General features: G+C 36.8%; 2 protein-coding genes across 5 annotated transcripts; both read left to right on the top strand.

Moving 5' to 3' along the window:
• The first annotated feature begins 3138 nt into the window (after positions 1–3138).
• Eloc (elongin C) lies at positions 3139–25850 on the top strand. 3 transcript variants are annotated; one of them, XM_046460531.2, is made up of 4 exons: positions 3139–3269; positions 16620–16672; positions 19159–19302; positions 25113–25850. In XM_046460531.2, exons 2-4 carry the CDS (start codon positions 16669–16671, stop codon positions 25301–25303), a joined length of 339 nt encoding a protein of 112 aa, XP_046316487.1. In that variant the 5' UTR covers positions 3139–3269; positions 16620–16668; the 3' UTR covers positions 25304–25850. The 3 variants fall into 3 exon arrangements, with proteins under 3 accessions (XP_046316487.1, XP_046316486.1, XP_046316489.1); XM_046460530.2 differs by lacking the exon at positions 3139–3269 and adding an exon at positions 3336–3437; XM_046460533.2 differs by lacking the exon at positions 3139–3269 and adding an exon at positions 3932–3950.
• A 31194-nt stretch (positions 25851–57044) lies between these two features.
• Ube2w (ubiquitin conjugating enzyme E2 W) lies at positions 57045–116651 on the top strand. Of its 2 annotated transcripts, none has more exons than XM_046460543.2 (6): positions 57045–57134; positions 80626–80717; positions 87237–87339; positions 99984–100139; positions 103774–103849; positions 113163–116651. In XM_046460543.2, the coding sequence occupies exons 1-6, from the start codon at positions 57120–57122 to the stop codon at positions 113174–113176; spliced, it is 456 nt and encodes a 151-aa protein (XP_046316499.1). In that variant the 5' UTR covers positions 57045–57119; the 3' UTR covers positions 113177–116651. The 2 variants fall into 2 exon arrangements, with proteins under 2 accessions (XP_046316499.1, XP_046316498.1); XM_046460542.2 differs by lacking the exon at positions 57045–57134 and adding an exon at positions 57231–57290.
• Positions 116652–144179: the final 27528 nt, after the last annotated feature.

Raw genomic sequence — 144179 nt, forward strand, 5'->3', positions numbered from 1 at the left:
AATTTATCATCATGGGCTGGGTATACAGCTCAGTTGGTGGAATGCTTGCCTCACATGTACAAACCCTGGTTTCAATCCTCATGCACCACAAAGAGAGAGAGAGAGAGAGAGAGAGAGAGAGAGAGAGAGAGAGATTAGCATCATAATCATAGTGAGAACTTTTTTTTTTTTTGTACCAAGGATTAAACCCAGGGGTACTTTACCACTAAGCCACATCTCCCAGTCCTTTTAAAAATATTTTACTTAGAGATAAGATCTCACTGAGTTGCCTAGGACCTCACTAAATTGCTGAGGCTGACTTTGAACTTTCAATCCTCCTGCCTCAGCCTCCCAAACAACTGGGATTACAGGCATAAGCCACTCTGCCTGGTTACAATGAGATTATGATGACCAAGTTTTATTCTAGGTCACCTAAAAGAATGACTCAGTGATTTTGGCTAGTTTAAGCAGGTTCCTTGTGGTTTTCTCTGGAGGGCATTTTCTGAAACAAAACAAAACAACTCTTAATGAATGTTAGCAGTCATTTAAAGAGGTAGCAGCTTCTTCCCTTGCAAGCACAGGTTCTTGCCCCTAAAAGTTCCTGCCTAGGGCTGAGTGCAGTGGCACAGGCTTGTAATCCCAGCAGCTCTGGAGGCTGAGGCTGGAGGATCACAAGTTCAAAGTCAGCTTCACCAAAAGCAAAGTACTAAGCAACTCAGTGAGATCCTGTCTCTAAATAAAATACAAAATAGGACAGTTGGGATGTGGCTCAGCGGTCAAAGGCCCCAGAGTTCAATCCCTGGTACTTCTCAAAAAAAACAAAGTTCCTGCTTAGCAACTAACAAAACAATTAATTTTGCAAAAGAGTTTATTCACTAGGTGCCAATCATGTGGAAAGAGGAAAATTAGACTCAAATCTTCCTCTCCAAAGATAAGATCTAGAATTGTGTTAGTCAGTTTGTTGTCACTGTGACAAAAATACCCGGGAAAAACAACTTAAAGGAGTAAAGATTTCTCTTGGTTCATGGTTTCAGATATATCCTTCCAGGGCACACCTCAGTAATCTATTTCCTCCAACTAGGCCTTACCTCTTATAGTTTCCACCACCCTCCAATAAATCCATTCAGCTATGAATCCATCACCATGATGTTAGAACTCTTATGATCCAATCACTTCTCAAAAGCTCCACCATTGATCATTAGGGACCAAGTCTTCAATACATGAGCCTTTCGGGGTCATTTCATATCCAAACTTTGAGAAAGGTATTTATAGGTTCAAAAAACAGAGTGGTCATGAGGCTGGGGTTGTGGCTCAGTGGTGAAGTGCTCGCCTAGCATGCATGGGGCACTGGGTTTGATCCTCAGCACCACATAAGTGTAAAAGAAAGATATTGTGTCCACCTAAAATTTAAAAAATAAATATTAGAAAAAAAAAGAAACAGGGTGGTCTTAGACATGGGGAAAGGCAATTAGGGGCAGGGAAAAGTGAAGTAATCAGTGGTCTATGAACATGTAATCAAACTCCATAACTCTTCATTCCGGAGAATAGCAGCATTCAGGTGATCTGTGAGTGCTACCCCTCTGTTATCAAAGGTCACCCATGGACACCTGCACAGGCCTAAACAAAGGGTTAGTGGTTTTAACCAGTTGGAGATAGACAAAGGCATCTTTACAAGTTCCTGGAAAACAATTTAGGCAATTATTATCATTAAGACCCATGTATGGGGGGGGCTGGGTTGTGGCTCAGTGGTAGAGCACTTGCCTAGCATGTGTGAGGCTGTGGGTTCCATTCTCAGCACCACATATAAACAAATAAATAAATAAAGGTCCACCAATAACTAACAAAAATGTTTTTTAAAAAACCATGTATCAGAGGTGTTATTTATAACAAAGCTAATGGGAGTATACTGTTTAGTTATGGGACCTATAAAATTGATGATTAAAAGCAAGTAACTAAAAAGCAGTGAAGCTAGATTGTTTATTACAGTTTTCCCTCAGTTTCATCTGCACCCCCAATGCCCCCCGCCACCCTCATGAAACTCCATCTTGAGCTACTAACACGGCCAAAATCTTTATTATTTCTGCAAAGGCTTTGAAAAGTTAATATAGGGCAGCATGTTCTATTCTGGAGATTAATTCTAAAAATACAATATCTTTTTCTGACCAAAATAAATTTTAAAAAGCCTTTTAGGGCTGGGGATGTAGCTCAGTGATAGAATGCTGGCCTGCATGCATAAAGCCCTGGATTTGTTACCCAGCACTGACACTTAAAAAAAAAAAAAGCCTTTCAGGCAAAAGTCATTAATCAGTTCAAAAAGAAACTGAGTCGCCCATGTATCTAGTTTCCTTTTGTGGGTATTATTATACAACAGTGCCTCGCTGAGTAACTTGCAACGTTGAGTGCCTTAGCCCTAACGTCCTCTTCATGCCACACTCCATAAAAGCAGTAGAGGGTGAACTTAATTTAGCTGTTTCAGCTTTCTTGGAAAGGTGCCTATATGTAACCACAGGAAAGCAAGTAAAAAGGAAAGGCTGTTCGAAAGAATGCAAGATGAGGGCATTCGGAGACGGGGTGGGCAAAGCCCGGGGGTGGGGGGCGGGGATGGGAAATATGGTTCCTAAATTGAGCATCAAAGCCCAGGACTTTCCGTGAGTGAGCTCAAAATCTACAAACCCAGGAGACTAGACTTGGGGGCGGAGAACGGCTCCCAGAGTGGGAGTGGGGGTGTGGCTAGTTTTCAGTAAACACAGAGCTATACCGGGAAAAAAGGAAATGAAGCTAGCGGATTAAGCGAGCCGTTGAGATGCTCGTCAACACGCCCTGCAACTTTTCAAAAGGCAGCTGCTGCTTCATTAAGAGCACGATTTTATTAGCATGGGAAACCCACTCCCACGTCTCAATCTTTCCATTGCACTATCTTCCGCTTCCAAGCGTACCCACAAACCAGAGGCAGACAAAACCTCTACCACTACCGAAATCCTAACGTGCAGCACAAGAAACTACAAGTTCCAGGATGCACCGCTGCCTGGGGCCAAACACCAACAACAGCAACCCTCCAGAAAAACTACAAGTCCCAAGGTGCAATTCTGCCTAAGATTCCCGAGAGCCTTTGCAGAAATTGGATTAGGTTGGCGCGGCATGCTGGGAATCCAAAATATCTAGAATCGTACTGGTGGAGGTTTGCCAGTGACGTCTCTTTGGAGGGCCTGAGTTACTGAAGGGGAAGGGAAGGGACGCTACGCACTTCCTGCAGACCCGTGGGCGAAGGACCGCGTCTCAAGCCTCACCAGGTACTAATCTCCCGCCCGTCGCAGAAAGCGGCAATGACCCGGCGGAAGTAATTCCTTCGACTGCCCCGGAACTCACAGGGGCAGGCAGCTGGGGGTGGGGGGGTGGCCCTGGAGTAGGGGCTGTGGCGGTACGAGGGGACTCGGCTGCGGTGGCTGCGAGGCTGACGAGTGAGTGTCGGGTTGGGGCAGGAACCGAGCTGCTGGTACGCGTGGAGAGTGAGGGAGGCTGGAACTGGGTGGTTTCACAGTCCCACTTCTCACCCCTTCCCATCTGGGCGGGGAAGGAACGGAAGCTCTTAACCTCCCGGGCCTCCCCAGCTCTTGGTTTGGGGGAGGGGAGAGGAGGTTGGCGGGACCTTTTCTGGCGCCCCTCGGTGGGCTTGGAAAGATGTTGAAGGAGGGGAGGCTCCCGGCGAGATTGGGCCTTCGCTGGGCTGAGCGCGGGAGGGTGGAGTTAGGAGTATGGCATCCCTCTCGTCTTTTTCTTTTTTCTTTAATCATGTGCGTTCAGTTCGTTCTTGTCTTGAAGTCAGTCTCTAGTCCCAGGAGTGGGTCCTCACTCTTCCAGCAGCGGGACCCCGAAAAGAGTTTATCTTCCAGGCAACTCCTTGGATGATCTCTGCCTGACTTTGGTTGGTTGGGGTTTTCGTGCATCTACATCCCAGTCTTGACTGAAAGAAGGTATCAAATATAGTATCCAATTGATTTCTTACTGAAATCTCTTTAGTAGCATTTAACTGTGGAATTTGGGTCATTTAGTGTGAACATTTCTATTGAGCATCTCTTTCAGTGTAGAAAGTAACTGAACTCTTTAGTCTTATTTATTTATATGCGGTTCTCAGGATCGAACCCAGTGACTCACACATGCGCTCCACCACTGAGCCACAACCCCAACCCAATCTTTAGTCTTTATAAAAAACAAAAACTTATTTTTAAAGTTCCAAATTTGCTTTTTGATCTCCATTTATTTCCTTTTTCGTTAAGTGGCCTAAAATGACAAATATCTAATCTCACCTACGTTATAATCATGTTGAAAAATCACAGTTCACATGTGAGTTAAAAAATTATTGGTATACAATAATTATGTATATTAGTGGGTTTCACTGTGACATATTTGTACGTGTACATAACATGATTTGGTTAATTTCATTTCCCAGTACCTCTCTTTGCCCTGCCTTTTTCCTCCTGGTGGTCCTTGTCCTCTCTTTTACTGGTCTCCTTTCTATTTTTACCAGATTCCTTTTTTTCTCTCTAATATCTATGATATAACATAACAGCTCTTGACTTTCTTGAGTCTGGTTAGTTTGCTTAACGTGATGTTCTGAAATTCCATCCATTTATCAGCAAATGACATAATTTACTTATTTTTTTTATTTTTTATTTTTTTAGAGAGAGAGAGAGAATTTTTAATATTTAGTTTTCAGCGGACACAACATCTTTGTTTGTATGTGGTGCTGAGGATCGAACCCGGGCCGCACGCATGCCAGGCAAGCGCACCACCGCCTGAGCCACATCCCCAGCCCAATTTACTTATTTTTTAAAGCTAAATAAAACTCCATGATGTGTATGCAGTGAATATATGCCACATTTTCTTTATCCATTCATCTGTTGAGCCTGGTTACTGTGAGTTGCACTCCTATTGCTATAAACATAGGAATGCATGTATTGCTTCAGTTGACTTTAATTCTTTTGGATAAATACCAAGAAGTCACAAGTGGATTTATTCTTTCTAGAGATATAATGTCAAGGAAACAGCTGTGATTCTTCCCATCATGGATATTTGTTGTGATGATTCAGGGTTCTACTTCATTTTTATCTTGTGTTGATTTATGTATTTATTTTTATTTAATTTTTTGCAGTTTGGGGGATGGAACCCAGGGTTTCCCATATGCTAGGCAAGTGCTCTACTATACCCCCAGCCTCCTATTTAAATTTTTAAAAACTCTTTTTTGTTAAATGTGAAGGTTTAGCCAAGTGTGGTGGCACATACTTGTAATCCCAGCATCTTAGGAGACTGAGGCAAGAGAATTGCAAGTTTGAGGCTAGCCTCTACAACTTAGTGAGGCCCTGCCTTAAATGATAAAGGGTTTGGTGATGGCAGGCACAGTGGCACATTTTATAATCCCAGCAACTCCAGAGCCTGAGTTAGGAGTATTATAATTTCAAGGCCAGCTTTAGTAACTTAGGGAGGTCCTAACCAATTTAGTGAGACCCTGTCTCAAAAGATGAAAAGGGCTGGAGATGTAGCTCAGCAGAGAACTCCCAGTTTCAGTCTCAGTACCATGGGCATGGAGAGTAAAGTTTTGTCTAAACTATCATTCAAAAATTACACATTTATTTCAAAAGGAGAGAATCTTTATCACTACTAGATGGTACTTCTGTAAGAAAATTAAGCAGTAGTTGACACCCAGAAATTATAGTCAGCCCCATATATCGAGTTCTGAAGTAATATTAGTTTAGTGCTTTTTTTTTTGTATAATTTTCAAATGCTGCAAATAAAATTTATGCTCTTATGTGTTTATGCATTTCAGCTAACCTGCCATCCTAAATGATTTATTGTTCCATTATTATATAAGGTCAGACATAGCTCATCCAGTGGTGCCTCAAATTTTAAAAAATATTTATTGAGAATCTACTATTATTGTCACTGTTTCAGGCCTGCCCTCAAAGAACTTGAGAAGAGAGTATATGTATAAGTAATCAAATAATAGTTTCAGGTAGTGCTTAAAGGAAATATGTCAAGATTAGGGGTTAGTGTAACTGGGATGGGAATGTCTAATTTTGATAGACTAATCAGGGAAGACCTCTCTGAGGAGTTGATGTTTTAGCTGTCTTAAGGAAGACTTAAAGGAAGAATTTTTCAGACAGCAGCAACTGCAAATGCAAAGATCTTGAGATGTGAGTAAACTTGACCTATTCAAAGAATACTAAGAAGATCAAGGTGAGTGGAACATAGTAAAGGAGAAGTAGTGCAAGATGAGGTGAGAGAAGTTAACAAGAAATAAATAAGATTGGGGCCTTATAGTCCTCTTTCTATCTGTAATGAGAAGTCAAAGCATTAGAGGGTTTTGTGCAGGAAAGTGATACTGGTTTATGCTTGAGATGGTAGTTTGCTGGGTAGAGAACAGACCAGCTGGGAAGAAAATGGGGAAACAATTTCATGAGTAGACTTTGTAGTATTCTATTTGAGATATGGTAGCTTGAACTAGAGGTATAGAGTTAGAAATAAATGAGAAATGGTCTGATTTGGAATTTAATTTGAAGCTGGAGTCAAATCAGTTCACCCTGGGACAAAAGAAAAAAAAAACAACTGAATGATCATATGTTTTGCCTGAGCATCTTTTGAGTACCATTTACCAAAATGAGGAAGACTGGAAAGGGACCATGGTTTCTGAGAGAAGTCTCAGGAGTTCTGTATGGGACTCGTTGAGTTTGAATATTAAGATAGCTGAGAATATGTGAGAAGGCAAGTTAGAGGTTCATAACTTGCACTTAACAGAGAAACCAGTCTAGGAAGTTAATCTGGAAATCCTGTTTTATAGGTGATATTTAAATCTGTGTACTGGAGGACATCAAGCAAATGTTAATAGAGAATAAGGCAGAAAACTACAAGTGATAAAAGTAAAAAAAAAAAAAAACAGGAGCGTATAGCATTAGGAGCACTAAGGGAAAAAAGAAATATCTCAAGGAAGGGAGTAGGCAGTTGTGTAAAGTTGCAACAAATAAGGTGAGGATTAAAAATTGGACACGAGACCATGCAAAATTTGATACGACGAGACTCTTGAGCAAATTGATAGGCCAAAAGTCAGATTGGAGTGGGTTTAGGAGTGGATGGCAACCTAGGGGTATAGTTTAGTGGTAGAGCACATTTTCCAGGCCCTGGGTTCAGTCCCCAGAAACAAATGAAAAAAGAGGATGGTGAGTTGGAGGGCATGAGGATATGAATAATGACAAAAGCAAGTCCTTAGGGGAAAAGGTATAGGACTCAGTGCTTAATGGAAGAGCTGACTATGGGCAAGACGTATATTTTTTTTTTCAACTTTTGAAACAAAAACATGAATAGTATATGGTGTATAGATGCAGGTAAGTTGTAGGTAGGAAGATAAGGTAATTGAAGTGATTTATTTCAGTGTATTTTTAGCCCATCATTCTAAAGGTTCTTCTAAATGATTTTATAACGTACAGAATCTATGAGTAGATGTACACAATATATTGGAAATAACTGCTCATAATTTTTGCAAACTGAAACAAAGGAATCTGGAGATGTTTAAAAAGGTGATTAGGCAGTTTACAGGGTGAAGCAAACACTCAGAGGGAACATGCAGTGCTCTGTAAATTCTGTATTGTAGCTGGGCTCGCACACGCCTGTAATCTCAGCAGCTTGGGAGGCTGAGGCAAGAGGATCGAGAGTTCAAAGCGAGGCTCTAAGCAATTCAATGAGACCCTGTCTCTAATAAAATACAAAAAAGGGCTGGGGATGTGGCTCAATGGTTGAGTTAAATCCCCAGTACCCTCTCACCCCCACCTGCCCCCCAAAAAAAAAAATCTGTTGTGTGGAGATAAATGCTTAATAAAGATGGGAAATTGAGTTAAAGGCAGTTGTAAGGGCAAGGTGAACTTAAGATGGACTCAGGCATTAAAATGGTAGCGCTAGAAGGGACTTGTTGACACAATCTAGTAGTTTATTTCCTTCATTTGGGAGACAAGAATCAGAAATCCTGTCCCTTAACCTAATATGGTCTCAAGATAGAAATTAAGGGTTTAGGATTCTTTTGCTTCTTATCCATGAGCCTCTAGGACTGAGGGATTTAAGATTAAGAACTAGAAATGGTTGTTACATTTTTTAACAGTTGAACAAAAATTCAAAGAAAATTTTTATAACTCATAATAAAAATTATGTGAAATTCAAAATTCTCTGCCGTAAATAAAACTTTGTGGAAACCCAATCATACTCATTTGTTTACATCTGTCTTGCTGCTTTTGCCTTCTACTCAGAGTTGGAGTAGTTGTGACAGAGAGCTTATGACCTGGCCTGCTAAGTATAAAATATTTACTTATCTGTCCCCTTACAGAAAAAGATTGCTATCTCCCACACTAAAATGTAATTTCCAGACTGGGAAATAAAGACTAAAATAATGTGTCTTTATTTTGTCCACAGATTATCTGAAGCATCTAGAAGAGTGTGTGTGTGTGTGTCTATACACATATATACATATGTGTTCATATGTAGATAGGCATAGATGAGTGAACCTCTGGTTTGGAAATAATCATAGAAGTTAGTGTTTCGATGTGTTTGCTCTGTGCTAGGCACCATTCTAAGTGCTTTTTACATAAACTCATTCTTTAAGGCTCTGGGGTAGACTCTGTATTCCCATGTTATAGAAACTTAGGCACAGAAAGGTTATATAATTTCCCCCAAGGTGACATAGCTAGGAATCTGCAAAGGTCAATTGCGTTTAAGCACTATTTTATGTGGAGGGCTAAAATCAACTCTTCAGGGATGATAGAAAACAATACTAGAATGGTTAGGTAGGAGAAATGAAAGAGGATAGTGTTACAAAGGACTGTGTATCTTCCCCTGTGTTCTTAAATTAGGCATTAAAAATCCATATCTCAGCCTGTGTTCCTTATCAGTCACTCTTTTGTTTCATAAGGCCCAACTCCCCAATCTCTGACCTCTTTTCCTACATTCTCTCCTTGACTCACTCCTCTGGCCAAACTGGTGTCTTGGTGTTCTCTTCTTTCAAAGATTCATTCTTTCAGGCCTCAGATAACCATATCTTACTCCCTACTTTGTATGGGTCTCTGTCAGGTGTTGGTGAAGCCTGTCTTTACCACCCTGAATACAATACCAGCCTCATCTCCTCTCTGTCCATTCCCTACTTACCTTACCCTGCTTTACTTTTCCCCATAGCTCTTCTTCTATCTCACACGTTATTTTAATCTTCTGTCCCCACCTTTCTTTCCATGAGAATCTTCTGTTAATGTTTTTCTCTGTGTCCCCAATGCCTAGGATAGTACTTGGCATTCTAACCCTCAGTAACTACTTGTTGAAGGAGCTGGGTGTGGTGGTGCATGCCTATAATCCTAGTGACCCAAGAGGCTGAGGCAGGAGGATCCCAAACCTGAGACCAGGCTCAACAACTTAGACCCTGTCTCTAAAAATAAAAATAAAAAGGGCTGGAAAATAGCTCAGGGATAAAGCACCTCTAGCGCAATCTCCTGTACCACTAAAAAGTCCTGGTGGGAGGAATAGAATTTAGTGGTAGAAAGTGAAAAGCACTTAGAATGGTCCCTAGCATGCATGCATGAGGTCCTGGGTTCTATATCCAGCAAAAGAAAGAAAAGGAAAGGAAAGGGGAAAAAAATTCAGTAAGTTGAATAAGCATTTGTATGAGCCAAAGAACCCTTAAATATGAGTCCAGGAGGATTCATCTTTGACATCCAGGCCAGTATTTGAGCTATTCTGTACCACAAAAGTTCCCAGGACCTATCTACCCCACCCAACTCACCTGTATGATCTGGGGCCACATTAATGAGTCTTAATTTGAAGTCAAACATAAAAGTTATATCAGGCATCACAGATGAAGATAGAGTGGGGAGCTAGCAATGTTTTCTGTGATAGGTTAATGTCACCTTATACTGAGCTGTGGAAAATTCTAACGTATATATTTAGACACTGAAGGTCCCAGGGGAGAATCCAGATAAGAGTAAATATTCGAGAGTTTTGTAGTTAAAAGTAACACAATTTTCCAGTTCTCAGGAAACAAAACAGTATAAACCCTGAGTTGTTGTAGAACAAACTTGTTCATCTTTAGCTCAATAGAATGATTTCTTATCCTTCGAATTATGAGTTGTAATAGGTTAAATGGAAAATGTTTGGAGCCTGCTTCAAAGATCTTTAACAATGGTAAGTACTAATTAGTAATTAAAGGTAACTGATATCTAGTTATTAAGGTAGAAAATTCTAAGGTACAGTTTTAGTCAACCTCGGACAACTTAACCCAGACATCTCTGCAATGGTGTATTCTTATTAAAGTTCATACCAGCCCATGTGGTAGGTATTAATATTCTTATTTTTTAAGCTGAGATGGAACAATTTAAGTCTACAGAGTGGCACTGTGGGGATCTAAACATGCAGCCACCTGGTCTCCCTTAACTGATGGCAGAAGAGTGGACCCAGGCAAGCACAGGAGTGGGGATCTAATTTATGCTATAAGGTTTCAGTAAGAAATCCTCTAGCCTAGCAGGGTGGTACACACCTAAATCCAGGCTACTGGGGAGACTGAGGCAGGAGGATTGCAAGTTCAAGGCTAGCCTGGGCAATTTAGTGTCTCAAAATAAAAAGGGCTGGGGAGATAGCTCAGTGGTAGAACACTTCTGGGTTCAGTCCCCAATGTAGCAAAAAGAAAAATAATATCTGTTGAAGGAATGAATTTGTAAACTGGTTTCCAACAACACTGAGTTATGCTGTATGCCCACCATCCAAGCTGTTTGACTTTGCTCATTACTTTGCCTGGATCACTCTCCCCTTACAGTGTAGCCTGATAAAAACATCTTCATCCATTGAGACTCATCAAAAGCTATTTTCCTTTTATGGCTGTTCACTTAACAAATTTTCTATTGCAGCCTTGTACCTCAGAATTACTTGCTTTGAAACAAACTCCCCATCCTCCTCTGGTAGAATCTACATTTTTATTAAATCTGGGGTAATGTCAGTATGTCTTTGGAAAGGTTAATCAGACAGAAAACCTTCCTGGATTTAAAACATCTTTGGAGTTAAGAGACTGCAGCTTCAGGGGCTGGAGTCGGGGCTCAGTGGTAGAGCACTTGCCTAGCACATGTGAGGCACTGGGTTCAATTCCCAGCACCACATAAAAATGAACAAATAAAATAAAGGTATTGTGTCTGCCTACTAAAAAAAAATTAAAAAGAGGGAGAGAGAGACTGCAACTTCAGTGGGCGAGGTGGCCCACGCCTGTAATCCCTTTGGCTCAGGAGGCTGAGACAGGTGGATCTTGAGTTCAAAGCCAGCCTCAGCAATGGCGAGGCTCTAAGCAAATCAGTGAGACCCTGTCTCTAAAAAAAAAAAAAAAATACAAAATTAGGGTTGGAGATATAGCTCAGTGGTCGAGTGCCCCTGAGTTCAATCCCCCATAACCCTCCCACCCCCTCCCCCAAAAAGAGATACAACTTTAGAAAAGCCATCAATAATTTTTTTAAACTTTTTCTTTCACCTTATATTTTTTAAATTGAGGTATAATGTACATATAGGGAAATGCTCATTTTCTCTCAGTTTGTGAGTTTGCTTTTTGATTTCTTCATGGCGTGTGGGTTTCTTCTATTTTTTGTTTTTTTAATGGGTGTTTTTGCTTTTTTTTTTTTTTTTTTTTTTAAGGAATCCAGTTTTTAAAATTTGTGCTTTCTGTATCTTTTATGAGAAATCTTTGCCTACATGAATATTATGAAAATGCTCTGTTTTCTTCTAGTAGCTTTATTATTTTGCCTTTTACATTTAGCTCTGTGAAATATCTCAGATTTTTATGTATGGGGAGAATAACAGTTCTTTTCCAGATTGCTGTCTAGTTGTTTCTGAATCATATGTTGAAGAGATTTTCCTTTCTAGCCATTTTGTTTTTGTTTTTGTTTTTTCCTATACATATGCTTTGATTTACTTACTGGTATAAGGATTCAGAAAAGCCATACTTATTTTTGCAATCTGCTGTGAAACAGACGTAACCCACCAAAACATAAATAATTAGTGACCATCACATCATTCACTTTATATCTAAGGACTACTTAACATGACTGTGTCTGTTATAGGGTTCATACTTTGCTTCTTTTTATTTTTTTTATTTTTTTTAAAATTTTTTATTGTTGGTTGTTCAAAACATTACATAGTTCTTGATATATCATATTTCACACTTTGATTCAAGTGGGTTATGAACTCCCATTTTTACCCCATATACAGATTGCAGAATCACATCAGTTACACATGAGACTGTTCTTGCTCAGTTGCTGAGGCTGGCCTCATACTTGTGATCCTCTTGCTTCAGTCTCATGAGTGAGTTGAATTGCAAGCGTGTGACTCCAGATCGTTACATTCTTACGTCAAGTTAAGAATCATCAGGTCAACCATTTGTCAGCTTTTCATTGCTGTGACAAAATACCTAAAAAAAAAAAAAGCAACTTTAAAGGAGGAAAAATTTATTGTGGCTCATGGTTTCAGTCTGCGGTCATTTGGCCCCATCTCTCTGGGCCTGTTTTGAGGCAGTGCATCATGGTAAAGGAGTGGTAAAGCATTGCTGCTCACCTCATGGCATCCAAGACCAGGGAGAGAGAGCAAGAGAGGAGCTAAAGACAAGCCCAAACTTAATGAAAAGCCCTCTCCAAAAGTTTCCACAACCTCCCAATAGTGCCACCAACTGGGGAATCAAAGCATTAAAGACATATGAGCTTTTGCGGGGCGTTTAAAAAATCAATTTTAAATCATAGATGAAATACATGAATAGATACTCCATTTAGAAGAATATTTCAGACAAGCCTACATTCTCTATTGGCTATGTCTCTCTTTACCAGTCTTTATGCCAGTGATAAGGATTATTATCAGTTTGGAGGGTATCTTTCAAGACCTTTTTCTAGTCATATACACTTTAGAGCATGTATTCACACATTCTTTTTTTTTTAAAATTTTTTTAAAGAGAGAGAATTTTAATATTTATTTTTTTAGTTTTCGGCGGATACAACATCTTTCTTTTGTATGTGGTGCTGAGGATCCAACCCGTGCTGCACGCATGCCAGGCAAGTGCGCTACCGCTTGAGCCACATCCCCAGCCCCAACACATTCTTATTTATCTGCAGATTAGAAGATTAGAAGGTGAGAAGCCACTTCTGTTACCTAAGGGACATCAAATTGTACTTATCATTCTAACATACTTTTTAAAAAGTCAGTGGTTTATTTTGTGGGCCTTTTGTGTCATTATATGTAGACTTTTACCTTATTCACAGCCCCACAATATTTCAAACTATGGGTATAATATTTTCATTTAGCTCATTCCCTAATTGATGAACCTTTTAAAGCATTTTAGTTTTCTCATGTGTACATATTGTGGTAACTATTCTCCTTGCCTTTGCACACAGTGCTAGTGTTTCTGTAATGTAAATGCCAAGAAGTAAATTCCAACAAGATTTTTAATTGATACTATTGATGCTTTCCAAGACTGTATAGCCATTTCTTTAGTGTTATCCATCCCTGCCTCCTCCACTTAATTTTAGATGGTTTTAAAAGTAAACTTTGCATTTTTTTGTGATTAGTTTTGGAACCAAGCAATTTTTCTTATTTATTTTGTGGTGGTGCTGGGGATTGGACCTAGGGTTTTACACATGCTAGGCAAGCAAGTGCTTTACCACTGTGATACATCCCCACGCCTGACCTCCATCTTTAACCTGTTCAGTTCATATTCCCAGAATTCAGCTTAGTTATCCAACAAATATTCAAACTGAATTTTTTTTTCCTCTCCAAACTTACATTTCTACAAGTAATTCACGGGTCACAAACTTAATTACGTTTCACATATTTTTAAATTCTCTCTAAGAATTAGGAAATTTTAATTCTTAATGTTGATTTAGTCTTTTCTCTGTTAGTGACAGTGAACCTTTCCCTCCCTTCTTAATCTCTGTTGTATAAATGGTAAAACTGATTTACTATATTAAGTCTGTAGAGAAACTGTTGCTACCCAAAGGGCTTCTAAGATGACTGCATGGTTGCTTAGCTACTGCTAGTTAAATAAACATTTTAGATGTTTTACTCTGGAAATTGTCCAGATAGAAAAGTTGAAACTTGAAATTCTTGTACTTCAAGTCTTTCTAGAATTTTTTTCTTTTTAAAAGAAGGATTACAAAGTACTGTAAAAAGAAGAAAATGACATTGATGAATATTTTAATTGCCTATTATTATAACATGGCATAATACTATTTTTAAAGCTTAGAGAACTACCTAAGGATTTATATCAGCAGCTCTCAAGAGAAGTAGAAAATAAGTTTAACTGGAGCCAGCATTAAGAACAATAATTCTGTAGAAGAGCTGTTATTTAAATAAGATACTGTCTGTAAAGCATTTATTGCAATCTTTACCAATTATTAAAGACCCACAATTTGTTGGTTAAAATATAATATGCCAGTTTTGCCCTTTTTCTCTGTTTTAGCTCACATTAAAACTAGTGCTTTAAATGTGTTCCTGTTTAGAGTGTTCAAGGCTAAGGTAGGTTTGATTGGGGGGTTAAGGTCTTACAATGTAGTCAAAGCTGGCCTCAGACTCCTGGGTTCAAGTGATTCTTCTGCCTCAACCCCCCTAGTAACTAGTACTACAGACATATGCTCCCACCATCAGCTCAAGAGATTTGATTTCTACCACTATGTCACTATGGGAGCAAATCACTCAAGCTTTCTGAACATCGTCTTTCCTAAACTGAGGGATTTGATTGGATATCTCCCAAGTTCTTATACTAAAATGTCATGTTTCATTTTCTTGATTCCTTAAGGCTAGAATTAAAATATTGCTCAGTAAGTTCTTAGAATATGTGTGTGTACATGCGTGCATGTGCTAGGGATCAAACCCAGGGCCTTATGGCATTCTAGGTAAGCACTCTGCCACTGAGCCACAAACCCAGCTCCAGGATATACTATTTTCCTATTGGTGACAAATAATATTTGTATAAAAAAGACCCTTTCAAGAAATGCTGTCATGTTGTTAAAATACAAATTATTGGGCTGCGGGTATAGCTCAGTGGTAAGGTACTTTTCTAATATGTGTGGGGCCCTGGGTTCACTTCCCAGTACCACATACACACAAAGTATAAATTACTTGAAGGGCGGGTGCTGGGATACCGACCTTTTTTTTTTTTTTTTTTAGGAATCTGTTATTTTGGGAAATATTAAGATTTTTCAAATTATATATATTTTGGAGGGGGTGGGTACTGGGGATTGAACTCCGGGGCCCTCAACCACTGAGCCACATCCCCAGCCGTAATTTGTATTTTATTTAGAGACAGAGTCTCACTGAGTTGCTTAGTGCCTCAGCCTCCCTAGCCGCTGGGATTACAAGCATGCGCCACCATGACCAGCTTCAAACTGTATATTTTTACCATTTTGTTGTTAAATTTCAGATCTTAGGTAGCCTATATACAGAAAGAATGGAAGACTAAGATTATGTAGATGTACACACTTAATATAAGTAGAAGACACGTCTTTTTTTTAATATATATTTTTTTAGTTATAGTGTGACACAATACCTTTATTCCATTCGTTCATTTTTACGTGTGTTGAGGATCAAACCCAGGGCCACGCATGTGCTAGGCGAATGCTCTACCACTGAGTGACAGCCCCAGACCCCAAGTCTTGTCTTTTTAAATTTTTGTGGAAGCTTCTTCCTATTGGGTATATCATGTTTTCATTCTTTGAAACCAATATTTGCTTACTGTCTACCACTATATAGTAAATACAGGATACAGAGCTTCTGGTATCCTTACCGTGTTGAGTAAGGAGTCATTGCCTGGCTGGCACATGGACATGTAAGAAAGCACAAGGTTCAGTATCCAGGGTATTTATTGAGTTCCCAATATGTAGACATGATTGATGGAATCATGACCAAAAAGGCTGAACTCAATCCTCAGCCCCCTCCATCTGAAGTCTTTTTCCAAGGTCCTCAAATTCCTCCAGCCTGAGTCCTCTACTTAGCTTACAATATCTAGAAGCCTTCCAGTCAATTGGTTAGCATAAAGTAGGTGAATAATGAATAACAAAGACACTGTTATCATTAGGGAAATTTTAAGGGTTTAGAGGCTACTTTCCAGAAAGGAGGGACAATGGCCTGCCAAATCCTTCTGTTCCACAATAGACCCATAGTTTTCTTTAGATTATTGGCTGAGACCTTTACTCAAAAAAAAAAAAAAAATAATAATAATAATAATAAAGAAACACTGCCTTATCTCAGTGTAGCATTTTTCTTTATCATTATGATGCATGTTTGAATTTTCATATGCTGTACTTTTTTGCATGTGTATTAACTCAACATGGCACATACTTTACAACCTCCCCTTAGTACCACCAACCCCCAATTTAGAATGGTTACTTATTATACTTCTATTTTAAATAATCCTCCTACAATTCAGAATCCCCATCTGATCAATTCACAAAACATTTTGATATCCTTTACTTGGTTGATAGAAGTGTATGTTGGAGTTATGACCCCCATGCATAAGAAGGAGAGTCCTTATACTGTTAACACCAAGAATGTGTTAAATAACAGTGAGCAAAAACATTAATCTTATTGTGGTGTTGTTAAATTTTCAGGAAACTACTCACGTTCCTGTGGAACCAAACTAGAATTTATAAGAACATAATGGGTAAGTTATGTAAAGATAATTTTGTGTTTCAATTAGTAGAAGCTATTTTTTCTTCTCAAAGACAGACCTTCAGAGTCATTGAATGAAAGTAAGAAAATGGTTAGAGTAAACTGAAATTAGTTGTTTAAGTTAAGACTTGTGTTTATTGTACGTTCCTGAAAGGCACATCAGTAACAATATTGTGCCAGATCAAATTGGTAAAATGCAGTGAGTAATTGTACCTTAAGAAATTTGAGGGCTCATGGGGTTGTGGCGTGGCTCAGTGGTGGAGCGCTCATCTAGCATTTGCGAGGCCCTGGGTTCGATCCTCAGCACCACATAAAGACAAATAAATAAAATAAAGGTATTTAAAAAGAAAAAAAAAGAAATTTGAGGGCTCAGGAAGTAGTTCAGTGGTAGAATGTTTACCTGGCATGTGTGAAGCCCTGGGTTGAAAACCCAGCACTGCAAAAAAAACAAAAAAGGAAAAGGAAAAGAAATTTGAAACTTCCCCAATAAATATAAAATGGTTTAACTTGGGGGTGGGAATTAGAAACATAAATTGAAATAACTGATAGCTTTTTAGTTTTGTTCTTAGACATTGACAATAACTGTTAAAATTCTGTATGCTTGAATAGTCTTATCATTTAGAAGTTATTTACATCTTTATAAGTTCCCCAGACTTTATTACGAAAAATTAATTACACTATCATAGCTTTCATTGGATACTTAATCTTTTGTCTCAATTTGCTTTCTCTGCATGTTTGTTTGTGTTTTTCTGTACTCATTTAAGACTTATAGAATAACACTTCACATCTAAACACTTAAGCATTTATCTCCTAATTTAGTCCATATTCGGAATTTCCCAACAGTTTTAGTAGTATTCTTCACAGCAGGTTTGCTTATTTTAATCTATTAATCCAGTCAGGGATCACTTATTGCATTAACTTGTCTCTCTCGTTCTTTTAAACAATTCCCTACTTTTTGAGGGGTGGGGAGAAGGACTTTTCATGACTGTTTTGAAGAGTAGGCCAATAGTTTAAAGACTATTTTTCAATTTTAAATTTGTCTGTTTCCTTGTGATTATATTCAGAGTAAATATTTTTTGCAGTAATAGGTGATTTTAATATTTATTAATCTTAGTTTTAGGGCTTTCTGAGTTAACTATTAACAAATCGGTAAGTGGATTTTTTAAAGATTTTTTTTAAGATTTTTTAAAAATTGTAGATGGACACAATACCTTTATTTTATTTATTTTTATATGGTGTTGGGGATTGAACCCAGTGCCTCACACATGCTAGGCAAGCGCTCTATCACTGAGCCACAACCCTAGCCCTCCTATATTTTTAAAGTAAGCTTTAAGATACTTTGGTATGTTAGTAACCATAAAAGATAAAGTTCTGGGATAGTACAGAATTGTAAAAGGTATGTATGTGAGAAAAGATCTTAAGGGGATGTACCAAAAATATGTATATATGTACCACAAAAAAAGTTAAATTGAGTGGACTACCGTGGCTGAAACCAGTGCAGTAGCAATGGGGATAACTGGTAGTATGCATTCTCTGTTTTCATCTCTACTTCGAATGTTTTTTCTTTTCTTTTCTTTTTGCTGTGTATGGGACCAAACCCAGGGCTTTTGAGCATGGAAGGTAGGCACTTTATCACTGAGCTACAGCACCCAGTTCCCTCTACTTTGAATTTTTAAAGACTGATTCTGTCTAAATTCATTATGTTAAAACCATGCAATAATTTAAATTGGTCAGTAAATGTCTTTAAGATTGTTTGTATGGGGACAGGGGTTGTTGCTCAGTGGTAGAGCACTTGCCTCACATGTGTGACGCCCTGGGTTCAATCCTCAGGACCACATATAAATAAACAAATAAAATAAAAGTATTGTGTCCATCTACAACTAAAAATATTAAAAAAAAAAAAAAAGATTGCTTTTATGTATCAGGAATAAAATGCCAAGTAAAAGAAGGCTTAACTTATAGAATTTGGGACTTGGCGTATAAACACTATACATCTTATTTCTAGAAAAGTATATCAGGAAATAGGGTTAAGTCATTTATTTAATATTTTATCTTTATCTTCGCATTTGATTGTGCTGCTTTGGCAACCAAAAAAAATTTTTTTTGTCAGTACCTCCTTGAAAAAGATTGGTAAGTTTTCATCTAATATATCCTTTGATCTAGAGTTTATGCTGACAGTGAAAAATATTTAGAGAATGATAAAACAAGGTGTTAAAAACTTTAAAGTTGGAGCTGAGGGTGTGGTTTAGTAGTAGAGTGCCTACCTAGTATGAGCAAGGCCCTGGGTTCAATCCCCAGCACTGAAAAAAAGGAAAAAAACTTTGAAGTCTCAGTGGCTGTTACCTTCCAGAAATGTTTATTGTCTTGAATTTCTCAAATATTAGCCTTAGTAAAACTGTTTGGTTTTAGTATACTAGTGTGATTCAAGAATCATTTCAATTAAGTTTAAAAAAATAATCATTTTACTACCAACTTTAGATGGAGAAGAGAAAACCTATGGTGGCTGTGAAGGCCCTGATGCCATGTATGTCAAATTGATATCTTCTGATGGTCATGAATTTATTGTAAAAAGAGAACATGCACTAACATCAGGAACAATAAAAGCCATGTTGAGTGGCCCAGGTAAGTAGTTCTTTTCCTTAATGTTTGATAAATGTATTTTTTTAAGTTTAATCAAATGAGTCCTATTTAAAGAAAAAGTCTTCTGATGTTATTTCCTGGTTGTGTTGTACTGGGAAAAAAATTAGTGTGTGCCATTTTCTATTTTCATTTATTTACCCTATAAATTTCAACAAAAACAGATTGATTACATGGTAATAGGAAGGTTTGGTTTTTTTTACATTTAGTTTCCATTGTCATCTTTTACTGTAGATTCTAGTGATTTTGTTCTAGTTTGATAGAAAGGTTATTTCTAGAAGTTCAACATCTCTCAGATCTCTATTTTTAACATTTTTTTCTTAAAAATAAATTTAAAATTAAAAAAAAAAATACGTAGTATAGAATTAACTGTTTTAAAGTGTACAGTTCATTGCCATTTACTATGTTCACAATGTTGTGGAGCCTAGTTGCAGAACATTTTCATCACTCTAAAATAAAACCCCATACTCACTAAGCTATCGCTACATATCATTCTTCTCTTCTCACCTTTCCACATCAGACAACCAATATGCTTTCTAATTTTCTTATTCTGGACATTTCATATAAATGTAATCATACGCTATGTGACCTTTTGTATCTGGCTTTTTTTCACTTGACATTAATGCTCTCAAGGTTCATATATGTGGTAACATATATATTACTTTAGTCCTTTTTATGGCTGAATAATATTCTATTGTGTGAATATAGAACTTTTTAAAATCTGTCAGTCTTAGTTGATTAATATTTGGGTTGTTTCCACCTTTTGGCTACTATGAATAGTGCTACCTTAAACATTTGTATGCAGGTCATTTGTTTGAATACTTGGTTTCCGTTCTTTTGCATGTATATATAGGAGTAGAACTGTGTGATCATATAGTAATTCTACATTTAACTTTTGGAGGAACTATCAGATTCCTTTCACAGAAGCTGAATCATTTCACATTTCTACCAATAGTATACTAGAGTTCCAGTTTTTATGTATCCTGGCCAATATGTATTATTGCCTTTTTGGTTGTCGGTTTTTCTAGTGAGTATGAAGGGATATTTCACTGTGGTTCTGATTTGCATTCCTTAATAATTAATGATGTTGTATTTTTTTCATGTATATCTTCTTTGGAGGAATGTCAATGTCTGTTCAAGCCTTTTTCCCATTTTTGGTGTTGAGTTTTAAGAGTTGTTTGTTTGTTTTTAAGTTTTTATTGGTTTTGTTTGACCAGGGCCTCTCCACCACCAAGTAGCATCCCCGGTCCCTTTTTATTTATTTTAAGACAGGGTCTCGATAAGTCCCCAGCCTGGCTTTTAATTGCAATCTTTCTGCCTCAGTCTACCAAGTAGCTGGGATTATAGATGTGCACCACACTCAGCCTGTAAGAGTTGGCTTTTTGTTGGTTTTTGGTACCGAGGACTAAACTCAGGGGCACTCGACCACTGAGCCACATCCCCGGCCTTTTTTTTCGTATTTTATTTAGAGATAGAGTCTCACTGAATTGCTTAATGCCTTGCTTTTTGCTGAGGCTGGCTTTGAGCTCTTGATCCTTCTGCCTCAGCCCCTCAAGCTGCTGGGATTACAGGCCTGCACCCATGCGCCCAGCTGTTTTGGTTTTCTTTTTTGTTTGTTTGTTTGTTTAGTACCAACGGTTTAACACAGGGGAACTTTATACAGAGCCACATCCTTGCTCTTTTTTTATTTTTTATTTTGAGATAGGGTCTCATTAAGTTGCTGAGGTTGGCCTCTTAATCTCCTGAATTTGCTGGGATTATTGGCCTATGCCACCATGCCCAGTTTTGTTAGAGTTCTTTATACATTCTTGATATTAGTCCCTTATCTAATACATGATTTCCAAATAAATATTTTGTTCTGTTCCATGGGTTGCTTGCTTGCCTTCCCCCTGTTTTCTTCTTCCCTCCTTCATTTTCCAGTCTCGAACATGCCAGGCAAGCTTTCTACCACTAAACTCTATCAAGTCTTTAGTTTTTTTTTTTTTTTAATAGTGTCATTTGAAGCGTATGTTTTTTTTTTATTTTGATGAAGTATAATTGTTTGATTTTTGTTCTTATGTCCTTTCTGCAACCATATCCATCAACATGAAGATTTAATTAAGTTAGATTTCCCCTGCATTTTCTTCTAGAGTTTTATGGGTTCAGCTCTTATAATACTTAGGTTTTTTGTTTTAGATTAATTTTTGTGTATGGTGTTGGGTGAGAGTTAAACTTCATTCTTTTGCATGAGGATATCTACTACTCGTGTATTGAAGAAACCACTCTTTTCCCTCTTGAATGTTCTTGGTATCCTTGGTAAAAATTGGTTAACCAGAGATGTGCATGTTTATTTGTGGGCTCTCTATTCTGTTTATCTATATGAAAATTGTTTCAGTTGCTTGAATCCCTTATTCCTTATCTATATTTTTTTACTATGAAAATTTTAAAGCAAAACCAGAAATGCAATCGTGTAATATACCTCCATGTGCCAAACTTCAGTAGTTATTAATATTTTGCCCATCATATCTTGTTTTACCTACTATCCCTATTTTGGGAGTATTTCAAGAAATTCCCTGACATTGTGTCATTTCACTTGCAAACTCTTGTGGCCTTTTTTTGTTTGTTTTTGTGTTTTTTTGTGGTGCAGTACTGGGGTTTGAATCCAGGGCTTCTCACATGCTAAGCATATGCTCTACCACTAAGCTACATCCTAGGGCCCCGCGCGCACCCACCCTCCTTTTTTTTCCGTTTTGGACCAGGTTACACTAAGTTGTACTGGCTGGCCTTGAACTTTTAATCCTCTTCCCCTAGCCTCTGAGTAGCTGGGATTATGTATGTGCCACCATTCCAGCTATATCACATCTTTTACAAGTCAGGATTGACTGGTGGGTTCCAGGGTTGTCAAGCTGATTCATGCATAAAAATTCCCTAATCTGACTTTTATATAATGGCTTTAGAATTCATTGTGATTATTATTGAGGTTTACTTCATTTGGGATTAAAAATAGTGATTTACTAATTCTGTGATTTCTTCTGCATTTATTAGCTAGAATTCTCCTATTAAAAAAAAAAAAAAACTATTCAGTTACCTTGAAATAAAGTCTGTGTGGGAAAAGCAAGATAATTGCTTGAATTTTTTTCATTGTACATAAAGTTTTTCATTAATCAATGAATTGATTCTCCTTCACCTTCCAAATAGTATAGTGTTTTGTTCTTATTTTTGAGTTTTGATATATCATTTGAACTTTTGACTTATTATATTTGATGTTTTCTTTTGGATGTAGGGTGATGAAGCCTTATCATTGTTGTCCAGGCTGGCCTCAAACTCCTGGGCCCAAATGATCCCACTAACTCAGCCTCTCAAGAGCTGGGTCTACAGACATATGCCATTGTGCCTGGTTCTGTCTTTCTCACTGATGCTAAAATTCCTTCATTTTTGTGCCAGAAAGAGCTACCTCAGTGTGACTTACAATAGTGTTTTGTTGTTTGTTCTGTTTTTCAGTGCTCTGGGACTCAATCAAAACCAAGGCGTTGTGTGTGCTAGGCAACCACTTTACCACTGAACCATATCCCAGCCCAGTTCCTATGTCCTTTGGACATGGTGTCCTTAGTCTTAGATAGCTATATTATTTTTTGTAATATTTCCCAGGTTTGTCATATACAGTATTTCCCAGTCCTGAATGTGCTATTTTCCCCAAGAGCCATGTTTTCTTCAGCTAGAAAATGGTATTTAGGGACCGCAGTCTAGCTTTTAGGGGTACTTAATGCTCCTGGGTTGAATCAATTTTAGGCTTTCTACTGGACAATGCTAAGAAATAGTTTAGGGGGTAAGAAATCATAAATGCCAACAAAATTTTATTTTAAAATTATGATGAGAAAGCTTTTGCTTTTGTTAAGCTTTATTTTCTTTAATTTAAAAACACGAGTTTTAATCTTTGAGGGAGCAGGAAAATATTTAGCCCAAAATTAATATTTGTATAAAAAGGAATGAAGTATTGATGCATGCTACAATGGGAACATACATCTAAAACTTGCTCGATGAAAGAAACGAAAAAGGTCACATTATATGTAATGATTTCACTTATATGAAATGTCCAGACTAGGTAAATACAAAGACAGAAAGCAGATTGGTGTTTGCTAGATGTTGGGGGTAATGGGGAATGAATGTTTTGAACTAGATGGAGGGTACAGTTGCATAACACTGTGAATGTATAAATGCCACTGAATAGTACACTTTAAGATGTTTGATTTTAAGTTATATGAATTTCACCTTTAAAAAATTGTCTGGTATCAAAAAGTTAATAAGTACCTATTGATAATATATTCAAAAGAGGGAATTTAAATTTTTGACACACCAAGATTTACTTTGCTAAGTCCTACTCTCTTTCTTCTTACCTCACTCCAACCAGTAGAAACCTACTGGAAACTTTTTTAAATACTACATTCTCAGAAAGTGTATTTTTTTAAATATTTATTTTTTAATTATAGGTGGACATAATATCTTTATTTTATTTTTATGTGGTGCTAAAGATCGAACACAGTGCTTCACGCATGCTAGGCAAGTGCTTTACCTCTGAGCCACGACCCCAGCCCTCAGAAAGTGCATTTTGAGATTTAAATGCTTTTTATATTCAATATACATGATAGTGCAAAATCATTAAAAATCTTGTCCCTATCAGTAAAGGCTAAATGATGTGACTTTCATGTGGCTAAAAATTCTGTAAGGAATGGGACTTGAAAGGTATCTCAATTGGTGGAGTGCTTACCTTCCATGCACAAAAGTGTTCAGCCCCCAGCACTACCAAAAATTTTTTTGAGGAATGACTGAAAACTCATAATGAATTATTAGTAAATACTCACAAAGAAAATGATTAGTAAATACAGAGAAGTGTCTTACGAGGAAATCCCATTACATGATCATATTTTAAAAAAAACTAAAAGAGGAAACAATTTTCTTGCCTGAAGATTTTTTTAGAATATATATTTCTCAGGCTAGGGTGTAGCTCAGTGGTAGAGCATGTGCTTAGCATGCACAAGGCTAAAAAGCATCTATCTTATGATTTTATTCTTTATATGGTCACTCTCATTACCAAAAGAGCCAAATTAGAAAATCTGTGATTTGCCCTGACTTTATTTTTACATGGCAATTCAATACTGCATAGGACTCCTGATGACCTGTAAAGACTTGACTCCTGATTTAGCTTTTTCTTTCTTTTTTCCCCTTCAGTAATTAGACCACCAAGATTTTAGGAAAAGCTATTTTAAGTCTCTAACCCATGAGGACAGAATTAGAATCTTAAAATTCAGTCTTATGAATCTCAAAACTCTATCTTTAATAGATTTTTGTTGTTTATATTCAAATCAGAGTTAAATAATTTGATGGCAGTTAGGATTTTTTATTATTATTATTCTTTTAATAATTATTAGCTTGCTAGGACTGCCACAACAAAGTACCACAGACTAGATGGCTTAAACAACAGAACTTAATTCTCTGACAATTCTGGAGTATAGAAGTTGAAATTAAATTCTCAGCAGGCAGGGTTGAATTCTCCTAAGACTTCTTTCTTTGCCTTGTTAGATGGTCATCTCCCTATGTCTTTATATGGTCTTCTCTCAGTGTCTGTCTGTGTCCTTTATCTCTTGTGAGGATACCAATTATTGGTTTACCACCAATTTTAATTTAATCACCTCTTTAAAGACCCTATCTCCAAATATATTCACATTCTGAGGTACTAGGAGGTCTAAGACTCCAACATAGGAATTTGAGGGGGAACACTATTCACAGCCCATAACATACACAATCCTTTTGTTTTACAGGTCAGTTTGCCGAAAATGAAACTAATGAGGTCAATTTTAGAGAAATTCCATCTCATGTGCTATCAAAAGTATGCATGTATTTTACCTACAAGGTTCGCTACACTAACAGCTCTACCGAGATTCCCGAATTCCCAATTGCACCTGAAATCGCATTGGAACTACTGATGGCTGCGAACTTCCTAGATTGTTAAATAAAATAAATTATAATAAACTGTTAATTTTTTTTTCAGTATTTAATATTTGTAGTTCAGTTAGTAATTTTTTCATATATAGCATGTTGCCTGTATGCAATTGAACTACAAATTTAATTGCAAAGCAGATTTTCTTCTGTTCTTTTGCATAGCAATCAAAGTTAAAATTTGTTTCATACATCAACAAATTAAGGACATTTTCACAAACTAAGAAATAAACAATTATGCCAATTTGTAGGTGGTTTTGTTTATCCTTTGGATGTGACTTTTAAAATTAGAATGATGATACAATAAATGCTGAAATATAGGCATAAACGAACATGTTCTACAGGTAAATAATGGGGCTATGTATTTTTGTTTTTAGTGTTTTTTAAAAAAAAAAAACTTATTCTGATCTATAGCCACTGATAGCATTACTAGAGTTATGCAAATAATTACATAATAAACATGTTTATAACTTAGCCAAAAGTTGATTTTTGTAATTCAAAGAATGAGAGTTGAAATTTCTTATGTGTTTTTTGATAAACCGCAGTATTATTTAAGTGTATCTTGTGTTTTGTTTATTGCTACAATTTAAGAACTTTATTTAAAAACAATTTGGAAGATCACTAGGTACAACTAGTGACTGTTTGAACTGTAAGCCATGGTCAACAAGTTAAACTTCGACTTAGATCCTGTTCATTGTGCATTTGGGGCAATCCAAAGTACTGTACTTTCATTAACTTTCAAGCTTCCTTTGCAATTTTCATTCTTCATAGATCCCCATGAATATACTTCTTGTTTAAGTATGTTTTAAAATACTTACTATAAGTTTTATCTAGATCTTAAAGCGAGATTTTTTTGAACAATACCAGTCTTCCTCCATCAAATGTTATAAAGTATGAAAAATGTTGAGCAATGTAGTAAAAAAATCTTATAATACACTTAGATATAGTACATGAATAATTAAAGTATGTTCCTATAAATATGGTACCTTAATCAGTGGGTTTTATGAAGTCAGACTTATGAGGAAGCATTCAGCTTTTAAGCAAACAAAGAACATGAGAAACTGACAGCATTTTTGTATAGGCTTAGGAGAAGATTTACTGAAGTTGGAGGTAGTATTGTCTGTTTTAGTACAACAAAACTGATTTTGAGGCCTATAAACTTAAGTCTTCACCTTATTGTTAAGACTAGCTAAATATAGTCCAGTTTTGCTGAAAAACTGCAAAAAGCGTAAAATAATTTTTTCTCTTAGGAAACCTAAACATTGTACTTTACAATTTATTAAATGCAGTTAAAAAACATATTTTTAGTAATCTAAAACATACATACATACTTTAGAAGATATGTATCAAGTACAAGATCTTCTGGGGCTAGGGATATAGCTCAGTGATAGAGTGCTTTGAGGCACTAGGTTTGATCCCCAGCAAGGTGGGAGGCTGCTACTTAGTAGCCAATAATAGCAATCATAAACCTATATAATGGTTTCTAAAGGTGAGAGCTGGAAATAAAGTTTGACCAGTTTTTGTAGGTTACTTTGTGTTAGATCCAGAAGTAACCTGAAGTTTAGAACATTAAAATAAAACTGGAATGAAGACTAGACAAATCTGTGTATCTTGCAGCAAATGGTACTTGCATGTTAATAAAGACTGATTGACTAAAAGGTATGATAAACACTTGATGTTTGATCTTTTTAGCCTTGATGTCTCTTTTTTTTTTTTTTTTGTGAAAGATTCACAAGATTCTGCAATGAAACCTTAATAGTTTCCTGAAATAGTAATTAACTTCATATTATGTGCAGATCTCCCCAATGTTTTTTTTTTTTTGCACAAAAGATATTACTATAAAATGTTTTATTCAATTTTTATTTGATTTTTTTTTCTGTCTAGGTTATGCTTTTTGTTTTTCATGGAGTTATTATCAAGTTAATTTCCTTACTTTTGAAAGATGCATACATATAGAGACATAGAATTTATTATATGCAGTAAATTCAGTTCGTGCTAATAGAGAAACACATTGAGACATCTTGTTCTGCATAGGCCTGTCATCTCGGTGCAAGTCATTTGCTAAGCTTATTCATTTATTTAGAAAGTACAAATATTCTAAGCAATAATATAAATTTGCTATTAAAAATTGAAGTGTTTAACTCAAGTAATATCTAAATAGAACAAATTTCATACAAATTAACAAAGCTAGAAAGTATTTAGATATAACAGTTCTAAGTTGAGCTCTGATTCACTGTAAATTTGATTAAATAAGGTCTTATACTCAAGATGCCATTGGCTCTATTTTATATGTACATTTTGTGTTTTATTTGCAATATATAAATCTGGTTTAATATCAAACCAATCATTTTATATTCCTGTTAAACTTAATGGTTTGTGGTTTACTTAATGGTTTGTTGGTTTAAACAAATATTTAATAGTATACAACTATTTTGGTATATTAGAGCACCAACCTGGGAGTTAAAAAAGTCTAGATCCTGTGCTGATTAGTCACTTGAGTTTCAACAAGTCTTTAGGCCTCTGTTTCACATCTGTAAAATTAGGATGTTGTACATCTATAGAGTGATGTTTTACCACCTTATTTTTCTAATAAACAAGACTATTGTATAAAACCAAGACTATAACATTATAGATGCAGATTGGAAGAATTTTGAACTAGAGAGAAAAAATTGAGTTTTTGCTACTTCTAGATTATGGATAAAATATTACACATCAGTACTAAAACTAAGGGCTAAAGATGAGGCTCAGTGGAGGAAGGCTTTATTAGCATGTGTGAGATCTTAGATTCAATCCACAGAACAACTAGTAACAAAAGTACTGTAACTAGATTAATTTAGAATCTTTGTGGGGTTTTTTTCTAGCCTGCTATATGTTTAAAAAAAAAATCCAGTTTTAGCTCTGGTTATCAGTAATTTTCTAATATGAAGGAAAAGTATGTTCTGTGATTTTCATACCAGTATAATTAATGCCAAGATCAATCTGAATTCAATTTTCTTTTTCCTTTCATTGTTTATTTTTGCAGTGCTGAGGATTGAATAGGGCCTGGCACATGCTTGGCAATACTACTGAGCCACATCCCCAGCCCTCTTCCTTCCTTCCTTTCTTCCATTCATTCATTCATTCATTCATTTTAGTACTGGGAATTGAGCCCAGGGTACTGCTACCAGTGACCAACATCTACAGACCTTTTTTAAACTTTATTTTGAGATAGGTAACTTGTCATCCTCCTGCTTCAACCTCTCCATAGCTGGGATTACAGCCTGTGCCACCTTGCTTGCTTTAAGTATTCTATTTGCCTATGAACTACAAAAGAGAGAAAAATGTTTTTTCACTCATGTACTAATTTATCCTGAATTGGGTACATCATGTATGATATCTGTGTCTACTTCATATAAATCTTGCTGAGCCCATTAGACCTTCCCCTCCCCCTCCTCCCTCCCTCCCCCCTCTCCCCCCCTCTCTTTTTGAATGCCCAAGTCCTCACCCATGCTAGCACACAAACTCTACTACCAAGCTACACCCTCCAGCTCCCCCCAATTTTTTATTTTTGTATATTGTTCTCATACAGAACATGGGTAAATCAGACTTTTCCTCTCTTTCTAGTACTAGATACTTGGAATTGCTTTTATATTTAGAATTTTTTTTAAATATTTATTTTTTTAGTTCTCGGCAGACACAACATCTTTGTTTTTTTTGTATGTGGTGCTGAGGATCGAACCTGGGCCGCACGCATGCCAGGGGAGCGTGCTACCGCTTGAGCCACATCCCCAGCCCCTAGAATTTTTTTTTTAATCTTGCTGTGTTGCCCAGTCTGGCTTCTGACCCAGAATTCTCTCCTCAGCCTCCTAAGTAGCTGGGGTTACAGGTATGCATCATTTTTGTTGTTTGTGTTTTGTTTATTTTGAAATGGAATCTCAATATGTTGCCCAGGCTGGTCTTGAACTCCTGATTTCAGTTGATCTTCCTGCTTCAGCCTCCCCAGTGCTGGGATTATAGGTGTGCACCACCACACCAGGCTTTTCAGTTGTTATTAATGCAAAAATGTTTTATTACATTTGAACTCAATATATTTTATATACTAAGTCCTTTATGATAGGCCCTATTGCTTCATTATTTAGAAAAGCATATATAAAATGGCAGGTTAGGATAAGAAAATCAAATTGAATGACTCCTTGGTGCTGGAGATTGAACACAGGGCCTCACACATGCTAAGCAGCATTCTACCACTAAGCTACATCCCCATCCCTTGTGGTGTTTTTGTGTTTTATTTGAGACAGGGTCTCCCTTAATTGTTCAGCCTGACCCTGAACTGTTGATCCTCCTAGTAGCTGGGATTACAGTTGTGCACCATTGCACCCAGGTAAATTTGGTGACTTTTTAAAAATCAGAGTTGTCTAAAATTATTTTATCAGAGCCTTTACATTTTTTGGCATCATAAGGTAAAGCTTGTGGTTAATCCTGCCTATGCATGCCAGCTGGCCCAGATCTGTGATTAATTTTTTTTTTAAGTAGTAGGATTTTAATTCTAGGCATCTAAATTTTGATGTGTACTTATCAAATTTATATTTTTTAAGTCAGTGTATTGTCATTTCTGCTTTAGAAAACTCAAGTCTGTATCAATCTCCAGTATGATTTTGAATTGGAAAGTATAGTTTTTTAAGATCATCAAAGGCAACGTTTATCATTCCATAATTTCATTTGTTTTTGAAATGCAAGCTTCATTAGTTTATTGCCACCATCCAAATCAGCCAGTATTTTTTCTTCTGATTTTTGACTTAAAAAAAAAAAAACAAAGGATCTAAGAAAATATTTAATGATGATCCAAGATCACAAAATGATTTGCAGTAAGATTCTAGATTCAGATTATCATTTGAGTTAATTAGAACAAATATGGTGCTTAGATTCTAAAGAATTACACTCAGTAAAGTCTTGGAAGTATTGAAGAACGCAATATGCAAAATACTGAAATGATGTAATTGAGGTATAGGGAGTTGATACATGATGTATGCCTATAACATAAATGCTTTAAAAATTACATTTCTCTCCACATGAACATCATCCTTCATTTAGTAGGGCTGTTGAAAATGTTTCTGGAACTGCCCTGCTTTTAGGATTTATGATAAATATTCTTATAATACACGATTCCCCCTCTTTTATTTTTTTAATTTTTTGAGATACTGGGGATTAAACCCAGGACTAGGAAAATGCATACCACTAAACTACAACCCCCTTCCCATTCTTTTGAAAAGTATATAAAGGAATTAGAGTAGTTTTCTCATGTAGGCAGTAACCTGGTCATATCAGAACCAAATTTAAAGCTGTAAGCTTGACCTGGGAAATAAAAGGAGTTAACCAAATTTAATTATTTATTTTATTTTTTTGACATCATGGATTGAACCCAGGGGCACTTAACCACTGAGCTATATCCTCAGCCCTTTTTATATTTTATTTACAGACAAGGATTCACTGAGTGTTATTTAGGGCCTCGTTAACTTGCTGAGGCTGGCTTTGAACTCCAGAACCTCCTGCCTCAGCCTCCTGAGGGACTGGGATAGTGGGTGTGCACCACTGCATCTGGCCCAAGTTGTTTTTAACATCTTCAGATATTTATAGCATACTTGTGGAAACACTAATTTCACAGGGCAAACTTGACCCAATATTTTTTGTTAAATTCAATTACCAAACATTTACTTTTTTAATAAAGTAGCTGCATCAAAATTGCAATTCAGGGCTGGGGATTTAGCTTAGTTGGTAAAGTGTTTGCCTTGCATGCACAAGGCCATGGATTTTATCCCCAGCACCAAAAAAAAAAAAAAAAAGTTGCAATTCAAATGAGTTTTTATCTTGTACTATATCATGTCTTATTACTTTGCTCAGAGTAAGTTAAGGTTTAAATGTTGTGCTTCAAGTATATTTGGTTTTTATTGATTTTGTTTGTTTTTTGCAACACCACATTGAAAGACAAATTTCCTGTTCTGGGCAAGAATAGAACCTGATAAACTATCACCTTAAATACTAAAGATTCTGTCCATTGAGAACCTATCCCTGAAGAATTGTGTCCATAAACCTACATGGACTGTTGGAATGGCTATACTAGAGTCATAAAATATCATCTAAAGACTAGACTGTAAAATAACAGGAATAGGGATGGGATGCTTTTTTTGTTGTTGGTTTTTTTAGGCAGTGCTTATCTCATTCTCCTAGTGTATCTAGCATAGCACTATACACAGGTGAGCATTCAGTATTTGTTGGAACTAAATCAAGCTCATTAGTATATAAAGGTAGTGTCTTAATTATATTCAGTTGGATCTTTAAGTTTTACATCTTAACTATCCATGTGTAAATACTGAAAAAAATATTTGGCCCTCAATCGCCAAACTGGGGATATCTGCACATCATCCAGTCCCCCCACTTGCAGGGAAAAGTACTAAATTGGCAGACAGGAAAGCCATGCTCTAGATTGTTGGTTGCCAATCCAAATTCTTGGTGTTCTTTCTTGAAAAATGATAGTGGTCTCTGAACAGACATTTTTTCAAAGAAGATACAACATATGAAAACACGCTCAAGTCATTATTCATCAGGGAAATGCTAATAAAAGCAACAATGAGTTAGTACTTTATATGCACTAGGATTGCTACAATAACCAATGTTGTCCAGGATGTGTAAAAACTGCATTGCTGATGGGAGTGTAAAATGGTTGGTTCAGCTGCTGTGGAAAAGTTTTGCAGTTCTTCAAAAAAGAAAATAGAGCCTCATGTGTGCATGACCCTAGGTTTGGTACCCAGCACTGCAAAGAAAAAATAGGTAGAATTACCATTAAGTATAGACTCAAAAGTTTCTATTGAAATTTTAAACAGAATAACTAATCAAAGAAGAAAAAAGTTGGGATTAAATTCCAAAAGTTTAAACAAAATGCCAAGAAAATAAGATAAAAGAATTAACTAAAATATAAACAACTGGAAAATAGGATTTAGCAAAGTAAGAGAACATTTCTAAGAGCTGGTTAAAAATAATAGAAGAATTTGTGAGACAAATCGAGAAAAAAATGAGCAAGCAAAAATGTATTGTTATGAAAAAAGAAACTGCCCAACATTTGTTATGAGAAAGGTCATATCCAAAAATAGAGAAAAGTTGTAAGAATATTTATGCCATACCAAAAATGTTTAAAATGGGACTAAGTGCCGGGCAGCAGTGACTCACACCTGTAATCCCAACATCTCTGGAGGCTGAGGTAGAAGGATTGTGAGTTCAAAGGGAGCCTCAGCAACCAATCAGTCCCTAAGCAATTTCGGGAGAACCAATCTCAAAAAGAGCTGGCAATGTGACTAGGGCTAAATCACCTGGTTACTAAGTGACTAATCGCCCTTGGGTTCAATCTCTAGTAGTAATCAGTGGGATTATTGGCATGTGCCATCACGCCCAATTTGTGATTTTTTTAATCTTCAAGGAACATGATTCCCATACTACTCTAGCATATAGGGAAAGATTGCCAACTTCCAAATTGATATTACAAAGCTAGTGTAATCCACCACCGCCACTCAAGCATATGGAAGCAGTGGTCCTGACTAAAATATGAGCAAATGAAGTCCAGAGTGTATTCAAGAAATACAACACCATAGTGATATTTATTCCAGGAAAGCAAGGATGGTTTAAGAAAATCTATTCATTTAATATGCCAAAGGAAAAAAGTATCTCAATAAGTTATTTAAAATCCATTTGGTAAAATACAATCTTCACACTTTAGTTAAATCTAATACACTAGGGGTAGGAAAGTATGAAAAGGACATTATTTTAAAATAAGCTCAAGCCAATCATTAACTTATGCTGAAGAAAAAACATCAGTCAAAGGTATTCTCATTAAAAATGAGAGCCACCATAAGAATACTTCAGCATTTCTTAGAAATTTCCACACAATGTTGCATTTTTTAAAATTAGGTATAAATATTGGAAAGGAACAGACAAAATATCTGCAGACAATGTGGTGTTGCTCAGAAAAATACCAAAAAGGTGAACTGAAAAATTCTGAAATCTAGAAGGAAGTAGAAAATGTGGATATTTGTGAAAAGTTCTTGTATTAGCTGAGCTACCTAGCATAGCAGTCTCCATCCTGGATGTGTGAAATATCCCATTATCCGAATCTAGGTGAAGATAGGACCCAAGCAGGCCGGGGTTGTGGCTCAGTGGAGCACTTGCCTAGCACATGTGAAGCACTGGGCTTGATCCTCAGCACCACATAAAAATAAATAAATAAAAATAACGTATTGCATCCATCTACAACTATACATATGAAAAGATAGGACCCAAGCATCCTACTACAGAATTCCAAAGAGACTTCTTCCCTGATTCTTGACTACTAGGGCAAAAGAATATGATGAAGAAATCTAGGGTGTGGTGGCCCACGCCTGAAATCTCAGTGACCCGGAGGCTGAGGCAAGAGAATAGCAAGTTCAAGGCCAGCCTTGGCAGTTTAGCACAACCCCTGTCTTGATAAAGAGGCTGACAGGGTTCAATCCCTAGTACTAAAAGAAGAAAAAAAATGTGTGTGTGTGTGTGTGTGTGTGTGTGTAATTATTAGAAGGATGTGGAGGGCTGCATCTCTCCAATAATTATCTCTTCTTTTTTACCTAGACAGTTCCAGTTGATTTCAGTTGCTTTCCATTGAGCATCCCCAACCCTGTTTTGGATTTCACTGAGTCGTTTAGCGCCTCACCATTGCTGAGTCAAGCTTTGAACTCTTGATCCTCCTGCCTCAGCCTCCAGAGTCAGAGAACTATGATTTTTTTTTTTTTTTTTTTTTTTGGTGCTTGCCGAGGATTGAACCTAGGGCCTTGTGCATGTGAGGCAAGCACTCTACCAACTGAGCTATATCCTCAGCCCCAGAACTATGATTCTTAAGAAATTAATAGTGGGGCTGGGGTTGTTGCTCAGTAGTAGAGTGTTCACCTAGCACGCACGAGGGATTGGGTTTGATCCTTAGCAACACATAATGAAAAATAAGGATATTGTGTCCATAATATTTATTAAAAAAGAAATTAATAGTGACAATAGATTGCAGGTTGATAAACCCTTAGGAAAATGAGAGAATCTGATTTTGATTAACATGTCTAGCTTGAGCTGAAAGTAGTAGCACTTCCACTGCATTTGTAAGGAATGTCTGAATGCCAAGAGCTCAGGAGGGTTAAATATTTATTCAAATTGTTTCTTAGAATAGAGTGTCCATTGAGGACACCACATTGATTCTTATAATACCTCTCTAAAAACAAGATGGAGGACATGAAGAATTAACACTAATTTTTTGGTGTTCTAATTAGTTATACAGGACAGTAGAATGCATTTTGACATACCATACATAAATGGAGTATAACTTCTCATTCTTCTGGTTGTACATAATGTAGAATCATACCAGTCATGTAGTCATATATGCACATAGGTTAATAATGTCTGATTCATTCCAAATTCCTTCAGGCCCCCATAACCCTCCTCTCCCTTCACACCCCTCTGCCTAATTCAAAGTAACTCTGTTCTTCCCTAGCATGCACACACACAAACACACACACACACATACACACACCGTTATTGTGAAGTAGCATCCACATATCAGAGAAAACATTTGGCCTTTGTTTTTTGGGGATTGGCTATTTCACTCAGCCTGATATTCTCCAGCTCCATCAACAGTGTGATTTTATAGCCTGAGTAGTGAAATTATTGCTTTCAATGGTACTGGATAGATTAAAGAAGGAAGATCATCTCAAATGGTTGAATCTCAGTGCAAGATATGGTCAGAATCATCCTAGAAAAAAAAATTTTGGGGGGGATTCCATTCATCTTTTATTTATTTATTTATTTTTAAATACACGACAGCAGTGGAAAACATTATAATTCTTATTACACAATTTTTCATATCTCTATATATAAAGTATGTTCATGCCAATTTATGCCTTTATACATGTACTTTGTTGTGTTTTTTTGCATTACTATTCTTAATACACATATATACCACAATTTTTTGTATCTCTGCATGTAAAGTATGTTGACACTCAATTCAAGTGTTCATACATGTACTTTATATAATGATGTCCATCACATTCCACCATCCTTGCTAATCCTCATTCTAGAAATTTTTTAGTATTCTGTTCTTCAGCCACAGAATGCCTTCCAATAAAAATAAATCAAGTTTGATCCAATAGGTTCCTGAATTTAAATGTCAATTGACAGTGCTTACCATGTTAAATTCAGGATATTAATAGAGAAAAGAGTGGAAAACCTCAAAGTTAAATAGGCATCATTTTCCCAAGCCTTGATGACATTCCACAGCTAAATATGCCCTTCCATCTTCTTAGAGTGGAATAAGAAGAAGCTCCCTTACCTGGTGTTAACTTGCAGGAAGAGCTAATTCTTGCCTCCGCCTGCCAGTGCTTCAAATATAAATGGAATATAGATGATACCCTAGGAATATAGGATATCCTAGGAATTCCCTAGATCCAGCATCGAAGTTAATGGAGACTTACTGTAACCCAGCATCAACCAGAAATTCAAATTCCTCAGGAATGAAAGTTTAGGTCCTACCTCTGGTAAACAAGTTCAGCCAGGAGACTTAGTGACTCAAGAAAAGGGAAACATGATAACAGAGATTGAAAATCAGGGCTGGGGTTGTAGCTCAATGGTAGAGCGCTTGCCTCTCATGTGAGAGGCACTGGGTTCAATTCTCAGCACCACATATAAATAAATAAATTAAATAAAGGTCCATCAACAACAACAACAAAATTTAAAAAAAGAAAATCATAAAATGCCTTTAGCCTTCTGATCAGATGTAGAAAGGACAATGGCAGCCTCTCCCTATATGTCCTTTCCTGCTATGTCCTGTGTATATTTGTATTTACGACTCCCCTTCCCCCATTTTAATTACCATTTTTCCTCCTCCCCTCCACCCACTACATTATTTAGGCCTTGTGGAGGAGTATTTGGCCTTGAGAGGAACACAGGAGAACTAGAGAAGAAATGGATATGATGTACAGATTCCAGACTCATTGTTTTGGTACTGGCTTGCAGACATTGAATCCAGGGATCCTCTGAGTTACATCCCCACCTCCCTGTTAATTTATTTTTGAGATACTGTCTTCCCTAAGTTGCTTATGGCCTCAATAAGTTGATGAAGCTGGCTTTGAACTAGTTATCCCCATGCCTCCTGAGTTGCTGGGTTTTCGGGCACACACCACTGCACCCAGCCCATAATATCCCTTGAACTGTAACCTCATTTTCCACACCAACTGTCATCACCCTATTTGGACTTTCATTGCCTATTGCCTAGACTGTCTAGGGGTTTGTAATAGCCATTCTTCAGGGAGTGTGTGTGTGTGTGTGTGTGTGTGTGTGTGTGTGTTGATGCTGGGGATCCACATATAGGGCCCTCGGGCAAGCTGGGTAAGTGTTCTACCACTTTAGCACACCTCCAGTCCTCATTCTGCTTTTTCAAGTACATGCCAGGCTGTTCAAAAAATTAGCATTTGTTTTATCTTAACTGTCTGCACAACACCTCAAAAAGTGATCTATTGGATAGTGTCTTGTTTTTTTCTTTCCTTTCTTCCTATTATGTTTTTTAAATTTTATTTTGTTATTTTTTAAAATTGGGGCTATTTATTGTATATATAGGAAAATACCAAATCATATGTGCACAACTCAATAAATTTTCACAAAATGTATACAACTGTAAACCCTAGTCATACCAACAAATAGAACATGATCATCACCCCTAAACCTCTCCTGTGACCGCTTTCTCATCACTGCTCTCCCCCAAAAAATAACCCCAGACATCATACCACAGATTAGTTTTGACTTTTTTTTAACTTTATATAAATGATACTTTATATGTGTGACATTTTTTGCTTAGCATTGTTTCTGAGATTCATTCATACTAATTTAGAAATGATTTATTCTCATTTCTGTAAAATGTATGAGTATGTGTGTAACATAATTTATCCATTCTGTTAATAGACATTTAGATTGTTTCCAGTTTTGAGCTGTCATACATAATGCTGCTATAAACATTTTTGTATGTGGTTTTAGGTGCTCAAATTACATGCATTTTGTGTAAATACCTAGAAGAAAAATGGCTGGTTCAAAGAATGCCTATATATTAAGCTTTATAAGTTGCTTATCCAAAGTTGTGCCAATTTATACTTTGCTATCAGTATATGAGAGTCACAGTTACTCTACATCCTCACCAATGTTGAGTATTGCCATTTTTATTTTAGCTATTCTGAAAGTGGTATAGTGGTATTGCATTTTAGAGTTTTCTTATTACATAAATCAGCTTTGTGCTACTCTAACAAAATATGAGGCAACTAACATAAAGAGAAAAGGTTTGCTGGCTCACACTTTGGGAGGGTTCAAAGCCATGGTGTCTTTTTGGTTTAGTTCTGGCAAGGGCAGTGGATTGTGGCACATCATTCCAAGACCACTTTTAGGAGCAAAAAAAGTCACATCTCCAACCAGAGAAAAGAGAGCCACTGGAAGAGACAGGAGCCCCATAGTCCTCTTAGAGGACACGCCCCCAATGACCTAATGAACTCCCACAAAGCCCCACCTCCTAAACATTCCATCACTGCCCAATAACACTGCCCAATGTAATCAGCTTTACAGAGCACCCTTGAGAAACGTTAAAAAAAAAAATTAGCCATGGCAGTTATTGACTAATGAAATAAAATAAGTGTTCATTGGTATTTTGCATATTCTTCAAAAGTTTTTATTTTCTGGGGTTGGGGTTGTGGCTCAGTGGTGGAGTGCTTGCCTAGCATGTGTAAGGCACTGGTTTTGATCCTCAGCACCACATAAAAAAATAAAATAAGTAAAATAAAGGTATTGTGTCCATTACAACTAAAAAAAAAAAATTAAGTTCCTATCTTCTGAAGTGCTTCTTTTGCCCAGTTCTGAATTGAGTTATCTATTTTTTTTTCTTGACTTATAGGATTTTTAAAATATATGCTACATATACTTATTGTGTGCTGTCTGTATTGGAAATATCTCAACCTGCAGTTTGTCTTTCAGTGGTGTGTGTGTGTGTGTGTGTGTGTGTGTGTGTTTCTGAGGTTCAAACCTAGGGCCTCGCTCATGCTAGGCAAGTGCTCTCCCAGCAAAGCTACAACCCCAACCTTTGCCATACACTTTCTTAATGTTGGGATTTTTTTAAAGCCAAAGTTCCTAATTATAATGTAATCCAAATTAGTTCCCTTTATAATTAGTAATTTCTGTGTTGTTTAACAAATCTTTGCTTATCCCAAGGTCATGAAGCTATTCTCTTATGTTTCCCTCTAGAAAGTGTGCTGTTTTCCCTTTCACATTTAGAACACATATAGTCATTCTAGAATTGATATTTATGTATGGTATCAGACAGAGATCAGTCAAGATTTATTTTTTTCCATGTTAATGTCCAATTGACCTAGTATTATTGACTGAAAAGGGCATTCTTTCTCCAGTGTACTGCAGTTGCCTTTGTTGTAAATCAAGTAACTGAGTGTTAGGGAGGGTCTTTTTCTGGTTTCTTTCTCCTATTCTCATGCATTAGTGAAATGAAGTCCTACATCCTATAACTGTCCCTTCCAAACATTCTTCCATCTGCCTTTAAGAATCATATTCCTGTGGCAGATGTGATGTCACTCCTGATACACACAAAAGGCTAACCACAGTCTGAATTCAACCTATATTTCTTTTTTTAAAAAACATTTATTTTTTTTAGTTGTAGACAATACCCTTACTTATTTATTTTTATGTGATGCTGAGGATCGAACCCAGGGCCTTGCACATGCTAGGCAAGCGCTCTATCGCTGAGCCACAATCCTAGCCCTCAACCTATATTTCTAATATTATATCCTACTAGCCACTGGCACAAGACCCTTTAGCTTCTAAGTTGAGTCATGCCAAGTCCCTGGTACAACTCTAGTTGAATTGTGTATTTTAGAAACTTCATCCCCATTACTGTATGGTGAATGGAATGAATTTTGCTACTCTCAGTCTGGTATCTTATGGGTCTTGAATATATGTGTAGCATTACAATTTGTCCTGTTCCCTGATTCCATGCTTGATTGGTCTGACTTCACATCTGTCACAGGGTCCTGATTCCAATTCATTTCCCCTATCAATTATAGTGCAGACCTGAACTCCCTGCTTGGCTGGGAACCAAACATCATACCTGAATATTGCCCCAGTGTTATTCATGAGGCTAAACATGTCCTCATAGAACCTGTAATCAGAGCATGGGAGCTGGTTCAAATTCTTGAAACAAGGAATGTGTCCCCATTATCAGCCATACATGTGAGCACTGTGTAGAGATATGGTGTCTACCTCTGACACAGGCTCCACGTGCACTGTTTCCAGTCTGAAGTTCTGTGTCCCTTTGGAAGTCGTCATAGGCTTCAGATCACTTCTGTGGAGCCAGCCCCAGAGCCAGGCCTTTCCTGCAGCCTCTGCCCGACATTTCCCTTTTCTTTTTCCAACCCATCGTTCATGTTCTGTCCTGTTCTATAATCAAAATGGTACATATTTCAGTCAGGCACAGTGGTGCATGCCTGTAATCCCAGCGGCTTGGGAGGCTGAGACAGGAGAATCATGAGTTCAAAGCCAGCCTCAGCAACTAGAAGGTACTAAGCAACTCAGTGAGACTGTCTGTAAATAAAATACAAAAGAGGGCTGGGGATGTGGCTCAGTGGTTGAGTACCCCTGAGTTTGATCCCCAGTACCAAAAAAAAAAAAAAAAGGTCCATATTTCAACATCTATGCTGTATTTCTACCTAAACAAGCAGTTGGGTTATCCTAGACATCATTTACAAACTCTCTAACTCCACCATCCCCATGAAAAGATGGTTTGTTTCCCATATTTTGTCACCTCCCCAATCTCTGTTCTCTCATTTGCTTTTATTTGTATATCATTTTTGATTGTCACAACTAGCTTTGGATCATAATAATTATGTATGTCTATATAATTTTATCATTGCTGTTGCCCTTAGATTGTAGAACACTGAACAGTGTTTTTATTCCTCATAAATCCTAGTAAAGGTTCTTGTACATAGTAGAGTTTAAACATAGGAAAAAAGACAATTGAATATTGGCTCTACTACTTATTTACCTGTTGTGTGATCTTGAGCAAGTCATGTAATTTCCAAGTCTGGTTTTTTCAACAGCAAAAATGGGAACATAAGCTAGGCATGGTGGCACATGCCTGTCATCCTAGTGGCTCAGGAGGCTGAGGCAGGAGAATCACAAGTTCAAAGCCAATCTCAGCAACTTAGAGAGGTTGGAAGGTACTTAGAGAGATCCTGTCTCAAAATAAAACATAAAAAGGGCTGGAGATGAGACTCAGTGATTAAGCACCACTGGGTTTAATCCCTGGTACCAAGTAAATGAATAAATAAATAAATTTAATAAATAAAATGGGAACAGCTGTTACTCAGTATCCTCAGGGGATTGGTTCTAAGATCCACTTCACAAATATCAAAATCTGAGGATATTCAAAGCTCTTATATAAAATGGCATAGAATTTGCATATAACCACAAACATCTTCCTGTATAGTTTAAATTCTCTAGATTACTTATAATGCCTTATATAATGTAAATGCTATGTAAAAAGTTTACATGCTATACTATTTAAGGAGTAATGATAGGGCGGGGAAATCTTCACATTTGGTACAGACTTTTTTTTTTTTAAAGAGAGAGGGAGGGAGGGAGGGAGAGAGAGAGAGAGAGAGAGAGAGAGAATTTTTTAATATTTATTTTTTCAGTTTTTGGCTGACACAACATCTTTGTTTGTATGTGGTGCTGAGGATCGAACCCGGGCCGCACGCATGCCAGGCGAGCGCGCTACCGCTTGAGCCATATCCCCAGCCCTGGTACAGACATTTTTTCCTAATATTTTTAACCCATGATTGGTTGAATACATGAATGTAGAAACTGCCAATATGGAGGGTCAACTATATGCCCAGAACTGGAATTGTTTCACCATATGGTAATTATATTTTTATTTATTGTAAAACCATGATACTGTTTTCCACAGTTAGTTATTTTTTATATATATAAAGGTAGTAATAGCTATGTGTTGATTCTGCCTTCCACTTTAACACATTATCTTATTCTGCTTTAGCATTGAATTCTCTTGGGTTGTCAGGTATGATTAATATAAACCACAAATAAAGAGTTTTAAAATTTTCTAATTCTTATGCAAAATTAAAATAATTAGAATTGTTTTTTTCTTTGATTGAATGGGCTAATACTTCATATACAACATTAAACAGTAATAAAAATAGATACCTTAGGCCCTAAGTTTGATCCCTAGCACCTAAAAAAGAAAGGAAGAAAGAAAGAAAGAAAAAAATGAACATGGGGGCATGTTTCACTTGTTATGATCTTAGTGGGACTCTTGCTAGCATTTCCCCATTCACTTAGATGCTGGTTGTATGACTGAGATTATATATATAACTTATTATGTTATCTTTGGGGTATTTTTAATTATTTATTTATTCTAACCTATTATATATGATAGCAGAATGCAATTCAATTCATATTACACATATAGAGCACAATTTTTCATCTCTCTGGTTGTATACAAAGTAGATTCACACCATTTGTGTCTTTGGGGTATTTTTTGACACCAACAACCACTTCTCGTATTCTCTGGACACCAATTGGGTGTTCAACAATTCAATTCTGACATTATTTATCCTGAGTGAGGTTAAAGTGTCAGTCCCACAAGACTGTTCTGCTTAAAATGTCAGTCACAAGTCTCCGGCTTCCTGTCTTTCTTTTAGCAAAATGGCTATAAACCAGGTGTTTCTATGACCACCCCCATCTGTTTTGCAAATTTGCTGGAATAGCTCAAAGAACTCAGAACACGCTTTACTTATGATTACCAGTTTATTATTATGATTATATTTTAGCAAGGATACAAATGAAGAGCCAGATGAATAAGTATATAGGGTAAAGTCTGGAAGGATCACTTCTGTCCTGTGGAGTTCCAGTGTGCCACCCTCCCAGCATGTGGATGCATTCATGAACTCAGAAGCTCTCTAAACACCACCATTTAGGTATATAATCAATTATTGATCAACTTGATCTCCAGCTTCTCTCATGTCCTCCATTCCCCCCCATTTTGGGATGGGACTGAAAGTACTATCTGCTATATTTCTAGTGACCAGGCCCATCCTGCCAAGAGTCACGTTATTAGAACAAAAGATACTCCTATCTCTCAGGAAATTATGAGTTTTAGGAGCTTTGTGTTAAGAATGAAGGACAAAGACCAAATATATTCTGCACAGTCTCTGAATTGTGATAACTTTAATTTTATAATTTTTCAACTTTATGATAGTGTGAAAGTTGTTCAGATGCAATAGAAATGAGGCTGGTGATATAGCTCACTGGTAAAGCCTTGGCCAAGCTGTGTTCTATCCCCAGTCCTGGAAAGGAAGACAGGGTGGGCTGTTGGGAGTAAGGAAGGAAAGAAACTTCTTTAAATTGTGAAGCTTGATCCTTTCCTGAACTGGTGATATGCAGTATGGTGCTATGTTGTAATAATGGGCAGTGGGCAGCAAGTTACAGCTCCCAATTAGGAAACAACCCATGCTCTACAGTATGCTGTTCAGCTAAGCCATGATGTTTGATAGGTTAGATGCGTTAGATGCATTTTTTTAAAATTAGGACACATTCAACTTATGATGGGGTTATTGGGACATAACCCCACTATCAGTCAAGAAACATCTACATTTCTCATTGTGCTACCTTTTAACATTTTCTGTTCCATTAAGTTTTTCTTCAGAAACCATCAATTATGCTTATATATTTAATGACATATTTATGGCTTTCACATTCATCATTTCCTCTCTAATGTTCTATTTATCTGTTTTTTAAAAAACTATACCCAGTCTGTGTTGAAATTTGTCTGGTTGCCTTAATAATGTGTTTTTACAGTTGGTTTGTTTGAATCAGGATCCAAACAAGGTTGACATATTGCATTTGTTTAATATGTCTCTTAAGTATCTTTTAATCTGTGACATTTTCCTTCCCCCTCCCTTTTATGACATTTAGGAAAGAAATGGGTCATTTGTCTTGATGAATTTCCTATAATCTGACCTTGGCTATTTGCAGCCTCACCATGTGGTTTAATAAGTTCCTCTATTTTATATCTCTCTCATCCTGTATTTCCTATAACTGATCATGAGATATAGAACTTGATTCTATATCTTGGTAATCTCTTAGCAACAGCACTTCCTAATTTACTTCCTATTCTACTATCTTCAGGAGGCACATACTGACTCACTGTTTCTGATGTTCAAATTGATCAATAGGATCATGTGTGTCAGCATGATTAACTTCTACATTTGCCTTGGATATCTGAGTTACCCCCTTTAGGGCTCCCCGAGATACTGAAATCCACAGATGCTTAAGTCCTTTATGTGAAAGGGTGGAGTATTTGCATATGACCTATATGCATTCTTCCATATGTTAAATTCTCTCTTGATTGTTTATAATATCTAATACGATGTGAATGCTGTGTAATTCATTATTATACTGTATTGTTTAAAGAATTTTAAGTCTGTAAGTTTCAGTAAAATACAACTATTGTATGCCTAACTACATTGTACAGGAACAAGATATGAGGTGAACAATGTTCAAACAACAAGTACTAGAGAGAAAGACTGAATTTTTGTGCATTTGTAGGGGCTACAGTAGCATATGACTACACATCACTTCATTTGTGTGGATTTAACGTAGTGTTTGGCACTGACAAACCAAAGTTTCACTTTCAGGATTTTTTTTTTATATTGGGAATTGAACCCAGGGTTGCTCTACCACTGAACTATATCCCCAATATATATATATTGTCAATGGACCTTTATTTAGTTAATTTATTTATATGTGGTGCTAAGAATCAAATTCAGTGCTTCACATACGCTAGATGAGTGCTCTACCACTGAGCCATAACCCCAGCCCCCAGAAATTTTTTTCCAAAAAACATTTACACTGTTTTTGCCTGGGATTACAGATGCTGAGCTCCAAATACTTTTTTTTTTAATTTTAATATTTATTTTTTAGTTTTCGGTGGACACAACATCTTTGTTTGTATGTGGTGCTGAGGATCGAACCTGGGTCGCATGCATGCCAGGCGAGCGTGCTACCGCTTGAGCCATATCCCCAGCCCTCCAAATACTTTTGATCCATGGTTGAATTCATGAATGTAGAGCCTGGAGCTAAGGAGTACAGACTGTATTAAGCTCCTCCTCAGCTTTTTATGTGTTTTAACATCAATTGGTGTTCCGTATCAGTTTCCATTATTTCAGAAAGTTTGAAAAGTTTTATTCTTTAATATTTTCTTAACTTCCATGTGCAATAAATACATGCATACATATACATTGTATTTCTAGTTACATAACTATGTGTTTCATTTTATCAGGGTCCTTACTAGTTTTTCTTGCTAAAACCATCTTATCATCAGCCAGCAAAAGAACTTTCCAGGCTTTTAGCTGTCGTTTTTAGCTTCTCTAATCTTTTTAAGCTCTTTATTCTTTTTCATTTTATTTGATACATCCAATTAAATAAAAAGCATCAGCAACAGGATGAAATTTAAGATCTCCCTCAGTGATTTTTCAGTTTCCACTGCAGTAATCCTAAGTGGGAAAACTTAAGGAGTCTGAAGAACATTCTATTTTAAATAACTACAGGATGGTAAAATTCTTGTTCTAGGAAGATGTGTCATGTCTAGCCGGTGGTTTTATAAACCCTCTGTCATATCCTAGGTGTATGTGTCCCTGGCTTTATAGTACTGTGATGTAAAAAGCTACTGGGAGCCTGAAGGCAACCACATCAAAAGCAAAGATACATCAATCACAAAGCCTTTCCTTTTCAAACTCTTAGTATTTTCAGTTACCTCTTCCCTGTGGACTTTGATATCTGTCCTCTCCCCCCACTCCTCCTATTAGCCAATGAAAATGCTCAAACTTCTTTCTGAAACAAAGAAAACAACAAAACCTTTCCCTACTTTTTTTTTTTTTGAGACAGGGTCTTGATAAATTGGCCAGGTTGGGCTCAAATTTCAATCGTCCCCCCACCTCAATCTCCCCAGTAGATGAGATTTCAAGTGTATGCTACTATGCCCAGTCTTCCCTCGACCCCAGCCTTGCATTTGTCTTTAATATACTCTTACCTCTCTCTTTTCCTTAAGCATTTTTTTTGTGGGGGTACCAGGGATTGAATCTAGGGGCACTGAGCCACATCCCCAGCCCTTTTTTGTATTTTATTTAAAGACAGGTCTCACTGAGTTACTTAGTGCCCTTGCTTTTTGCTGAGGCTAGCTTTGAACTCTTGATCGTCCTGTCTCAGCCTCTAGAGCCAGTGGGGTTACAGACTTGCGTCACCACTCCGGGCGTCCTTAAAAGTTCTTGATATTTCTGTTTCTTCGTTTACTAGTTCGCTCCACAGTTCTTTCCAGAAAAAAGTAATTCGGTGTTTTTTGTGGTAATAAGAATCAAACTAAGCATCAAACATGGCTAGCCAAGTGCTCTACCACTGAGCTAACATCCCAGCCCCTCTCCACTTTTTTTTTTTTTTTTGCCATGGGGGATTGAACCCAGGTGGCTCAAACACTGAGCTACATCCCTAGCCTTTTTTTATATTTAATTTAGAGACAAAGTCTTGCTGTGTTGCTTAGGGCCTCACTAAATTGCTGGTTTGAACTCACCATCCTCCTGCCCCAATCTCCTGAAATCCGCTGGTATTATAGGCATTAGCCACTGCTCCTGGCTCTCTCTCAACCTCTGAACTCATTAGATTCAAGTTTTCAATTCCAAAATAGAAAGATGGGACATAATGCAAGTTGGTGTTTCCTTAATTCCTAACTTAAGCATCATGTTCGTCTTTCTCCTAAGGTCTCTCTTGGGGGGATCTCTTTATTGTTGAGTTTTATTTTTTTTGGTGCTGGGGATTGAATTCAGGGGGACTCTACCACTGAGCTACATCCCCAGTCCTTTTTATTTTGAGACACGGTCTTGCTAAGTTGCCCAGGCTAGCATTGAACTTGTGATCCTTCTGCTTTAGCCTCCCAAGTAGGTGGGATTATAAATGTGAGCCATCACGCCCAGCTTTCAGGGTAAAATTCTAACTCTTCTATTTATAAACTGTACAACTGGCAAATTACTTACTAAATTACTCACTAAAGCCTCTTCCTTATGTGAAAAATAGGAATCATATATGTACCTCATAGTGCTGTTTTAAAGATTAAATATGTGGTGCAGGTTAGGATATGCGACCATGAAAAATGACTGTAGAAGATCAGAATATGCCACCCTAAAATTGATTTCTTTTTTAAAATATTTTTTTAGTTGTTGATAGGCCTTTATTTTATTTATTTATATGTGGTGCTGAGAATTGAACCCAGTGCCTCCCACATGCCAGGCAAGTACACTACCGCTGAGACCCAGCCCCAGCCCCTAAAATTGATTTCCGAGCTGGTTATTTTGAGGAACTACATACATATAAACTCTGAAATGTTACCTTTTTGTGAAGAAAATTTACTTTTTTTTTTCTATTTTATTTTTGTGGCAGGGTGTTGCAATGTTGTTCAGCTGGCTTCAGATTCCTGGTCTCAAGCAATCCTCTGCTTCCCAAGTAGCTGGGGACACATCACTGGACCTGGCTGACAATTTACATTTATAAAGGAATTTTTAGTAGTAAAGGAAAATACTCCAGGAAGAGAACTACTCTGCTACAACGTTTATCACCTGAGGTCATCTGCATAATAAGGCAACATTTACTCACCATGCACTTTCTCCTTTTTCCCTACCATAACGTATCTCCACCTCCTGGAAGCTCCATACCACCATTCCTTTCTGTTGCTCAAAATAATATATAAGCCTCAGTTATCTGGCTGCTTCTTCAAGTCTCATGTTTTTATGGAACTCCTATGCATGCATATATAAATAGAATTGTTTCTCTCCTGTTAATCTGCCTTATGTTAATTTGTAGACTATGCAAAGAATATATAAGGGTAGGAGGAAGCAATTTTTTCACTCCTACATAGGAAATACAAAATACCTCTCTCTGGGCCCAGATAACACATAAAAATGACAAGGTTTCTATTATGATTATTGTCATTAAAAGGTAGATCTGAGCCCGGCACTGTGGGGCTTGCCTGTAATCCCAGTGACTTGGGAGGCTGAGACAGGAGAATTGCAAGTTCAAGGCCAGCCTCAGCAACTTAGTGAGGCCCTAAGCAACTTAGCAAGCCCCTGTCTCAAAATAAAAAATAAAAAGGACTAGGGCTATAGCTCAACAATAAAGCCCTCTGGGTTCAATCTCTAGTATGTATAAATAAATAAATGGCATATCTGGGAAGATACCACATGTGGACAACCATGAGGTTACCTCTGCATACTAGGTAGGGTACGGAGAAGCAACAGCCAATCTTTTTTTTAAAAAAATATTTTTATTAGTTGTTGATGGGTATTTATTTATTTTTTTACTTATTTTATATGTGGTGCTGAGAATTGAACCCAGTGCCTCACACATGCTAGGCAAGTGCTGTACCACTGAGCCACAACCCCAGTCCCGCAACAGCCCAATCTTAAAATTTTGTCTGTGGCAAATTGTTCAGGGGAAAGTGTCTTAGTGTATTCTGGCTGTTATAATAAAATACCATAAACTGGGTGGCTTATAAGTAACAGAAACCTATTTCACACAGTTCTACAGACTGGAAATTCCATCAGAGCACTGGCATATTTAGCATCTGGTGAGGTCCCACTTAACTGGTTCATGCACAGCCTTTTTTTTTTTTCTTTTTCTGTGTGTCCTCACATTGGTAGGAAAGGTGAGAGACTCTCTGGGTCCAAAGGCTGCACCTTCTAAAATCATCAGTTTGGGGCTTAGGATTTAAACATATGAATTTGGGGGGACTGAAACATTTAGACCATAGCATAGAGTGTCTGCCTAGACTCTTCTGTATTCATAAGTGGTATGAAGTTTGGAAATTTTGGCAGGGTAATTCTTAGGTCACTGCCATATACTTCTAGTTCAACACCTCACCTGTTCACCAGACAAAGACCATTGAATAACAGGAAAAAAACATTAAGGACCAGACCATATTAGTGTGGTGCTGTGTAGTTCACAGAGCATCTTACATCCGTGATGTCATTCAGACAGCACCACAAACTATGTGTTGAATTGACGCTTTTTGGGTTTTGTGGGTTGTTTTACAGGGAATCAAACCCAGGGGCACTCTACCACTGAGCTATATCCTCAGATGCCCCCTCCTGTGTCCTGCTTTTTATTCCACATTTTTTATTGGTGCTTTATAGTTGTTCATAATGATTAGATTTGTTGTTTCATATTTGTACATGCACACAATATAACAATATAATTTGGGCACTATCACTGCCCAGCACTTTCTTCCTCCATCCCCTCTTTCCTCTCCAGGGCCTTTTCCTCTACTCTATTGATCTCTCTTGGATTTTCATGACATTCCCCCTCCATTTTTCTTTTCCTTTTTTCCTCTCTAGCTTCCATATATGAGAGAAAACATATGATTCTTGACCTTCTGAGTTTGGCTTATTTTGCTTGGCATAATGTTTTAAAGTTTCATCCATTTTCCTACAAATGGCATAATTTCATTCTTTATGGTTGAATAAAACTCCATTATGCATATATACCACATTTTCTTTATCACTTCATCCACTGATGGACACCTAAGCTGTTTCCATAGTTTGGCTACAGTGAATTGTGTTGTTATAAACACAGTTAGTTGGGTAACACATGTATCACTGTAGTATTATGACTTTAATTCTTCAGGTTAAATATGGAGGAGTGGTATAGCTGGGTCATATGGTGGATCAATGTTCAAACTCTTGAGGAACCTCCATACTTATTTCCATAATGGTATACTAACTTAAAATTCCACCAACAGTGTAAGTGTTCTCTTTTCTCAACATTCTTTTGTTGTTGTTGTTGTTGGGGATTGAACCAGGGGCGCTTAACCACTGAGCCACATCCCCAGCCCTTCTTAAATTTTTTTTTTTAAATTTTGAGATAAGATCTCACTAAATTGCTTAGGGTGTTTTTGATTTGCTGAGGCTGGTCTTGAATGCTCAATCCTCCTGTCTCAGCGTCCCAAACTGCTGGGCTTCACATCCTCTTTTGTATGTATATTTACTCACACTTGCTGGGCAAACACTCCATCACTGAGCCACATCCTCAGTCCTCCCTTTTTATTTTATTTGGTGACAGGATCTTGCTAAATTGATGAGGCTGAACTTGATCTTGGGATCTTCCTCCTGAGAATACCCAGCTTGTGCTGGGATTTTTTCCCCCTCATTTTGCAAATAAGAAAGCTAAGGTTTAGAGAAATTTAAATGACCAACTTCAGGACATAAGCTAACAAGAAGCTGAGTTTGTATACAAATCTAAGCCTTTTCTGACACATGGGAAGGAGAGAGAAGGCAAAAAAGTAGGAGGTAGAGACCTGGGGAGGGTTGGAAAAGAAATGGGAAAGCCAGACAGGAGATAAAGTCATAGGATGAGAAAGAACTGTCTGGTGGGGACAAAATCACTAGGACTGCCATTAATCCTAACAAGCAAAGGGAGGATGCATGTTTGAGCAGTAAAGGTCTTATGAGGAAGTGAAAAGGAGGCACTATGAATATGGTGACCAATTATGGAAATTTCTTAGAAGGTTAAGAATTCAGCTGAATAGCTTTGAAGAAACCATCAAGCCTCCATTTTCCCTTTCCTTCCTTCTTTCCTTCCTTTTTTTCTTTTGGAAAAGGGTATTGAACCCAAGGGTGCTTTGCCACTGAGCCACATCCCCAGCCCTTTTTATTTTTTTATTTTTTGAGATAGGGTCTTGCAAAGTTGCTTAGGACCTCAAACTTGTGATTCTCTTACCTCAGCCTCCCAAGTCACTGCCCAGAACTCCCCATTTTATAAATGAAGAAATCCACACCCAGGAAGATACCTGACCAACTATAACACCAACAGCAAAGCCAGACTGAAGGCCAGTCAGTATTAATTGGGATGTGTATGTTAAAATATTGAAATGCCTCTCTCTTTTTGCAATTTTGTTAATCTTTTTTTCTTCCTTTTTTCTTTTACTTTTTTAACATTTTTTTTAGTTGTAGATGGACACAATATCTTTATTTTTAAAATTTATTTATTTTAATGTGGTGCTGAGGATTGAACCCAGGGCCTCATGCATGTGAGGCAAGCACTCTAACACTAAGCCACAACCCCAGCCCCTCTTTATTTTTTAAAGATGAACTCTAGATAGGGCAAACTCTAGATAGGGCATAGTGGTGCACATCTGTAATCCCAGTGGCTTCAGTGGCTAAGAAAGGAGGATTTCAAGTTTGAGACCCTAAGCAACTTAGCAAGACCCTGTTTAAAATAAAAAATAAAAAAGGAGCTGGGGTTGTAGCTCAGTAGCCAAGTGCTTGCCTAGCATGTGTGAAGCACTGAGTTTGATCCTCAGCACCACATAAAAATAAATAAAGATGTTGTGTCCGTCTACAACTAAAAATTTAAAAGAAATAAAAAAGGGCTAGGGATGTGGCTCAGTGGTCAAGTGCCCCTGGGTTCAATTCCAAGGAAGGAAGGAAGGAACAAGGTCTTCCTATGCTGCCCAGACTGGCCTTAAACTTCTGGGCTCAAGTAATCTTCCTGCCTCAGCCTCCCAATTAGCAGGGACTGCAGGTGCACACTACTGCACCTGAGGCCTATTTATCTCTCTCTCCCTCTTCTCTTTCTTGCATTGCTGGGAATCAAATCCAGGGCCTTGCACATATTAAGCAAGTGCTTTACCACTGAGCTATATCCTCAGACTCTTTTTTCTTAATTTATTATTTTTAAAAATGTGTTCTACTTAATCGTACATGGCAGCAGGATGCATTTCAATTCATCATACACAAATGGAGTGTAACATTTCAACTCTCTGGTTGTACAATGATGTAGAGACGCACTATTCATGCAATCATATATGTACCTAGGGTAGTGATGTCCATCTCATTCCACCATCTTTCCTACCCCAGATTCTTTTTTTAAACAGCTTCATTGAGTTGTAATTTAAACATCATAAATTTCACCCATTGTTAAGTGTATAGTTCAATACTTCCTAGTCAGTTTATACAGTTGGATAACCACCAGCACAATCTAGTTTTAGAACAGTCCTATCCCACCAAAAAGAAAACATCAAATACTTCTTAGAAATTAGTAAATAGTGGTTGTCCTCAATCCTCCAAAAGAACCTTCTTCCACAGCCTTTGAAACCTCCTGGACTCCCTATGATCTAACTAAAGATCCCTGGTCCACCTACCAGAGTTTCCAGGACCAGGACTTTAACCCAGCAATGAGCAGCCTCTATTCTGGATGGTTGGTACCTGCGCCACAGGTACAGTTAAATAACTTATAGATTACTCTTGGTAAGGATCAAGGCAAGTACTCAATTCATCTGGTACCCAGTTCTGAGCTGCTCGCACAACAGCCTTTCAGGAAGCCTCTGTCCTCAGATGGTGGCATTATTGGGAGGTGGAAGCCTTAAGGAGATAAGTTCAGTGGAAGGATGTTAGGTCTCTAGGGGCATCCATAAATCAAATTACAGTGTCAATATTGCAGCAATTGTCCCATGGTCCTTTTGTATTTTGACTGTTTTTTGTTTGTTTGTTTTGTAGTACCCAGGTGAGCTTAGCATTGAGCTATATCCCCAATCCTTTATTTTTTTGTTATGGGGGATTGAACTGAGGAGCACTCAACCACTGAGCCACATCCCCAGCCCTATTTTGTATTTGATTTAGAGACAGGGTCTCACTGAGTTGCTTAGTGCCTTGCCATTGCTGAGGCTGGCTTTGAACCCACCATCCTCCTATTTTTTTTTTTTTTTAGTTGTTGAGGACTTTTATTTTATTTTATTTTATTTTATTTTATTTTTTTTAGAGAGAGAGAGAGAGAGAGAGAGAGAGAAAGAGAGAATTTTTTAATATTTATTTTTTAGTTTTCGGCGGACACAACATCTTTCTTTGTATGTGGTGCTGAGGATCGAACCCGGGCCACACGCATGCCAGACGAGCACGCTACCGCTTGAGCCACATCCCCAGCCCGAGGACCTTTATTTTTATTTATTTATTTATATATGGTGCTGGGAATTGAACCCAGTGCTCACTCATGCTAGGCAAGCGCTCTACCACTGAGCCACAACCCCAACCCTCCTTTATTTTTTGAGACATATTTTGCCTTGTTAGCATTTTTGAATTTTGTGTTTTGTGCTTTTGCATCCCATTATTTTCACAATATACCTGTCTGTGCCTCCTATACTTACACAACCATTGTTTTTTTTTTTTTCAACTTTCAGTGCAGTGTTCAATAAATGAGATATTCAGTACTTTATTATGAAATAGAATTTGTGTTAGGTGATTTTGACCAATTATGGGCTAATGTAAGTGTTCTGAGCACATTTAAGGTGGAATTGGCTAAGTTCTAATATTTATTAGGTTAGTATATTAGACGTATTTTCAACTTATGATATTTCTAAAAATTCATGATGGTTTTATTGGGAACATCTGTAAAAGTTTTCCTAATTCACAATTTTGTCTACAAACCAGTCCCACAAAATAAGCCACCTATGCAAATCATTGTTACTTTATTAATTTTCTCTGTCCTTTATTAGGAGAGTCATGTGAAATGACTGGGTTGAGTTCAAAATTTTTTTTACAATAATGCATTTTGCTTTGTAAATATGCTTTTTTAAAAGTATCTCTCTAAATTGTGATTATGGAATTTTTGCTATTTCATGAAATGAAATCCTGCATATACTTTATCTAGATGACATAAGAATGAAAAATTAGCTAAAGCCCTAAGTAGTTCTGCATAAATTACAATAAAGCCAAGTTATTTCCTTAATATATTTAGAAAAGTGATTTTTAAACTTAAAATAGAACAAAATTCCTATCGCATTTTTATCTTAGACTTTTAACATTACATTTTTGACAACTCATTATAATTTTTAATTTCTTTTACTAGATGAATAGAATTTGCAATCTGGATGAAATTGAAAAGGTCATGCAGTCTGGCTTGCAAAATTTTGATAATAAACCCAGAGAGATTAGGATCCTTGCTCAAGCTTGCTAACAACAGAAACAGGGTAAGAATATAAACTTCAAAATATTTATTTAGTGCCTTTTCAAACATCCAATAATCAAGTTATTGGTTGCTGAACTGCCTTCATTTCTCTAGTGCGATCAGCCACGAGGAACAAACTACTCTATAGAGATACAGACTCAAGCAAGGGACTGTGTGTGTGTATGTGTGTTGAGACCCAGGACCTCACACCTCACACATGCTTGGCAAGTGCTCTACTACTGAGCTACATCCCCAGCCCTTCTTGTTTTATTTTTATTTTGAGACCTGGGCTGGCTTCAAACTTGTAATCCTCTTGCCTCAGTCTCCTGCGTAGTTGGGATGTTCCTACAAGGAAATCCTCACAGAACTGCTCCTAACTTTCCGATCTAGTGAATCACTAGAACAAAAGCATCCACTAATCAAATTACATTATCAATATTGCAGCAATTGCCCTATGGTCCATTTGGTTTTTGTTTGTTTACTTTTTGTTTTTTCAGTACTGGGGATTGAACCCAGGAGTGCTTTAGCACTGAGCTACATCCCTAATCCTTTTTATTTTTTATTTTGAGGTAGGGTCTCGCTAAATTGCTGAGGCTGGCTTGAAATTTGTGATCCTTGTGCTTCATCCTCCCAAGTAGCTGGTATCTTAAGCATGTGCTACCACACCCAGCTCCAGTATTTGTTCGTTTCTTTCTTTCTTTTTGGAAGTGAATGGAGTAGGATTTATTTCCAGTGGTCCTTCTGTGGATCCTTCAGTGTTCTTAGTTTCCCATATTTCCTCCTTTTGACTATCAAGCCCAGTGGCTAATTTTGTCCTCCATGTCTCAGGCCTTTCCTCAGACTCAAACACAGCTTATATATGTCCTGATTTTACTTCTTACTAGAAATGGAAGTTGGGGCATTTGGTAAAATGAGGAAGAATTGCCTCATCTCAACCTAATTGTCTTACTGTGGAAATTTCAAAAAATACCATTATGAGATATAACATAACAATTCATTAGTATCATTTAAGATCCATTCTGTTTCATTTTCTCCAGTTGTCTCAAAAACAGTTTGAAACTGAATCCAAAAAAGCTTAACCTATTGCATTTACTATTTAAGAATCTTTTACCACAAATGATGCTGTTAAGATTATTCTGTAAAGATATGGAAAACTTTAACCTCATTATTGTTGAACTGTTTTCCAAAGTGATTTCTATCGATGTGACTCCTATACAGCTTGTGAGCAATTCACTTTCTCTTCCACTTCTGAAATTGTCTGACATTTTAACATTTGCCTATTTGATCACAAGCCCACTCTGTAAAGAAATGTGATGTGAATCTAGTCTTCATGTTGCACACTCAAGTGATTTATTTATTTATTTGGGAACCGGGGATTGAACCTGGGGTGTTTTGCCACTAAGCTACATCCCCAGACCTTCTTATTTTTAATTTTGAGACAAGATTTCGCTAAATTGCTGAGGCTGGTCATGAACTTGTAGTCCTCCTGCCTCAGCCTCCCCAGCCTTGGATTATAGGCATTTGCCACCACAGCTTGCAACTGTTTCAGATATAACAGTTCATGCTTAGTTAACATAATAATACACCTCTACACTATCCAAAAGTTACTACTTTAGTTCCCAAGTATGCCAGGATCTATTATATATTTTTGTTTTGGAACTGAGACTCAAGCCCAGGACCTTGAATATGCTAGGAATGTGCTTTACTATTGGACTACATTCCCACCCCTCTATTATATTTTAATGAAAGAGTGAAAAATATAGGTAATTTTGTGCTGTTTAGTATTTCATTCATGACTGATAATTGACTTTTTCCTCCTGTAAAGATCCTTTCAATATATATGAAACCCAAGGGACCAAACATTAGTTTTACTGTGAGCAATGTCAGAATTCCTGCAACCACTTTTCTTTTTTCTTAGCGTCTGCCCTGGCAGGCTATTTGCTCTGATGATGCCATAATGCTTTGTTTGTGGGATCATCTGGTGTCACTTACTCCTTTAGGTAGAATCAACTTTTAAGCAAAGCGACTCTTAGGATGGTAAGCTTGATCTTCTGGAACAATTTTCTGAGTTTATAGGGATGAAGATCCTTAAAATAAAATTAAAAAAAAATCTAGAAACTTTTTCCTAATCTTACCTCTTTCATTGGGATATATGGGTTTTACTCACTGTTGTAATGTTGACAACACAACTGGACTAACATTTGGTATGCTTCTGGTTGATTTCTGGTTGCCAAAAGCATTCAAATTTCCTCAAGGACAGTCATTGTGTACAAAAAGGGGGAAATCAGTTCATTTCTGGCAAAGACTGCAATTCAGAGAGGAAGAGTATACCAATATAACTTCTCTAGTGAGGAAGAACAGTGTGTCTAATATTATACCATGGAATAACTGGCATATTTTAAAGATCTTTTTCCTTTTTGAACACATTTCACATTATGGATGTTCCCAGAGAACATAATGATCTATCTTAAGAGTGTGAAGAATGATATCCTACATTGCCTATATTTATATCTTAGAGAAATGTCTAAAAAGAAAGCCAAATGAATAAAATGACAGATATACAGATATGACAGATTTTAAGCTTTCCTTCTGGTAAAGCAAAATCTTCTACCCAGTGTGTTACCCACCTTGATTTTTTTTTTTTTAAAGAGAGAGAACATGAGGTGCAAGATTTTGGTTTCCACCTTCCTTTTATAAACCAATGACATCTTCAGTCCTGGAAGAGCTTTTAAAGATGTGGCTTTTGATAAATGTTGGCAGAACTGGTGCATTCTTAGGATTCTCTATGCTCAGCTTTTCCTACCCAAATTCATCTGTAGTTTGTGGTGGGCCACCAAACTTTCCACCACCAAACTGCCCACCACGAAAAAGGCTGAAGACACCTGGATATGATAAAAGATATGTGTATATTATAACGTGAAGCTGGTATATATATATATTTTTAAAAAACATGCCTGGGGTAAAATCTCTATTAAATTTCGAATGCCATTAACACCTATTTATGATACACAAGAAGTTTCGTTGGCATAAGGGAGCGGAAATAAAAAATCAAAGAAAAACTTTAAAAAAAATCTCTCTTTTCAGACAAGTTTCAGCTCTACAAATCTAAAAGCCCATGCCTTTAAAATACCAGTGTCGTTCTGCTCTCAATTATCATCCCGTTGTACAAGGAAAAGTGGGTCTCTCTTCCCCGAATAAGGAATATGAGATTTCCAAGTCCGCGTGGAACAGAAAGAAGCCCCGGAAGTTTTTTTATGGTCCCGAGGGACAAAACTATCAAAGTGGGCTTGGTGTGAAAACCACACACTTGGTGTGAAAAACACACCCGAAATAAAAATCTGTAAACACACCTTATAGTTGGAAGAACAAAATGAAACAGAAATAAACCGCATGGATCCAGACGCATCAGGATCTCGCAGTACAGACGGAAAAACTAACTATGTTCGGGTTAAAAGCGGAGCGGCGACTCTTAACTCAGGGGCGGGCTGGGATCCGGGGTACTCACAGCGCCTTTTGCCGCGCCCCTGCCCCTCCCCCGGGCGCCCTTGCACGCCAGCCAATCCCCTTGCGCCATCCCCTTCCCATCAGAGGCCCCGCCCCCCGCGCCCGGGATGTTAGGCCCCCGCGGCGTGACGCGAGCACGGCAGCTCCGCCCCCTGCGTCTCTGGCCTCGCTGGCCTTTGGGGGATGGTTCCATCATGGCGTCAATGCAGGTGAGAAGAGTTTGCTGCATCTGGGCGGGTGAGGGAGCTGCCGAAAGGGTGTGAGCGTTCTCGCGGGGGCGGCGTCTGAGACTTCGGGACCCAAGGGCGGGCTCCGGAGCCGTCCAAATGACTGGTCTTCTCCTAGCTTCAGGGCGTCGTGGAGGGGTGAGAGGCGGCGAGAGGAAGGGCGCGGGGGTGGGGGGGCGGTGTTTCGGTCGGTCGAAGCGGACACCAGCCGGCCGGGAAGTTGGGGGATAAAGAAGGCTTAGGAGGAAGAAAGGGCGAAGTTTGGTGTTGGCTCCGCGATGGTGGTCTTGGAATCGCCGCCCTGCACTCCTAGAGTGCCGCTGCTGGCCTTTCTGTCAGCTCCAGGGATGCCTTTTCTTCCGCCGTGCCCGGCCCGGCGGAAACAGCTGCGCCCGCCGTTGTCGCCCGGGCAGGGGCGGCCCTCAGAGGGGCTGAGTTGAGTGTGGGGGAGCTTGAAAAGGCGTTCCCAGAGAAGGCGCTTAGCGGCCTCTGCCCAGCCTCCCAAACCTGTCCTCCCAAACTGCTCGGCCCCTTCTTTCTCTTCCCTTAGACTCTTAATCATTTGCCCAGTGGGTACCTTCTGTTAGTCTCGGCACTCGTGAGCAATCCTGCAGCAGCCCTCCCCCCCTCGCCTTCCGAATAAACTCCTAGGCCACGTACATCATTTGCCACCTAAGGTGCGAGCTCTGGAGGTTGGTCACTAACCCCCTTAAACCTCTAGAGATAACTCGCCCTCTGATGTTTTTTTCCCCACAATGCCCCACCCTTGCGGTCGCGGTAAGGGAGTAGCTCTTTGCCCTTCTTCCCCACACCTTTAAATGGAACCTTAATTTGGTGGAAGACGTTTGTTATCTACCTGACTGGTCTTCTGGCTTTCCATCTTAATTTGTCCCCCGGTGTCGTCCCCCGCCCCGCGCCCTAGTCCAGGGAGTTTGTTTTTTCAGGCAAAGATGGCAACCACAGTTGTAGTTTTTCCTGCATTATCTATTCTGCATTTAATTCACAAATAAGACTAGCGGTATTTGAAACATGTGAGAAGAGAAGGTACAACTCTCCTTAGGAGTGTCAGCTGAATGCCGTTTAGAGTTTTAATACCATCCTCTTAAGAAAAGAGAATACATTTTTACTAAAAGGATTTTCTTGCTTTTGTTTTAGAAGAATAAGCAAGTGTCTGTCCCCTCCATTTTTTCCCCTATGCTAAAAGTGTTTTTCTTTCTTCATTTTCTTCCTCTTTTATTCAATACATATAATTTTTGCTTCATATTTACTTCTGTGCTTTTATGTTGTCTGTCCTATTTCTACGTGTTCTTTATGATATTCTCTTTACCTTTGCTTCTCTTTGGACTTTCCTGAAGAACAATAAAATTTCGCAAAACATTACTAGTTGAAGAGATGTCACGAAGTGGTGCAGAGAAAAACAAGAACAATTTCAGGAAACATTATATTTCACACTAACCTCCCCTGAGATGTTAGAGAAGTTTCGTCATTTGAGGCCTAAAAAGGAACTGTAGAACACCAGTTGAACAATAGTAGATGGCTATATTATCGCTTTAAGATTTTTATCTGTATTGAGATTAAAACATTATTTGTTATGACCAGCTGAACATTATTTGTATTAAGATAAAATTATTTAAGACTAAAAATTAAGATCTAAATATATACTTGTGAGATACCTAGGGATGATTGAACCCATAACCTGGCAAATGCTCTACTGCTTGAACTTTGTCTCAAGCTCTTTTTAATTTATTTTGAGGCAGGATCTAAATTAGCCAGGGTGGACTCACCTGGAATTTGTAATCCTCCTGCCCCAACCTCTAGAGTGTTGGGATTATAAGCAATTGCCGCTACACCTGCTTTGTGATTATATTTGATATGAGAACAGGGTTACCTGGTTAGATTTATATTTCAAGTATTTGGAAGGCAGATTTGTTTTTAAGAGAGATGCCGATAGTCTTAACTTTTACATGGTGACTTAAGCAGTGAAAAAAATATTCGACATTGCAATAGTGCATTTTCCTGTGCCTTAAGTACTACCTCAGAACAAAATATTTAAGTTAATTGTAAATTAGAAAGTGATAGTGTTGTGGAGAAGAATCATGGAATGAAGTTAGAAAGTCAGTATTTGAGTGATTTTGGTTGGGAAAAAGTATGCTATAACACAGAATGCTGCTCTGCTGATGCCCTTATTTAAAAAGCTTTTTTCCACCAGAACTGGTGCTAGAATCCAGGGCCTTGAGCATGCTCGACAAGCATTCTACCTTGGAGCTACATCCCTAGCCTGTAAATTTTTAAAATTTTACATTAGGATATTACTGCTGCTGAAGAAGTAAAGAAAAAGTGACTTATAAAGCTGCAAGGGCTTCTTTTTATTTTTTATTTTGTAACACAGTCTTATTAAATTGCTTGGAGCCTTGGCAAGTTGCTGAGTCTGGCCTGGAATTTGCAATCCTGCATCAGCCTCCCAAGTTGCTAGGATTACAGGTGTGCACCACCATGCCCTGCTGGAGGAATTGTATTTTTAAAACTTGCCATATTGGGACTGGAGTTGTGGCTCAGTGGTAGAGTGTTTGCCTAGCATGTGTGAGGCCCTGGATTCCATCCTTAGCACCACATATAAATAAATAAAAGATCCATTGACAACTAAAAAATATTTTTTAAAAAAACATGCCATATTATACAAATATAATGTGGGATTTGATTACTTGATAAATGAAATTAATGTTTAGGATCAATGCAATAAAATCAAGTAAGGATAAACAATTTTTTACTGGAGAGTATGTATTTTAGAATTGAAATTGTAGCTACTTTAAGGTAGTCTGTCAGTGCTTCTCAATCTTTCAGGTTATGCCACATTTAGGAAATTTTTTTTTAGTAGTACACTAAGGTGGATGAGGTTATTGAAGCCTAGAAGCACCTGGCTAGGCAACTCTGTGACCATTGGTGGGTGATTAATATTCTAGTACACTTACAAGGTTAGGGAAGCTCTGTTATATGACTGAAAATCTTCAATTTGCAGTTCAAGATAATGATTTCCCCACTTATTTGGGCTCCTAGAGGCATTCTTTCCTGATTTTTTTTCCTTTTATTTCTTCCTGGAACAGAGTCACATTGCCAAAGAACCATTCTTTTTTCTTTTTCTTTTAAAATATGTGCTTTTTAGTTGTAGTTGGATATAATACCTTTATTTTATTTATTTATTTTTATGTGATGCTGAGGATCTAACCCAGGGCCTTGGACGTTCTAAGCGAAGGGTCCACCACTGAGCCAAAACCCCAGCCCAAGAAACCATTCTTATTTATTTATACTAGGGCTTGAATCTTGGGTATTTTACCACTGAGCTACATCACCAGTCCTTTATTTATTTTGAGGCAGAGTCTCACTAAATTGAAGAGGATAACCTTGCCCTTGTGATCTTCCTACCTCAGCTTTTGAGTCACTAGGTTTATAGGCATGTGCCACTGCACCTGGCAAAAAAGCATTCCTTTTTTTTTTGAAGTTGGAGGTTGAACCCAGGGATCCTTTGCCACTGAGCTCTATCTCCAGTTCTTTTTATTTATTTTTTATTTTCATTTTTAATTTTTGGTATTGGGGTTTGAACTTAGGGAAGACTTTACCACCCAGCTACATCTTCAGTGCTTTATATTTTTTATTTTGATACAGGTTCTTGATAAATTGCCTAGGGCCTTGCTAAGTTGCTGAGGCTGGTCTTGAACTTACAGTCCTCTTGCCTCAGCCTGCCAAATTGCTGGAATTACAGGTGTGTATCATCATGCCTAAGAAACCATTCTTTGTTTTTTTTTTTGATGTGGGGCGGGGTGTGCCAGGGATTTAACCCAGAGTCACATTCCAGCCCTTTTTTAAAATTTATTTATTTATTGAGACAGGGTCTTGCTAATTTACTGAGGCTGGCTTTGAACTTGCAATCCTCCTGCCTCAGCCTCCTGAGTCATTGGGATTAAAGGCATGTGGGATTAAAGGCACTGCACCTGGCTAAAGAAATAATTTTTAATTCTTGGTGATACTTAAAATTGGCAAGAGTAAAAGGAATCTACATTTAATTTTTGTTAATTCTAGAAATCTTAAAATATTAAATGAAAAGTACTTTATAACACATCTTTAGTTGTACTACTTTACAGTTTCTGATTATTTGGTACAAATTTTCCATCCCCAACTGTAAAGGCAATTATTAAAGTGAATTTTAATTAGTTTTTTCAGTGCTGGTAATTGAACTCAGGGCCTCATGTATGCTAGGCAAGCCTTTTTTATTTTATTTTGGGACAGTGACCTTGAACTTGTGATCCTCCTGCCTTAACCTCCTGAGTCTTATGGGATTACAGGTGTATGTTACCAGGTCTAGCTGTATTTTCCAATTTTAGAGTTTAGCTGCTTCATTCAGACTTCTCTTTAGTTAGAAGTTTTAAAGTATACCTGGTATATTTTTCTAATTTGATGCTATTCATTTTAGATATAGACTCTTCTTATGTTATGTCTTAAGATCTTGGAAAGTCATTGAATAAGAATTGATGCTAACTCTAAAAAAGTAGTGATATATTTGAGATAAATAATTCAAATTGAATTACTTGTGAGTTTTCTGCATTTTCTTCCTCTTACCTAGCTGGGTCTTATTAGATTGTTGGAAGGAGATTGAGATTAAGTAACAGGAGATAGAGTATAAATGTGTGTTTATTGTCAGAAGGTTTAGAAATAATGATTTGGAGTTATTCACAGCTCTATGTTGTTCTTTATGCAAGTAATTGGATGTAGTGAATCAAAAATTAGAAAATTGACTTGTCATTTTGGATCCTGAGTCTCATTAAGCATTGAGAACTTGCATCTTAATATCTGAGGTTTGTTGGATTCTTTAGTCATAAGCCCCCCCCCCCCCAGCTGTTGGAGTAGGAGCCAAGGGAAAAGGGAAAAAGCATAGAAAGAATTGAGGATGTTCTTTGAATGCTAAATGTAAGTAGATAGTAGACCATATGTAAACAAAATAGTAGTAATCATCTTCTTACCTCAAAGCAGTTGATGTTGTACTCTTGCTTTTACTCAATTATCACTTTATGAGATCTTTTATTTTGGTATGAAAAGTGTTTAAGTTTTTATTTAACTTTTCAAATATGTTCTCCCCTGGCTATAGATTTCATGAAAGCAAAAAAAAAAAAAAAAAAAACGTTTCTCTCTGTCCCTTAAGTGTACATATAGTAAACAGTTGTCCATCACTTGACACTTAAAAGGAATACTTCTAATTCACAAATTCTGTATTTTAAATTCTATTTCAGGGGAATTTATTAAGCAGTTCTATTAACGTTGAATACCTGTAAAGAAGTAACTTATAATTTACATTTATATATATTCCAAAAAGTTGCTTTTTTTCTTGATTTATGTGTTTGCCAAACTTTGATTTTTTTCAAATATTTTTATATTCATTTTTTTTCCCCTCTGAATTCTTATTGCTACATTGTAAAAGGGAATTTCAGATAACTTTATTTCGTTCTATAGAGACATACACTGTGATTTCTGTCCGGTAAGTAATTACTTATTTAAGTAAGTGGCTTATTTGAAATTACATAGTAACTGAGTAGTGAGGCTGGGATTAGATATCAAACTCTGAATTCGACTGATGCTGTGAAGTTGTAGCTAATGAACATTTTAATAAGTTTGGCATTATAGAGAAATCATTAGGATAATTAACCTTTTAATTAAAAATTAAGTCCTTACTAAAATGCTGTTTAATAGCATCTATAGCTAGGAAAGGAGGACTGGGTTTGTGGCTCAGTGGTAGAACACTTGCTTAGCACACTTGAGGCTCAATCTCCAGCAGTATAAAACAAAACAAAATAAAATCTGGAGGAAATGAGAGGAAATATTTCATAGGGTTTTTAATATACAAGGTTACTCTGTGAATAAAATTTTTATTAATTTGTAGTGCTGAGTATTGAACCCAGAGCCTGCTCATGGTAGACCAACACTCATATCACTGAGCTACACCACTAGCCCTATGAATCAAATTTTAAAAAGAGATTCTTTATGTGTATACTTGTGCAGTGAATAAAATTATAATGGTACATATTTTCAATTTAAAGAAAATCTTTATTAGGAGAGTTTTAAAAGTGGGATGATATCCAGTATCTTTCTGAAAATACATTTTGCTTAGTATTTACCTAAATTGAGCAGTTATCAGATGAATTTTAATGCATCTTCATATCAGCTGTCTTCCTCATTATGAATATTATCTGCAGAATACTTGCTCATGTTTGTTAGGTGTTTTAAAATTTACTCTAAAAGGTGCTAGGGATAAAGCTCAGTGGCAGAGTGCTTGTCTATCTGTGTAAGGCCTTAGGTTCCATCCTTAGTACTGGAGCAGGGAGCAAAACCCCTCATTTGATAGTCTTTTATCTGTGAGGCTTCCATGTGGTTTGGGGGGTTTCTTTGATGGTTTTGGGAACAAATCTAGTGCCTCACATATACTAGGCCACTGCTCTATACCCCAGCCCTGTGAGTGTAATGTTATATCACCAACAAATAGTACATGTCTTTGAGTTGTTTATAATTCTGAGAATAGACTTTAATTTGATTTAGTTGCCATTGTAAAAAAATTTATCTTTCCTGAACCTGTTTTTTGTAGTATTCTCCATGTTGGTACATGGCAACTTCATTCTTCATTTGCTCAACTAGAAATCTTGGATTCATCCTATGTCATAGTCAGACCGTCAGCAAATCACAGCAGTTCTATCTTCAAAATATAACCAGTGGACATGGTGTCACACACCTATAATCCCAGCTACTGGGGAGGCTGAGATGGGAGGATTATAATTTGAGACCAGCCTCAGTGATTTAGCAGGGCCCTAAGCAACATAGCAAGCCCTTGTCTCAAAATAAAAATGACTGGGGATGTGGCTCACTGTTTAAGCACCTCTGGGTTTAATCCCGGAAATCCCCCCACCCCGCCCACAAAAAAATTTTTTTTTTGATTTTGATTTTTTTAGAAATCAACTTTTTGTTCCCTCTTGAATTATTCTCTGATATAGATAATCATCATCCCTTGCCTGAATTATACCATCAGCTTTATAAATGGTTTTTCTGCTTGTGCCCTTTGTCTTCTTTCAACCTATTAAAGTCCAAACAAAAGTTAAATATCCTTTCACTCACAATTCTACTGTGGCTTCCCTTTTTTAAGTATAATCCAGAATTCCTGCTATAGCTAACGGGCCTTAACCTCACTCAGGTACTCTTTATCTTTATAGCCTATTAATGACCTTAGTATTCCTGCCCCAGGGCCCTTGCCCAAGTTGTTTCCTCTGCTTTGAATGCTCTTCTCACATACCTGGAAGACTCCTTTTTACATTCTGATCCTTTTTAGAGTGTTATTCTTTCAGTGAGGTCTTTCCTACCACTGAATACAAAAATAGCCCTCTCCTCCAACACTAATAATTCCCTTCACTGCAAAATTCTTCATATCTATGATTTATTATTTATTAGTTTATTTACTATTGTCTCTGGATATAACTGAGTGCCTGGGGATTAGTAGGTTCTCAGTAAATGTTGAATGGATAAATTTTTTTATTTGGTGCTGGGGATTGAATGCAGGGATACTTTACTACTGAACTTCAATCCCCAGCCCTTTTTATTGTATTTTTTAATTTCAAGACAGGGTCTTGTTAAGTTGCTGAGGGTCTTGATAAATTGCTGAAACTGGCCTCCACTTTGTGATCTCCTGCCTCAGCCTCCTGACTCACTGGGATTATAGGCATTTACCATACCTGGCTCTATAATTGGGTTTGGACTCTTAGTTTTGCCTTTTAATAGTTTGTAAACCCCCTCCATAAATAAGGGTGATGAAACAATCATATGAGGTAAAACTGCAGATTATTTCATTTCATGAGTTTTTGGAGTTGATTGAGTTGTGTTGTAGGTTTCCTAGTTTTAACTCTTCCCTTTTTTTCTTAGTTCCTGTGTTGGTAATAAATGGGAAAAAGACAGATTTCTTTTGTGATTATGTGACATCTGAAGTCTCTTGTGTTTCCAGATCACAGGAAGGAGGATATAGACGTAGGATTTCCAAACAAAATTTGAGAATTAGCCAAATAAAATGTGAGCATTTTATATAAACTCTAAAAGGCAGGTTTTTTTTTTTTTTTTTTCCAGTTGAAATATATTTCACATATCATGAAACTTACTCTTTCAAAGTAAGTTCCTAATTCAGGGGTTTCTAATATATTCAGTCATTAACACTGTTGTTGGAACATTTTCATCGTCCTAGAAAAAAAACAAAAACCTTATCTGTTAACTGTCACTCTCAATTTTCCTTTTCCTCCAGCCTCAGGAAACCACTAATCTATTTTCTCTCTCCATGGATTTACCTATTCTGGGTACTTCATGAAAAAAATCACACTACAAGTGACCTTCTGTGACTGGCCTCTTTTACTTGTTTTTGAGGTTCATCCATATTTTTGCTGTGATCTGTACCTCTTCCCTTTTTGGGACCAAATAATAGTCTATTTTATGGTTGTATCACTGTTTATTCATTTATCAATTGATATTTGGATTATTTTCTGTCGCCATTTATCATTGTTTGACAGTTTGGATTGTTTTCACTTTTTGGTGAGCATTATTGCAATGAACATTCATGTACATATTTTTGTGTGCATATATGTTTTAATTTATTATAGATGTATACCTACTAGTGAGTTGCTGGATCATATGGTAGACTTCTTCTAACTTTCTAAGTCTATAGAGAAAAAACAACCACTGATTTTTCCTACTCTATATGTACAACACTCACTGAAACTGGAGTTTAAGGCAAAACTAATTCTCTGCTTTTGCTGGCAGGTGAGGTCTGCAAAAGCTGTAGGTCTCTGCAGCTGAGAAAGCTTGTTCCCAGCTTGCAAAACCAGATTCTTTACCACTATCAAGTGCCATGTTGCAACTCTTTATGTTGGTCTGTGCCCTCCAGTGTCGCAGCAGACCCCAGTAGCTCATCGCCAATTTCTTCTTTCTGGGTTCTTGTCCTTAAAATTCGAAGAATGAAATCCACAGACACAGAAGAGTAGGTGTAAAAGAGAAGGATTTATTTAAATGGGAAGAGTCAGATCTTCAGGGCTGAGAGGGAACCTGACAGGGGGGCTGCTTGAGTCTACTAGTTTTGGTGTTTGTATAGCTCTTTGGCCATTGGTCCAAATTTATGCAAAGTCAGGTCTTGACAAAATACTAACACTATTGGTCCAAATTTTTGCTAATCAGGTACTAATACTATTGGTAAATCCTAGAGTCTGAACTTTCCTGCAATGTCCATTCAGGTATGCCTCACTTCTGTTTTTTTGCTGCTTCTCAGGCCCACACCAGTGTGATGGGCTCTGCCAAATGTGTCCCGTGCTTGCCAATCACCCTCCAGCCTTCTCAGTCTGCTGCTGCTTCTTGGTGAAGATTAGAGGGATGTCTGTGGCTTGCATCCAGGGAGCCATATTGACCAGGACAAGGCATTAATACTACTGATAGCATATATTCAGTTATTCCACACCAAAGTAGTGTCGTATAATTCAATCCAGTAAAAACACTAACCCGAGTTAGCATAGATCCCACAGATCCTTAATCCTACATGACTACTCCACTTTTTAGACACCAATTACAAGTATAGGCCCAGGTTACCCACAGTTCTGACATGGCTACAAATGGGAAGTTCTAGACCACCCCCCCACCCCATCCTCCACCATTTGGGGTTCCATAATTTTTTTTTTTTTGGCAGTGCTGGACAAGTGCTCTACCTCTGAGCTATGTCTCCAGCACCCAGGGTTGATAATTTCCTAGAGGTCTTCCAGAACCCTAGAAGACCGTCTACTCAAAACTGCCAATGTATTACAGAGGATATAAATGAATAGCCAGATGAAACTATACGTACAGCAAAATTCCTAAGGGTTTTTCAGCACAGCAACTACCATCTATGAATTTGGTGTTCATGCATGCTTTCTGCCTGAAGATTTGTTGGTCAGTCCAGAAGCTCTACAAACCCTGTTCTTTTAAATTTTTGAGGCTTTACTTTTTAAGAAGCATGATTGGTTAGAGTATCAACTATTGGTGAGCAACTCCATTTTTTGCCTCTCCCTAGAGGTTGGGAGGGTGGGGCTGATAATTCCAGCCCTCTAAAGCTTCTAGCTACCCATTACCTCATTAATATATAAAAAAGAGGTTTTAGAGATTCCAAGAGTTTTAGGAGCTGTGAGCCAGGAATTTGAAAGAAGACTTATATAGCTGCCCTTTGTTATCTATGGGGAGACTGGTTCCAGGAATCCACCCCCCACCCCCTGCAAAAAAAACCCCAAAATCCATGGATGCTCAAGTTCCTTGTATAAAATGTCATAAGTACATGCTTTTCCTCCCATCTCCATCACCTTTAGATTACCTATAATACCAAATATACCAAATACAATGTAATATTAGGTGATAGTCATTATACTGCATCATTTAGGGAATAATAACAAAAGTCTGTATATGTTTAGTATAGATGTAATTTCCCCCTTCCCCTCCAATTTTTTTTTTTTTTTTTTTTTTTTTTTGGTACCAGGGATTGAATTCAGGCACTCAACCACTGAGCCACATCCCTAGCCCTATTTTGTAATTAAATTAAATTTGAAAGGTAAAATACTACCCTTAAATTATGACTTAATTGAGGTGGCATGCTTCCTGGATATTGGAGTTTTTCTTAGCTCCTTAGGTAATTCTAACATACAGCATAAGTGTAGGACATGTCTTCACTGCAGAGTAACAATTCAGGCAAATTATGTAAATTGGATAAATTGTATTGCATCCTCTTGGATCTGATTTAGAGTTCAGGAGACCTTAGGCATTTTAAAAAATAGAGCTTTATAGTTCATTTTGACAAAATCTTACATGTGTGGAATTAGATTTCAGTCACTAGTGGACCTTTTTCTCTCCCCTTTTTCCTCCTCTATTATTTCTCTACTGTTTTTTTTTTTAACTCATTTATGTGTTTTTGGTGCTTTGTAGATATTGGGTTATTTGGGTTTTGGCCTTTTTTTTTTTTTGAGTTCTTCATATATTCTGGATATTAATCCCCTGCTAGAGGAACAGCTGACAAAGATTTTCTCCCATTCTGTAGCTCTGTCTTCTTGAGAAACTTTTAAATTTGATGCCATTCCATTTATTCTTGGTTTTATTTCTTAAGTTTTAAGGGTCTTAAGGAAGTCATTTCCTGAACCAACATATTGGAATGTTGAGCCTGTTTTTTTTCTGGTAGTTATAAAGTTTCTTTCTAATGCCTAAGTCTTGATCCACTTTGATTTGACTTTTGTGCAGGTTGAGAGATTTCTTGTACAAGTGGATATCCTGTTTTCCCAGCACCATTTGTTTAAAAGGCTAAAGGCTATCTTTTCTCCATATACATAGGGCTGGAATTTTCAGCCCCACCCTCCCAGCCTCTATCAAGAGGCAAAAAGTGGAGTTGATCACCAATGTCGATGATGCTCTAACCAGTCACGCTTTTAAAAAGTAAAGCCTCAAAATTGTATTTTGTGTGTATATATATATATATTTTGATGTTGAACTTTTTTTATTATTCTAATCAGTTATATATGACAGTGGAAAGCACTTTGAGAATTTTTCACTTCTGGTTGTGCATGAAGTAGAGTCACACCATTCGTGCAATCATACCCTTACCTATGGTAATGATGTTCCTCTCATTCCACCATCTTTCCTACCCTTTTGCCCCCCTCCCCTCTTCCCCTTTGCTCCATTCAAAGCTCCTCCACTTATCCTATGCACCCCTCCCCCACTTGTCTATGAGAAACCATTCAGCCCCTGTTTTTTTGAGATTGGCTTATTTCACTTAGTATGATAGTCTCCATCTCCACCCATTTACCTGCAAATGCCATAATTTTATTCTCTTAATGCTGAGTAGTATTCCATTGTATATATGTACCAGAGTTTCTTTATCCATTCATCTATTGAAGGGCATCTAGGTTGCTTCCACAGTTTAGCAATTGCGAATTGTGCTGCTATAAACATTGAAATGGCTGCATTACTGTAGTATGCTGTTTTTAAGTCTTTAGGTATAGTCCAAGAAGTGGGATAGCTAGGTCAAATGGTGGATCCATTCCACATTTTTTAAGGAATCGCCACACTGCTTTCCAGATTGGTTGCACCAATTTACAGTTCCACCAGTAATGAATGAGTGTTCCTTTTCCCACACATCTCGCCAACACTTACTGTTTCTTGTATTCTCTGATAACTGCCATTGACTGGAATGAGACGAAATCTTAGTTTTGAGTTGCATTTCTCTAATTACTAGAGATGTTGAACATTTTTGTTCTTTACATATTTGTGGATCGTTTGTATTTCTTCTGAGAATTGTCTGTTCAGCTCTTTAGCCTATTTAATGATTGGATTTTTTGGGGGGGTTTGTTGTTAAGTTCTTGGAGTTCTTTCTTTATATTTCCTGGAGATTCCTGCTCTATCTGATGTGAGTATGGCAAAAATTTGCTCCCTAAATGTGGGCTCTATCTTCATCTCATTGTTTCTTTCACTGAGAAGAAGCTTTTTAGTTTGAATCCATCCCATTTATAGATTCTTGATTTTATTTCTTGTGCTTTAGGAGTCTTGTTAAGGAAGTCGGGGCCTAATTGGACATAATGAAGATTTGGGCCTACTTTTTCTTCTATTAGGCATAGGGTCTCTGGTCTAATTCCTAGGTCCTTGATCCACTTTGAGTTAAGTTTTGTGCATGGTGAGAGATAGGAGTTTAGTTTCATTTTGCTGCGTATGGCTTTCCAGTTTTCCCAGCACCATTTGTTGAAGAGGCTGTCTTCTCCAGTGCATGTTTTTGGTGCCTTTGGGCTGTCTTCTCCAATGCATGTTTTTGGTGCCTTTGTCTAGTATGAGATGATTGTATGTGTGCATTTGTCTCTGTCTTCTATTCCATTGGTTTTCTTGTCTATTTTGATGCCAATATCATGCTGTTTTTGTTACTATAACTATGTAGTATGTTTTGAGATCAGATATTGTGATGGACCATAGGCATTTTAAAGTTTAATTCTCTGAAGGACCTTCAAGAATCAAATTTAAGACTGTGGAAATGTTCATATATATGCTTGGCTTTCTACATAATTATAGTCCTATAAAAGACCATCTATTTCCGGGCTGGGGTTGTGGCTCAGTGGTAGAGCGCTTGCCTAGCGTGTGTGAGGCACTGGGTTTGAGTCTCAGCACCGCATATAAATAAATAAAATAATGGTCCATCAACATCTAAAAAAATTTTTTTAAAAAAGACCATCTATTTCCCAGACATTTCAGAGCACCATTTGACTGTCTTATCTACTTGACTGAAATTTCTTGTTTGACTATGTTGTAGAAAGAAACAATATCTGCCATGTGACTTTTTTAATGGAGCAGCATTAGTGTATACCAAGTACATTAAGGTGTGACTGTTGGGTGATCAGTGTGTTAGGAAATGAGTGATTCTTCTCGGCCAAGAAATTGAACCTGTGCAAACTTAGAAATTATTTTATAGAATGAATCTTTGGAGTTGAATATGAATAAAAACTTTATTTTGAAAATAATCTTAGAAGATCTGTATTAAAAAATGAATAGTCCTTTCCAGTAATTGAAATGTTAGTCTCCCCCCCCCCCTTTTTTTTAAAAGTATTTTGACCTTTCATTAGGGCTATTTGATTTTAATTTTTTATTCTAATTTGTTACATGTGATAGCAGAATGCATTACAATTCATATTATACATATAGAGCATACTTATGTCACTCTACACAAAATAGTCATACCATTTGTGTCTTCATACATGTAATTAAGGTAATGATGCCCATCTCATTCTATCATCTTTCCTATCCTCATGCTCACTCCCTTCCTCTCCCTCATGCCCCCTTCCCTTCCCCTTAGGAATCCCTAATCCTTCCATCTCCCATTCTAAGACATACACTGAACTTATTTGCTCATTAAAGCCTCTGAGAGTCAGTTTTTTTATTGTTTTAGTCAGCTTTTCATCACTGTGGTCAAAATACCAGACAAAAACAACTTGGGAAAGGAAAGGGTTTTTTTTTGGGGGGGGGGCGGGGGGGGTAGTATCAGGGATTGAACTCAGGGGCACTCAACCACTGAGCCACACTCCCAGCCCTATTTTATTTAGAAACAGGGTCTCACTGAGTTGCTTAGCACTTCAGCCTCCCGAGTCACTGGGATTATAGGACTTGGATAAGGGAAGGTTTTTTTTTTGGCTTATGGTTCCAGAAGTTTCTTTCATAGTAGACTGAATTCATTGGTCTGGGCCTAGTGAGGCAGAACATCATGGTGGAAGGGCCTGGTGGAGGAGTACTGCTCCATTCGTGGCAACCAGGAAGCAGAGAAGGGGAAGGGGCCACAAGGAAAATGAATCTTTCCAATCTGGCATGCTCCTAGTGACTCACCTCCTTTATGCTAGGCAAGTGCTTTATCACTGGGCTAGCTACATCCCCAAACTTACTACAAGAATTAAGCATTTTACCATAGTCTTTGCGTATAATGGTGGCCCAGGCCTGTATTTCTAATTTCTAGGGAGGCCAAGGCAGGAGGTTCAAAAATTAAAGACCAGCCTGGGAAATTTAGTGAGACTCTCTCTTAAAATAGAAAATAAAAGATTTGGGGGTGTGTGGTGGGTGGGAGGGATTAAAAAAAAAAAAAAGAAAAAGAAAAAACAACTGTGCTGAGGGTATTGCTGAGTAGTAGAGCTTACTTGCCTAGCATTGGTGAGGCTGTGGGTTTAATCCTGGAAAAAAAATCTTCACACATTAAATGTGGTCTACCCCCACCTTTACTTACTAAGTTCATGATTAACTGGAATTTGAATGTGTCCACCTTCTGTTGTCAGGCAAAAGTACTGAATGCAGGCAGATGTGGTAGCACACACCTATAATCCTAGCAAGTAGAAAGATTTAACAGAGGAAGTTTGCAAGTTTTAGCCCATCCTGGACCCTGTTTAGTGAGACTCTGTTTCAAAATAGAAAAAATGAAAAGGGTTTAGAAGAAAGACTGGAGAATAGAGGCAAGGAGAAAGGGGAAGTACTGATGACTTAAGTGGAGCAAATTATATTCCTTGCTTGTATAATTTTCTCAAAATGTTATACCCCAATGTTATATAATTATAATGCACTAATAAAAAAATTTTTAAAGGTCTTGGATTGTAGTTCAGTGGTAAAGTGCTCTTGGGTTCAGTCTCCAATAGGAAAAAAAAAAAGCAAAAGAAAGTACCAATACAGCAAATCCCTAAAATCACAGGATGGCAAATCTCAGCAGATTGAGGAAAAAATAAATCACCTATATCCCTTGAGTATATTTGCCCAAATTGTCTTTTTATTAAGCAAATATTTGGGTTTAACAAAGTAACTAACCTGGAATCAGCAGAGTTTACTGGTTCATTTAAAGCTTTTATTCCTGCTGATACAAAATGTAAACAGTATTTAGAAATACATAGTGTCTAAATGGGCAAAGGTAGCAAGGAAAAAGGGAAAATTAAGTAGCTTTTCCTTTATTTGATAATATTATATAAGATATTTAAGATAATATAGAAAAGTACTAAAATTGTGATGACAAATATATATAAACTTTTGGAACTACAGGAAAGTTATTATAGGTGTATATAATTAAATTGACTGAACAGCATGTACAAGAACCTCGTGTAGCTTAAGTTTGTTACAGGTAGAATAATCTGGATTCTGAAGATTTTTTTTTTTAATTAAAAAGATTTAGTGGTAGATGGACACAATACCTTTATTTTATTTATTTATTTTTAAATGTGGTGCTGAGGATCAAACCCAGTGCCTCCTGCATGCTAGGCAAGCGGTCTACCATTGAGCTCCAGCAACAGCCGAAGATTGTGAAGTTTTTGATCTAAAAGGAACTTTGTAGATTTTGTTTTGTGCTTCAGATTGAACCCAGCGATGCTCTACACCAGCAGTACTTGTAATTTTAAATTTTGAAATGGTTTCACTAAGCTGTTATGGCTGACCTTGAATTTGTGGTACTCCTGCCTCAGCCTCCTGAGTTTGCAGGGATTATAGATAGCCATGTGCTTCCACACCTCTCTAAATGAACTTCAGAGAACATTTAGTCTTTTTTTCTATTAATGAAAAAATACAGGTCCAGAGTAACTTTCCTAAATTCCCATAGGAAACTTATGGTTTACCTGCAGTTCACAAAAGGCTCCAGTAATTAATCCCTCTCAAAGTATTTGTAATTCATTTTTTCCCAGCTTTGTTTTAAAACTACTTGACAGAATAGAAATGCTCTCAAAGAAATTATACTATCAATTTTGCATATGATGAGTTCATTACAAAACTAGATTTTCAGTTCACTGGAAAATATTGACCTTGGAACAATAAAAATGGCAATAAGAATGCAGAACATTAAAAATGTGTAGAAATGGGCTGGGACTGTTGCTCAGTGGTAAAGTGCTTGCCTTGCGTGTGTGAGGTACTTGTTGATCCTCAGCATCACATAAAAATAATTAAAGATATTTGTGTCCATTCTACAGCTAAAAAAATATTTAAATAAAATTTTAAAAAATGTATATAATAACCTGGGCACAGTGTTGCATGTCTGTAATCTAGCAGTTCAGGATGCTGAGGCAAGAGGATTGATTGCAAGTTCAAAACCAGCCTCAGCAACTTAGTGAGATCCTGTCTCCAAAAACAAAACAAAACAACAAAACAGGCTGGATATGTAGTTCAGTGGTTGAACGCCCCTGGGTTCAATCCTTGGTACCGAAAAAAAAAATAGATAAAATAATTCTCTAATAGTAATATTCGATTAATTACAAATCCCTAGATATGGGTTCCTTTGGGGCTATTCTCTATCAAAAGGAGTAATCTCTTCTAGGTTTCTTTTTAAGCCCTAGAACTTAAAAAATAAAATCATTGGAAACTGCCTTTGGGCATAGAGTTGAGTTTAAATATTTACTTTAGAAATGGTGCCATGGTCTAATTAGCTATGTCCCTTTTGTTTCCAGTTTTTTATATTTAAACCTATGTGTTTGCTGCCTCCCCAAATTTAATGTCGTTCTTTAGAATAAATTTTCAAGAACAGTATTACTAGATCATGGAATCAGTATTTTTCTAGCTCTTGAAATACTTGATGGCAGTGAATTTAAATTCACAGAGGGAAAAAAAAATGGTAGAAAACAGTTTTGCTTTAGGGGTCCCTGCAAGGAAGACAGACTAGCAAGTAAAACATAAGTATAGAAGAAATAAGAAGAGAACCAAGTTTGATATAACAGAGTCAAAGGGGAAAAGGTCATTGTATAAGATAAGTGATAAGAAGTACAATGAAACCCCAGTAGATTTGATAAGCAAGTGGCATTGAGCCCTGAGAAGCTTGTAGGGATTGATGTTTAAATAAATGTAATGGAGCAGGAGGTAGAAGTGCAGGGGATGTTGGCTGAGTTCAAGGAATTGGACCATGAAAAGAAGTGGAGGGAGATAGAAGACAAATTTGGACTTTGTTTTAAAGGAGGAGAGACCCAGTTGGCGACCATTGGGCAAGGGTTATGAAATGGGAAAGAGTGAAGTTATTAGAAACCAAATTGATTATTATGAGAACAAGATTCTAGGTGAGTTGATAAGACATGAGTTTCATAAGAGAAGGATAAGAAGATTTTTGAGAAGGGGAAAAAGTATTTTGTATCTGGGACTTAAGAACCAGATGCTGTAGTGACGGAGAATATGCATTGTTTTTATTTTGTTTTGACTTATTGGCTGAAAATGGAAAAATAAGCCGATAGTTTACATAGAACTGTTGCTTAAAAGGAAAGTTTTCATTAATAAAGTCTGGAGAGCATCCATGAGTTTGTTTTTTAAAAAATATTTCCCTTGCCAGGTGTTGTAGTACACATGAGTAATCCCAGTGACTCTGAAAACTAAAAAAAACTAAGGCAGGAGGACCACAAGTTTGAGCAACTTAGCAACTTAATGAGACCCTGTCTCAAAATTTAAAATAAATTAAAAGTGTTGGGGATATAGCTCATTCGTAAAACACCCCTGGGTCCAATCCCCAATACAGAAAAAAATGAAAAAGCAAAAATAAAAATTAACAATTCCCCTAAAGCAGATAAAGTTAATACAAGGTTAGATAATATTTTTATTTGCTTTTTTATGAAGTTGGTTGGAATACACTCTTCTAGGATAATCATCCTTTTTTTGTCATCTGTAATTTTCTTTCTTTCTTTTTTTTTTTTTTTTTTTTGGTAGATGGACATAATACCTTTATTTGTTTGTTTATTTTTTTCTACGCAGTGCTGAGGATCATACTTAGGACCTCATATATGTGAGGCAAGCGCTTTACCACTGAGCCACAACCCCAGCCCTCATCTCTGAATTTTAATGCCACCCTGTTTATTTAGAACTTAAAACTTTTCAAATTATTGTTATATTTTCTAGTCCCTTCATTCTGTGCTTCAACAACAATTTAAGGGTAGGTGCATGTCATACATAATCTGAGTGACTCGGGAATCTAAGGCAAGAGGATTGCAAGTTTAATGCCAACTTCAGCAACTGAATGAGACCCTGTCTCAAAATAAAAAGGGCTGGGCTGGGCATAGTGGCTCACGCCTGTTTTCCTAGCGGTTTGGGAGGCTGAGACAGGAAGATCACAGTTCAAAGCCAGCCTCAGTAAAAAGCGAGGTGCTAAGCAAAGTGAGACCCTGTCTCTAAATAAAATAGAAAATAGGGTTGGGGATGTGGCTCAGTGGTCAAGTGTCCCTTAGTTCAATCTCTGGTACCAAAAAAATAAATGAATAAATAAAAAGGGCTGGGGATGTAGCAGCTCAGAGGTAAAGCATCCTTGGGTTCAGTCCCTAGTGCCAAATAAATGAATGAATAAATAAATATCAATGTGAGGTTGATGTTTAATTATGAAAATATTAAGATATAGATTATTATCATCTAAAGTTACATATATACTTTTTGAAACCAGAAATTGAGTTTTCCAATTAAATATGTTCTATTGGACTGTTATAACAAAATACCTTAGACTAGGTAATTCATAAAAAACGGAAATTTATTCCTGACTCTTATGGAGGCTGGAAAGTACAAGTTCAAGACATGGCAGATTTGGTGTCGGTGAAGGCCTGTTCCACATAGGCAGCACCTTCTAGCTGTGTCCTTACCTGGGGAAAGGGACAAAGAAGTTTCTGCAGGCCACTTTCATAGGGCACTAATCCAACTCATATAGACTGCACCCTCGTGACCTAGTGACCTCCCAAAGGTGTCCCACCTCTTTTTATACCAACACGTCGGAGATTTCAACTTGGATTTTGGAGAGACACAAACATTCAGACCACAGTATACCCCTCTAGCACCTAATTTATACTTTTTTAGGTTTTCATTTTGCCTACATTTTGAACAAATAATACCCTAGTATACTCACATCTAATTCTTGTCTCTTGTGATAGATTTGCAGTTCAATTTGTAGGTCAAACCAATATTTTTCTTTCTGAGGACAGTACTGTCTGTCATTTTATTTTGCATACTTATTATTTAAGGCTTGTTGTGTAACACTCCCTGTCTGTACGCATCTACATTTTCTACTCCGTAGCATATTTTGTGATTTTTTTGACATTTTATTTGCTTGAGTAAATTATTTATTGATGTTTACCAAAATCTCTGTAGATGGCTGTATTAATCATCTTTCTGTCACTGTGACAGAATATCTGAGAAAGAGCAAAAGAGATTTATTTTGGTTCACAGTTTCAGAGGTTTAAGTCCATGGTCACTTAATTGGTTCTATTGTTTCTGGGCCTGTGTTGAGGCAAAACACCATGGCCAGAAGGGTGTGGTAGAGCAAAGCTGTTCACTTTGTGGCAGCTTGGGGACCAAGCCTTCAACATTGGAGCCTTTGGAAAGCATTCTAAATCCAGATTTTAACAGTAGCCTAGCAAAATATAGAAAGTAAAAAAAAGAAAAAAATATTTAGCCGGTGCAATGGTGCAATGGTGCACACCTATAATCCCAGTGGCTCAGGAGGATCCAAGTTCAAAGCCAGCCTGATGAGGCGCTAAGCAACTCAGTGAGATGCTATCTCAAAATACAAAATAGGACTGAGGATGTGGCGTGGTGATTGAGTATCCCTCAGTTCAATCCTCAGTACAAACAAACAAAAATGTATCTTTAGAAGAAAATATTTAAATATTCTTCCAAAAAAAAAGTTTAGCATAAATTAAACGTCAACTCTATCAGATTTTGTGCTGATTATTTTATTTCACTCTGAGTCAAGGTTTCTGGGTAACTTAAATATTTTATTTGAAGTGTTAATTTCCAGAACACCAAAGATGTTTTTGTTCTACCTTGAGAAATTAAGGTTTGATTCTGGAGTTGTAAGCTCTGGTTCTTAGAGCCAGGATGGTTTAAGGCACATATATTGGTTTCATGGTAGTATGCATACTACTCCTCAGTTGAATTAAACAGTCATTCTTCTGCTCTGGTAGATTCTGTTGTTTTTAGCTATCAGTCTGAATATTCCATAAGAAATTGGTACTTGGCAGCCCTCATGAACTGATCTTCGTCAAAGATATGATTTAGAAGCTGGACTAGTTTAGAATGAATGAGCTTTTTAGGATGTTATTGGAAATACATAGCTTGCTTTTTCAATTTATTTTGTGGTACTAGAAATTGAACCCAGAGACCTCTACCACTGAGCCACATTCCCGGCTCTTTTACCTATTTATTTTTAAATAATTTTAGTTGTAGATGGCACAATATCCTTTTTTTTTAATGCGCTGAGGATAGAACCCTTTCATGTGCTAGGCAAATGGAGCTACAACCCCAGACCTTTATTTTTATTTTGAGACAGTGTCTTGCTAAATCACTAATTGTTAAACAGTTATAGCAGTACTTTGTTGACAACCTCTCATCCTCAGCTGTCTGAACTATTGCATTGATGAGAATAATCAGAAACTGAAGATTAAAATGTGGTTTAACATTGCTAAACAGATTGTGGTCGTGAAACTGTTGGTGGTTGGTGCTTTTCATTTTATGAAGAATTGACTGTTTCTAATTTTCTCAGTTTCAGTGAGGCAGTATAATATAGGTTAAAATCATATAAAGCAATAAATGGTATCTAGTATTAATGCCACCACTGGAGATAAGGTTTGCTGCACCAAAATAATGCGTTTATTTACTAAAATAAATAGATGTATTCATTAAGTGAGGGCAGGGGTTGGGAACAGGGAAACATCAACAGAGAAGGAAAAAAGAAAAACAGTCACTGACAAGTGACTAAACCGATGACAGTTAAAACAAGTAAAAATAAAGATATCAAACTGTCAGAACTACTTACTAAAGGGTCATATGGGCTTATGAGCCTATTATCCATGTTATTAACATTTATTTTTATATTTTTTGATAACTTAAAAATGTTGATCTTGGTCTGGGGTTGTAGCTCAATGGTAAAGCATTTGCCTCACATGCATGAGGCCCTGGGTTCATCCTCAGCACCACATAAAAATAAATAAATAAAAATAAAGATATTGTGTCCATCTACGACTAAAAAAATATTTTTAAAACTGTTGACCTTTATATTAATTCAGTATATCTTCATTTCATGATTGTGCCTAAGGCAACATTTTTTATATTCAAACTTGGTTTTACATTGTGAGTTTATATTTGGAAAGCATCAGCATTTCAAGTTGAGGGAAACTGACTGATTAGTATATAATGTCTTTCTTTTTAAAGTAAAGTTCTCATAATTTGGAGGATTTCCATAGAAATATTCCCCATTCAATATGATCATTGAAGTATGCATTCCATATTGGGATGGTTCTTTTTTTTTTGGGGGGGGTAACCTCTTTAGTCTTCTTTCCTCTCCTTGGAGAATCACTGTGTATGTTAGGATATCAGAAGTCTGTAAGAAAATTCTACATTGAAGAAACCAATTTTTCTTTAAGAGTTTTTTTTTTAAAGTTTACTTGATTGCAGTACTTGATTGCATATTTGTTAACATTAGTAGAACCCGTTAAAACCCTTGTTCAAGTGTAGAAATTTGTTGCAAATATTTTGCCTTCTTATTCAGGCAGATTTTTATATTTTTATATAATCAAAATTCTATCTGTTGTGCTATCAAAATGACTATAAGCACTTTATAGATGCCATGAATTAAAAAGACATAGAAACATTACTATATTGGTTATAATATTGTCAAAAAAAAAAAAAAGCAGAAGCCAGTTTGTTTTATACTAGGAATTGAACCCAGAGGTACTTCACCATTGAGCTACAAACTAGTGCTTTTAATTCTTTATTTTAAGGCAGTATCTCACAAAGTTGGCCTCTAACTTGCGATCCGTCTCCCTGAACATTCCAAACTACTGTGATTACAGGTGTTATTAAGGAGAGAACTCTGAACTATGAACAGATATTTATGCTTGGTTGTTCTGTTTACTCCAAGAATTTACACTTGTAAACCCAGCTACTTAGAAGGCTGAAGCAGGAGGGTCTTAAGTTCAGGGATAGCCTGGCAACATATCATGACCCTGTCTCAAAATAAAAGGTAAAAAGAGCTGGGAAAGTATCTCCCGGTGATAGAGCCACTTGCCTAGCATGTGAGAGGTCCTGGATTCAATCCCCCCATACTGGGGGAAAAATTAGAGTATTTATAATCATACACAAAATTGATTGTAATAACTTTGGTCATTTGTTGTTGGTTTTGTTTTTCTCCAGTGCTGGGGATTTAATGCTGGGTCTTGCACATACTATACAAGCACTCTGATATTGAACTGTATCCCCACTGCTGTTATTTCAATTCAAGTTTGAAAGTGAACTTTCAACCCATAACCTATGGACTGATGTGGTTTTTGGTTTTTTGCTTTGTTATACATTGAAGAAGTATGTTTATTAATGGTATCAAGGGAAGAGATACAGAGTGAAAACTATACAAATGAGAATGCAAAATCCATATTCCATATCTGTGCCATTAGATATGTTATATTCTAATGTTGTGTAGTAAACAACATAACAATCAGAAGATTATGTGCAAATGATCCTATTTAAGAAAATAATTATGGCTATTAGATCATAAATAATTTTTAAATTTTTCAAAAGTTTTTTTTTTTTTTTACAAGAGGTTTAATATGTTTCTCTGGAAAGCCTGTCTGAGATGATATATTCTTTAAGGATTATGGAGAATATCTAGACTGTTAAAACTTTATAATTTTCATAGAGTAGCTATGGAATTGATGTTTTTGTAAGTAACTGCTCTTCAGAACTTCACAGAATTGGTGTTGAAATATTCTGACATTAGATTATGAATTGCAGGGCAGACCATTCAGGTTTTGAGAATTAGGTATGTATAAGATATATAGAAGATATAAGGGATTTGTAAAGATGATATATGAACATTTGGAGGATATTTGATCAGTAATTTCAGACTGTATAACTAGAAAGAAATTATATTGTTAAAAATAAAATACAAATTGCTATTGATAATCTTTTTTAGAAACGACTACAGAAAGAATTGTTGGCTTTGCAAAATGACCCACCTCCTGGGATGACTTTAAATGAAAAGAGTGTTCAAAATTCAATTACACAGTAAGTATTTAAATTTTATTTTATTTTACTTTTTGTGGTGCTGGGGATTGAACCCAGGGCTTTGTGCATACAAGGCAAGCACTTTGCCAACTGAGCTATATCCCCAGCCCAGTACTTAAATTTTAAAGTACTTTTTTTTATTGTTAGTATGGTATATGAATATATACTTTTTTTTTTCTTTTAGTCCTGGAAATTTAACCCAGGGCACTTTACCAGTAAGCTACATTTCCAGCCCTTTTTTGTTGTTGTTTTGTTGCTTAGGGCTTCACTAGGTTTCTGAGGCTGGTCTTGAACTTATGATCTTCCTGCCTTAACCTCCCAAACCCCTGGGATTACAGGCATGTGCCACTGTGCCCAGTTATACTAGCTTTTAAAAATATCAAATTATTTTAATTTATCCCATTCTCTTAACAAGATAAGCAAACTTTATTCCTTGCATTTAAATACCTAATCAGTTTTGTTTTACATAATTATGTCACAATATACATATGGTTACATAATTTGTAAAGCTTTTTCTTTTCTTCTTTTGCAGTGTTGGGGCTTGACTGAACCCAGGGCCTCATTCATACTAGGCAGGCACTCTACCACTAAGCTATACCCCCAGCTCCTTTTTTTTTTTTTTTTTTTTAACAAAATCTTTGATTTGGGTTTTTTTTTTGGGGGGGGGGGGTACTGGAGATTGAACTCTGGGACACTCAACTACTGAGCCACATATCCATCCCTATTTTGTATTTCATTTAAAGACAGAGTCTTACCGACTTGCTTTAGTGCCTCACTTTTGCTGAGGCTGGCTTTGAACTCTTGATCCTCCTGCCTCAGCATCACCATGCCCAGCTGATTTGGTTTCTGGGTTCTGTCTATAAAGCAACAAACACACACAAAAATCCTTTTTAAAAAATGCATGTAATACTGTTAGATCTAGTAAAATGCATCACTTCTCTGAGGAACAGAGATATAGAAAAAAATTTTTGACTTATAACTCTTTTTTTTTTTTTTAAAGAGAGAGATTTTTTTAATATTTATTTTTTAGTTTTCGGCGGACACAACATTTTTGTTTGTATGTGGTGCTGAGGATCGAACCCAGGCCGCACTCACGCCAGGCGAGCGCGCTACCGCTTGAGCCACATCCCCAGCCCTTACTTATAACTCTTGTCAATATTTCTAATTTGGAGGATAACTTAGAAACAATGTAAATGTTGATAATACAGAAAGGGTTTATAGTGCAGTGCAAGAACATTACTTGAGTTATAGTCTTGTCAGCATGTTAGGCAAAGTTTTGGGTAGTCATGATTACTTTTGAAAATTTCTTAGGATGTATTGACATGTATTCTGTCTTACTCCACCAAAGCCAATTTTCCCTCCAGAGTAGGATAGCTCTTTCTTTGATTAGGAGCTAGTATATGTGGAGAAATACCAAATTCTAATGTTTAAATGTTACAGATTAATAGGTACTCATACAGATTTAAGTGCTGAGACTGAAAGAATAGCATGCTCTCCCATTGCATTCTTACTCCAAGCCTATGCTCATAATTGGGAATCTTAAACACTCATGGTTTCAATTTATATAAATGCACATAATGCAGCTACTGGATTTCATTTTATGTAGGCATCAATGATGTAGAAAATAGAAAACTGCAAAATGATTAGAATGAAATTTATCAAAAAAAAACTTTAATAGTTATCTAGGGTGATTATTCTTTTTTTTTCCTAAATTTTCCATAATGAGCATGTCATTTATAAATTAGTAAAAAGTTATTAAAATTTCCATAGACAAAATTATGTACAAAATCGTACATGGCCTTTCCCCTACCATGTACAGATATTACCTGATTAATACATATTTGCTTAGATATTATTTAAAAAGCTTGGCTTGTTTAAATCATAAGTAAATTTATGGTACATTGTGTGTCCTAAAAATTGTTTTATATAAAGAATGAAAGAGCACCAGAAAGTTTTCTAATTTTTCATTGCAGTAACTTTGCCTAATAGACATGGGGAGTGGATAAAGAGAATTTTGAAGACTAAGATCATCCTATTTCATAAAGAGAATAGTTTTATTTTCCTTTTTGCTGTACTGGAGATAGAATACAGAGTGTCACACAAGGGCTCTATGACTGAGGCTGCAGCAAGTTTTTTGTTTTATACAGAGCTTTTTTTTTTTTTTTTGTACTGAGAATTTAACCCAGGGGTGCTTAACCACTGAACCACATCCCCTTAGAGGCAGTCTCACTAAGTTGCTGAGGCTGGCTCTGAACTCCTGATCCTCCTGCCTCAGCCTCCTGAGCCACTGGGATTATAGGTGTACACCACCGCACCCGGCTGTACACAACTTTTGCATTGCATCTAATTAACTGTGTACCAGTTCTGATGTTATGAATGTGCTAATTTTTGTTTTGTATATTTGCTGTTGTTTTTATTCCTAATAATACTGAGCTAAATGTCTCTTTTATAGTTCGGGTATTCAGCATTCATTCTGAAAATGAATATCCATGTTCTTAAGAGTTTATATGCTTTAGCTGATTTCTTTCAGAGAATAGGCATATTTACTATTTTAAAGAGTAGTAAATCTTCTGACTTTTACTGTGATAACTATTGATCTTTTTTTTAATATTTATTTTTTAGTTTTAGGTGGACACAATATCTTTGTTTTTATATGGTGCTGAGAATCGAACCCAGTGCTTCATGCATACTAGGCGAGCGCTCTACCACTTGAGCCACATCCCCAGCCCCCAAATCCTATGATTATGTGTAAGGATAATGTACCAATAAAATATATGGGGGGGGGAAGGAGTTGACTGATTACAATAAATAATACATGACAGAGCTATAATTAGGAACTCATTTGTGTGTGTGTGTGTATGAACCCAGGGGTACTCAGCTACTGAACCACATCTCCAATCCTTATTTTTTGAGACAGGGTCTCAGAAAGTTGCCCAGACTGGCCTTAGACTTAGGATCCTCCTGCCTCAGCCTTCCCAGTTGCTGGGATTGCAGGAGTATACTCCTGTGTCTCTCTAGTTAGGAACTCATTCTTAATGACATCATTTCACTTTTTCTTTTTACAACTGCCCTATCATCTTTGCCATCTTTATTTCCTCTTCCCTCCTTTAAAAAAAAGAGGTAGTGGGGGGCGGGGTTGTGGTTCAATGTTAGAGTGCTTACCTCACATGTGTCAGGCATTGGGTTTGATCCTCAGTACCACATATGGTACTGAGAAATGATTGTGCAATGTGATGAATATCATTATCCAGAGTACATGTATGAAGACACGAATTGGTGTGAATTTACTTTATATGCAATCAGAAAAAAAATAGTTTTTTAAAAAAAGAGGTAGTATTTAGAATATAAATAAAAACAGGTTTATGTTAATATATTAATGTATTAGTGTTATGTTATTCTTATATCAATAAAAACAGATTTATTGTTATATATGAAAACTAAGGTTGGAAAGATACCATAGAATTTTTTTTTAATATTTTTTAGTTATAGACGGATGCAATATCTTTATTTTGTTTGTCATTTTTATGTGGTGCTGAGGATTGAACCCAGTGCCTTACATGTGCGAAGCAAGCACTCTGCCGCTGAGCCACAACCCCAGCACCCCGTAGAATTTTTTTTTCTGGGTTTTATTAAACAACGAAAACATTGAGAGATAAAGAAAAGTCGCTGTAGAGACTTGGCTTTCAGCCATCAGACTAAGTAGACTCATCTCAACTCAGCTTACTTTCCTCCATTCAGTCTTTTTAAGAATACTGATGAGAAAATAAAACTCAAAGCCATAATTCTCTGTACTCATTGTTGCTACCTCCATCCCCCATTGCTTCTAACATTGACATCAGAAAGGCAGTTGACTAGTTTGATATTATCTATAATTATCTATAAAGTTACTTTAGAAATAGTCTTCTGAACAGCCAGGCAGAAAGGTGCATTCCCATAATCTCAGCAACCTGGGAGGCTGAGACTGGAGAATCATAAGTTCAAGGCCAGCTTCAGCAACTCTGTGAGACCCTGTCTCAAAATTAAAAGGGCTGGGATGTAGCTCAGTGGTTAAGTACCCCTGGGTTAAATCCCAAGTACCCAAAAAAGAAGAAAAAAGGTCTTAGGAAAAAAGTGAGTTAGTATAAATCTAGTAGGAAGAGCATAACACAGGCTTTTGTGTCCATACACCCGAGTTTGGTTTTTTGTTTTTTCAGTCATGGGTTAAAATGTGACTCTGTCCTTGACTAGCCATCTGACCTTGACTTAGGTATTTAACTCTGGAATGTCAGAGAATGGTGTTAGGGAGGGGTTATCAAAAACCCACTCTGTGTATACTCTGGATATTAGGGCTCTATCTGAAGTGTGAGGAGTAAAGATTTGTTCCCAGGGTGTAGGCTCCCTATTTACCTCTCTTATTGTTTCTTTTGCTGAGAAAAAACTTTTTAGTTTGAGTAAGTCCCATTTGTTGATTCTAGTTATTAACTTTTGTGCTATGGGTGTCCTATTGAGGAATTTGGAGCCCGACCCCACCGAATGTAGATCATAGCCAACTTTTTCTTCTATCAGACGGCGTGTCTCTGATTTGATATCAAGCTCCTTGATCCATTTTGAATTCACTTTTGTGCATGGTGAGAGAAAGGGATTCAGTTTCATTTTGTTGCATATGGATGGATTTCCAGTTTTCCCAGCACCATTTGTTGAAGATGCTATCCTTCCTCCATTGCATGCTTTTAGCCCCTTTATCAAATATAAGATAGTTGTAGTTTTGTGGATTGGTTTCTGTGTCCTCTATTCTGTACCATTGGTCCACCGGCCTGTTTTGGTACCAGTACCATGCTGTTTTTGTTACTATTGCTCTGTAGTATAGTTTGAAGTCTGGTATCGCTATACCGCCTGATTCACACTTCCTGCTTAGCATTGTTTTTGCTATTCTGGGTCTTTTATTTTTTCCATATGAATTTCATGATTGCTTTCTCTATTTCTACAAGAAATGCCGTTGGGATTTTGATTGGCATTGCATTAAACCTATAGAGAACTTTTGGTAATATCGCCATTTTGATGATGTTGGTTCTGCCTATCCATGAACAGGGTGTATTTTTCCATCTTCTAAGATCTTCTTCTATTTCTCTCTTTAGGGTTCTGTAGTTTTCACTGTATAAGTCTTTCACGTCTTTTGTTAGGTTGATTCCCAAGTATTTTATTTTATTTTTTTGAGTATACAAAGAACTCAAAAAATTAGACAATAAGAGAACAAACAACCCAATCAACAAATGGGCCAAGGACCTGAACAGACACTTCTCAGAGGAGGACATACAGTCAATCAACAAGTACATGAAAAAATGCTCACCATCTCTAGCTGTCAGAGAAATGCAAATCAAAACCACCCTAAGATACCATCTCACTCCAGTAAGATTGGCAGCCATTATGAAGTCAAACAACAACAAGTGCTGGCGAGGATGTGGGGAAAAGGGTACACTTGTACATTTGCTGGTGGGACTGCAAATTGGTGCAGCCAATTTGGAAAGCAGTATGGAGATTCCTTGGAAAGCTGGGAATGGAGCCACCATTTGAGCCAGCTATTCCCCTTCTTGGTCTATTCCCTAAAGACCTAAAAAGAGCATGCTACAGGGACACTGCTACATCGATGTTCATAGCAGCACAATTCACAATAGCAAGACTGTGGAACCAACCTAGATGCCCTTCAATAGACGAATGGATAAAAAAAATGTGGCATTTATACACAATGGAGTATTACTCTGCATTAAAAAATGACAAAATCATAGAATTTGCAGGGAAATGGATGGCATTAGAGCAGATTATGCTAAGTGAAGCTAGCCAATCCCTAAAAAACAAATGCCAAATGTCTTCTTTGATATAAGGAGAGTAACTAAGAACCGAGTAGGGACGAAGAGCAGGAGAAGAAGATTAACATTTAACAGGGAGGAGAGGTGGGAGGGAAAGGGAGAGAGAAGGGAAATTGCTTGGAAATGGAAGGAGACCCTCAGGGTTATACAGTGGAGGGGGTAGAGAGAGAGGAGGGGAGGGGAGGGGAGAGGTGGGGAGGGGGGATGGTGGAGGATGGGAAAGGCAGTGGAGCACAACAGACACTAGTATGGCAATATGTAAATCAATGGATGTGTAACTGATGTGATTCTGCAATCTGTGTATGGGGTGAAGGTGGGAGTTCATAACCCACTTGAATCAAAGTGTGGAATATGATATGTCAAGAAATTTGTAATGTTTTGAACAACCAACAATAAAAAATTAAAAAAACCCACTCTGAAAGTTGTTAGGATGATAAAATGCACTGTTAGTATTTATTGATTTCAGTAGGGCTGGGATGTAGCTCAGAGGCATCACATTTACAAAGCCCTGAGTTTGATCCCCAGTTCCAAAAAAGACAACTCCACCAAAAAAAAAAAAATAATAATAATAATAAAAATGACTCTAGTCCCAGTAGGTGGCATCTCAGTGTTCCTTTTCCTTTTCTTACTGTAGTCCCTTTTATTTTAAGTTTTACATTTGTCTTTTTTATTCTAGGTGGATTGTAGACATGGAAGGTGCACCAGGTACCTTATATGAAGGGGAAAAATTTCAACTTCTATTTAAATTTAGTAGTCGATATCCTTTTGACTCTCCTCAGGTAATTGCCTTGCTTTTTAAAATTCTAATGTATTTTTATGTTATAGCAAAATACTGAATAGCGATTTTTGACCAAGTAGAAACTCATTATAAATGTGAGTGGATTCATTCTTTCATTATCTTACTCGTAATATAATAAATATCTTATCAACTTTTTACTTATTGGGATCAGGGTTTTCTTGCCTTGTGCTTTTCCATATATTTTAGCATAGAAGGGATTGAAAATCTAACCAGACTCTGAGTTGTGGGAGAATTTAGCATTTTATACTAATTGGGGGCACTTTTTTCTAAATCGGGTCATTGACTAGCATGTTAAACAGGCAAGTGCTCTTACTGGAAAGGAGTGTGTCCTTGATTCTACATTGACATGCTGTCTTTGCAATCTACAAAAGCATAGTACATTAACAGTTGTTAAATATGTATTTATCAGCTCAAAATCTGATCATTATGATTTGAGACACAGTTAATGACCTAATGACAAGGTATGGTGGTAGTAGAAGAACATTTTAATTTATTTTTATATATCATTGTATTAAGTATTATAAGTAATATGGAGATGTTTTAAAGTGTATGGGAGGATATGGGCAAGTTATATGAAAACACTGTGCCGTTTTATATATGGACTTGAGAATCTGTGGATTTAAGTGTCCACAGGAAGTCCTAGAACCAGTCTCCCATGGATCCTGAGGGTCAACTGTATTTCCAGATATCTGTTCCTCATCTTTCTCTAGTTGAGATCACATTTCCACTGATAAAGCTTTAAGCACAATTCATTTGGTTTTCTGGAATTTTTTAAAATGTATCCCTGATTGATTAGTAGGTCCCCAAGCATGTTGAGGGATACTCAGCACTGCTGGAGTCATCTTGGTAGTCCTTGGATAAAGGGCATCCTCTGGTCCTGGAGCCAGGAACTTGTAAGCCTGAATTCTTGGAACGCTGACTAGTCTACAAGTGTAGACAACAAAATAATTCTTTTAAGTCTTGATCAAGTTCCTTCTTCAGGCTGGATGTCTGTTAGTCAGCCTTGTGTTGGTGAGACCAAAATACCTGACAGGAACAATTTAGAGAAGAGAAAGTTTATGTTGGCTCACGGTTTCAGAGGTCAATAGTCAGCCAGCTGTGCTATAGGCCCAAGGTGAAGCAAGACCTTATGGCAGAAGAGGTATTTAATTGGTCAGTGATTAATTGGAGGTTACAGAAAGGGAGACTTTCAGGTTTGTGGCTTGGTAAGATGGATAAATGAGTTACTAGAAGTACTTTTTCTTCAGAGTATTACTATAATAAAATATTTAGTTTTTAAATTTGAGGATTGTGAGATCTGGCTAAAATAAGATTTAATGCCAACTTTCTCTAATATGCTAACTAATGTGATGTTCTGGGAAATGAACTAAATAAAGGAAGTAGTTCCTAGATAACCCGAAATTCAACTTGTTAGGTACTAAAATGTGCTATTTTGAGGAAAATCATACTTCTTTTTTTTTTCATTTTTAATATTTTTTAGTTGTAGATGGACGTAATACCTTTATTTATTTGTGTGTGGTGCTAGGATTGAACCCAGTGCCTCACACATGCAGGGCAAGTGCTCCACCACTGAGCTACAGCCCTAGCCCTGGAAAATTATATTTCATTGCTACTTTCAACAGAATATATCACACAAAGATAGTTGTTTTTAATTGGTCATGGAAGAGAGTAAATGGAAGTCAGTTATTGTATTGTGCTATTAAGAAAATTGTTTTCGGAGCTGGGGATATGGCTCAAGTAGTAGCGTGCTTACCTGGCATGCGTGAGGCACTGGGTTTGATCCTCAGCATCATATAAAAATAAAATAAAGATATTGTATCCACCTAAAGCTAAAAAATAAATATTTTAAAAAAAATTGTTTCAAGGTATAGGATTAAATGAATACTGATTCCTTGAGTTCTAAAGATTCTTTGTGGACAAAAAGCTGTTAAGACTTTTGATGTTTATTTTTACCATTTTTATAAAAATTGAAAGTATAGTCATGCTGTCATGACTTCTAGGCGTCTGTAGACTATAATAAAAACCAAAGCAAATATCTTCCTTCTCTCCAAAAAATTACTTTCTCTTGTCTTCTGGTACCCATCCTCTTGTCACCTTCAAACTACTCTTATTTCAACACCATTGTGACATGGGACTTAAGACGGTTTCAACTAGAGGGAGATTGGAGAAGGGAAGTCAGAATTTTTCATTAGAGGAAAATGTGTTTCTATAAAAATAAAATTTAAAAAAGTGTTCTCTAAACTGTCTCCTTAGTTTCTTCTTCTTTTTTTAATGTTTTTAGTTGTAGATGGATGCAATACCTTTATTTATATGTAGTGCTGAGGATGGAACTCAGTGCCTCACAAGTGAAAAGCAAATGCTCTATCACTGAGCCACAATATCAGCCCCTTCTTAGTTTGTTCTAAGTCAAATATCAATCTTAAACATTTTTAATTTAATTTTTTAATATTTCTATAAGTTATAGCATTTATAATAAGTTCTATCATTTTCATATTTCTTTTATCCTCTTCCTCTGATTTTACTTCTACTTATTGTTCTGATATTCCAGATTCTTTATTCAACACTCCCTTATTCTTCTCACTCTTCTTTCATCTTCGGTCATCTTAAATAATTGACTCCAGATCTGCCCCTCTAGGTACACTTTTTATTCCTTTTCCATTTTGTACTATGGATTGAACCCAGAGGTGATTTGCCATTGAGCTACATCTCCCTACCCCGCCTTTTTTTGGAGAGAGAATCTCAGGATCTCACTAAGTTGCTTGGAGCTTCAGTAAGTAGCTGAAGCTAGCCTCAGGCTTGCAGTCCTGCTACCTTAGCCTCCCAAGTTACTGTGAGTACCTGGGTTCAATCTCTGGTACCAAAAGAAAAAAAAAAAAAAAAAGAATCCATGTATTCCAAAACAATGGGAACAACTGCCCTAAAGCTTTTCACATTCCGCATATAATCTTTCACATTCTAAGAGAAAATTACTGTAAGGTTAAATAGGCACTTTTCCCATGCTGGTACTTTTACCTAGCTTCATACTTATACCTACCTATACACTGCAACCTGCCACCTTTTCTAAGGTTTCATTTCATACCTTTTGGACATAAAATACTTGAATATGTCCACACATTTCAAATTTGACACATCTTACCTGAACCCTTTTCAATAACAAAATATTTTCTTGGGTTACTATTTATCTACTTTGCATAAAATTCTTCCCTTCTCCTTTTATGTGTGATTTTTCAAATCCTTTTGCAATGACTAAGTCAGCTCATTTCTTATTATCATTGCTGTAAGCCCAAGTTTTTATCTTCCAGTTGGACTGTTAGAACAGCCTCTGGTTCTTTATATTATACATCCATTAGGTTTCTTTATTATTTCTTAGATAATTAATACTTTCTTTCTTTGAAAGTATTAATTATTAGCTAATTGGTTTTCATATACAAACACATGCCCCACCAGAACCCTGCATTCCATTTTATCCCCACCTTTTTCACCCACTATGGTAAAATCTTTCTATGGTTCTTTATTTTCTATGAAATAGTCTTTAGCTTGGCATTCAGGTTCATTTATGGCAGTAAGAACTTAATCATTTCTGCACACTACCTCTGTGCATTTTACTATATAGAATGATGATTCTGTCACAAATACACTTAATAATTTAATTTCTATTCTTGTATTATCTTATAACAGCTCTTAAGTGTTTAGGGGAGGTAGAATCGGCCTCATTTAAAAAAAATTTCATTATACATGACAGAATAAAAGTATTTTGATACACACACAATGAAGTATGATTCTAATTAGGATCCCTGTCTTGTGCACATGGTATTGAGATTCACTGTGGTCTATTCATATATGTACAAAGAAAAGTTCTCTCAGATTCATCCCACTATCTTTCCTATTCCTCCTCCCTTCTCTTTGTATTCTTTTTTTTTTTTCTTTAAGTGAAGGTCCATTATTTTAAGTGAAGAATTTGAAGCTTGTAGAAGTGTCTCATTTATGGTTTGATACCTAGTTGTAAAACAGTCAAGACTTCAATCCCAAGTCTTTTCTCTCCTCCATGCCATACTACCAGCTAGGTATAAGTACCAGCATGGGAAAAGTGCCTATTTAACCTTACAGTAATTTTCTCTTAGAATGTGAAAGATTGTATGTGGAATGTGAAAAGCTTTAGGGCAGTTGTTCCCATTGTTTTGGAATATATGGATTCCTTTTTTTTTTTTTTTTGGTACCAGGGATTGAACCTGGGTACTCAACCACTGAGCCACATCCCCAGCTCTATTGTATTTTATTTAGAGACAGGATCTCACTGAGTTGCTAAGCGCCTTGCAGTTGCTGAGGTGGCTTTGAATTTGGGATTCTCCTGTCTTAGCCTCCCAAGCTGCTGGGATTACAGGTTTGCTCCACTGTGCCCAGTAGATTCCTTTTTAACATTATTTAATGTTATAGTCCCTCTCACCTCATAGAAATTGTATATTCTAATATCCATTAAGTGAGACAGTAACAATATTCTGGCCAATAATTTTTAAAGTTAACTTGATCATTTTATTAATCTCAGCATCTGTATGATTTTAAAATAAATATAGTGGGTCCAGCAATCAATGCTTGATGTCCATGTAGATTTCAAGACTTTTCCTGTAACTTGCAGAGGTCCATTACTCTGGGGAAGTGGTTAGAACCATTCTTTTAGGGCAGTAAAATTTCCCATTCACCAAAGGTCTTGATGTAATGCCTCAGCATTGACACTTGTTAGGTCAATTAGTCTTTCATATTTTTGTAGAATCACTACTGAATTTATCATGAGTTATAGGAGTAGGATTTAGAAAAACCTGTCTGGAATAGACCAATCTCATTGTGAAATTATTACTTTTGTATCTGTAAATGAGATCTGTATTTACCTTTATAATTTGCTATGATTTCTTCCTCACTGGTTATGATTATTTTCTCACATTGCATCTCATCTTCCTGTTCTCTGTCTAAAATTTGTTTGGCTTGGTCATTTGCTTTAAAAGAAATAACAAGAATGGAGCATGGTGGCACATGTCTGTAATCCCAGCTACCTGGGAGGCTGAGGCAGGAAGATCGCAAGTTTGAGGCCAGCCTAGGTAACTTAGAGAGGACCTGTCTCTAAATAAAAAGAGCCAGGCTGGGGATGTGGCTCAAGCAGTAGCACATTCGCCTGTCATGCGCGGGGCGCTGGGTTCGATCCTCAGCATCACATAAAAAAATAAAATAAAGATGTTGTGTCCACCGAAAACTAAAAAAATAAATATTAAAAAAATTCTCTTTCTCTCTTAAAAAATAAAAATTAAAAAAAGCCAGAGATGTAACTTAGTGGTACAACACTTGCTTAGTATGTGCAAGGCTCTGTGTTCAAACTCCATTATTGGAGGGGGAAAAAAAAAAAGGAAAGGGAAAGACACACCAGATTTTCATCACCCTTTTCCATTAATGTTCATTGATTATCAGCCATACAGGAAATTATGTGCATGCTTTATGTGCCAAGTACAATTCTCTGTACTTGCTAGGTTGAAGAGGATGTGGAAATTTAAAAAAAGGCATGAACCTGCCTTTAAGGGACTAATAATCTGTTAAATATTTAGATAGGTGATGGGCATTTATTCATCTATTCTGTAACTATTTATTAAGCACATCTCATGGGACAGGCACTGTGCTAGGTACTGGTGATTAAATGGTAACCAAAATTGCAACAATAATTGGGTATGGTTGAACATGCCCATAGTCCTGGCATTTCAGTGGCTGAGATGGGAAGATTACTTGAGCTCAGGATTTCTAGGCCACCCTAGACAACACAGCAAGACCTTGTCTCAAAAAATAACTACAACAACAGCAAATTCCTTGTTGTGTAGATTTTAGTTCTTATTGGGAATAACAGGTAATAAAAAGTAAAATAATGGGAAAAAAGTAGAAGAGTGAGAGCCTTTAGGAAGATTTCATTGAGAAGATAACATTGGAGGAAAAATCTGAAAGAGTTGAGTAAGCCATGTTAAAGAGAAAACCAGAGAAAAGGAACAGGTGAGTACAGAAGGCAAAAGCCTTGAATCTAGAACTTGTAGTTGCTCCCAGAGTACTATATAAGCAAGAGGGTATAGTGTAGGACATAGATCAGAGATAATTTGGGCTAAAGGGTCCATCACAGGTTGTGGTATACTGGATATTTTTATATTTTGTAAGAATTTGGTTCTCCTCTGAGTAAAATGGGGAAGCCTTTGAAAATTGTTGAGCAGAGGAATGACATGCTATTTAAAACTAAAAGGATCAGTCTACCTGTTGGCAAATAAACTGTTGAGGAAACAGAGTATTGCAGTAATCAAGTGAGAATAGATGGTGACTTGCACCAGAAGGGTAGCATTTATGGAAAGTGATCATAGTTGGATTTTTTTATTTTTGTGTTGCTGGGCATTGAACCCAGGGGTATTCTGCCACTGAGCTATACCCCCAGCCTTTGTTTGTTTGTTTTTGAGAGGATCCTGCTAAATTGCTCAGGCTGGCCTTGAACTTGCAGAACTCATGCCTCAGCCTCCCAAGTCACAGGGATTACAGGTGTGCACCACCATGTCCAGTTTGGACATATTTCAAAGAATGTATAAACTGGATTTTCTGATAGATTAAGGAATATGAATAAAGGGGAGGTGTAAAAGAAAACTATGAGGGACAATAAATTTAATTGTGAATTGTAGGCTTTGGGAGCAAAAGGGAAAGTAATGTCTAATTGAGAAGACTAAGGAAATAAAGAAACCTATCTGAAATGGTTGAACTGGGTTTCAAAGGACACAAAAGAGTTTATGTGAAATATATAGGGCAAGACATGAAAGGACTTTGTCTTTTTGGATATTTGTGAACACATATGCTCTTGTACTTTTATGTATAGATACATGAAGGAGTATAGAAGTGATTGGGAGGATATTTTAAGGTTAATCAAAGAGAATCTTGTAATGTGAAAGAAGTAGATATTTATTTGATAGGCATTGGATGTTTAGTCAGTCTCCAATCAAACTTAAAGGCCTCAAGCTTAGTGTCTTAACTCTTGCTTTTCCTTTCTACCTTCTCCACATTAGGAGCTCGTCCCTTCTATAAAGTATACTCCTTCTTTTGTCAAAATTTTTTATTTGAAAGAAGTATATCTGAAGTGCATCTTTATTACTTTGTAAGTGTCTCAGTTACAGTTGTTGTTAAACTTTTCAAATCTAAGTTCTGTTGAAAAGACTATAGATATTTTAGAAATATTATGAGGAATATTTATTTAAACAGTAAAGAGAACTCTGTGTGGTCCTGAAGTCTCATTGATGCCAAGAACAATGCCAAAGTTACACCTCCCTTGTCTAAAACTTTTAGAAGTAGTAGGGGAAAGGAATAATCACTCTTCTCCTCATTCCTTCCTCCTATTTACACCTTCCTTATACAGACCCCACTTTGTTACAGGGATCCAAAACCTGTTTTTATGGTGTCTTCATTCTTTCTTTTATATTTAGTGTAGTTCTTCGCTTTCATGTAATGGTGATCAAGCTTGTGTTCTTTTCTTTTTTATTCTTTGGTACTAAGAATTAAACCCCAGGGGGCACATTACCACTGAGCTACACTCCAGCCCTTTCTCATTTTTTTATTTTGCCATAGGGTCTCACTAAGTTGCCATGATTGGCCTTGAACTTGAAATCCTCCTGTCTCAGCCTCCCAAGTCACTGGTTACAGGCATGTGTAACTATGTCCAGCTCAAGCTTTCTTGAATAACAATTTCTATTGCCTAAAATTCAGGACATCTGAAGAGCAAGAAGTTGAACAATGAACCCTAGTCATTAGTGTCTTAACTCTTGCTTTTCCTCTGTACCTCCTATATAACTTGGGGATGAAGTAGAGGGAAAATAAGGAGAAGACTAATAGAATAGACAAACAAGTATAAAGGGAAAAGAATGACTCCCATCAAAGAATTCAAGTTGAATTTCATCTTGTCCAAGAATTTTGTCTTTACAATACATGTAGAGCTGCATGGTAGAGATAATTGTGGAATCCCAGAGAAAACGATTAATATTGATTCTGCTGATATATAATAGAGGACTCAAAAGGGAGAATTGCATTGAAAACTGTGATAACATTTTAAGGCCTAGTTATTTATGGAATTATTTATCTTTTATTTTAAACTATCAAAATCATATGTAATTAAATATGATTTAGTTTTTATTACAGTACTAAACTCTCGGCTTGTATGCTGAATTTTTGTAGTTGTAATAAGTACTATTGTCTGCTTACCACTCCCTCATGTTATCCATAGAGAGGAACCTTGGTATCCAGATTATAGACATCAGCTTTTATAACTTTGTGTTGTTTATTATATATACAGGTTTGATCTGTCTTGAAATCGTATTAGCCTTTCTCTGGGTGCATTATAATTAGGTGACTGCCTTTACCTCCAGATGACTAATCAGAATACAGAATGCCCTCTTTGTGATAAAATCTCAATATTTAAGGTCTTTCATTATTGCATTTAATATTCAAAAATTCTTTTTTTAAAATTTTTTTCCCTTAGTTGTAGTTGGACACAATACCTTTATTTTATGTATGTATTTATTTATTTATTTTCTGTGGTTTAGAGGATCAAACCCAGCGCCTTACATGTGCTAAGCGAGTGCTCTACCACTGAGCCACAATCCCAGCCCCTGATATTGAGAAATTCTCATATTAGAGTTAACTGATCTTAATCCTTTATTTTGTTCTTAGTAATAATGCTGAAGTTTTTGGTAAAACTTATAAACATTATTTACAATTATGGATCTAGTTTCAATTACTGATTAATCTTTTTTAAGGCAAAGTAAATATTGGCAATTATAAGATTGAACTATTCTTAGACCATGTCAAATTTGAGCAGTATTCATTCTTTAGATTTTTATCACTGTAGTGGCTTTCAGTTTAGATTTTAGTAGATATTGCATGCACAGTACCCAAAAGTTACCCAGAGGTTCACCTGCTTAAAATTTTAGGTTGGGTGTAGAGTATGCATACTTACTTCCCTAATTATCCTGAGCATAGTTCTCTCTTATCTTTCTCATCTGCTCTTGAAAAATGAACCACACTGATAGGGAGATGTTTGGAAACTTAGAGACATCTGAGAAGCACTTCTAACAGTCTCAGAAATTCAGTTATTTATATACATTAGATCTAAGATTTCTTTTCTAAAATGTCTTCAAAAATTCTCTTTTTAGTTAATTTGGTTTATGCAATGGGAAATGTGTACAATTTTCAGCTATTAACTGTTTTGATCTGTAGAATTAGTTTGAATCTGAATAAATTAAAACAAAATTCAAATCCCTTGAACTATTTTCAGATCCATTGTATTCAGTTGTTACATCAGTCCTAGATAGATTTATCAGCTACTTGGGACCCTAAAAATAGTTTGAACTCTAAACAGAAACAAATTTCTTGAGCATTCTAATTAGCTGCATTAAAAATACTGAAATGTCCTCTTTGGGCTTGTACTTAGTATTAAATAAATAAGGATGGATAATTCTTTGCACTTGAAGAAATTCAGCCTTGGTTACTGCCCCCATAACATGAGAAAATCGTAGTAACAAAGTTTACATTAAAATTGTGGAAACTGGGGCTGGGACCACAGCTCAGTGGCAGAACGCTTGCCTAGTGTGCATGAGGCACTGGATTCGATCCTCAGCATCACATAAAAAAATAAACAAATATTTTTTTTATCTACAACTACAGGAAAAAAAAAAACAACTGTAGAAACTGTACTTACCAGCCTTTTACACAAATATAAACTGTTGAAAAACTTTTTTTCTTTCATTGCAGGAACTCACCTCTGGCATGTAAACTGAACCTTCCCATGTTTAGCCAAACTTCTTAAATTCTGTAACTGGCAGGTTAGGCCCTAGGATTTACTATAATATGTGGAAATAATGAATTCTCTTGTTTTTGGTTGCTACAGGTTTCAGACTGAATGCATTTGCGTGGCATGCAGCATGTTAAAATGCCTCTGCTTTTTAAATATAAGGGTTTATTAAGATTGGGTTTACTTTTATTTCAGTCTCTGACTTCAGAGCTATTTCTTCTTGATTTCTTTTTCTTTTCTGTTTATAGAGTGCTGATTTTGCTGTAGGTGTCGTCTACTACCACTCATTCCTTTTCTTTCTCTTCTGTCTTGATTTCCTTTTGCTCATGGCATACATCTTGGCTCTCAGGTCACATGAGTTAATTTATAAGAATTTCTCTCCAAGCCTGGAGCGGTGGCACACGCCTGTAATCCTAGCAGCTTGGGAGGCTGAGGAAGATGTATCGCAAGTTGAGAGCCTCAGAAACTTAACAAGGCGCTTAGCAACTCTCAGTGAGACCTGTCTCTAAATAAAATATTAAAAAGGGTTGGGGATATGGCTCAGTGGTTAAGCACCCCTGGGTTCAATCCTCAGTCAAAAAAAAAAAAAAAAATTTCTCTCCAAGAAGAATATTGCTTTCCTTTTGCTTTGTGAATTGTCTAGTCAAAGCATGTCATGATAACCTTCCTGTTTGTCTGTCTGTATTTCCTTAGTGGTTGCTGATATACTGATTGTTTTTGCCTAAGAAGATAACTTGGCAGTTCTTTATTTTTTTGGCACTTTAAGAGCATTATTCTTCTTGTTGATAAAGAGACTTAGGGGAGGGCGGGGGGACTGCTTTAAAAAGTAATTGTGGCCAGGGAATAATCTCTAGAGACATTGCTTGTGTTCTTAATGAAAATACCATTCTGATCAAAAGAGCTTTTTATGGCAAAATGAATATTCCAAATTAAATCCCCATTCTGTGAAATTTTGTAAATTTCCATTCTAGACATCTACAATATGTTGTGCAAATGCATATAATAAATTATTGCTTATACTTATTAAATAAAATTTCATTTAAAAAACTAATTGTGGACAGACTAAAAATGTGGAACTGGAACTGCAAGATTATTGTGCAGTTATTTCTTTATATAGAGCAATACTTTTAGTAAAAATGTGAAGAGTACAGTAGGTCTGATACATGCAATTGAGATAAATGGCATTGGTAGAATATAGCTAGAGTGTCTTTTGTAATTGGGTAGGACAAATAACTTTGATTTCTCTTACTTTAAAGCTTTATTTTTCAGCTTTATTTTAACCTTTTTTTTTTTTTTTTTTTTTTTTAAAGCGGGAATGGAGGTATATAGCCAGAATTTTAAAGGAAAAGAGAAAATTAAAAAAAAAAAAAGTTTATGCAAGTACGGAAAAATCATACTTTTGAAATAATCATTTTTCTCTTATATATTAGCTTCAGCCAAGAAAATTAGTTCTTTGTGTTAGTATATCTAAAATTTTAGAAGACTACAAATTGTATGAAAATACTGCTTTATTAAAATGTAAATATTTGTAAAATTGTAATAAAGTTAGATTTATAACTATAGCTTAAAAATATTTACAAATCTTATAGTGAATTCCTCTCACATTCAAAACATGGGCATACTTTTCTCTCTCCATAAAGACAAAACAAAACAAAATGTATGTGAAGAACAATGTATATTTTATGAGTTTCTGTCATAACTTAATATAGGACACATACTTACTGATATTCTGCTACATTTGATAGTTTGTAAGGGCTGAGAGATTTAAGTCTGGTTTGGGAATTATTAATTTGTACTTGATGAGATTTATAAAAGTCTCATCAAACCTACTGAATCTACCTGTTAAAGTAAGAACCCTGAATTTGTGTTTTTAGTCAGATCTTCCAGTAATGTTTGGTTTTTTCTTTTTAGGGTAAGATCAGTAATTAAGAATTTCTGGGCTAGGGATATAGCTAAGTTGGGAGAGTGCTTGCCTTGCATGTACAAGGCCCTGGGTTCAATCCCAGCACCACCACCAAAAAAAAAAAAAAGATCCTGGTGAATTGCAGCAGTACTAACATATAAACTTTAAAAGACTGGTGGGTTACATAAATTTAACTTTTATATAAAAATAATTTTGCTGGGGATGTAGATTCAGTGGCAAAGTGCTTGCCTGGAATGAATGAGATCCAAGGGTCAATCCCCAGGACTCCAAAAATAAATATCTCACTCTTAAATTTTTATGTACTCCTTAAAGGAAAGGTAAAGAAAAATATCAAGTAATTGGAAGATTCATTCAACCTTGTTGGTGAATAGCCAGATGTGTGAGGGAAGTTGGAATATACTGAAGTTATTTCCTTTTGCATATATACATCAGGTGTGAGCATTGTTGCAAATGGTAGGGGGCATTCCTACTACCTGTAATTAATACTGCCTCAAAATTGAATTCTTTTGTTGGGAATTTTAGTGTATGATTTTTATATACAGAGAATAATGAGTCGAATTTGAAAAACTGTTCTTTCACTAGTGAACAAATACATTGAAATTTAAAAATTTTAAAGGGAATTTATGAAAAGTAACTGAAATATAAAATAATTCAGCCACTCCCAACAACATGTTCATTCATTCATTGAAACTAGTTCTTACTAAGTTAATGAAAATAAATAATCAGTTGTTTATCCTTTTCCTGGGACTAATTTTGGTGTGTTTGTTTTTATTTTTTAATCAAAACTTGTTATATGTGGAGAATATTTAGTTTTTGGTAGTAGAGGATATTTGAGTGTTAATGGAATTTTATTCTTTCTTAGGTCATGTTTACTGGTGAAAATATTCCTGTTCATCCTCATGTTTATAGCAATGGTCATATCTGTTTATCCATTCTAACAGAAGACTGGTCCCCAGCGCTCTCAGTCCAGTCAGTTTGTCTTAGCATTATTAGCATGCTTTCCAGCTGCAAAGAAAAGGTAGGACTTTTCAGAATTATTCCAGATAATATTTCTTCTTTCAGTTTAGGTAGATTAACAATTTTAATACATAATTACTTTTATTTGAAGGAAGGACTCATGTTTTTTGTTTTAAAATTATAGGGAATGTCATGTTTAGTAATAAGTTAGAAAGTTATTTTGATTATCTTTCATTCCACATATGAAGTTTCAAATAGAAATTTTAAACATTATATGGGCTAAGAGTCAGATTTACTGTTTTATGTTTTAAGAAAATTTGTGCACATGTTATTAAATAATCTGAATTTTATTTCCATAAGCATGCACGAGGCAAAGTGTACAAGAAATTCTTATTTCTAGATTTCCCAATGGAAAACCCAGAAATAAGTATAGTTCCTGTCACCTCTTTGCCAGCTCCCATTCTCTCAGCCTTTTAGGGTATTTATTTCCCAGAGATCAGAACTCTACTATCCAAATGATTAGGTTGAATGAAAAAGACCGTTACTATTAGAATTTTCAGGACTTTCCTTCTCTTCTCCTTACTCCCTTTCTCTACAGACTTGTATTTCTGGTGGAGATGGGGAAAAGCCCAGAATGAAAAATCTCATGAGTTAAATTTAGCATACCCTTTAAAGTTATCTGAATCCTGTTTCTGGCCCTCTTATCATTTCTGCTTAAGGGTTAGTGTAGCTTAATATTTATATATTTGTACATTTTAAAGTCTCTTTTCCACAAGGGTTTCCTTTTGTACTGCTAAAAGGAGGAACAGATTTGCCTTAGACTGTGTTTAGCATTTTGTCTCCTCTTCTCCAAATTAAACTGATGGACTGCTGGTTTTTTATTAGCATTTAGAGAACCTTTAAGATAAATAGTTATTTTTAAAATGATAATTTATGAAGAATCTGAAACATTCTTAAGCCACTGTTTCACAAAGTGACTTTGGAATGTTAGGTCCATAAGAAGTTTCTTGATGTTCAATTTAAAAAACAAAGAAAACCATTCTTTGTTCAAATAATGGGAAATAATGGATTGAATTGTATTTTTTAATTATGGGATTAAGAGCCCTTTATATGCAATTTATATGTATCATATAAGAAAAACACTGGCAAACTATGACACCATAATTAAAAGACATATATCCCTATTTAGGAATATTAAAGTGTGCAGAAAAAAACATATCTTAGATGAAATAAGGCGTATATATCTAATATTAACACACACACCTCCCCCAGTACTGAGGATTGAAAACAGGGGTTCTATACCACCAAACTACATTCCCGGCCCTTTTTTATTTATTTATTCATTTTTAGACAGGTTCCCTCTAAGTCACCCAGGCTGGCCTTGAACTTGGCTGTCATCTCAATCCTGAGTCCCCAGGATTGCAAGCATGCAGCACCGAGCCTGGCTTAATGTTACTTTTTAACTTCATTTTCCTCTTTGTTGTGGGTTTTTCTAAGCTGCATTTTAAAGCTGCAATTGAGCTTTTGTTAATTTTGTTAACAATTCTTTTTCATTTCTTGCTTTTGTATTTTCTCTTCGCCCACCCCCCAACACATATGTGCACATATTTTAAATTTATGTGCAGAGCACTTTGCAGTTAAAGGGCTCTCTCTATTTCTTTTATGCTTAATGACCATAAGAAAGTTAGGTGAGTAACTGTAGGATTTAATTTAAAAAGTTACTAAGACTTGATGAACAGTGGTATCTACACATAGCTCTTGCAGGGGCCTTGTGATTGTTAACTTCTGTTTATATTTAATTGTACTGATTTCCTCTTAAAAACCAGAGCATGGTACATCATTCCCTTCATTCTAATTGTCTGCTACTTGTGCTTCTTGCATACTTAGTACAAGACTAATCATTTAGCTTGCATGGTGGCGCATGCCTATAATCCCATGGCTTGGGAGGTTGAGGCAGGAGGATCACTAAATTCAAGTCAGCCTCAGCAATTTAGTGAGTCCCTAAGCAACTCATTGAGCCCCTGTCTCAAAATAAAATATAGAAAAGGGCTGGGGAGTGTGGTTTAGTAATTTAGCCCCCCTGCATTCAATCCCCAGTACTAAAAAAAAAAAAAAGACTAATCATTTAAATTATTGATAAACTTTAAGTAGAATCTTTCTATAATACATTTAACCAAGATGATAATCTAGAAGTCAGAATTTTTGTGATATATTATACAATTCAAAAAACGTTTGTTAAGTACTTACTGTTTTTATTTTGCAGTGCACTAGATTTCTATGAAAGGAAATAGCAATATAATTTTATAATACAGATTTTTTTCTGGGAGTTTTCTCAAATTTACCAACAGGGAAGTGTTGGGATAGTTTAACATCTGTGCTCTAATGTTCTTTTGGGGTTGTTTATTTATTTATTTATTTTTATGTGGTGCTGAGGATCGAATCCAGGGCCTTGCACGTGCTAGGCAAACAACACTCTACTGCTAAGCCACAACCTAGGCCCCCTTTTACACACACACACACACACACACACACACATATATTTTTAATTGTTAATGGTCCTTTATTTTATTAATTTATTTACATGTGGTGCTGAGAATCGAACCCAGTGCTCTCATGTGCTAGGCAAGTACTTTACCACTAAGCCACAACCCAAGCCCTCAAATGTTCTTTCTCTATCAAATGAAATTACTATTAATATAAACTCATAGTTAAGGACATTATGAGGTTCAACTAAGATGATAGTTATATATGTGGATTTTAGAAGTGTCAGGTTAACTGCTTTTCTGCTATATAGGTAGTCCTTCTTACCATTGCTTTCTCAGTGGGCCTTCTGTAAATGATGTCTCTTTTGATTAGCCTCATAAAGAATTCCCTTATATTTCATTTTATTAGCTTAGCTAAGCAGAAATTAAGTCTGAAACTGCAAAAGAAATCATTGTCATAATAGTTCTGAAAGTAGACAAAAGGAAGCTAATGGATGAGGATATCTGTCATATGATTTATAAACATTCCCTTGATAACTTTAATAATATAAATTTGACGTTTCCAGATCTTTTTAGAAAATCTCATATTTCTTTTGTCTAGTTAATATCCAACAGTTTGCAGGAAAAATCTCTTCCATAATCTACTTTGAGTGTTGTTGACATCACTATTTCTGATATTCTCTTTCCATTGTTGCTCATATTATTTCAGTCTGTACATATGATTAACAGGCCAGTGTCTTGATCTTTGGGTCTGTTCTTAATGATATGATGTAACAAGAAAGTAATAAACCTTTGTGAAGGTTTATAGATTGCTGTAGTTCTTCAGACAACCTTAATTAGTCTTTACTGTTTTAATTAGTTTGCAAAAGCAATTATTACATAGGGAAGTAAGCTGTAACAAATTTGGCTTCAAATATCTTATTATCTTTCTTTTGGTTGATGGGCATTTTCCAGTGGAACCTAACCCAGAACACATAAATACAACACTATTCTTTTTTTCGTTTTTTTGTTTTGTAGCAATTTAGGTGTCAAAAGTCCACATTTCCAGAATACATTTATAGTTTTTATTGTTTCAGTTATGCTGTCATGTTTATATTGTTTTTACATATTCCTTAATAATTTTGCTTAAGCTTTTATTAAAACTATCACCCCTTTAGTTATTCTATTTTAGAACTTACCTACTTAAACTCATATATTTTTTTTTTGTTTCAGAGAAGACCACCAGATAATTCTTTTTATGTGCGAACATGTAACAAGAATCCAAAGAAAACAAAATGGTGGTATCATGGTAAGCAGTTTTAATTTGTAATGATAACTTTTAGTATTTTGATTTAAAAGAGTATATATCTGTTTTTCTAAGAGATGGGAAAATGAAGATATAATTGATATATATTTGTAATATGAACAATAGTTTTTTAAAGTATTACAAGATATTTTATGGATAAGTTAGACTAGATTTTTAGTAGAACAAACAAAATCATAGCCATCATATAAGTAAAATAAGGCATTATAGTAACTTTCTGACACCATTTTACTGCACAAAGGAAGTCCTTAATAATCTGTAGATCAAATAGAACCTAGCTATTAAGAAACTTGTCATTAAAGGTAGATTTTTTCCTTTTTTTTTTTTTTTTTTTTTTTTTTAATTTTTTGCAGAAAGGATTAAACCCAGGGCTTTGTGTGTGCTAAGGAAGTAATTTTGATGCCTTGTGTACTTAATTCTGTTACTCTTAATAGTTTGGCGGGTGGGGTGGGTTGGATGTCCTGTTAAATAAAGCTTTCTGGATTGTATTATCCCTAAAAAAAGGTTGGGCTGAATCTCAACATCATATACATCCACAAGACTGGGATCCTAATTAGAATAAGATATACTCCATGATTGTATAAATTATATCTACATAGAATCTACTATCATGTAGAACTAAAAAGAAAAAGTTTTGTCAAAAAAGTTGAGGTCTGATAATTTGACCTTTGTTAAGTACTCAATAATTTCAAGTGTCTGTTGTTCCTAATTCAGAACTGCTAGAATCATTTCTAAACTAATCTCAGTGCTTCCTGAAAGAGGTATTTTAAATTAAAAGCAAAAAGTTGATATTCTTCTATGTGCTATTTTTCATGGGGTGCAGTGGGGGTTTATTCAATTATAGGGCCTTATGCCTGCTGGACAAATCTTTTACCATTGGGCACTAGCCTTCTCAGTGTACTCTTTGAAGCAAGTGATTAAAAATCACTCTGTGTGGTTTTGTATACAAAAAAAATTATTTGTTTTCCCAGTTGTTGGTGGTTATGGTGGTTTTTGGTTTCCGGAAATCAGAATTGGCAAAACTAACAGGAATGTGACCTTTCTCCCCTTATCTTTCCATATACTGTGAAACCTTCTCTACCCTCACATAAAATGATTGAATTTTAAACTTTAGTTCTCCAAGTGTTTAAATAGAGTCAATGTAATGGCACTATGCCAGCAGTTAAAAATTAGAAAATATAGTGAAAGAATAATGCCATTCATGGGAGCTACACAAATATGAAAACTTGGGATAATGCTAATGAGAAATACTTGAGACCTAAAAGAAAAGAAAAAAAAAAGTTTTTAAGAACTATAAAAAAAGCAGAGATACTTTAATGAGAAAACATACTGTTCTTAAAAAAATGTAATTTCAGTAAGAATCTAGCGGAATGATATGCATTGGTTTTTTAAAATTTTGGAAAAATAAATGTAAGAGCAAAGCTTGAAGTTTGAACTATAAAGGTAATGGAGGAGAATTTATCAGGCACTAAAACATTAAAAATAGATCTTTGGGACCGGAGTTGTGGCTCAGTGGTAGAGTGCTCGTCTTACATGCGTGAGGCACCGGGTTCAATCCTCAACACCACATAAATAAAAATATAAAAGTATTGTACCCATCTACAACTAAAAAAAAAAAAAAAAAGTCTAAAAAAAACATGTAGATCTTTGGCTGGGGTGGTTTGTGGCTCAGGGGTAGAGCTCTCCCCTAGCACATGTGAGGCCCTGGGTTTGATCCTTAGTACTACTTAAAAATAATACAGGTATTGTGTCCTACGATACCACTTACAACTAAACATATATATTTATATACATATATAATTATTGTATAGAATTACTCTATTTAGACTGTTGTATACTGAGATTTGTTGAATGCATTAAAAATCACTGAAAAGGGGAAAGATTATTTAGTAATTAGGTTATTTTAAATCATCTGGGAAGGAATAAATTTAAATTTTTACCTCATATATAAAATATTTCTTGTGGATCATTTTTTTTTAATATAATAAAGGAGGGGCTGGAGTTGTGGCTCAGTGGTAGAGCACTTGCCTAGCATGTGTGAGGCACTGGGTTTGATTCTTAGCACTACACATAAATAAATGAATAAAATAAAGGTCCATCAACATCTAAAAATTTTTTTTTAAAAATATAATAAAGGAAAAAAGTGGGTTTTTTTTTGTTTTGTTTTAATATGTGTGTATGTGTGTTTCATTTTTGTTTTTGTTTCTTGTTGTCAGTACTGGCGATTGAGCCCAGGCCCTTGCTCATGCTAAGTAAGCACTCTTACATGGGTTGTACACCCCCTAGCCCATTTTATTTTTTGAGACAGGATCTCACTAAGTTGTCCAGGGTGGCCTTGAACTTGCAATCCCCCTCTGACTCATCTTCCCAGTAAGTTGGAATTTATAGGCATGTACTGCTGTGCTCAGCAGAACAATGCATTTTTATTTTTTTATTAAATTACTTATTCTAATTTGTTATACATGATGGCAGAATACAATTTAGTTCATGTTACTCATATACATATAGAGTGCAGTTTTTCAAGTCACTGATTGTACACAAAGTATTTTCACACCATTCTTGTCTTATACATGTACTTAGGGTAATGATGTCTAATTCATTCCACTATCATTTCTACTTCCTTGCCCCCTCCTTTCCCCTCCCTCCCCTTTGCCCTATCTAAAGTTCCTCCATTCCTCCCATGCTCCCCACACACCATTGCCATTATGAGTCAGCATCCTCATATCAAAGAAAATATTCGGCCTTTGGTTTTTTGGGATTGGCTTGCTTTACTTAGCATTATATTCTCCAACTTCATCCATTTATCTGAAAATACCATGATTTTATTCTCTTTTAATGCTGAGTAATGTTCCATTGTGTATATATACAACAAAGTTTCCCCATCCATTCCTCGACTGAAGGGCATCTGGGTTGTTTCCATAATTTAGCTATTGTGAATTACGCTGATAATAAACATTGATATGGCTGTGTCCCTGTAGTATGCTGTTTTTAAGTCCTTTGGGTATAAACTGAGGAGTGGGGGTAGCTGGGTCAAATGGTGGTTCCATTCTAAGTTTTCCAAGGAATCTCCATACTACTTTCTAGTTTGGCTGTACCAATTTGCAGTCCCACCAGCAGTGTATGAGTGGGCCTCTTCTCCCACATCTTAAGAGTAAGAAAATCTTACTCTAAGGAAATCTTAGAGTAGTTTTGATTTGCATTTCTCTAAAGAACAATGCATTTTTAAAAGCATATTTTAAAAGTACAACCCTCTCTCCAATCTCACCCTATCGTTAGAGGGTACTATTCCTGTTTTTCCTTCCTCACTGCCCAAAAAAGGAATTTTAAAAAGATAAAAATGTTTTCAAGTATCCTTTAGTTGTTGATGAACGTTGAATGTTCAAAATATTGAGTTTTTTTTTTTTTTTTTTTTAAGTACCAGGGATTGAACCCAGTGGTACTTAACTACTGAGCCACATCCCTAGCCCTTTTTTATATTTTATTTAGAGACGAGGTCTCACTAAGTTGCTTTAGGACCTCATTAAGTTGCTGAGGCTGGCTTTGAACTCATGATCCTCCTGCCTCAGCTTCCCAAGCCCCTGGAATTACAAGCATGCACCATCACACCTAACCGAGAAGTTCATTTTTTTTTTTTTTGGTACTGAAAATTGAACCCCCAGGGTCCTCAACCACTGAGCCACATCCCCAGCCCTTTTTTATATTTTGTTTAGAGACAGGGTCTCACTGAGTTTCTGAGTGCCTCGCTGTCCTGCGCCAGCCTCTGGAACCCCTGGGATTACAGGCATGCACCACAGTGCACAGCTGAGAAATTCTTTATCAAAGAATACTTTTAGAATTTCTTCTTACTTGCTTTTGAATAAGAAGTTGGGAAAGGTCATATAGTGAAAAAATAAATACAAGAATTAAGTCCTTAAAGAAAAAATAAGTCCTTACAATGATGTACAATTCATAGTAGGATTTTTTTACATTTATCTGTTACTGAGAAATCTGTGCTTTCCCAACTAAGATACAGGGTGTATTTTTTTTTTTTTTTTTTTACTTCAGGGATACATAATCTTCTATGTAAGCCAGGTACCCACCCCCAAAGAAGCTTCAAATTAAATGAACTACTTATATAATGTAAAATAACCTGTGTGTATACAGGAATTAATATTGTCAGTAATACTTTTTATTCCCAATATAAATTAGCCATTTTTACAAGGCATTGGATTTTTAAAAAAAATTTTTTTGTAGCTGTGTATGGACAGAATGCCTTTATTTGTTTATTTTTTTATGTGGTGCTGAGGATCGAACCAGTTCTTCACATATGCTAGACAAGTGCTCTGCCACTGAGCTACAGCCCCAGCCCAAGGCATTGGATTTTAATTCACCTCAATGTAATTATTCTAGTTCATTCTCCAATCCCAGGTGTGTGTGTGTGTAATTTTTTTTTTCATTTTCAGATAATTGTGTTTAAAATATCCTTGGTTTATTGACTTACAGTGACTTTATTGTCTCCAAATATATTTTCTCTTCCTGCTGGAACCCTGAATACCTAAGTTATTCACTGCCAGCATTACCCCTTTAAGGGACAAATTTGTTGCTTAAATGAGTTTCATATGCAAACAAGGAACAATAATATTTGTAATTCACCAAGATGGTAGAGCTGCTGTTGATGTCATCCAACTAGGATGGCTGTAGAGGAAGAAAAAAAAAAAAACTCAAGGCATTTCAACTGTGTAGCACTTTATTGTCTACATCAGAATGGCGCAGTTGTAAGCTATATGAATAAGAGCTTATCTTAGCATTATAGTTGAATCTGGATAATTTATCAAGAAGGTAGTCATAGTCTTAGAAAGCATAACCCATCAACTTTTATTTTAATACACACACATACACACACACATTTAGTTGTTGATGGACCTTTATTTATTTGTATATGGTGCTGAGACTCAAACCCAGTACCTCAAACATGCTAGGCAAGCGCTCTGCCACTGAGCTACAACCCCAGCCTGTCAGCTTTGTTTATTAAAACTTTTCGGATGTCAGCTGGGTACAGTGGTGCACACCTATAATCCTCCTGACTCTAAGGCTGAGGCAGGATAATGGCAAGTTCAAAGCCAGCCTCAGCAACTTAGGGTCTCTGAAGAGCTGTGGGTATAACTCAGTGTTAGAGTATCTCTGGATTCAATTCCCAACCCTCCAAAACAAAAAACAAAACCAGAGATTGAACAAAAGCTTACTTGGAATTAGATAAACTTATTGGAACACTTAGCATTTCAGTTTCTAGAAACTAAATGGAGTTGTATGTCTGAGGTATCAGGCTCCACAATTGTCCTACATGGTGTTAATCACAGGATGGAGACACTCTTAAAATAAAAATATGAATTCATTGCCTCCTGGTCGTATAAGAGGAAGACAGCTTTCGTGCCAAAGTTGAGCTGTTAGATACCAGGATTGGATTCTTAGAAAAAGCCTCTTTCAGTGTAAATTTGTGATCTTCCATATTATTAATTAGTATCCCTTGAAAATTAGGTCAAGCCTGCTACCATAATGTTACTATGCATATTTCTTTCAAGGTTTTTCGATACAATGTATTAAAGTTTAAAAAGTATAACCAATATTAGTGCTGAGAGTCTTTGGATATAAAAAGTTGCATTTGTTGGTGAGTATACTTTCCTTAATTGTTATTTACTTGACATTTACTATCAAGGTGTTTTCCAGAAGTCTATTTCTGTTCACTGAGGAATTAATATCATATCTGCATTGAAATGCAGGTATTATGTGTTGCTACTAAAGGCAGGGGTCCATATGCTTTGAAAAATCAATTGCTCAGAGAGAATGGGGTTAAAAAAAAAAGCTAACCAAAATAGGTTTATGAAATAGATAACTCACTTCAGCATACAAATGAACTGAGAAATTTACTAGTGATTCAGACTTATAATCTTCCTTAGAAAACAGGGCCTCATCTGATTGAGTGCACAAAAGAATGAATGATTGAGGTCCCAAAGTTATATGTTAAAATAATTGTTCTTGATAAAGGTACAAATTATCTTTTTGTTAAACCATAAATATATATCAATTAGGTAAGCCAAATAGAATCCATTAATAACACAAGCCATTTGTTTTCTGGGGCCAGTATTCAGCATAGTTAAGCTTAGTTTCATGAGCAATTGCTTTCCACAGACAGAAACCCACATCTGTGATTCTTGGAGCACTTTCCTTAAAGTGATAAACAGTTGGAACATTGGTCAGTTTCAAACTATAGCTTAAGGTCGTTATTGAGTATTGATTTCTTTTTTAGGAAATAAATTGGAATAGTGTCTAAATAGCACATCTAACCAACTGATAAATCTCTAATTTGTCAAGGAGTAGAGCAATATCTTGTTTGTTTGTTTTTGTATTTTTTTTTAAACCATGGACTATATGCTATGTAGAATATTCATTTATATGCAGGAGCATAAAATTATCTCAAATTGGTAGAATCAAACTCCTTTTCTTCCCGCCTTATACCTTCTGTCATAGATTTACCTATATTATAAACCTTTTGGTTTTACCCTTTAAGGTTATAAAACCACTTATTAAAATTTTTCAGGCCAAACTTAAAACAGTTTGTACCCTCTGCTCCTGCTGCATAGGGATTCTATTATCTGCCTACTCTGAATCAGTTCATGAAAGAAAGCTTTAATTCCCTGAATTCTTGAGAGACAAAAAATAACTATAAATATAGTTTCTTTCTTGGTGGCAGCATCCCACTTAATATCTACTGACCTATGTTACTGTGTTTCTTTTTTTCTAATCTTGTGTCCCAGGGAGTGTATATGGAGATTAGTTTCCTATGTATACTCTGGGGAAAATTTGAATGACCATTCTTATCTAATACAGCTTTCTCTCTCATTTGTATTTCCCAGAAGCACAATGAAGTTAGGTATAGTAAATGTTACTTCTTTGGAACTTACAATTTGTATATTTAAGAATGCAATTTTAGTAGGAGCTTCTATAATTCCAGAGAAAATCAAAATCATTAATAGGTGATTTTATTTTTCTAGCTATTAGCTTGTTCACAGATACTTTAGCTAAGAGGCTAAAAGTATTATGGTCTTTTATAACTTTTTGTAAATCTATGTTTGTCTTGATCTAAGGTGGATTTACTCCAGCTTTTTGTGTGACAGTCCTGGTGTCTAATAATCATTTCATCTAGGTACAAACTGTTCTTTGTAGTCACAAATGAGCCCCATCCTCCTCAGTTGTGGCCCTTTTATTTAGGGAAAGGATGGCCATGGCTTTGAATCATACCAGTCTCTATACTTAGTTTATTTGTGAACTCTTGATTACACGTAGTCATCATGGATTAATAATCCTACAAATCCCTTTGGGTCCTGGTGTCAGATCATAGGACTGTATCTTCAGAACATATTTATTAAGTTTCTTTCCTCAAAGCTAGGGTATTTATTTAAGGCAGATAATATGATATCAATCCTAAATCTCCTTTCAACATCTGACCCAAGATGGAGATTGGGATATGAAGAATAGCTTCACAGAGATTTCCTAGTCATTTTGGTAGCACATTCTGCAAAAGCCTGTCTACTGAAAACTTTCACAATGAACCATCTAATAAATAAAAATACCTTAATGTACCACCTACCAAAAATGGTTTGGGGGATACAAGCTTAGTTGTGATTAATTAGATAACATTATGTTCAAATTGAATTTTGTCACTTAATTCTTAACTGTGTACATTGTCATCTGTTGTCTTAAAGTTTATCCTAGTAGCTTGACATTCAGTAGAATTCAGTACCATCTTTTAGCATAGAGATTGAAGAATGATAAATTAGTAGTATTAATTTCGAGAAACTTTGCTTCAAGATATTTTATTGGAGACATGAAGTTTTAAAAAACTTCATTTTCTTACATTTGTTCTACGTCTATAACATGTATGTTCTTCATTCCAAATTCCACAATAATTTTAAGAAACATACTTACACGTGCAACTTAAAGGATAGAAACTGCCTACTGTTTTCTTAAATATTATTTTAAGTTTAAAGGGTTCTAATGAATTAGATATTTTTGCTTATTATTTATTTCGTTCATGGGGATTGAACCCAGGGCCTTCTTTCTTGTGCTGGGCATATGCTCTGTAACTAAGATATCCCTAACCTTACAATTTTTTTTTTCCCTTTAGTGCTGGGATCATATCCAAGAGTCTTGAGCATGCTAGGCAAGCGCTCTACCCCTAAGCTATCCAGCCAGCCCCTGATTTATTTTTAAAATTTGGTCTGTTTCATCCTTTAGATTATTCACCCTTTAGATTAACCCAAAATTATGGGATTATGGAATACTCCAAGAGTTTTTCCAGCATAGCAGTGAGACTTCAGTGAGTTTTGGTTCTTGTTTAGTCTCTATGAGTGAGAATTTTAATAGCAATATGTCAATTCTGACATGGAATAGTTTGTTAAATATTTTTGGTCAGTATTTTCTGAGTTTTCTTTACAGCTTATAATACTCTCCTGTCGTTGCCACCAGTCTTCCTGCTTTCTGAAGAATATCTTTTGGATGTGTTTTGTGAAATAATTTTATAAAATATATCATGAGTTAAAAAAAAATTGTCCATGTTACATTTAATATAATGTGCTGAGGTAACCAGAAGTTAATTACAAAATAATTCTGTGAGATTCTTTTTTATTTTAATTTTTTTTAATAGTTGTAGATGAAGAACATCCCTTTATTTTGTTTATTTTTTTATGTGGTGTTAGGGATCCAAACCAGTTCCTCACACGTGCTAGGCAAGCACTCTGTCACAAAGCCCCCAGCCCCTTCTGTGGGATTCTAAAGTGACCACTGCATGCATATATGTGTGTGTGTGTGTATACACACACATACATACATATATACTTGCTGAAAATTTTCTAAAGGGAAATTAAATTAATAGCATTAATTTTCTATTGATTGATTTGGAGATCATATCTCATTGGTGAAAAAGTTTAAATTACCTCATGTTCTAAAGACACAGCTTACATTCAGTTAAATAGCATTGCAGGAATTTACTTTCTGTCTCGTTACAATTTTATTGCCTATAAAAGAATTCTCTTAAGATTGCTACGTCCTGAATATATGCTAACATAATGGTTTCAACTTATAAGCATATTAGTTCTATATAAAGTAATAATACATTATTTTAAGGTTTGTGCAACCTTTTTTATACTAAAGGAATAAAACATATCACTGTATAATTGAACACAAATTGGACTTTCTGTTAGACTAACTTGTAGATTTTGCTTATGCGTTCTTTTTAATTATCTTTTTTCTCCTTTTCTTAAAGATGATACTTGTTGATGCCACTGTTATCATCCTCCTAGCAGAAGATAGTCCTACTGAGAAAATGAGCACTTTGATCATTCAGTCTTTGAACTTTAACCTTTGACTGGAAGTGACCTATAGGCAATGAAGACTACTTCCTTTTACTGCATTTTTACTCGTGTGCATTCTGGGCGCATGTTGATCGCTGGTTCAGTCCACGCAACTGACATGCTTTTATTAGTCATACAGTATTAATGCAGGTGTCAGGAAATGTCAAATATAATTCCATTTTTTATTTTTATTTTTTTAAGCTTTTGGAAAAGTTCCAGGTCCTCATGTATTGTGCAATAACAATGACTTCCTTGGTGGTTTTGGGACGTTCATTGCCGGCAATGGACGTTGTAACAGGAAAAGTTTTCATTAACTCCTGCCACTCAATGATTAATGCATGATAGGGCCTATGAAATGAACTTTTATCAGCTGTGGTGGGATTATAAATAAAGTGAGGGATCCAACATTACTTTGAAAGTCACCCCAACTGTTTATATTTGGATTCTATGCACTGTGATCCTAAGGTAAACAGCATGAATTAACATGCGTCTTTAAAGGACTGTAATGAAAGATCATTGCATATTTATTTAATTGTTTATATCTGCTGTCAAATTGTTTTGACATGGAAGGTTTTCAAGTAACATTGGCAGAGAGGTACAATATGTTATCCCTATGGTGAAAATAAATTCATTTGTTGTATATAGTTCCTCAATCTCTGAAGTAAAGGTATGAATAATATAGGGTATGAGTGATTTAATCAAGGCTTTATTTTGGAAGTAAGAAAAATGGCAGTGATGAATAAATTGCTGCAGTCCATCATTTGGGCTTGTTATTTGTACATTAAAGATTTTTTTTTCCAAATAGATTACACTCTGTTACTTCCTGCTAGCCATCAGCATGAGCCCTACTGCCTAAACACTATTTCGTTTATTTATGTTTGGAAAATCCATAAAAATTTTTGTTTGCAATCTTGTTGCTTTTGTTACATTTTAAGTCAAGTTTGAATGTTATAGTACTTTAATTGAAAAACTTTTGTCAAGTTTTTTCTTGTAAAATTTCTTTACCTGTAAGTATCATCTTGTTCTTTGATCCTGTACCCTAAAATAAGAAATACATTTTTGACAGAGGCTTAATGTTTTAACAAAAGAGTGTGGACATTTTTATTTTAAAATTTAGGCAAAAGTACACTATAAAATGGTATGCTTGCTTATTTGTCTCACACAGCCATATAGATTTTCCTGGAGGATTTTGTTTTGTTTTCTTGTTGAAAAGACTTACAGCTAGATAAAGTTTTTCTATTAAAAAAAAAATGTTGAATGGTCCCATTCTCAGAACCATGTAAGTTAATGATACTACAACTAGGTTCTCTTTTTAAAAAGTGATTAATGTATTTTATAAATTACCTTTTCACATATGCAAAATCTGTTTCTACTACAATGTTATTTTTACTAATGCCTTATTGTTGCACTCTTTTTGAAATATCCTTCAGTGAATTTATTAATCAATTTGGGCTTTAAAATAAAAGCCAGTTGGCTAAAAGGTCTGAAATATGTACCCCAGTAAAACTATCCAATCAATAATTGGTAAATAATATTTTAAAAATTGTTTTTAATCTCTGTGTAGATGACATTTTGTAGCTTTATACATGTTGTGAATTAAGGGCATATAATTTTACACTCTAAAAGTATAATTGCTGAACTCAGGGGTGGGTAGACTTCAAAAATATGTCTGCTGTAGAAACAACTTGAAAATAGTTTTAAACCATGGCCAGCCACCAAATTGTGGACACTGTTTATACTGCTTGTTAGCAACTACCACTTAGAAAATTATAAGCATTTTTTTCTGTTTTACTAGATATATGTGAGTTCTCACAGTGATCACTATCAGTTTTATCAGTTGCCCTGTTTAACCTAGTTAAAAAGACAACTTTGGATCATTCTTAGTTTTTAATAGCTTTTAACATAAAAGTTGTAGCTGTAAATTACGTATTTTCATATTTTACATAATTGCTCTAAACTACTGATTAACTTGATCTTTTTCTGGGGGAGGGGGGAGTGGGAAATCTTTCTCCATATTGCTGATCCTCTTACTAAAATCCTTTTATAAAGAAATGACCTGTGACATTTATTCACCAAAGGAATCAATATACCAGGTCAAAGAATAACAATGTTATACTATATATTAATAGGTCTTATATAGCCTCAGTTGAGTTTTTATAATAGTGTTTTAACATACCTCTCTCTACATAATAGATATCATAAAAGTAAAATGAAGCAGAGGAAAGTAAAAGAAAACCAAATGATTTCGGTACATTTTGTGGCTTAAGAGAGAAGAAAATAAGATAAAATATCCTAAATATAGGAGCACCAACCATTCATAATCAGGTTAATAGTACTCCCTTGAATTTAGGAGTCATTGAAAATTCCTTTGCACTTAGATTTAATTATTTTATGTGTATGTTACATATTAAAAGTCATAAGACATTTAACTGAGTCATTGCTTTTCCAAGGGCAAGTAATGGCTTTGTAATAAGGAAAAAATAAAAAAATAAAAATCTCTGTAATGTGTTGTTTAAAGACAACCAAAATACCTAGAAATGTATATAGGAATATACTAATACCCTCTTCCCTCCCTGGGGCTTTAGGCCTGCAGAATATGCTTTCATACCTAGAAAATATGTATTCTTTACTTCCTTATTTATTTATTTATTTATTTTAGGCCATTCTTGTTTGCCAAATTCTGTTAAGACAGTAATACATTCAGTTCCTTTTTATGCATGCTTAGATCATGAACTTGGTGCCCTTTCAAAAAATTTTGTCAAGTAGGGATTAATGCCGTAGGTTTTATGAGAAAAGATTGTTTTCAGTTTTTTAAGGGAAATTTTTAAAAATAAATTTTGTGGCTCTTAAGGAATTAATGTTCACCTCTAAAGAACTTGTAATGTGTAATGCTTCCTTTTAGCCCGCAGGGAAATTAAGCATTTTTATACCCAGAAAAAAGTGCTGAAAATAGCTTTTATATAGTCAAAAGTTCAACTGGAAAAAGATCTTAATCCTTGTTGTTTTGGTTAGTACATAAATATTTGTTATAAAGTAACTAGTTTATTACTTTTTCCCTTCGGAATTTTAAATATATACATATACATATATATATATATATATGTCATTAGATACCTGCAGTGGATAATTGCTTCACATTCTAAAACAGGTACCTAGTGACTGCTTAATTGTTCCCAGATTGAATCAAAGATGAATTGACAAATAATGGCAATGAATAGTGATATGAAAATGGTATGTAACTACATATTGTTTCTGGTAATCAAGTCTTATTTTTTAAAAAGCCTATTGTTTTTGAGAAATGAGATATTTACAACTTGTTAAAACTTCTTCCTAAAAATAGAAGAGAAGAGGAGGTACTGTGTGTTCAAAAATTTTTTTAAATAAAGAATTCAGTGTCACTAGTTTAAGCCTTTATGGTTACTGCTGCTTATGTTTGTCTATCTCACTTTTATTAATTTTTTTGTACATATCTTAGCTGAATATTTAAAATTTACAATTATGTATAATTGCTAATATATATATATAAATTGGTTTTCAAAAAATTGAGGATTAACCATATTTTACTTTTCTGAAGATTCTTTATCAAAATCAGCTATAGTACTCTTCTGTTACATATGGTTGAGATCTATCTGAAGTAGGTGAAGTGTCTTTTAATCTCCCACCCACTGACCCCAGTCGTCTTTGAAGTCCTTTAAAAAAAAATTTATAACACCCTTTTATTTTTATTTCTTTTTTACTGTCTCTCTCACAAATTTGCAGAGTATCAGTGTTCAACACTTTGCTTTTCTGGCTTCTAAATTTTCTTTTAAAGGTTAGGAAATCTAAAGAAGGAAGACTACTATATCAGAAATTGTTTAAAACCTAAAAAGAGGTCTGTGGATATAGCTCAGTTGGTAGAGTACTTGCCTCGCATGCACAGGCCATGTGTTCAATCCCCATCATTGCCCCCCCCCCCAAAAAAAAAAACTAAAAAGGATTCTCCTTCCTATAAATAAAATAGATGTTCTTGGCAGCTAATTTCATTTCATTTTAAAAAATGGCTAAATTTGGGGCTGGGATTGTGGCTCAGTGGTAGAGCGCTTGCCTAGCACGTGTGAGGCCCTGGGTTCAATCCTCAGCACCACATAAATATAAATAAAGATATTGTGTCCAACTACAACTCAAAAATAAATATTTAAAAAAAGGCTAAATTTGTTGAATAATTGACCTAAATGAGCTGTTAGTCCTAATTAATTTCTTTGGTACTATATGGGAGTTTTATTTCTTTTTGGGTGGGAACTCTCCCAAAGTCTACTTATCGGTCAAATGAATGAATGAGTTAGGGATTTTCCATTTAAATCTTTAAACCATTTTGAGATGTAGAGTTATTTTTCTAAAATAATTTGTGGAACACTTTTGCTTTCTTAACATACATTGCATATTAATTTAAAGATAAGACTATACTTTATCTTTAGACATGGAATCTAGACATGTACTTCAACTTAGCTCTCTGTCTTGAAAATTGAAGTTATGGTTCTGACTATTACCCTGGTAAGTGATGTGTAAATTGTAAATTGAATTCTCAAATTTAGTATTGTGGCTTATATTTGGTGACAAGTCAATTACATGATAGTCTTAGGAAAATTCTTAGTTGATATAATAATTATCTGAAGCTGAAATTTTGAATATATGGAAGGAATGAATAGAAGCAGGTCTAAACATAACTCTAGTTGTATATGTTGAGTGAAAAATTGGTGGGAAGTTAATCCAGTTCTTATTCTGTTTCTTGGCATATAACACTGTCTGGATTTTTGAGGAAAGGTTTATCCTCTGTTTTTGAATGTTTTTTTTCCTGGGCAAATGCCTAATTTAAAAATTTTCTGAACTTTTAGTGGCATAACTTGTCAGATTTCCTGATATATAAAAGTGAATAATATTGCCTGTCATTTAAGCCTGAAAGAGACTATTGAGGAACTCAGTAGGTTTTAGCAGATACCATTGAAAATGCAAGTCTCTTCCTAGTTAAGTATAATTTATATAAATACAAATTAATTATCAGGCTCCAGGTAAAAGAATTATTTGAGTGGATTATGGGTTATTATCTAGTAGCCAAGAGTTAAGTGCATGCTCAGATTAAAATGGCTTTTAATACATACAGTTTTTCTTTTGATATTCAGAAATACAGATTGTGCATTTTATTAATAGAAATGGAAATTTGTGCTTGGTTTGAGTAGGGTGGATGTATATATTTTATAAATTCAAATTGCAAAAATATGTAAAGTTACTACTTTTTAAATAGAAAAATGTTAAGACAGATGTCTGTTATATATTTTTAAATACATGTATCAAACTTTTGTTAGTTGAATATAGGTTACTTTGTGTGCTTTATGGAATTCAGTAACTTTTAATAATAAAGCAGTTGTCATTTGATTTTTTTTCTGTATACTTGAATACTAAATTAGATAGATACTAGACTTCTTTGTAGTTTATAATAATATAAGACTGAATTTTGGTTCCTGTCTGCAGAAGATAGAGCTATAAGGGTTATGGAAACAAACATGTCCATTTCCAAACTGAGTGCAATAGAACAAAGGTAGCCACTAAAACTGTGTAGTTATATTCAACAGATCATCTTTGCTTAATCATATAGCTAGTATATTTTAGTAGTTCTTTATGCTATGATTAAATGAGTCTTGATTAAAGACTAGGTGTTTTCAGAGAAGATAGAAATTGAGAGCCGGGCACTTCCTTAGAGTTACCATGAATCTGATGTTGCTGAACTACAAACTACAACTAAGAAGGATGTACTACTGTAAAGAACTTCTGGATGCTTTTCTGAGTATACATCAATTTACTTAAATGAGTTGACTATTGAAGCAACAAGAAGAGAGAAGGAAATAAGCAGAAGAAGGAAATATCGCTGCATCTATTATTCCTAGCAGGAAGAAATTAAATATGCTTTGCTGATGCTCTTTAAGTTTTCTTTTTCACAGGGAATCTGCTTGCTCCAGGAGCATCTTGGTTCTCTTTGGGGCAGCCATACTACCATAAAAATCATATCTCAACAAGCTGTTTTGCAGACTTAGATTAGTAGATGGTTAGAGACATTCAGGAACTTCCTTTGTACTTTGATGGCAGTCTTTTCCTTTATTTTAATCCTTAAAATTATTTCTACTTCACATAGTAGAAAGAACTTTTGCCCACTAGTTTAAACTGCTTTGCTTAAGTGATTCTGCTGAAGTCCTCTCCCTGTAACTTTACACAGAAGGTAACATATAACAAAATTAAACACAAACTGAATTGAAGGTCCAGTGACAGTTACAGATTTGTTCTACTTGAATAGTAAGGCCCAAAGCTACAGTTGTTCTACATCTGTCCTGTTGGAAACCCTTCTCAATATATTTCTGATTGCTCATGTGATTTTTAAAAAATATTTGCCTGCTGTGAATGCAAAATATGGAAGTGGGAGAACCTGCATGCCCTTTATAGTTCAGTGGAAATTATCTAAGGAAAGTTGAAATAAGAAAACTAAGGTAGAAAATATCTTCTCATGAGTCCATACCTTGCCTTCAAAGACCTAATATGGGTGAATCACACCATTGGGCAAGAATCTACTATAGATGACTGGATAATAATTCTTGTCTTGTCTTCCCTCCCTACCTACCACTCATCTATCCTAAACTTTCTGATAATAGGCACAGTATTGCAATTGTGTTTATGTCCCCAGCAATAGTATCTAGCATATAGGCTTTTAATAAAAAATCTTGAATTGATTATATTTGTATTTTTCATGCTATTTTTGTTGGTTTTTTTTTTTTTTTTTCTTTTTGTTTTGCTATTTCTAGGGCTTGAACCTAGAGGTGTACTCTACCACTGAGCTGCACTCCCAGCCCTCTTTATTTTGAAACAGGTTCTTGCTAAGTTGCCAAGGCTGGCCTCAGACTACTTCTGCCGCATCCCAAATTGCTTGGATTCGGTGGGGATGCACCACAGTGCCTAGCTCAATTACTAACAATTCTGAAGCATCCAGACCACCATCAGAGTGAAATGTAGCAGATCACAAAATCCTTCTGGCCCCAGTGAGTTTGAGAAGTTTGCTTTTAAATAAATTATAAATCTTTGTTTGTGATTCCTTTTTGTATATGCTTCTCCTATCTTAAAGTTATTGTTCTTGAATTATATTGAATTAAGAATATAAATGCTTTAACCTAAATATACCTGAGGAGCAATGAGATCATAAAAGAAACCTGACACAAAGGTTAGAAACAAACATTAAGCATATCTGTTGAGTGTCTCATGCCAAGAGGGAAGGTAGATAAGAAAATCTATATCTGAGGCCTATGTAATGACAGAAATAGGTGGAAAGGTACAGATATTAAAAAGTGGTGACCCCCGTAAGGCTCAGTTAAATGGTACTTTCAAATTATTATAGAAATAAATTGCAACAAGTACTGTCCTGGCTTGAAAACTAAACTTTGTAGATGGGTTCCAGGCAAGAACAAAGGTCAAAAACTACAAATCCCCAGGACTTAGAGCTATGTGAATATAAGCATAGATCAGTATAGCTGGCTGACTGAGCCAGGGGGAGAACAGAGTTAATTGGGAAAGAAATCCTGGGGCCTGATCATATGGGTCCTTCTAAGAGGTTATTTGGTCCTTTGGTTTCCATTGGCCAAGGTGAGCCAAAGAGTTGCTTTTATCCTCTTGTTTATTCAATTTGGAAAGATATAGCTATGAAATCGAACCACCGCTGAACAATATCTCAGAAAGTTGCCTGGAAAACAAAGTCAAGGATATTCTTTTTTTTTCTTAATTTTTTAGTCACTGATGGACCTTTACTTTATTTATTTGTATGTGGTGCTGAGAACTGAACCCAGGGCCTCACATGTGCCAGGCAAGCACTCTACCTCTGAGCCACCACTCCAGCCCCGTCAAGGATATTCTTGAACACTAAACCACTACCCCAATGTTCCACCCATTAAAAAAAACAAACAACAATCTGTCACCCAATGGGGCTATGTCCTCATGGTGAAGGCCTGCTGAGTAAACCATTCCTGGTTCAGACTTGCTTCATATGGCTGTAGAGGGAATGTCAAATTTTCTATTTAAAAAGTGTGATCCCAGCAGTGTACTCAGGATGCAATAATAATCTAATTATTAGGAAATTATTTCATCCACACAGAAATCTTACTATGCTACCTGTTATGGTTGAAATTGTGTCAAAGAGATGTGGAAATCCTAACCCTCAATTCCTCAGAATGTGGCCATATTTGAAAATCCAGTCATTGCTGATGTAATTAAAGCAAAGTCATGCTGAAGTAAAGTGGACTCTAAATCAAAGATGATGTGTCTGGGGCTGGGGATGTGGCTCAAGCGGTAGCACGCTTGCCTGGCATGCGTGCGGCCCGGGTTCGATCCGCAGCACCACATACAAAGATGTTGTGTCTGCCGAAAACTAAAAAATAAATATTAAAATTCTCTCTCCCTTCCTCTCTCCCTCCCCCTCCCTCTTAAAAAAAAAATGTGTCTGAAGACACAGAACATCATGTGATGATGGAGTTAGGCAACTGCAGGCCAAAGAATAGCAAGGTTTACTGGTGACCACCAAAAACTGGAAAAGATGAGTGTTTTAGTCAGCTTTTTTGTTGCTGTGACTCAAATATCCAACAAAAACAATGTGGAGGAGGAAATATTTTGGCTCAGGTTTAGTCCTTAGTCAGCTGTGGGCAGAACATCATGGTGGAAGGTCATAGTGGAGGAAAGCAGCTCAGGACATGGCAACTAGGAAGCATAGAGCTCTGCTCACCAGGGACAAAACCTCAGAGTCACCCCCTAGTGACTTACTTCCTCCAAAACCCTACCTATCAGCAGTTAACTGCCCAGTTACTGTATCCACTGATTAGGTTACAGCTCAGAATTAATCATTTCACTGAACATTCTTTGTCTTACACAAGCTTAGAGGGGGACACCTCAAATCTAAACCGTAACATTCCACACCAACCCTAAAAAGCTGATGCTAATCTCACAATGTAGAATGTATTTAGTTCATTTCCAAGAGTCCACATAGTCTAAACAGTTCCACCATTGCCCAAATGTCCCAGTCCAAGATCTGATCTGAGACTCAAAGCAAACTCTTGAATGAAGGCAAGTTACGTACAGCCAATATGATAGAACAGATAGGATGGGTCCAAAGCAAGATGGGCAGCCGGGTGCAGTGTCGCACTCCTATAATCCCAGCAGCTCAGGAGGTTGAGGCAAGAGGGTCATGAGTTCAAAGCCAGCCTTAGCAACAGCGAGGCCTAAGCAACTCAGCAAGACCCTGTCTCTAATAAAGTAGAAAATTGGGCTGGAGATGTGGCTCAGTAGTTGAATGTCCCTGAATTCAATCCCTTGTAACCCCCTCCCCCCCCAAAAAAAAAAAAATCCAGCTGGGCAAATAAGTCCTGTAGCTGCGGCCCATCGCATTATGATGTTCTTTCCAAAGGGTTACTGGTCTGAGTAGCTCCACCCCATGGCCTTGCTAGGTGCAGTCCACATGGCCCCTCTCAGCTTGTTTCTGCTCCATTCCTGCATCTTTCTTTGGCAGAGGTTCCACATTACCAGCATCTCTTAATTTCGGGGGTCTCCCTATCAGCTTCCTTCTCACAGCTTTATGCATCATCCTCTCAGTGGCTGCCTGTAGGGAATCCAACCCTGCTACAGTTTGTCTGCCTTTCCAACCTTTTCTTAGAAATCTTGGTGGAAGCCTTCATGATCCCCTATCATCCTTGAGGTTTAGATAGGTATGGTCTTGCCAGTTCCTAAGATTGCTTCGAGCCTTCTTTCCAATTGTTTGTGGGTAAAACACTTAGCATCTCTTAAGTGGCTATAATCTCTTTAACAACCACACTTTCTTTAGTCCCAGTTTTATACCTTTTTTGGCCAAAGTGCAAGTTTTTCAATCTTCCTGGTCTGCTTTCTTCTCCCAAAGAAAACTTGGCTAAAAGCCACCAGCAATATCTGTGCCACCTGATGAATGCTGTGCTGCCTTGAAATTTTCTCCAGATAGATGTTATTAGCCATTCATTCAGCCTCACATAAAGTATCAGTACATTGGCAAAATGGACTAATTTGCCAAAATGTAACATAAATTGCCTCTAGTACAATTTCCAATAGAGTCATCCTCTGAAACCTCATGAGCCCAGTCTTTACTGTCTGCTATCCTGTTCTGACTTTCTGATCTGACCTCTCACCAGAATTGCCCATTAAGCTTCACCTATAACACTACTTAACACTACTTTTCCAGCTTACATCTCTAAACTTTTCAAAATTTCTCCCACAAACTCCAAAATACTCCAAAAGCTTCCGAACCACATGGTCTGGTTAGTCACGGCAATAACCCTACTTCTTGGTACCAATTTGTTTTAGTCAACTTTGTGTCACTCTGGCCAAAAGACCTAACAAAACAATTTAAAACAAAAAACAATTTAAAAGAGAAAAAGTTATTTTGCCTCATGGTTTCAGTGATCTTGTTCCATAGAAGGCCAACTCCATTGCTCTGAGCCTAAGGTGAGGCAGAACTTCATGGTGGCAGGAAAGTAGCTCAGAACACGGCAACCAGGAAGCAAAGGGAGAGCTCTGCCCACCAGGGACAAAAAATGAGCCCCAAAGACATGCCCTCCAGTGACCTACTCTTTAAGCCCACATCCACCTGCCAACAGTTACCACCCAATCAATCCACATCAGTGGACTTACCCACTGATTAGGTTAAGGTTCTCATAACCCAATCATTTCACCTCTGAACATTCTTGCATATTCTGACACATGAGCTTTTGGGGAATACCTCATATCTAAGCCATAACTATAGGAAAGGCTTTTCTTAGGGCATTTGGGGAGATCATGGATCTGATGACACCTTAACCTTGGACTTCTGTTCCCCCAGAATTGTAAGATAATATGTTTGTTGGTTTGTTTTAGCAGGGTTTAGTGGCTTTAATCTATAGTCCAAAGTAGTTGGGAAGTTGAAGCAGGAGGAACTTGAGCCCAGTAGTTCAGGACAGCCTGAGGAATATACCAATACCACATTTAAAAAAAAAAAAAATTTAATTTGTGGTACTTTATTATGGTAGACTTAAGAAATGAATACATACTGTCAATCTCTTTTTTTTTAGTTCTGTCTTCTGAATACACAGAATAAGTCCTAGTCTCTTTTCCAGTTATCTCCAAATGCTTTAAGAACAAGTTTCATGGCACAGTGGGGGGTAAAAAAGACTTCTCCCTCATCAGTTTGTTTGTTGGTTGGTTTTGGTTAGTTTTAACATTTTTTTTTATTATTATTATTTGTTATTGTTACTTTTTAGTATTTTGGTTTTGCTTTTTCCTTAAGATGGAGGTCTCACTGGTTTCTAACCCCTGGGCTCAAGTTGTTTTTTTTTTTTTTTTTTATTCAAGCTGCCACACATTAGCTTTTCCTCTTAATTCAATGTCTGAGCTTTTGTTTTACATTTTTTAAAGCTAGGAACATCAGCCTACAGCATACATTTAGTATCTCCAACTCAGCTGTTATTTGAACATTGTAACTACTTTCAAGCTGGTATCTTTCTATCAAAAATCAAATTGCTATCATTCAGGCCATCTTCCTAAATAACATCATCCAAGAAAGGATATGCTGATTGTTCTCTTGCAACTGGTTCATGTGTCCCAGATGGGCATTCCTTTGGTTTCTCTTTGAATTGCTGAATTTTGCTTGTTGTTTTGCATTTTCTTATCAGTTGAAATCTACACATTCTGGTTTAAGAAAAAAAGTGTCTAGAGTGAATGCAAGGTGCATGGCAGCTGTGGAAATGCACTGCTCAGCCCTCATGACATGAAATCTTGCTAGTCTGCCACAAGCAGTGCAGTAGAGGAAAGCACAACTGCAGCCCTTCAGGGTCTGTCTCAATTTTAGATCCAAGGAGTTTTCTCAAGCAGTTCCCAGCCAATGACTGCATGGTGGGAGCCTGGCCATTTCTGCCCACTGTGGAATTTAACATAATCCTCACTCAACCTCTCTGTTAGGTTGGTGAGAACTTGCCAGATTTGCCTCAGTTCAAAACTCCCTGCCCAAATCCGTTTTCCCTTTCACAGGTTTCAGATCTACACCATGGTTTGTTTTTTGCAGCCTATTATTATTTTTATTCTTGGCTTTTTTTTTTTTTTTTGGTACTGGGAATTGAACTCAGGGGCGTTCAACCACTGAGCCACATCCCCAGCCCTATTTTGAATTTATTTAGAAATAGGGTCTCACTGAGTTGCTTAGTGTTTCACCATTGCTGAGGCTGGCTTTGAACTCAAGATCCTCCTGCCTCAGCTTCCCAGGCCACTGGGATTACAGGTGTGTGCCACCATGCCTTGTTCCGTTATTATTGTTACTATTATTTGGTACTAGGGATTGAACCCAAGGGTGTTTTATTACTAAGATATATTCCCAGCCTTATTTGTTTGTTTGTTTGTTTGTTTTGGTGCCAGGTATTGAACTCAGGGGTACTTGACCACTGAACCACATCTCCAGCCCTATTTTGGTTTTTTATTTGGTTTTTTTTTTGAGGGTGGGGATGCTGGGGATTGAACTCAGGGGCACTCAACCACCAAGCCACAGCCCCAATCCTATTTTGTATTTTATTTAGACAGGGTCTCACTGAGTTGGCTAGTACCTTGCTTTTCTGAGGCTGGCTTTGAACTTGCGATCCTCCTGCCTCAGCCTCCTGAGCCGCTGGGATTACAGACATGCACCACAACTCCTGGCTTTATTTTTTTTTTATTTTGAGACAGTTTTGAGGCTAGCTTAAGTTGCTGAGGCTATCCTTCAACTTGTGATCCTCCTGCCTCAGCCTCCTGAATTTCTAGGTTTACAGATTAATGTCACTGTAACCAGCCTGATCCTATCTTTCATAAATTTACCTGCTAACAGGCCTTATATCCTCTTAACTCCATAGTCTGATTCCTGGAGGCCCCAAGTCAGCACATTTGGCACTGGGTATGGTGCAAGAAGGCAGTAAAATGGGACTTTGAGACCCAACCACTACTCTGACAATGAGGATTCTATCCCAGGTGGCATGTGGGGTATGGATAGTCCCTGCCACAAGTTTTATGTGGCCTAATGAAAACTTTCAGCAGTAGTGACTTGGAAGAGTGCTCTGTCAGAGGGAGCTACCATTGATAGTACAAGGGTTTAAGTCTTTTTTTCTTTTTGTGCTAGAAACTGAACCCAGTGTCTTGTGCAAGCTAGGCAAATGCTTTCCAGTGAGTTATATCCCCAGCCTTTGGTTCAAGTCTTTGAAAAACGGGAAAACAATGAGTACAAAGACAATGGAACTGCCTTTTTTAAAATAAGTTGTATTGACCCCCTGTCTTAGTTTGTACAAGCTGTCATAACAAGACACCACAGACTGGGTGACTTAAGCAATAGAAATTGATTTCTCTTAGCTCTAGAGGCTTGAAGTCCAAAATTAAGGTTACTTGTAAGGTAGATTTCATCTGAGCCTTATGCTCATGGCATATAGGTGGCTGCCATTGTGCTTTGGTGACAAGTCCTTTGTGCTTGTGAGAAAGGGGAAGAAAGATGTGTACCCCGTTGAGGTTTAGGGCTTCAATATTTGGAGGAAGGGGGGACACAGTTCAGTCCATAGAGTCCTATAGAGGAATAATGAAAAATTGAGGGTAATTAAACTATTGAAAACTAAGGCTGGGGGCTGGGGTTGTGGCTTAGCGGTAGAGCGCTCGCTTAGCACGTGTGAGGCACTGGGTTCAATCCTCAGCACTATGTAACAATAAATAAAAATAAAGATATTGTGTCCAACTACAACTAAAAATATATATTAAAAAAAAATACTAAGGCTGCACAACAGAAGGCCTCTTTAGTAGCTGCCAAAGAAAGTCTCATCTCCTACAGTGAGAGTGGGAGAGCAGGAAAAGCTGAAGACCAGGGCCTGGGGGTAGAATGTCATTAGCATGTAGGAGGGAGGCCCTGGGTTTAATCTCCAGTAGAAACAAACAAAAATAATCTGAAGGTCAAATGCAGAATTTAAGATTCTGGGTTGTTTTTTTTGTTGTTGTTGTTGTTGTTTTTATGTGTGTCTGTGTGTGTGTGTGTGTGTGTGTACTACTAGGGGTTGAACCCAAGAGTACTCTACCACTGGGCTACATCCCCAGCTCCCCCCCTTTATTTTTTATAATTTATTTTTGAGACAGGGTCTTGCTAAATTGTTCAGGGTGACCTTGAATTTGTTATTCTCCTGTCTTAGACTGCTGAGTAGCTGGGATTACAGGCATGTGCCACCAGTAGAATTTAAAAGATTCTTGGGCTTCAAAGATGTTTGAATGTTTCACTGAAATGAGTCTGTTATGTCAAGATCAGGGCCCAGGTCGGGGAAACTTGAGACTCTGACACATGGGAAGGATGGAGTCATCTGGGTAGATAACTCCAAAGATTTTGGCTACTTGACTCCTCTGAAGTCTTAGAGCTTGTGGGGGTGGCTCAGTCCTCTCTATTGAGGGTATTAGAATATCCTCCCCATTGGAAAAATTGTCAGGGACCTGCCACACAATCTGCCCCCATTTCTTTGCAAAGTGTTGCCTCAACTTTTGGGACAGTCTCTCTTGCAACTAGTCTCAGTTACAGAAGATGGCCATCATTGAACTAAATGCCAGATCTATACACAGCTTTAAGTCACTGCATAACTCGCCTGGGATACACTGGCCCAATCATGGAGGAAAAGAACTATACTCCCAACATACCTGTAGTAATTATTTAGCAGGTATGTACAGGACCCAGGAGGCATATCTGTAGGGCTGAATTTTGTAGATGATTAAACAAGGAGACTGGAGCGTGAGATTGATAATGGAGAGTTTATTGCTTTGGGGTTCTTCTCTTGGCCTATGGGATTTAACATCCTGGTAAATAGTCCAAGGCACAGTATGAACTCTTTATGAAGCTAGGCCCTTTAAGTCAGGAGAAAACACTTAACCACACTGAGCCAAAATGAATTGCCACAGTAGAAGATGGAAAAAGAATAAAAGACTCAAAAGAAGTGGACTTGCTGCAATGGGCATTAGGTGAGGTTGGAAGATTTACTAGAGAATTTTGTTGCATGAGAGGCACAGAGGACAGACAGCTCATTACCAAGGCCATCTGTAAGATGTTAGTGAGATGGGCACTAGAAACATTAAGTTCAATGGTGGCCGTCCTCTGCAATCAAGACTAGTGGCAAGAAAGACTGTCCCAAAAGTTGAGGCAACATTTTGCAAAGATGAGTGCCATCTCCCAGAATGCTGTATAGGCACCAGAAAGACCTCTATAAGGTACATTGTCACTAGTAGGAAGAATGCACGAGTTCTGGAATAATTGCCAGAGTTGGATTCTTGCCAGGGGTCAGAGCAAGAGTCCCACTAACTCACAGCTACTGTCTTTGCACTGTGAATTCTTTTTGTCCAGGGACAAGCTAGGAAGAAGGCCATTTTGCCAGGCGAGGTGGCGGATCCCTGTAATCCCAGTGGCTTGGGAGGCTAAGGCAGGAGGATCCCAAGTTCAAAGCCAGCCTCAGCAACATCAAGCTGCTAAGCGACTCAGTGAGACCCTGTCTCTAAATACAATACAAAATAGGGCTGGGGATGTGGCTCAGTGGTTTAGTGCCACTGAATTCAACCCCTATTACCCCCGCCCTCTAAAAAGAAGGCCATTTGGCAGGAATATTGACCCTGATATTTAGCTCAGGAATCTAGAAGTGAACATTCAAGGCAAATAAATAAATAAATAAATATTTTTGGGGGGAATGCTGAGAATCAAACCCAAGGTACAGCACTAGGCAAACTCTCTACTAATGAGCCACTTTCCCAATCCAAGGCAATCTTTTATGAATTTAGAGTAGAAGAATACACTGTGATTTTGCCTAAGCATATTTTTTCCAATAAATGACCATTAAGTTTTTATGTGATAATTTCTAATTATAAATGTAGTTTCTGTATCGGAAAAGAATTTTTGAAGAACAGTGCCTTCTTACAGTATGGAGAATAATTGTGAACACATAAAATGGAACAAGAACAAAATTAAATACCTCTGGAAATTTAACTTAAGGCAATTTGCTTTGAGCTTCAAGTAAGAATAAATCTTTTACCTTCTTCATCCCCAGTTGCTTGCATATTGCCTAGAACAAATCAAGAATTCAGTAAATGTTTGTTAAATGAATAAATGAACTAACAAAAAGTTCTAACCCTTAAGTCTGAGCATAGAATTTCCCATTTATTCTCATTTTGATGTGTCCAAATTACATCCGTAGTTACTCAGCCAAAATGTTTTCTCCATTCACAAACCTGAAGAGAGACTTTCATGAGCCACTTATGCCTCCCAGAGACAGAAAGGGAAGAGGCATTGTTTTATTTTTGTCTCCTTAGGAAATATTTTTGACTTTTGTTCAATAGAGTTTTTTGAGTGACCAATTTGACTCAATATCTTTCCAGTAAGAGTTGGAACCAGAATTTATACTTGAGGGAAACAAAACTCTCCTATCTGATGCTGATGCTGAGCCAGGTGTAAGGATGACTGTTTAAACCAACTTTCAAGTTTCTTGGGTATAAGCAATGTTACATCTCCTTCAAACATTAATCCAGGAGGATATAAAACAAATTAATTTTCCTCTGTAATTTGGTATCCAGAGTGTAAATACTTACAGAGAAGAATATAGCAAGAGAACAATAGCAAAATTTAAAATTTTTAATTTATTCTCACAGAAAGACTAGAAATAATTTCAACAGCTAAGAATTAAGAGGAAATATAGCCAGGTACCTGGCACATACCTGTAATCCCAACAGCTCAGGAGACTGAATCAGGAGGATTGTGAGTTCAAAGCCAGCCTCAGCAATTTAGTGAGGCCCTAAGCAACTTAGTAAGACCCTGTATCAAAATATAAAAGAAAAAGGGCTGGGGATGTGACTCAGTGGTTGAATGCCCCTGAGTTCAATCCCCAGTTCCAGAAGAAGGAGAAGGAGAAGAAGAATTAGGAAGTACAATTCTATTAAGAATAAATATGGAATTTTAAATTGAAGAAATATTTTGAGATCAGGGGCAAATCTCCTCAATGGTTAAAACAAAAAAATTGGGGTTACATTAGAGGTTTTGCTTGCTTGTTTTGCATTTTTTGGTGCTGGAAATTCAACACCAGGACTTTGTGTATGCTAGACAAATGCCCTACCACTGGGTTAACCAATAGCCCAGATAGGAGTTAGTTTTGTTTTATGGTTCTGGGGATTGAATGCAGGGATGCTCTGTTACTGAGCTATATACCCTAGGACTATCTTTTTTTTTTTTTAATTGCAAGTAAAACTATCTTACAGTAAAAGGAATTTGTTGATTTATGAAAATGGAGAGTCTAGGTGTGGTGCAGCTTCAGAATAGTTGGAAGAAAGAGCTCAAAGATGTTGTCTCCCATACACAGCTCTGGTTGGTTTTATTTTTATCTATCTATCTATCTATCTATCTATCTATTTATTTGTTTTTATTTTTTCCTGCTACTGGGGATTGAACTCTGGGATGCTTTACCACTGAGCTACATCCCCAGTTCTTTTTTATATTGAGACAAAAGTCTCACTAATTGCTGAAGCTGGCCTCAAACTTGTTATCCTCCTGCTTCAGCTCCCCAAGCTGCTGGGTTAATAGGCATGTGCTATACTGTTCCTGACTCTGGTTGGCTTTATTCTAAAGGCAGATTCTCCCCAAATGGAGGGGAAGAGTATCCCTGACAGCTCTACCTTCTCAGTTTAGCAACAACAAGACAACACATTTCTCTTTCCCAGTGTTTGTGTATTCATCTTAGAGAAGGTTCTGGATGGTCTTTTTCTGGAATATTATGTCCACACCACTCCTTAGCCACTGAAGGGGGGAGATGGGGACCTTGGGCCAAACCTGGATCCATGACTGCCCCTTTGGCAGTGAGAGGAGGAGTTTCCCAATAGAATGCCAATGGAGTTGAGGAACTTTATTGAGCAGAGAACATCTGGCTTGCTTTCTTCATTATAGAACTGTTTGCATTGACCAAATGGGAGATGATAAATCTGAACTTGTATGTGTATTTATCTAAACTATTCCAGTCCATGAGGTTGAGTGTGAATGGAAAACATCTAAGGGAGTAGGCAGCCAGGAAACAACTAGGGACAGCTGGAAAGTTGCACAATGATTTAAGTTCCATTCAAGCTGTGATTTGAAGTTAAAAATAATGTGACATATAAGGTTCCTGTAATATGTCCAAATATAAAACTAATAATGAGTTTGCAACATAGGATAAGAATGATATGTTAGTAATACTGGATTAATTTTCAACACCTAACAATTTGAAGAGACAGGACTGGAGGTGAAGTATTAATTCAACACTTTAATAAAACCTACCAAGATGCTACTAAAAGCTAATTAAACACATTTTCAAATTATCCCTATTAAATGGTAAATCTTGGACAAGATAGATGTAACATAGGAAGATAATTAAATCTTACAAATTATCAAATGTATGCTAAATACTAGAGCTTATATAAAATGTAGTTATAGGGCTGGGGTTGTGGCTCAGCGGTGGAGCACTGGCCTAGCATGTGTAAGGCCCTGGGTTTGATCCTCAGCACTACATAAAGATAAATAAATAAAGGCAACTAAAAAAATATTTAAAACGTAGTTATACTGTATATAGTAGACTATAACTTGAAGTGTATTTTATTCTTTGTATAAATCATGTTTTATAAACAATTGAGTAAATGATATGATTTGTGCTAAGATCAGTGAAATAGAAATAACTTTCCAAATTCTTTTTATAGCTAAGTGTGGTGGTTCACACCTGCAGTCCCAGCTGTTAAGGAATCAGAGGCCAGAAAGTTGAAATTTCAAGACCAGCCTCAGCAACTTAGTGAGACTCTGTTTCAAAATAAAATAAAAAGGGGTGGGGAATATAGCTCAGTGGTAGTGTGCCCTCTGGATTTGTATACTCAAAAAAAATCAAAATACTTCTATGATAACTAAAATTATTTGAATTATGCATCATTACTTTGTTTAGCACATTTTGTTTAAAATATTAAAAGAAACTGTATCTGTACATATTGCAAAAATAGTTCACTAATGTGAACTCCTGGTGGATCAGAAGACATTCTTAAGCACTTGCTTTTAAGAAATGATCAACTTTATGGCTGGGCACAGTGGTGCACGCCTGTAATCCTAGGGGCTCAAGAGGCTGAGACAGGAAGACCACAAGTTCAAAGCCAGCCTCAGCAAAAGCCAGGCACTAAGCAACTCAGTGAGACCCTGTCTCTAAATAAAATACAAAAATGGGCTTGGGATGTGACTCAATGGTTAAGTGCCCCTGAGTTCAACCCCTGTACCAAAAAAAAAAAAAAAAAAAAAAAAGAAAAGAAAAAAAAAAGACATGATCAACTTTAAAGAGGAAAACTCTGGAAATTATAAATCTTTTATCTGGGCATTGGTACTTTTAAAACTTTCTTAATAAATGATTTGCAACTGAAAGCATGAAATCAACTAGAGTAGTATTCATTTTACAAAAGAAAGAATAGACCAGTTACCCAGGATAGAAAAATCATGTCACAAGTATTAAATTTTTTTTCTCTAATAACTTTAACAAAACTTGTAAAATGCTACATGTAGGGGAAAGTAAGTGCAAAGAAGTATAAAAACAATATAAGCCATCCATATTCCATATAATCATATATTTAATAAGAAGGCACATTTATGTTTAATTATATACATAAATATAAATGGAATTGAAATCAAACATAAAGAAAGCAGTGTGATTAGCATCATATGTCACTGGGGAACTGCAAATTGAAACAATGAAATATACTACATGTTTATTGGAATTAGCCAAAATCTGGAGCACTGACAACACCAAATACTAAAAAGGTTGTGGAGAGACAGGAAATCTCCTTCATTGCTGATGGAATGCAAAATGTCAAATCCACTTTAGAAGAAAGTTTGACAATTTTTTACAAAACTGAAGCCTACTCTCGCTATGATTCAGTGAATTCATTCTTTAGTATTTACCCAAATGAACTGAAAACTTTGTAGGCACTCAACATCCAGCCTCCAAATGTTTATAGCAAGTTTATTCCTAAGTTTCCAAACTTGGAAAAACTCAGATGTCCTTTAGTATGTAAATGGATAAATAAGTATATCAGTAAAATGGAATATTATTTAACATTAAACAGAAATGAGTGACAGGTATAATTGGGCACGCCTGTAGTTCCATGACTCAGGAGGCCAAGGCAAGAGTATCTCAAGTTCCAGACCAGCCTCAGCAACTAAGTGAGGCCCAAAGCAGCTTAGTGAGACTGTACCTAAAAATCAAAAGTAAAAAGAACTAGGGATGTGGCTCAGTGGTAAAATGCCCAAGGTTTAATCCCCAGTGCTACATAAACAAAAAGAGAGAGACAGAGAGAGAGAGAGAGAGAGAGAGAGAGAGAGGAAGAGGAGGAGGAGGAGGAAGAGGAGAAGGAGGAGGAGGAGGAGAAGGAGGAGGAGGAGGAGGAGGAGGAGAAGGAGAAGGAGAAGGAGGAGAAATGAGTTATTAAGCCACAAAAAGATGTGGAGGAAAAGTAATGCATACTGCTAAGTGAAAGAAACCAGTCTTAAAAGGCTACATATATATGGTTATAACCTTATGACATTCTGGAAAAAGCAAAACTAAAGAGATCAGTAGTTTCCAGGAGTTAGTGGGGTGGGAGGGATGAATCAGCAGAGCACAGAGGATTTTTAGGGCAGCAAAACTAACCTGTATGATATTCTAATGATAAATACATATCATTATATATTTGTTCAAACTCACAGGATGTATAACTTCAAGAATGATTCCAATGGGTAAATGATAATGTACTGTATATTTTTAAAGCTAGAAGAAGGAATTTTGAATGTTTTCACATAAAGAAATGATGAATGTTTGAGGAGACAGATTATGTTTAATCTGATTTAAACATTATACAATGTATCTATGTATTGAGACACCACATTATATCCATGAATATGTATAATTTTTTTCTTTTTTCCTGTGTATATGTTTTTGTGAGGTACTGGGAGTTGAGTCCAAGGGCTTACACATGCTAGGCAAGTGCTCTATCACTGAGTTATATCCCCCAGCTCTTTTTTTTTTTTTTTTTTTTTTTTTTTTGTGGTACCAGGGATTGAACTCAAAGACCCTCTACCACTGAGCTACAACTCCAGCCCTTTTTAAATTTTTATTTTCAGACAGGGTCTCACTAAGTTGCCCATACTGGCCTTGAACTTGCAATCCTCCTGTCTCAGTTACTGAGTAGAGGGCGGTGGGGAATCAAGCCCAGCTATTTTTTTTTTTAAGTTCTGGGTCTCACTTTATTGCTCAGTCTGGTCTCAGACTCCTGGGCTCAATCCTCCTGCCTCAGCTTCCTGGGACTACAGGCCTTCATACCCAGCCAATACGTACAATTTTTATGTTTTCACAAATTAGTTTTTAAAATTCAATTTAAATTTAGAAGACAAGAGTGAACCCAGCTGGGCGTGGTAACACACACCTTTAAATCTAGCTGTTTAGGAGGATCCCAAGTTTAAAGCCAGCCTCAGCAACGACAAGGAGTTAAGCAACTCGATGAGACCCCCATCTCTAAATAAAATACAAAATAGGGCTGGGGATGTGGCTCATTGTTCAAGTGTTCCGGAGTTCAGTCCCCAATACCAAAAAGAAAGAAAGAAAAAAAAGAATAAAAAGAGTGAACCCTATTGTAAACTATGGACATCAAATAATAATGATGGTATATCAATTAGTGACTAGTCGGTTATAACAAATGTACCATACTAATATGGGATGATAAACTGAGAACAGAGAGCAGGAAATATATGGGAATTCTACTTTCTGCTCAATTTTTGTAAACTTTAAACTACTTTTAAAAATAAATGCTTTGGGGGCTAGGGATGTGGCTCAAGCGGTAGCGCGCTCGTCTGGCATGCGTCCGACCTGGGTTTGATCCTCAGCACCACATACAAACAAAGTTGTTGTGTCCGCCAAAAACTAAAAAATAAATATTAAAAAATTCTCTCTCTCTCTCTCTCTGTCTCTCTCTCAAAAAAATAAAAAAATAAAATAAAAATAAATGCTTTTGATTTAATAAAGAAAGGAGTGTTATTAACTGTAAAACCTTTGAGAGTGTCCAGAAGTTAAAAAAAAAAAAAGTAATCAGTTCTTCAGGCGGCAGCAGAGTGTGTGGGCTCTGGGGTGTGGGGAGACTGAAGTCACACGCATTGTGTAATGTATTAAGTGGGAGGGGCCACAGTACAATACCAGACCAGAATCTCCTTGGCTCAAGGTCAAGTGAAAATGCTAAATAGCTCAGGAATGGCTTCCCACAGTTCACAGTAAAATACTTATAGCTAGTTGTCTATAAATGTTAGACATTATTAATTGAACCTCCTTCTCTACCACCCAACACTCATAATTAAGATTAATAAAGGGGCTGGGGTTGTGGTTTGAGGGTAGAGCGCTTGCCTATCATGTGTGAGGCACTGGGTTCAATCCTCAGCCCCACATAAAAATAAATAAAAATAAAGGTATTGTGTCTATCTACAACTAAAAATGTTTTTTAAAAAAAGAGTAATAAAAATATCTCATGAAAATTTGTTTTGTCTTCTGTTTTTAGTTCTTTAATGTTATTGTAATTATAGTGTATTAATTTTCTATGATTGCTGTAACAAATTTCCACAAAATTGGTGGATTAAAACAATAGAATTTTATTCTCCAGTAGTTCTGGAGCCCAGAAGTCCAAAATCAAGGCATTAGCAGGTCAGTGTTCCCTCTGGAAGCTGTGGAGGAGAGTGCTTCCTTGCCCCTCACCTCTCCCACTCCTGGTTGGTCCCAGGGGTTCCTTGGCTTGTTGCTGTGTCACTCCCATTTGTGTGTGTGTGTGTGTGTGTGTGTGTGTGTGTGTGTGTGGTACTGAGGATCGAACCCAAGGGTATTCTATCACTGAACTACCTTTCCAGCCATTTTTGCTTAATTTTTAGACAAGGCCTTGCTAAATTGCTGAGGCTGGTCTGGAACTTCTAATCTTTCTGTTTTGGCCTCCCAAGTCACTGGGGTTGCAGGCATGTGCTACCACATGTGGCCTTCACTCAGATTTCCACCTCTATAGTTACATCACCTCTTTTTCTTGTATCTGTCTTCTCTGTGTTCTATCCCAGAACTCTCTCTATTCCCTCTTATAAATGTGACTGCATGTAGGGTCTACCTCTATAGGATAAGTCTCTCCTTTCAAGACTTTAGTCACATTTTTTTTTTTTTTTTTTTGCCATGCAAGGTAATATTCACTCTTTACCATGTAAGATAATATTCACAGGATCCAGGGATTAGGACATGGGCAAGTCCCTTTAGCCCTGCGACTCATCCCCTACACATGGCCTTTGAGGATGAAAATAGCCTTCCACAGTCTTGGGTAGAAACCCAATATCCACTTAGGATACTTAAATTCATGAGAAAAATTAAATAAAAGTTCAAAATGCCCTAGAACTTTGTATTAGGGTTCTCTAGAGGAACAGAACCAACAGGATATGTTTGTTTGTTTTTAAAGATTTGTGATTATAAAAAGGGGATTTATTAGATTGGCTTACACTACCAGAAGCTGGAGAGTCCTACAATGACTGCCTGCAAACTGAAGAGCTAGAGGAACCTGTCCAAGAAACTGAAGCCTCGGAACAAGTGGGACCAAAGATTCAACCCCAGTCCAGGACTCTAGGCCTGGAAATTCTCTGGAGAATCACAGGGCAGAGTCCACTTTCAAGCAATGAAGGAGCTGGAGTTGATGCCCTCAGGGGATTCCATCAGCAATCAAGAATCTGTTTGAGAAGAATCCAGGGGCTGCTTTCTTATTCTTCCAACTTTTTGTTCCATTTAAGCCTCTAGCCTATTGGACTATGCTGCCCACACTTAGGTCTTCACCTCAATTTGCCGTACCACATGCCAATCACTCCCAGAAACACCCTCACCGAGACACCTAGAAACCTCTTAATCTTTGGCATCTCTTAATCCAATCAGTTGACTATTCAAGTTAACCACCACAAACTTCTACAACCAACCCTTTTTCTTGGAAAGAATTTGAAGTGTTTTATTTAAAAAAAATAATAATAGTAGCTGGTTACTGAAAAATCTCAAACAAATGTACATATATATACTTGGTACACAAAAACACTTCTTGGGGGCTGGGGTTGTGGCTCAGCGGTAGAGCATTTGCCTAGCATGTGCAAGGCCCTGGGTTCAATCCTCAGCACCACATTTAAAAAATTAAGTAAATAAAATAAAGGTATTGTGTCCAACTACAGCTAAAAAATAAATCTTTAAAAACAAACAAAAAAAACACCTCTTGGGTCTTTTCTCATTGTTAACTTTCTCAGCTCCAGGGTCTTTTCTCTGATGGTGTTGTCTAAACTAGCACCAGCACCTGGTGCCTGTCTCATTCCCAGCCACCCCTCACTTCTTTCATGGCCCTTGTTTCTAACTTTCTGAACTTTACCTTCCCACCCCCATGTGAATAGATGCCTATCCTCTAATACATGGGGCAAAAAAATCTATCTACTGTGCAAATTTATTTCCCTCCCCTTACACCTCTATTTCCCCTCCTTCCTGTCTTTCTATATTCCTTTCTTTTCACATTCTTCACTTTTTTTTTTTTTTTGGTGTGTTTGGTCATTGTTTTCCTCCCACCCAGAGCAGCTTGATTTGTACAGCTTTTCCAAAGAATGAATGAACAAGCTAAGATGAAAGTAAAGAGTGAAAGTTTCTCCCTTTCTGTTCCTTTTCTCCCAGCCCCTAAGGGTAATGGAAACTATTTTAAGATTTAATAAACAATGTCAAAGATCAGGTTCGACACAGTTTCTTAGCTGTGATTCTCAAAGCTGGTCCATGGCTCTCTACCAGCACATGAGCTATTTTTAAACAGTCTATGAAGAGATGAGTATAGAAACTGAGCATGCACATTTAGAAACAGTAATTTGACACAGCAATATTATATCTGTTTAATAAGAAACATTTGACCTTGTAGGCTATATGTATTTCTTTTTTTAATTTTATTTTTCTGGTGATTCGTTTTCATTGTATTTTAGAGGAGTATCAGACGATGATTGAAAAACAAAGTACCTTTGAGACACAGTCTCTCGAGTGCTTGGTAGATACTTCATTCTTTCTGACTGCATATTCAGTCAGTCTTCATTTCAAAAGAGAGAACATTTTAGAATTTAATAGTTTCTTTTTTCTCAACATTAGTTTCAAGTATAAGTTTTTGAACTGATTTTACAAGTAAGAAATTTCTTGGCTCACTTAAGTTTCCCAATTTTAGATTTTCATTGGTTTCAACTTAACTAGTGCCACCTCTATTTCTGGGCTTCCTTTTCTCAAAGTCTTGTGAGATCTGTCTTCTTGCTAGATCTTGCCTACTTTGTGCGTGTGCCTATGGTGTTGGGAATCCAACCTAGCTTGGATCTTATGCATGCTAAGCCCGTGCTCTATCACTGAGCTACATCCCCACCCTAAAAAGTCAATTTTTTTAAGGAGCTCCAAATTCACTTTCTTTTTTTTTCTGTACTGGGGTTTGAACCCAGAGGTGCTCTACCACTGAGCTACATCCCCAGCCTTTTTTATTTCTTTTTGAGACAGAGGCTCACTAAATTGCTCAGGTTGGCCTTGAACACTCAGTCCTCTTGCCTCAGGCTCCAAAGTTGCTGGGATCGGGTGTGCCATCAGTGTGCCTGGATCTAACCTGTGCTTTAAAGCACTGAAATCTATCATTTTAAACATTATCATGTTTTCTACTTTTCATGATTATTTAATTTCTTTTCCTCTTCTTCCTTCTTCTAATATCGGGAATTGAACGCAGGGTTGCTTTGCCACTGAGCCACATCCCCAGCTCTTTTTATTTTTTATTTTGAGGTAGGGTCTGCTAAATTACTTAAGGCCTCACTAAATTGCTGAGGCTGGCCTTGAACTAGTGAATTAGTGTTCTTCCTGCCCCAGCCTCCCAAATAGCTAGGATTCCAGGTATAGGCAATTGCCCCAGGCTTGACTATTTAATGAAAGGTTGGTGATCACCTGCCTTCAGAATTGGTTTTGACACAGCTCAAATTGGTCATTAAAACATCCTTTTCAAATAACACCAAGAACTAAGGAAATAGAGGTTCAAGACAATGGAGATAAAGACCTATAAAATATAATAGGTTGATGATTTAAAACCAAGGGGGAAGATGGCGCTATGGCACAGGCCTGAAATTCCAGCAGCTCAGGAGGCTGAGGCAGGTGAATGTTGAGTTCAAAGCCAGCCTTGGCATTAGCTAGGCCCTAAGCAAATCAGAGAGACCCTGTCTCTAAATAAGGGCTGGGGATGTGGCTCAGTGGTTGAGTGCTCCTGAGTTTAATTCCCAGTACCCCATCCCACTCCCCAAAAAAACAGAAGGGGAATTAATGAAATCGGCAATGTAATGTTCTTTCTTGTTTCACCTGAAATCTTCTAATTCTTATCTGAGAATCAGAGCCTTGAGCTGTATGTACAGGCAGAGCCTTCTGCTGGGTCTCCAACTGTGCCTTACTGTTTACCAAAGTGTGCTCCATGGCCATGTTTGCTGCCACCAAGTTCCCATGGTCACCTCTGTGAGGTTCCAAGCAAAATAAGGAGCCAGAGGTGGAGGTTCACACAGTGAGGAAGTGCAGTAAACTTGATTTACACTAAGTAAAGTTGGGGTGGGGAAGGAAAAGAAAACACAGGGTAGTGCATACTATGCAAGTGCTCTACCACTGAGCTACATCCCCAGCCCTTGTGTTATAATTTTAGGGTATCCAAGGATAATGCAATAGTGTTCATTGGGTCTGCCTCTAAAAGGAGTGCTAGGAAAATTGTTACCTGACAGGCTCTTGTGACAAGCATTTTAATTCCTTTTGTTCTATAAGAAGGAGGAGACAGACACTGGAAAGAAGTCGAAAAGTGGCACAAATATGGGAGCAGAACAGGAAGAATTGGACCTTTTCTGAGTTAAGTGTATTGACTAAGCCACCAGCTACCATAAGGAAATTGACAGCCCAGCAGCTCAAAGACAATGTACTTACTGTTTTGGGCTGTCTGTTCACAAAAACTCCAGCGAAGGGGCTATATCTTAATCAGTTTGCACTGCTTATAACGCAATATCCTAGACCGGGTAATTTATAAAGGACAGAAATTTATTTCTCACAGTTCTGGAAGCTACGAAGTCCAAGATCAAGGTATCAATAGATTTGGTCTTTGCTGAAGGTCTTCTCATTTTGTCCTCAGCTGGCAAAAGGTGGAAGGGCAAAAAGGAAAGGTAGCTATTTAAAGCTTCTTTTATAATGGCAGTAATCCCTTCACCAGGGTGGAGACTTTATGACATAGCATGTACCAAAAGGTCCCACCTCTTAATCATTCACATCGGGTATTATTTTCCAATATAATGAATTTGGTTGTAGTTTGTATATAGTTTGCATACATTCAAACAACAGCTGGCCAGCAAGGATGGAGACCCAGAGCATCTTCTGCCTCCTTTTCTTTTGGCAGTAAGACTAACCTTACAGAATAGTGACCATCAGGGTCAAAGTTCCCACAAAGGCACTGTGTAGTGCTGTGACACTCGACTAATTCAGTCAGGGTCACTCCACATGAAATGGGTTGGCACTGAATAATCACACTGAGAGAAAATACCCTTTTTGGGGGGGTTCAATGATGGCTCCTTGGCCACAGGTCCCACAAGGGAAGCAAGAGAGGCAGACAACAGAAAGAGAGCACGCCTGAAGCCCTATTTATTGAGGAGAAGACACTCCAGAAAGTTCCACCCAAATGAGGCAAGGGATTGGGTTTCAGGGGGGTGTAGCCCAGTCCCATTGGATGACCACTCCCAGAGCATCATTCCCCTGCCTAGCACAGGTGAGGTCCATCTGCTCTTACACTGCGAGCGGAAGCCAGTCCCACACCTCCATTGCTCAAGACTAAGGTCTGTGCTTGCTCCTATGTGGCAACTCCTGACAGTGTAGCCTAGTGGTGATCCTGCCTGTGTGACTCTTGGGAAAGGTCAACCTCTGTTAGGGAGTTAGAGGTGGTGCTTCACACAGTGAGGAAGTGCATTAAACTTGATTCACACCAAGTAAAGGTTGGAGGTCACAAAGTTGGGGTGGGGAAGGAAAAGAGAAGAGGGAGTCAACATCCAAGTCCTGGAGTGGCTGTGGTTCTATTATCTGAGTGGATGTCTGAGACGACCCTCATGAGAGCATATCCACAGAAAAGAGGAAAATCAGGTTAGGTTCAGCCTTGGGCATAGAGGCCAGAAGGTATTAGATGGTAGAAAGATGTATGTTGAGTCTTCAGAAATTGCGTGTGTGTGTGTGTGTGTGTGTGTGTGTGTGTGTGTTGGAGGGCAGTTGGCAGGATGGAGAGAATAATAATCAGGAACTTGGGCTGAAGGTAGATAAGTAGATTGGCCACACACAACAGCAAGGATTCAAAGACATGGGACCTTTTTTTCCTAAACACCCCAGTAGGTCTCACTGTCACTAGAAGGCACGATGTTGAATAAGTAAATGAATGAATTGTCATAGCCTGCAAGTGATGCTCTGGAGTGGGCAGGGACAGAAGGAACCACTCTTGCTTGAGCCCTCTCAGCACCCAATGAATTTGGTTGTAGTTTATATGTAGTGTGTGTGTGTGTGTGTGTGTGTGTGTGTGTGTTGGAGGGCACTGAGCCTGACCTTGTCTGACTGCCTTCTGTAGGTCCCTCCCTAGACTATTTCTCACTTGCCCATTGCCATCATGGTAGCATGTCCCAAACAGCATGATTCAATATTACATGTCACACCCTTGCTACCTGGGGGTTTCCTCCAGCTTCCAATGTACCTCTTTATCTTTTCAGCTGTTGCAACTATTGGCAGCCTTAACTTTCCCAATGCATTTTTCTTGACCTGAAGAGGAGAGCAGACTAGAAAAGAATACAAACCCTGTTCCTCTTTAATCTAGTGTTTGTAATCTCCATAGCCCAGGCATGCCCCCATCTTTTTTTATTATTATTAGTTGTTCAAAAATTACAAAGCTCTTGACATATCATATTTCATACATTTGATTCAATCGGATTATGAACTCCCATTTTTATCCCGTATACAGATTGCAGAATCACATCGGTTACACATCCACATTTTTACATACTGCCATACTAGCGTCTGTTGTATTCTGCTGCCTTTCCTATCCTCTACTATCCCCTCTCCCCTCCTCTCCCCTCCCCTCCCATCTACTCTCTCTATCCCATCTACTGTAATTCATCTCTCCCCCTTGTTTTTTTTCCCTTTCCCCTCACTTCCTCTTATATGTAATTTTGTATAACAATGAGGGTCTCCTTCTCCTTCCATTACCATGCAATTTCTCTCCTCTCTCCCTTTCCCTCCCCCCTCTCGTCCCTGTTTAATGGTGATCTTCTTCTCATGCTCTTCCTCCCTGCTCTGTTCTTAGTTGCCCTCCTTATATCAAAGAAGACATTTGGCATTTGTTTTTTAGGGATTGGCTAGCTTCACTTAGCATAATCTGCTCTAATGCCATCCATTTCCCTGCAAATGCCATGATTTTGTCATTTTTTAGTGCTGAGTAATACTCCATTGTGTATAAATGCCACTTTTTTTAATCCATTCATCTATTGAAGGGCATCTAGGTTGGTTCCACAGTCTAGCTATTGTGAATTGTGCTGCTATGAACATTGATGTAGCAGCATCCCTATAGTATGCTCTTTTAAGGTCTTTAGGGAATAGTCCGAGAAGGGGAGTAGCTGGGTCAAATGGTGGTTCCATTCCCAGCTTTCCAAGGAATCTCCATACTGCTTTCCAAATTGGCTGCACCAATTTGCAGTCCCACCAGCAATGTACAAGTGTACCTTTTCCCCACATCCTTGCCAGCACTTGTTGTTGTTTGACTTCATAATGGCTGCCAATCTTACTGGAGTGAGATGGTATCTTAGGGTGGTTTTGATTTGCATTTCTCTGACTGCTAGAGATGGTGAGCATTTTTTCATGTACTTGTTGATTGATTGTATGTCCTCCTCTGAGAAGTGTCTGTTCAGGTCCTTGGCCCATTTGTTGATTGGGTTATTTGTTTTCTTATTGTTTAATTTTTTGAGTTCTTTGTATACTCTGGATATTAGGGCTCTATCTGAAGTGTGAGGAGTAAAAATTTGTTCCCAGGATGTAGGCTCCCTATTTACCTGTCTTATTGTTTCTCTTGCTGAGAAAAAACTTTTTAGTTTGAGTAAGTCCCATTTGTTGATTCTAGTTATTAACTCTTGTGCTATGGGTTTCCTATTAAGGAATTTGGAGCCCAACCCCACAATATGTAGATTGGAGCCAACTTTTTCCTTCTATCAGGCGCAGAGTCTCTGATTTGATATCAAGCTCCTTGATCCATTTTGAGTTAACTTTTGTGCATGGTGAGAGAAAGGGATTCAGATTCATTTTGTTGCATATGGATTTCCAGTTTTCCCAGCACCATTTGTTGAAGATGCTATCCTTTCTCCATTGCATGCTTTTAGACCCTTTGTCAAATATAAGATAATTGTAATTTTGTGGATTGGTCTCTGTGTCCTCTATTCTGTACCATTGGTCCACCCGCCTGTTTTGGTACCAGTACCATGCTGTTTTTGTTACTATTGCTCTGTAGTATAGTTTGAAGTCTGGTATCGCTATACCGCCTGATTCACACTTTCTGCTTAGCATTGTTTTTGCTATTCTGGGTCTTTTATTTTTCCATATGAATTTCATGATTGCTTTCTCTATTTCTACAAGAAATGCCGTTGGGATTTTGATTGGCATTGCATTAAACCTATAGAAAACTTTTGGTAATATCGCCATTTTGATGATGTTGGTTCTGCCTATCCATGAACAGGGTATATTTTTCCATCTTCTAAGATC

Source organism: Marmota monax, unplaced genomic scaffold (assembly GCF_021218885.2).
Source record: "Marmota monax isolate L192 unplaced genomic scaffold, Marmota_monax_Labrador192_F-V1.1 WCK01_AAM20220418_F8-fsc00063, whole genome shotgun sequence".
NCBI classification, from domain to species: Eukaryota; Metazoa; Chordata; class Mammalia; order Rodentia; family Sciuridae; genus Marmota; species Marmota monax.

Bases quoted from the DNA above. Each gene is read 5' to 3' on its own strand.
- Eloc (XM_046460531.2), top strand. The intron at 19,303-25,112 runs GTAAGTAGTTCT...TTTGTTTTACAG, and splicing joins AGCCATGTTGAGTGGCCCAG to GTCAGTTTGCCGAAAATGAA.
- Ube2w (XM_046460542.2), top strand. From the start codon at position 57,252: ATGACTGGTCTTCTCCTAGCTTCAGGGCGTCGTGGAGGG. The intron at 57,291-80,625 runs GTGAGAGGCGGC...AATCTTTTTTAG, and splicing joins CTTCAGGGCGTCGTGGAGGG to AAACGACTACAGAAAGAATT. The intron at 87,340-99,983 runs GTAATTGCCTTG...ATTCTTTCTTAG, and splicing joins ATCCTTTTGACTCTCCTCAG to GTCATGTTTACTGGTGAAAA.